The 109,499-nt window shown below is 32.9% G+C and overlaps 9 protein-coding genes and 1 long non-coding RNA gene across 12 annotated transcripts; 4 read left to right on the plus strand and 6 right to left on the minus strand.

The window, feature by feature from the left end:
- The first annotated feature begins 4,744 nt into the window (after window positions 1-4,744).
- On the plus strand, window positions 4,745-7,056 carry LOC123707161 (endocuticle structural protein SgAbd-6-like). The gene is made up of 3 exons (XM_045656992.1): window positions 4,745-4,840; window positions 5,196-5,338; window positions 6,801-7,056. Exons 1-3 carry the CDS (start codon window positions 4,832-4,834, stop codon window positions 7,021-7,023), a joined length of 375 nt encoding a protein of 124 aa, XP_045512948.1. The 5' UTR covers window positions 4,745-4,831; the 3' UTR covers window positions 7,024-7,056.
- A 1,096-nt stretch (window positions 7,057-8,152) lies between these two features.
- Window positions 8,153-9,940, plus strand: LOC123707283. Its single transcript, XR_006753469.1, has 3 exons — window positions 8,153-8,289; window positions 9,058-9,185; window positions 9,566-9,940. It is a non-coding gene; the product is annotated as an uncharacterized LOC123707283 (long non-coding RNA).
- A 6,622-nt stretch (window positions 9,941-16,562) lies between these two features.
- Window positions 16,563-54,163, minus strand: LOC123707295. The gene is made up of 5 exons (XM_045657212.1): window positions 53,865-54,163; window positions 45,246-45,295; window positions 19,322-19,487; window positions 18,469-18,587; window positions 16,563-17,862 (listed from the first exon to the last, which is right to left on the minus strand). Exons 2-5 carry the CDS (start codon window positions 45,270-45,272, stop codon window positions 17,137-17,139), a joined length of 1,038 nt encoding a protein of 345 aa, XP_045513168.1. The 5' UTR covers window positions 45,273-45,295; window positions 53,865-54,163; the 3' UTR covers window positions 16,563-17,136.
- LOC123707296 lies at window positions 42,149-44,586 on the minus strand. The gene is made up of 3 exons (XM_045657213.1): window positions 44,474-44,586; window positions 43,905-43,940; window positions 42,149-43,229 (listed from the first exon to the last, which is right to left on the minus strand). The coding sequence occupies exons 1-3, from the start codon at window positions 44,522-44,524 to the stop codon at window positions 42,501-42,503; spliced, it is 816 nt and encodes a 271-aa protein (XP_045513169.1). The 5' UTR covers window positions 44,525-44,586; the 3' UTR covers window positions 42,149-42,500.
- A 513-nt stretch (window positions 54,164-54,676) lies between the features above and the next one.
- Window positions 54,677-62,281, minus strand: LOC123707549 (protein lethal(3)malignant blood neoplasm 1-like). Of its 2 annotated transcripts, none has more exons than XM_045657673.1 (4): window positions 62,195-62,281; window positions 59,312-59,460; window positions 57,333-57,464; window positions 54,677-56,477 (listed from the first exon to the last, which is right to left on the minus strand). In XM_045657673.1, exons 2-4 carry the CDS (start codon window positions 59,457-59,459, stop codon window positions 55,150-55,152), a joined length of 1,608 nt encoding a protein of 535 aa, XP_045513629.1. In that variant the 5' UTR covers window position 59,460; window positions 62,195-62,281; the 3' UTR covers window positions 54,677-55,149. The 2 variants fall into 2 exon arrangements, with proteins under 2 accessions (XP_045513629.1, XP_045513630.1); XM_045657674.1 differs by lacking the exon at window positions 62,195-62,281 and adding an exon at window positions 60,310-60,356.
- A 3,645-nt stretch (window positions 62,282-65,926) lies between these two features.
- On the plus strand, window positions 65,927-66,528 carry LOC123707769 (cuticle protein CP14.6-like). The gene is made up of 2 exons (XM_045658108.1): window positions 65,927-65,935; window positions 66,163-66,528. Exons 1-2 carry the CDS (start codon window positions 65,927-65,929, stop codon window positions 66,526-66,528), a joined length of 375 nt encoding a protein of 124 aa, XP_045514064.1.
- Window positions 66,529-71,018: 4,490 nt separating this feature from the next.
- Window positions 71,019-71,537, minus strand: LOC123707773 (larval cuticle protein 65Ag1-like). The gene is made up of 2 exons (XM_045658111.1): window positions 71,529-71,537; window positions 71,019-71,384 (listed from the first exon to the last, which is right to left on the minus strand). Exons 1-2 carry the CDS (start codon window positions 71,535-71,537, stop codon window positions 71,019-71,021), a joined length of 375 nt encoding a protein of 124 aa, XP_045514067.1.
- A 4,145-nt stretch (window positions 71,538-75,682) lies between these two features.
- Window positions 75,683-78,631, minus strand: LOC123707025 (endocuticle structural glycoprotein ABD-5-like). The gene is made up of 3 exons (XM_045656775.1): window positions 78,565-78,631; window positions 78,018-78,130; window positions 75,683-75,977 (listed from the first exon to the last, which is right to left on the minus strand). Exons 1-3 carry the CDS (start codon window positions 78,574-78,576, stop codon window positions 75,794-75,796), a joined length of 309 nt encoding a protein of 102 aa, XP_045512731.1. The 5' UTR covers window positions 78,577-78,631; the 3' UTR covers window positions 75,683-75,793.
- Window positions 78,632-87,574: 8,943 nt separating this feature from the next.
- LOC123707220 (endocuticle structural glycoprotein ABD-5-like) lies at window positions 87,575-90,876 on the plus strand. Its single transcript, XM_045657089.1, has 3 exons — window positions 87,575-87,648; window positions 89,077-89,201; window positions 90,278-90,876. Exons 1-3 carry the CDS (start codon window positions 87,637-87,639, stop codon window positions 90,474-90,476), a joined length of 336 nt encoding a protein of 111 aa, XP_045513045.1. The 5' UTR covers window positions 87,575-87,636; the 3' UTR covers window positions 90,477-90,876.
- A 4,171-nt stretch (window positions 90,877-95,047) lies between these two features.
- Window positions 95,048-96,697, minus strand: LOC123707426 (endocuticle structural glycoprotein SgAbd-5-like). Of its 2 annotated transcripts, none has more exons than XM_045657458.1 (3): window positions 96,652-96,697; window positions 96,058-96,170; window positions 95,048-95,265 (listed from the first exon to the last, which is right to left on the minus strand). In XM_045657458.1, the coding sequence occupies exons 1-3, from the start codon at window positions 96,691-96,693 to the stop codon at window positions 95,073-95,075; spliced, it is 348 nt and encodes a 115-aa protein (XP_045513414.1). In that variant the 5' UTR covers window positions 96,694-96,697; the 3' UTR covers window positions 95,048-95,072. The 2 variants fall into 2 exon arrangements, with proteins under 2 accessions (XP_045513414.1, XP_045513416.1); XM_045657460.1 differs by lacking the exon at window positions 96,652-96,697 and adding an exon at window positions 96,557-96,610.
- Window positions 96,698-109,499: the final 12,802 nt, after the last annotated feature.

Raw genomic sequence — 109,499 nt, forward strand, 5'->3', positions numbered from 1 at the left:
CAGTATAGTAAATCAGTCTAAAACTAAAATTATAGAAAACCCTGTGAAAGAATCTGACTCAAGCGTAGCTGACACAAGACCCATCATAAAGTTGAATATTCCTGCACCCCCTTCAATTGACGGTACTATAACATTACCTTCAGGTTATTCGACATTGTCAGCTCTTCAAAACGAGGAAAGAATTCTTATGGAGAAAATAAAACATCTGAAATTACACATTCAAGATCAACCTGAAAAAATTCCTGACATTCAAGAAACTTTAACTGTACCATCTATCGACGTATCAGCTATCCATAACATAGCACAAAGGGGCAAAGTGGAGGAGAAACCAAAAGAAAAGCCAAAAGTAGTTGAAAATAAAATTAACTTGGGATATTATCCTGAAACCGAAAGCGTTAACAAAGAATCAGAAGAAACAATAACACTCGGAAAGGAAAAAAAACCTTTCGTAAAGTTGAATATCCCCGCACCGCCGTCTCTTGATAATACTTTTACATTATCTTCTGGGTACTCATCATTGTCGGGTGTCCAAAATGATGAAGGTTTACTTCCACAAAAGGTAAAACTCGTTAGAGTAAACGAGCACAAAGCACCCGTACAAGTTGACAAATTAAATTACCAAAGCCATCCTGAGATATATACATTGGTTAAAAGTAATATAAATCCCGTTAATGCTGATAATGTCAATATTGAAGCTAGTGTACAGGATGTCAAACCTGTCATAAGCATAGATGTTACTTCCTCGCCATCTGTGGATTCATCGGTGGTTCACGATACGATTCAACGGGTTGATGAAACAGTCTTAGGAGAGGAACCCTCTGAAGTAAACAATGAAGATATCATAAATACGAAAGATAATAAACCTGTGGTGAAATTAAATATTCCACCTCCACCGTCTATTGACAATAGTATCACGTTACCTTCAGGATATTCATCAATAGAAGCTCTCCAAAATGAAGAAAGAAATATCCTACGTAGAATAAAAAATATTAGAGTTATCCAACAAAAGCAACCTGGTCAAGTAATTGAGTCGTCAAACTTCGGATATCATCCTGAACATTGTAAGGTTGAAGTTGGGAAGAAAACTCCTGATGTCGACATGGAAGACGTTAAACCTGTCGTGACGGTAGACATTTCAGCACCTCCGGCAATTGGCTCATCAACTCTTTATGATAAAAACCAAGTTGTGGAAAAAAATAATGGGAAAACACAGGAACAGCCTATTTACGTTTTACATCATAATAATGAAGAGAACTATTCCAAAACTAATAGGGAAGAAGTTGACACTGACGAGCCAGTACCCAACCAGGAACCTATAAAGCCTGTGATCCCGTTACATATTCCGCCTCCACCATCTATCGATGACGCCATCGTGTTACCTTCAGGATATCCATCATTACCAGCAATCCGGAACGAAGAGATTATTTTGCTGCAAAAAATGAACGGAAATATTCAGCATGTGCAGAAGCAACCAGTAAAAATTGTGAAAGACTCAGATAATTATCCTGCGCAAGTCAACAGAGTGGAAGTTGTTGAAAACCAACCTGAGAACGTTGTAGAAACGAGTCAAACACTTAAGTACAATGTTCGTGTACCACCTTCACTCGGTCGTTCGATCGTTCTACCATCAGGTTATTTAACACAATCGAATATTAAAGATTTGGAAAAATGGATTATACAGAAAATTAAAGAACAAAGACAACAAACAGTTAAGGTTTCAGGACAGAAGGTTGTAGTACCTGTCAGAAACGTCGTTGAGTTTAAACCTGCTGTCAAAACAAATATCCCTCTTCCGCCATCAATTGAGCGTGTTTCGCTGTCGTCAGAATACCCAGAGTATACCAAACAGCACAAGGTGAAAGTTGTCAGGAAGCTGCCCTCCATTCACATTCAAGGACCAGTAATAAGATGGAACACCCCAGCTCCACCGACTGTAACTAAAAGGGTAGTAAATGTTTCATCTGGATATCCATCATTGTCAGTTCGTAGTAATGAAAATAAATAATAAATATATATAATTTGAACTTGTGTTTTTTAAATTAATTAAGGAGCTATTTAGGTAGGTATTATAAGGTAGGATTACCTAGATAGGTATCGTATTTTCATGTTGTTCACATAATATACATACTATCTAAGATAACCAAGTTTTATTTTTTCAAGAACGTAAACAGAATTCCTTCTATTATAAAATTGTTTATTATTAATAACTATAATAATCTTCTTGCAATATAAGACCAAAATTTCGCTGCCTGAAACAGAGCCCGGTGTAAAAATGTTCATATTGTCCTTGACCATTGTCATTACGATAAAATAGCTACTGGTATTTTCATTCGCAATATCACGATTGTACCGAGCTGTTAAGCAATATATATATATATTGATAGCATATAAGAAAACTTTAAGACACGTGAACCTACATTTCCTAAATTAATTACAAATTATAGAGGGAGGAACTTTATGGTTAGCGCAGCGAACAGATTTAATGAGTTAACTAGTGACATTGATATGTTCGCCACGAGCCGTAACAGCAAGGAGAGCTTTGACACATACTTTCGATAATGATGAATGATCCATTGTCAACTAAATTAATTTTCTTTTTCTTTTTTCTTCTACAACCAAAATAATTGCCATGTTTTCCTGCTTAAAGATTTTTAATTGGTGCTGTAAATCTTTTTCACAGTTTAATCAAGACCCTGTCTCTCGTTGACACAAGAACTCTTTTAAACAAACTTCCACATTAAAATTAAATATTAGTGCATGTTAACTTAAATTAATGATTAATATTCTTTATTTAAGATTTTTTTTAATAACAAAATTGTATCAAACACAAACATTACGACGTTTTTCTAAAAAAGGCCGGCAACGCACTCGAACCGCCACTGTAGGTATCAAGGGCAACGTGACTAAATACCAGTTGGGCCTTCGGACTTAAAGATGCAACATAACACTGTGTTCCATATAAAGTCGGTCGTTTTGAAGTAACACTTTAATTGGCTATTTAATTTAAATTCGAAAGCCAGTCCAATATTTAGTCAAGATTTATGGGACCTTGAACATGAACATAGGTTAAATTTTGACCTTGATCTATGGCCTACGCAGACACAGCTATACTTGAACTCCCCCGCGACTTGGTGTTTGTGGACATGTATATTCCTCTCCTTAAGGCCCTATCCCAGCACGAATTTCTGTGTCAGTGTCTCGGGGTGGACTGCGGTACGGAAAGGAGAGCTGGAGCGCTGAGGCGCGCCGGCCCGTAATAACAATTGGTTATGTAAAACATTAAATTAATATAATTTTATATATTTTTTTCTAAAATGCATACATGCAAAAAACATCGTGTAAATTTCAAGATCATGTTCTAAATTCATTTTCGTCATAAAATGAATTGAAAGTGTCAAAAATTGGCTATGTTTGGATTTTTTTTCTATCTAGCGAAGTTATTTAAATCGTGCATCGATCATTCAAAATGGATAGAGAAACTACTCAACTCCACCATATATTTTTCCATTTGCTTCATTTGAAACGATGACAAAAAATGTGCTTTTTTGTAGTTTGACGATTGTATAGGCCCTTAAATGGGAAATCCCAAAAATCAAAAATAAATTCAATCCCCAAGACTGAACTTTACGAGGTATAAATTACGATAAGCATAAGGCAATAAGCAGTTTGTTTCTATTAATTATATAAATACTTAAAAACAGGGGATTGGTTTGATTTAGCTTATGAATTATTTTAGCATTCCGTCAGACAAGACACTATGAAAATGTCAGAGTTAATTTAATTAATAAGCATAAAATAAGAGTAAATTTATATCAAATTATATGTAAGGTAGAAAAGATATTATTAATTTAATATAAAGGTCAGCCAACACATTTGCAGCTTAACATATTTAAACAGATTTTGCACTTTAATTAAAAGGTTGAGACAGCTCAATTATTTAGCCTTTCCCCGACCCGACACGAACAGAATCAAACTGTGTAAAAACAAATGATATTGTTTTTATCTTTAATTAGTGGAGAAACAAAATGGAAATATTTAGCCTTTCCCCGACCCGACACGAACAGAATCAAACTGTGTAAAAACAAATGATATTCTTTTTATCTTTAATTAGTGGAGAAACAAAATGTAAATGTTTGGTTCTTTATCATGAGGTTAACGCATGATATCCGTCTTTTCAAAATCAAAATTAATTACATTCATATTTGAATGCATACAGGATAAGTACAGCTATAGTCACTCCACGCTGGCAGGATTGTATCACATCAAGACTTTGTCCTGTTTTCCTTTCGTTCATGTGAAGTAGTAGGACAGTCGCTAATCGTCTTTTATTAACGCGCTAAGATATCATGGAAGGCCTATTGATTTTGATGTCAAATGTATTTATTATTGATTCTGGTTTAAGAAATAATCTACGCTGGAGTGTTTTATTTTAAAGTTTGCCATTTCTGTTACCTTGGTTAAGGCTTTTACTTAGAAATATATCGATACTATGTTAACGATGTATTACTTACTGTAATGTATAGTCGAAATATAATAATAAGATAAAAAAGATGATAGCAATTTTAATTTAATTTTAAAATGTCTCCGTAAATTGGATGAATGCCTTTTTTTAAAGAAACACAATTCATATGTAAAAATATATACAGTTGACTAATGTTAAGCACTATGACATCGTAGAAGCTGACCTTGACCAGTTAGCAATGTGTTATCTATAAAAAAACATAAGGTGACGGGATTTGGACGTTATAAATATCAAGTTTTGATACAAAAGGCGGTGAATCAATAAAGTAGTTTTATATTCTTTGAAAGCATCAACGCGTGATCACCGAAGATGAGACAAGTTCGTAAATATTTTAAAATTATTTTTAAATAAGTTTTGTGATGACGAAGTTCATTAATTTATAATAATATTTGTTCGGATTTCGTTCAAAAGCTGTAACATTCACCTGGATATCGTGTTGTAATTAATTTTAGTTTAAAAAGAACTCGGGACTCATAAATGATTCTATTGTAACATTAAATTTTTGAAGTTAGTGTTATTAATATAAATATGTTTTATTAAAAAATAAATTTAAAGGTAAACTTTTTTGTTATCGTGTTACGTGTCACATTAGTTCTACTTACAGAAATAATATTATTTTTTAAGTAGAATTATGTTAGATATTTCCATAGATTTACACTACATTTTATTACAGATCATTGTTCTGGCCGTCGTCATCGTTGCAGTAGCAGGAGCAGCCGTCCCATCAGTGGAAACCAGACGGGACAACTATCCTGCCCAAGCGCAGATTTTACGCTATGATGTAGATAACATTGGACTCGGAGACTACAAATATGCGTGAGTTATTAACAAATTTTAATGGTTATTTGGTATAAAATTACGTTCACAAGATCCAATTGAGGTTTCCTTTGAAAGAACTCTTATATACTTTATATTCTACGTTACCTTTCTCGTTTTTTTAAAAAATACGTACCTGAAATTAAATTTTTGTAACCACTACTCTTATTGGGATAGTTTTTATAAATTTGGAATGTGATATTGTTAGTAAATGTTTTAATCACCAAAGAGATCGATCACGAATATTGATTGTAAATGTCTGTCAAATACAAATCACCGCGAAGAAAAAAAGTTTATGAAAAACTAAACTCGCGAAATATTCTCTTGTATTTAAAAAACGTAATTTCCTAGTTATTATTCTAAAATTTCTGATTCTAAATATATAAAAAATAATGAAACTATTTCTAGTTCTAAGCTTATTATTTTCGTGAGATACTCTTAATTCCTTACTCTATAAGGATAAAAAGTAGAGACCCACCTCAACAGGGATACTCAAATGGATTAGACTGAATCTTGTTTTGGATCCCTCACTTCATCCTGCATTCAAAACACACTCTCGCATTTATTTGACAATATGCCAGTTGCATACTTGAAGTTATGATAGTACATTTCTCAATTATCTATTATTTGTGTTTTTACATGTTACGTTGCGTTCATTATCACTGATGTTGCCTAGAAGGGCAATAAGGCAATCCTTATAATAAACATCCTGTTCTCTATATCTATGCAAATAAATATAAAAGTTATGTATAAGAAATGTCTTTATATAAAAATGATGTCATTTACGACGTTTTTATTGTAGAATCTTTAATTTGAAATTGTGTGTCTTAAATAATATTATAATGTCATAGTCAAACGTTTTCTTTATATCCTTGAATAGGAACTTGATTAAAACAAGATAAGTTCTAAACTTGAAAATTATTTCCATATTCGACGGTTTTAATGAGAGAAAAATATTATATTTTTTACGTTTACGTATTGAATTACATAGAGCAGTGTTGGCCTAGTGGCTTCAGTGTACGACTCTCATCCCTAAAGTCGTAGGTTGTATGCCCGGCTGTGTACCAATAGATTTTATTTCTATCTACTGAGGATGAAATCGTGAGGAAACCAACTTGCCTTAGACCCAAAAGCCGCCGGCTTGTGACAGACATAGGAGGCTGATCACCTACTTGTCTATTAGAAGCGATAATTTTTACGAAACAGGTACAGACATCTAAGGCCCAAACTTTTTATTTATTTATTTACAGCCCATGCATTACCAAATTCTAAACTAAAAGTAATATAAACCTAAAATTCAATACAATTAAGTTATTTTACAAAATGGGCAGTAAACCTCCTGCTATCCTCTAATCTTTTCCAAGAATATTTTTTACCTTCACAAATAGGTCGCTCTCGACTTAAAAAGGTTGTAGAGCTAACGTTTCATTTAGCGCCACTAATTCATGTTTTTCTTTAACAGTTACGAACAAACAGACGGCACAAGACAGGAGCAACAAGGAACAATCACAAACGAAGGGCGCGAGGATGAGGCTATTGCGGTCAAAGGTTCTTTTTCGTGGGTGGCACCAAATGGCGTCAGGTACACTGTGACATACACCTCTGATGTCGAAGGTTACAAGCCAACGTTGGAGGAAGGTCCCGGTGGACTTCCAGACGTCGCTTTGATTTCAGCTCTCGGTTAATTATGCGTATTTAATAAATATTTGTTACTTTTATTATATAGTTTTTCTGTACACCTTCTGGCCAAAATATATCTAAAATCTTATCTGGCATATTTTATTAATCGTTTCTTGCAATCGGCAAAGTGCGTGTCTCTTAATACTGAGGTCAAGGATTTGAGCCCCTGGCGACTAGAATTTTGTATGGAAGCAATATCGAAGACACAAATATTCGGCGTGTGTCGAATATAGAAATCGAAGGCCAGCATCAACTGTAACACCATTCGATATTTGAAGTTCTGTTAGAAAACACGTCTGTTCAATTATTCTAGCTTTTTCGATGACTGACAAGAATTTAATAGATCCAGGTTCGTACCCTCAATTCTGAGATTTGAAAATTGCATATGACAAATGTTAACGCATAAACAGAATTTGTTTAATTCGTTAACGAAAGTTTTTTTTTAATCGAAGGACTTTAATTTCTATGGTTGTTAAGTGAAAGTTGTTGAGTTAAAAGTCTTATAACTACTTTCCGACTTCCGTACGATCAAAATAGTAGTGCATTATACCAGTCCATATTATCTTGCTGCATCTCGCCCTCCATCTCATAGATCGAGTAGCATCTTCTTTATAAGTAGCAAGTAGCATTGAAAGGAAAAAAATCCTTAGTTTTTTTTAACTTCAAAATTATAAGATGAAACTTAATGGATACACGTTTTTTGAAACAAACACTGACGACACCCCATCGTACACAACGCAAAGCTACATTAAAAACGTCTAAGAAAGACTTTGGCCAATGTTTTTCATCATTAACATTTCAAAAACAAAATTTTCAGTCTAGATTCTAAACCTACATTTACTAACAATCTTAAGCAACGTTTTCTAAAGATGTCTCATGCTTAAACCGACACTTTACTTCTTGTGCAACATTACTAAAATTATACTCCTATGTAGAATGTATTACTTTAAGTACCTATATATATATATATACCTAGTGATAAGTATATCTAATGAAAGAGCTTAGCTGCCTGAGATTAGACACAGGGAATCCCCTTTTTAATATGTAATCAAGTTTATCCTTTTTTTTTAATTAAACGTAAACAAACTAAAATATAAAGACACGACAAAACAATAAAAATTACTTAAAAATGCGGATGACCCTCAAAAGTTAACAACGTGATACAAAAACGGGGATTTGAAAATGTTAAACAACAAGTTCTGATACAAAAGGCTTAAAGTCTTTAGTTTTATTATAACGACACTAACTCACGATCGTCTAAGATGAGATTGGTGCGTATATATTTTTGTTATTATAATATTTTTGAGGTGCACAAACTGTGTGTGTTAGTGTTATATTTATTTAAAATACTTTGTGAAAACCTTAACGCCATACCAGCTAAACCTTCCTTTTACTTTACTTGCAGACTAAGTCTCACTCATGTAGGTTAAAATTGTATTGGAATTTGACATACAGTCTCGTTTCTGAATTTAAGAATCAGGCCGAGGTCTATCAGTCAGTGAAAAAAGGCTTGCTACAATACATACAGGGTTTATCTTATTTAATTGTGTCCAACCTCTGAATTATTTCCTTTTTCATTGGTTTATGGTAGTAGCGTCCAACTGATTTGTAAATGTTGAAATTTTGACATATGTATATTAGTTAAGATAGTGTGGGGTTTTAGGTTATATAAGTTATAGGACTTAGGTCAATGTATGAAATTTTATTTATAGATTTGGAAAATACAAATTAAAAGTACTCACGTCAGTCTCGCTTTAGCAGCTCGGAAACGAGGGCATGGTTTTTAATCGTCAACGTCATTTTACACTATGTAAATATATATACATATTTACCTTCTGAATACCACATTAACACCGTATTAATATCCGTCGTGTAAAAACTAAGGTTAAGGGTAATGGTTAACATCAATTAGTTTTCTGAAAAATCTTATAAACAGATATATTTTTTTTAATTTAATATATTGACTGTTTTATTGTAATTTAGTTCAACAAAACATTCTCAATGTTTTAATAAACATAACGGTCTGTGTTTTGTTATAGATTATTGTATCTGTACTTGTCGCTGCGGTATCAGGGGCAGCTATCACACCTGTTGAAGAGAGATTAGAAAACAATTCCACTTCAGGATTTTTGGATTCTGAAGTAGATATAGAATTTTGTAAAGACTTGTGAGTTGGCTATCATATTCGATCATTCTTTCGACATCTCTAACAATTACCGAAACAGAAAAATCTGAAGGAACATGAATCTCAAAGAACATGAATAACGAAAACAGAAAGATCTGAGGGACATGAAGCCCAAAGAATGTGATCTTACCATAAAATTATATCGTCACCACGTAGATGTGAATACCCATAGTTTACCCAAATAATGTTTTATTTTTTTAGTAAAAAGGTCCCGTCCAAAGCATGGATTTTATATAGATACGAATATAGCGATGGTCCAAATCAATCAGTTATTCAGTCCCGTGTCAGTAGTAACTTTAGATCTAAGCTCTAGCTTTTTCTCTTTAGTCGGGTAAATCAGTGACCCTTGATTTTTTTTATAGATACGACAAACAAAACAATAACAGAAATAAAGAGCAGACAGCAAACACAAATGAAGGAAACGAAGAACAGACTACTGCGGTAACAGAATCCGATTCGTGGGTGACGGGAACTGACGTAAACCTCACGACATTTGATATAAATGACGAGACCACAACGCAAGACATGACAGAACTGTTTGCTATAGAACGGGTAGGAGCTGGGATTCCCTTTGAAATTCTAAGCTCAGCTTTGGGCTAATATGACTAATAACAGACATATTTTACTTTTGTTCAACTTAGTAGTTGGTAGTGTATTCATAATTCAATAAATAGTTCATGTTGTACTTTTCAGATGTCAAAATTGTACTTTTTCAAGGAAGGTTAATAAAACATGAAATTTAATTGTTTTTTTATTTCAATTCAATTATCAGAATTATCCTATTAGTTCTATCAAATTCCAATAACTGTAAGATTCTTATCTATTTCAGTACAAAAAATACACAGTATTTCAACATCATTAACAACATCCTTTCGCGAACAATGACGTAATTCTTCATAGAAAAAAATTGTGTTTATATATACAATAAACAAATTCGTAAAATTGCCCATAGCTGTCACCATTATGAAGTACCTATTTGTAAAAAATATGCATCAAAGTAACTTGTTGTTGCAATTAAAATAAATCAGTCACGCATAATCTTTTGAGGTTTGGGCTTCAGATTCAATCATTCTGTACCTCATCATCATGTCAATCTAAAAGGCAAGCGGTTCATCAGCCTCCTGTGCCTGATACACGCCGTCGCCTCTTTAATAAATAAATAATTAATCATTTATTTGCAAGAAATTGGTACATTTAGATTGATCAATTATAAAATTTGAGTCTAAGACACGCCGGTTTCCTCACGATGTTTTTCTTTATCGTTCGAGGGGATGTTAAATGCGCATATATAAAGAAAAGTCCATCAAGCCGGGGATTGAACCTACGATCTCAGGGATGATACAGTCGCTAAAGCCACTAGGCCAACTCTTGCGTTGCAATTACCTATGCGCTGGAATTTGTACCGAAAGTGAAAATAAGCTTATTTTGTTTCGACGAATATAATTAAATTAAACAAATTTTATACCTGTTTATCTATAATGTAACTTTTCGTTACATTATAAACTTGGTACTTCTAATTAGTCGGACCTAATATAGATAATATCTATTTCTTTAAATTTTTCATTACTAATTAATGAATTGTAATATCAATTAACTAATAATAATTACGTTGAACTAAAGGATTAAGCTATTATAATTACTTAATTAGGTGCCTCTAATATATTTTTGATTATTATATCGTGGTGACTTTATATAAAGGTGTAATTTTGTGAGACTTTCATTTATAATTTCGTAGTATAAGCTTTACTATGGCTTAAAATAAAAAAAAAAACTTCTAGCGCTGTTTTATTACACCTATATAAAGGCAAACAAGGTAAAGTATATTTTTCATACTTAGAAAAAAAGAATATTAATTTTGATGATAATTTATATTTGATATACATAATTATATTTTTTTTTCAGATGTGTGTAATTGCAATATTGTGTTTCGCTGCGATAGCTACCGCACTACCTCTTGATAATACAGCTTTAAATAAAAATGTCCTGAGTACTGAAAAACTACCCATAGAATCAACAAATTTTCTTCCATCACATGACAATTTGAATCAAGGTAACGCAAGTAGTATTGAAAAGTCTGGTGAAACAGAAAATAACTCAAAAGACTATCATGAAGGGAGGGGAGACACACCTCTGCTTGAATTGGGTTCATATGAGGAGCAGAATAACAAAGAAAAAGAAATCACGTTAAATACCAACGGCGAACCTACTTTAGAAAATGAAAAAATCGAAAACAATATTACTAGTGAGTTTGCAGAACATAAGTCAGCGGATAAAGTTCCTGTCACAGAGACAAACACATTATTGGTAGAAAGTACTACTTTACCTGTCTCTACTGAAAAGAAAGAAGAAACAACATTAGTATCTACATCTAACTCTCTTCAGGAAATACAAGGATTGGAAAACCAAAAGACTATCTCTGCGCCTTCACATCTGTTTGATATTCAACGCAAACAGTTAAAAGAAAATATAACTTCACCAGCACCCAATCCTGGTCCACAAAATGAACAAGTGTCAGAACAAGAGATTACATCTTTACCTGTTCCTAAATCTGATAGTGAACAAAAAGAACAAGAATTTAAGAATGAAGCGAGGAAAGTAAGTGAATCAACGAATATGCCTTCATCAACTCCTGTGTCTGTAAGTCAACCAAAAGAACAATTTCAAAAAAAACAAGATATAACGTTGAAAAGTTTTCCAAAACCTCAGACTAAATTAAAGAAAGAGATCTCAGTAAGTGAACCGAAAACCACCTCAAATTTAGCCGGTACTGAAACAAAACAAAGTGGGCAATCATTGAAAAAACAAATACTGCCTTCTTCAAATTTACTTGCTTTTGGTAATTCAAAAAGACAAAAAGGTGAACCTAAAGTACATTCCCTATTACCTGTAATTAAAAGTCAACCAAAAGGACAAGTATTAAAAAAAAAAGACAAAACGTCTCCACTGTTATCAGCATTCAATATACATAAAGAACTTGTAATACCATCATCTGATTCTCGTGTTCTACAAAAAGAGCGAGAACCAAATGCAGAAAAGAGTAACCCTGCAGTTAAGCTAAAAGGACTCAAAATGAAACAAAAACCCCAAGCAGTAGCGCCTGTACACATACTTGAAAGTCAACAAAAACAAAAAGTACCAGAAAGGGAAGAGATAACTTCTTTCCCATCTGATATTGAGAAAGAAAACGAATTAGGAGAAGTATATAATTGTGATGAAGAAAGATTAAACCCTTGGTTGAACGTAGGCTTCCCTACTCTGCTTTATGGTAATGGAATTCAGGCGCCTATTCCGGTAGACCGTTCACCACTGCCAATTTTCTTACCATATCCAAATCCCTTCTTTTTTAAACGCCCGCTTATAAGATATTCTAATTTTGTGATTGTTTAATTTTGAATTATTTAAGGAGTGTATCAAGTATAAAATAAAATTATAAAAAAAAAGACCTTTTATAATTTTAACACCCATGTAACGAGACCGATTATAATTACGTATAGTAAACGTATATCGTATAATACTTTGTTTATATCAATGGATTGCAAACAGGTCTACGATTCGTCATAAAAATAAGCTATTATTGAAATTATTTTATATTAAGATTTTTCCTATAAAAGGTGAAAGATGTTGAAAAATATATATCAATCCAAATATTCTAGAGCAAGTGATGTTTTTTTCCAAACTTTAGTCATTGAATATTTGATAAGCTATGTTATCAAATTTGAAATTAATGGTTGTAGTAATTATAAGAGTATAAAATGCACTATAGGACAAAATCAATTGACTATTGATTTTAATTTATCAATAAAGGAATAGCGATTTTTAGGTAAGGCAATTCAAGTATTACTTAATTATTAAAAAAGTGTTAAGTTGTTGAATCATGTCGAATTTATTCTTTTATCAGTAACAGATTTGATAAACGTTATTTCCCATACAAAAACTAAAATCTTTAAACGCTCGCAAACACTAAGGTTTTACAAGCAATATGGGTGGGGATTAGCACTTAAGTCTATGTGACCCTTTTTGTAAACTATAACTATAACTATATAACTTTAACTTTTCAGCACCATTTTGAAGATACTAAATAATCTCGACTCTCTTTTTATGTTTTAGATGAAGTACGTCGTAATTTTTTGGTTAGTTGCTACCGTTGCAGCTATACCATCTACAGAGAAGGATGTCTTTTTACAACTAGGCGATGATAGAGATGGTGCCGATGTTGCAGCTGGCCCAGCTATAAATCCTACAACGATCGGATCCTTTAATCAGCAATCGAATATTCATAACCTTGAGAACCAAGAAAAGGATACAGAGAATCTTCACGAAAAAGGAAACGAAGAAGAAAGATTTGAAGAATTAGTTCAGCCAAATCTGCTAAATGGAGAAAATCTATATGATAATGCTATTGGAATAGAGCCTGAACCAATTGTTGCCATACCTGGCCCGGCATATGAAGATGCATATGTACCTGTGCCATTGAGACGGCCATCCATTTTCTCAGGATTATTTTCTTTTCTTCCTTCATGGATTACATCGTTTTCCTCTAAGTGGCCTTTCAAAAAACCGATTTTTCACCGAGCATCTATATTATATCCAGACTATTACTATCCCGAGGATGAGATTGAGCAAATAATTTATTAGCGTATCACTATTTTCAATGCTTCACCTCATAATTTAAAATCTGAGTAATTGTCTTTGATAATATCTTAGTAAAATAAATATGTCATTTTAATTTTAGGAGGTAATTATTTATTTGTAGAACATATATCCGAAATATGTGGTGGCCAATATATATAAATATTTTAAACATATAATATTTGTTTGGCTAGTGTTATAATTCTCTACAAACAACCTAATAAATCTGGTTTAAACTTGAGGTAAGTAAGTATAATTTAACTGCTTCAATGTTCTAGTAGATTAGCATGTTTGACTGTTGATAAAGAGTCAAATTCTTTTTTATGGAAGTCCTAAGTTGGCGGTATTAGCACGGATTATCTCATAGCTTTTAAATATAGTTGATATAAATCACATAACTTTGTATACAGCCTAATATAAAAGTTTTTGAATATAAATAAATAGAAAATGATATTTACTACAATTTATTGATTTATTAACTAACACTATTTCCCAAAACCGTCATACCAGGGAGAAAGTGTTGGGGGAGGTGGCGGAGGACGCTTATCCTTTCTTGTTGACTGATTCCCAGATGTAACGTTTTCGTTGTTTCCTAAAATAGTAGTAGTAGTTGATATTACGTCAACAGTAGCACCTGGCGTGCTCGTTAATGTTAATGGTTGTGTACTCGTTCTCATATGTCTTAGCTTGTTTCGATAACGCAAACGACGTGGACTGCTTGACGTACGATTAGGCAATCCTACATTTAAATTACTTATTATTGACTGATCACTCGTAGTAACACTTTTAGGACTATCATTATTTATAGTTATACTATTGCTGGCCTTTACATGATTTTCTTCTAAAATTTTTGGTACCGATGACACATTTTCTACGTATCTCATAATATTGGTAGGTATTTCAGAAACCACTGGTGATATTGGAACCTCTACCTGAGGATTTATTACTGTAGGAGTGATATTTCTGTTTCTGTTCCATTTTCTGAATTTTGTTTTTGCGCGATTTTGTTTAAATGGTGATGTTGTTGTAGTAGTACGATAAAGAACATTGGCAGAGCTTGGTACTGAGATTCCTTTTTGTGTTTCTTCAATTGGATTTGAAATCCTGTGAATTCCGTGACGACTTCTGAATTTTTGTTTCGTGTCTTGAAAAGAGGTAAAATGACTTCGGGGACTGCTGGTTTCAACGTTTGTGTTATAATGGTCTCCAAGTCGCTGAAATAATGTTGTTCTGGGTGTGGTAGTAAGATCTGTAATTGGAATGTGAGTATTAATTGTAGAAGCATCTACTATTTGTATAGCTACAGTTTCATTAATGTTCAAATCTTCGAATTTTCTTGGGTTTACGGTTAAAGTTTTATTCTTCTTTAATTTTCTTCTTCGAAGGCGCTTTCGTGGTGACTTTACGTTTTTATTCCCATCGGTGCTCATTTTGGACCTTTCGGATTGCTTTGATAAATTTGAGAGTAGATGACCTTTAATACCTCCAAGCCTAATTTCAGTATTAGGGTTTGAAGTTTCAGTAACGAAAGGCGATAAAATAATGTCATTTGGTTCAATACTTATATTTGATTCTTTTATTGGATTGACCGTAGATGGATCATACAGTAGAATTTTTTCTTCACCCTCTTTTAGAAACATCTCACTTTTTGGTGGTTCACTTGTTTCTGTAATTAGATCATCGATTATTGGTGATGGTAAAGGATCCGGAACTATGATTAATTCTTCAACAAGCAGTTTTGGAACGTCGTCAACTGTATCATTCAATTCCCATTTAAGGTTTCCATCAGATACCATAGTTACCATCATAGTAGGACCCTCTTCATCGGGTTCCTCGATATGTAGTAACTCTATGTTTTCAGCATTTTTTTCTAATTGCAACCAGGGATTATTATCAGTTTCTTCTTCATTTTCAGAATCTGGAGACATTTCGTTATTTTGAGTATTTGGTCTCACATCGGTACTTAAAAGTGATTCTTGAGGTGATACCATATCATTTAAAACAGTCATTGTAGCTTCCGTCACTTTTCCCGCAGCAATTTTCACATTATTTGTATCATTTGTCTCTTGCATTAAAGGTAGTATAATGGTTTCTTGCGTGACTTCAAATAGCTCAGGTAATTTGTCCAAAACGTAATTATCATGTTTATCCTGGGCCATATCGTTTTTTATAAGATACACCTGTGGTGTAGAATTAGTTTTAATCACTGATCCATTCATAACTTGATCGGATTCAGCTAACGGTATGTTAGCTACACTTTCCTTTCGTATGTGAAATATTTTCCTTCTTGCAATTGGCTTACGCACCCGAAAATAGTGTCGAACGTTTTCTTTTTCTGCTGGAACTTTAGGAACATGGTCAGTCTTCTGTTGCTTGTATCTAAAAAATATTTTTGAACTAGGATCTTGTGCAAAACCTGGTTGGTACATAGTGTTTGAATAATAACCAGGTTTTAAGGTTGGTGCCTCTCGACCATCAAAGCCATTTTCGTAATTCAAATTCGACTCTTCACCCGCGACAATTAAAACTATCCATGACAGGCCCAATATGAAGATCTTCATTTTCTTGTAAATACAGCCTACAAGAGTTAAAAAATAATATAATCAATATTGAAGGCTCCACTTACATTGCAAGCGATTTGTAATGTGAAAGACTTAAGGTAAATCAGGATCTTTTATTCAAAAGACATTGGTAATTAAATAATTTAATTACTCTACATAGTTAATTACTGAGTTTTGTGCAAATTAGTAGCTATTCCTGTTATTTACAATTTATTAATGTATAACTAATCAATACATGATTTCTTATGACAATGACTTATAAGCAATTAAGTTTAAATAATCACATTATAAATGGTATATTTACGTTAAAAGAAAATACTATGCAACAAATACTTAAAATAACCATTTCTGTGTTATTGGAACAAGTCGTCATTATTTTCGTATAACAATTATATTGATTTATATTATATTAACAATATACAATGACAAATTATTCTCAATAACTCTTAATAAGAAAATCAGTTAAGGTACAATTTTATCTTAACGATTTCTTTGGTTGACACATACCATTCAGCTTGCATCGTATTCAACATATTAATTTGTTAAGTTAAAATGCTTTATAAAGTAAACAATTTCTGCTCTTAATAAATACGTAATAGCTATTAATAAATTAAAATATTATCTTATGACTAACTTAGCTATATGTAGTGGCTAAGAATTCGTTCGAAGATCGTGTTTGTCTCTACCATTTTTATTAAATACTGATATGAGGTGGTAACTATTACCATGATCAAAATAAAATTTTAGTTAATTGGCCTAGGATCGTATGGTGTTGCATCATGGCCAACATATCTATTATTTTTACGAATTTGAAAACCTTGCCCCGGTGCGGTATTGTAATATATTACTCGACGAATACCAAATGGGTCCACATAACCAAAACTACCAGTTCTCTCATCTGAGTCACGTGTTTGCTCTTCGTGGTACTGTTTTGGTAGGTAATAGCGGAAACCATTCCGCCCAAAGGCTACACCGTCGTATCCCGGAAATTGGGGCGTGTAGCCATCACCAATTTCTTGACCCTGCCTTTGTCTTTGTCGCCCTGCGTCAGCGTGCCTATACGAATTTGGATTAAAGACGTCATAGCGTTTGTATGGAGTGCTGTCACTGGCGTAGTATCCGTCAATTGAGTTAGTGTTGGTGCCGTCATAATCATAAGGACTCTGGGATGAAGTCGCTTCTTCCGATGATATGGGGGGAACCGTTGGTCTGAAGTCATATGTTGATGAATCAATGGAGTTAGGTGATACTTCGACTCGAGGCGTTGAAGAAGGAATGTATGGTGATAGTGTAGAGGAAACCGTCACGTCTGGATATTCTGGGGTTTCTAAGGTCGTCGATGGGGACAGAGGAGATTTAGTGGTGGTACTAAATCTTGGTGTTCCCCGATTAGGGTGTGGTGCAGCCGGCGCCGGTGTAATGTTAAATCCAGAGTCAGTTGGCGCTGTTTTGGCTATTTTCAGTGACTCCTGAAAAATTATTTATAAAGTTGATTTTAATGTTTTTTTTTAGGTTGGCATCATAATTTTAACTGAATGATAAAGTCTCAGATGTTGATGTTTTATATAATAAAAATTGTTTATATATGGCGAGGCATCCAACAGGTGGTTTACACCATGACACCCAGGCCATTGTCTACAATTTCGAGGGTAGCAATAATTATTTCGGTCTGGGCCTCAGATTTATGTATCTGTTTCATTATCATTTGTTAATCTAATAGACAAGTAGGTGATCAGCCTTCTGTGCCTGACACACACCGTCGACTTTTTGGGTCTAAGGCAAGCCGGTTTCCTCACGATGTTTTCTTTCGCTGTTCGAGCGAATGTTAAATGTGCACATAGAAAGAAAGTCCATTGGTGCACAGCCGGGGTTCGAACCAACAATCTCAGGTATGAGAGTCGCACGCTGAAGCCACTAGGCCAACACTGCTAAATTATTATTAGGCGTAGAAATTTATTGCGGGGTTACAATTTTCAAACAAGATGCGTTTGCTATACTATTTAAATATAGAAACTCGTTGAATCTGGTGCGTGTGTAGTCGATATACAACAGCATTGGCAAAGCCATTTACTCACTCCTATAGAACGATCGCCCACATATACAGTCTTTGATTTGTATATTCTGTAACCTTGGTCGTCAGCTATGTAGTCTTGTAACCGAAGGTAGCCATCGGCGCCAACCCAGCCAGTTGTTCCTGAAATCACATTTATCAATTCATTGAACTAGTTGATAATAATTGCTCAAAAAAATGGCAGGCGCTACCACATCTATTTTAAATTTTAATTGTCCATATCTTATATATTTTCTGAATGTATATATTATACGACATACTGTATGTGACTGTAATCTGATTAGCAACGTAAAAGCGTGCTAATATTAAATGAAACATCTTCAATATTATATAGCAATTAAGCTTACACTGAAGGTGTCTATTTGAACTTGAAAGTGTCTTACTATTAGCACAGTTAACAATTACTCATAGGGTGAAGACAAGTACTGCTTCGCAACCGGCATATAACCCAAGATACACGTTCAATTTGGTTCAGTCTTTTTTGGTAAAAAAAAATATAAAACATATGAGGCAAGAATTGCGTGGAATGTAACGTATGTCTACAATTACTAGACGAATCTATAGTCTTGTGCAGTGTTTCCGAAAGTGGGGTCCTCGCCCCTCAGCAATTTGATTATTAAGAGGGGCCATTCGAAAATTTATTAAAATTATTTGGAATAGCAATTTAAGTTTTTCATTATGTTTTACTTAATACTTACCGTGTATTTTCTAACGTCCTTGTGATTTCTTCTTAAAAGCAGAATATAATAGGTATCATTTATTTTTTTAATTAACAGTTATGTATGTTGAATAGGGATATAAGAATTTCAGTAAGGCTAAAGTGGGACATGTTACAAAAAGGTTGGGAAATCACTTACCTACAACAGAGCCATCTTTTAACCTCCTCTCTTTCCTATATTGGCCATTGTGCGTCTGATACAGGAAATATCTCTCGTCATCTTCGTCTGTCTGTATATGGAACTGATCCGGATATTGTTGCGCGCTGTATCCGTCCAATGCAGCTAGTGCACTGTAAGCTAACATCTGAAATAATATTAGTTTAGAATTATTTAGACGTCTCTAAATAAAAAAACCTAGGTAAAACCTATTCCGAATGCTAGATACAAAAGTTTTCCTAATATTTACTTTCATTTAATAATATGAAACAACTGAACGTGTCTTATGCTGAAACGGAGAGTATTGTGCAACAGTAATTTTAATTATAAAATTGTAAGAGTTATGTAGAAATTATTATGTCAAGTTTAATGTCAAATGGAAGAGACTAGACTGCCCACGACACAGGGATTCCTAAAGTGAAGACTAGTGCACATCCTTATTTAACTAAACTAAACATGTCTTTCATTATTTCTATCACAATAAAATAAGATTGTTATATGAAAACCTTAAGAGATATTCCTGAGCGTATTACAACTAAACTGAAGCACTATCATGCATAGTTGAAATATAATTCTCAAACTGTCAACCACTGACATTATCGTATGGTTCGTGTACTCAGTTTCCGCACTTAGACGCTCATTAGGCCCATTGTTCGTATTACATTATCGTATTAACATATACCAATACTTCAGGTGACTATTGTAAAGTATGTGCTTTATACATACAAATTCAGTTAATAGAGTTGCGTAATTTAATGTAAATTAATTTATTTATACAGTAATCTTACAGCTACACAAATGCATATTATAAAAGAAATCACTTAAACAATTTTCAAAGCCAAAACAAAATACATTGTTAATATACGAAACAGAAAACATAAGTCAATTAAGTACAATGGATAAATAAACAACTGGAATTAAACATCAATTAGTCATATTTAGACGCATCTTAAAATTCTTAGCGTTAGCTCTAAGTTGGCACGATGCTGGTGTTTTGATAGAAAGTCAATCTTACGTCGATCTTAAAGCAAAAGGGAATACTAAGAAGCGCATAAAGACAAGCTTCATTGTAACTGAAATGGGTGGGTGTTCGATTGTGGTTCGATAAATCGACACCATGAAGGAACAAGTCAGAATTGTTTCGCCTTTCGACTTTATGTTGACACCCGCGCAACCCGCTATAAAACCAAAAAATTCGTTTAAACAAAATTATTTCCACAGGTATATAAGTAGAATAACATGAGCAGTTTTACAGTATATTGAACTTTTCTCTCGGAAAGGTTGTCGTTTACTCGATTTATAAATATTAATGTTCAAAACGTAAAATCTAATAAAATATATTTTTTTCAAAACCGTAACTAGTCTTTCTTCCGATCATGTTGTAAATTACATCTAGGAACTGTTCTTATATATGTAAAGATTATTAGATGGAATAGTTTTGATGTTAGTGATATGGATAATAATAATAATTAAGCCTCATTTATTCCTTAAAACATTTACAAAATTAAGACACACTTAAAAAAAATTTATATTCATATTTTTCTCCAACTCTGTCTTGAGCATTTTTCTCCCAATCTTCTCCACCATCTTCCTTAAGCTCGTCTGCCCTCTGTGCAAGAGGGTGACCTCTCTTTCTCTTTCCTTGTGACCCTTTGTTACTCTTTTTAAATATACCCGATGTTAGTAATAGAGAGATTATATTATGAAACAACATTACCATATTATACCATATATTTGTCATAGCGCTCCTATGAAATTAATATATTTTATAATAGTGAGGCTCTCTCGATACAATATATATGATTATTCGGCTCCGAAGGCAGTTTCAATGCCTTATTTAATTTGCAATGTTTCTAATTAATCACCGACGCAAGTGTGGGTTGCTGTAAGTAGGTATTTAAGCTAAATTGTGTCAAGGGACCAAACTGTAGTACGAATTGTAGGTTTAGGTATACTGCAGTATATATCTTAAGGTGTTCGTCATCAGGCTGATTCTCTTTACTAAACCGGACGTAGCATATCTTCGTAATGTCCGGACATCATTGTGTTTCTTCGGGTTTTGAATTAAGAATCTATGTTGCTAATTGATGTATTTTCATTGGAGATTCTATTGTATATATTAAACGTGACTACATATGATCGTTTTTTTTCTTTAAAGTACACAATTTCAACAGTATAAATTACAGTCTATATATTCAAAAACACAAGAATTAATAAAAATATTATATATATAATATATAACTATAAATGTTAGTTTTCACTAGTAATTTCCGATTAATAATTATTAACTACCTTCGATTAACAATGCGGATTAGGCGCTAGTTTGGCGTTTAACAAAGCTTCTTTTAAAATTGATCAGCCGTATTATCACGTTTATTATGTTGTATCATGTAAAAATAATATTAATACAACATACAAGCATTCTTAACTTTAAAGAAAACACTTTTTTACCGGATTAAAGCTATGTATTAGTATAAACTTATAATTATAAGTAAAAAATAAAAATTAAACAAGTGTTTTCTTTAAATGTGTAAAAGCTATGTTAACAAAAGACAATAATACTATTGTTGTAACTTAGTATTATGATGCCGAATGTGTTTAATATTAAATGCACAAAGTAAAATAGTCAAAGAAATAATTTGATAAGCTGCCGTGTGGTGCTTTCCTCGCTTTAATAAGTATCGCAATACAGCGAGCTGCAAGCGATACAGGTACACTTTCACAGGGACCAAATTTTTTAAATATGTTTTAATTTTCAATGTATTAAATATTAATTATTATTACTATGTAGTTCAAGGATATTGTAAATACTGTATATTTTGTTACTGAAGATGTACTAAATTAAGTAATAAACTTTTAAAATGATATAGCAACACCAATAAACGACCAAGACGTAATTGTTTTATTATGATGGGTCTAAACATCGCATATTTAAACTTACTTGTTAAAAATGGATTTTACGTGTTTTTGTCAATGTAAGCGTTTTTGTGGTAATATTCGTGATGTGCAGAATCCGTGAAATCGGGTAATCGTCGTTAAACAATGGATTTACTTAAAGCTGGAATGTAATTGAACAATAGTTAGTAAAAAGATGTTCAAGGCTGCATTAGCTAATTAATTTTGAAGACACGGAAACACAATTAAGTATTATAATTATGGACTCATTACAATATCAAAATCATTTGTGCCTTTTCCTCAAAGAATAACACCGAAACACTTCAATCAGAATCAAGGTTCCCATGAACATACGAGAAAACTAATTACATACAACTAAATTTTAATTAAAAATTAAAAATACTATTGACATGAGGTCAGGGTGTTTGTGATTTTAGTTTTTGCGTTATCGTAGATTCGCTCAATCTTGCTGTAATGCAAGCAAAACGGAATTTAAATATATTAGTTATATCAATATATTTAAAGGCGTTAAATTGATCTTAAACAGTCGTTTTAACAGAAGCCGCTATCGAATTAGCCATAAGTTATTTTTATTATTCTTTACATATATATATATATATTTATATTGTCATGAGAAAAACTCATTTTCAGACAGTGCTGAGTTGTCAAGGCCCTTCAGGCCAACAGCGATATTCCAATCAATATTTTTATTATTGATTCATATTACAAGAAAAAATTGTTTAGTTATTAGTAAAGTCAGTTTTTATACCTACATTATGGATTGATTTATTTACAGCCCATGCATGGCCAAATTCCAAACTAAAATAAAATACAATTAAGCTATTTACAAAATTGGCAGTAGTTTCTCTTGCTATCCTCTAATATTTTCCAAGTATATTTTTAAGTCACAGTATATTACGCCCATACGCTTCACAAATAGGTAGCTCTCCGGTGAAGAGTCGAGAAACTCATTAAGCAGCGAGAGTAACCGAGGAATGGGAGCTTGTTGACGCTGGACCGTGCGAGCCGAACGCACAGCAAAAAGGTTATGTTTCCGGCAGCGGTAATAATTGTCCGGAACGTACAGTCTCATGATCTCTCCCAGCAATGCGCTTTCCGTCTCGTATTTAATTACGCTTAAACCTTGTACCTTCTTTTATACAATTTCTACGGAACTTTTTCTGTAACCTTTCAATCATATCCGTACAATACCTTTCATACGGGGGATGTATCTAATACATAGTTGTAAACATTAATCATTCGAATAATCAAAAGAAACTTTTTCGTCGGCACTGAAGGCTGATACTCAATGTTTACCATTGAAAACGACAAAGAAATGTGTATGTTGTATTCCTTATTTCATTATTGAGAGTCAGTGTGTTAAGCGATGGATCAAGCGTTTATCTAACGTGTCGTGTTGTCTTTTGCATTTTAACGTGATTATTATTAGCTTCATATACGAGGAACTAGGATTGAAGGTAAAAGGAGAAACTGTATGAATAACAAAGAGAACTATAAGGACCTTGGTACGAGAACTGGAAACTGAATAAGAAAATTGATTTATCTATAAAACGGATGATGGACTTTGTCAATGTTCTATAGATCTATATAGTTATTCGGCGATTTCACGCACAAAAAAAACCAATGGCGTTACTAGGTCAGATTTCAGAGGGCGTTTCGTGATTATTTATTTTTGCCAGTTGATCACCCTAATGCGCTTGACACACGCCGGCGATATCTTGGGTCTAAAGCATGAATGCGCACATGTACCGATTCCCAGCCAGGAAACGAACTTACGACCTCACGGATGAAAGAAAACCACGAGGCCAAGCAACAAAACAACACGCAATTAGAATAGTAAGTAAATCGCGATTTACGGTTTATAATATAGTCAGGTTAAACACGAAAAAGCTCTTTTCATACAAAAACATTAAATAATATTGCATGTCGTCATTTTCAAATATGTTTCAACATCATTTCCTCCAAACAAATATTACTTTTGTAATAACCTCTCTAACTAAAAGTCTGTGGCAGTGTACGATACACCAGGGACCAACCAGGGTTACGCAGCAATACCTACCTCGCTGTATTGCCATACCTCTTGTTTTTTTAACTAAAAATTAGTAAACAGATATGTAAAATTAAATTTTAATGCTTATATTAAAACACTTTAAGTGTCAAAATGCCTAATTATAGACAATGCAAATTCGATCAGTTGAACGTAAGTGAAAAAGTCCTATAAAACATGATGTATCTGTAGGCGTTTGCTTCAGGGATTCACTTCAACCCAAAAAGGGAGCATGACAACATCATTGATGTCACTACAATGTTAAAGAAACCGATGGAATTCTAATTAACTTCCTAGAAGTTGTACTGAATACGAAAGATAAATAGTGATTCACGAGATGACGCCTGCTCTAATAACTAAAAAACATACATTAGACCGTGCAAATATTTTAATCAAGTACTTCAAATTTTTGATGATGACCTTCACTGCTCACGGAACTCGGATTTTTGAAGTTTTATTGTCTTGAATACTTTATTGATTAACATAATTAAAATATATAATTTGAAATTAATTGTATCTGCCGATCGCAGTTAACAAAATTGTTTCAAGAAATAATTACGTTTACAGCTTTATAATTGGTATTTAATATTCCATTGATTGGTTATTGGTGTATTGATTGGTTGCTTAAAAATGCGTGTAAACAAGTGACACTTATGAGCAGTGATAGTAGCGATGAGAACTGGAGAAACTGATCGTGGTTGGTAACACAGAAGGCAAAAGATCACGAGGCCGATCACCAACCAGATTGACCGATCAAGTGAAAGACTCATCGTCGTCAAAACTGTACTCTGTCATAAGAGAGACGCTGGACAGAGCCAGGTCGCAACAGATGCTTCCTTGCAACGACGCTCAAACTTTAGCTGCAGATTAAAGAGATAGTTAGGCACAGAACACCAACTTACCTGTACTAAATATCACTATATTGGCTGTTATTAAGATCAATTAGGTTATCAGGAAGTGATGTAAGGATTATAACAATTACGAAACATATATCCCATTAAGGTATGAGATAATTAATTTATGGGTACACATGCTTCAATTAAATGAATCATCGGTAATGTATGCGTCCATTTTGTTTACAGGTTCCATAATCAAGCTTACGTAATTTAGCCAATTAAAGTTAAGTTATGAATATTTCGAAGTGAAAACGTGAATTGCCCTATGATCTAAGTTGCTATGGCGATGGTTGTCTCGTCTTCGAAGCGTTGTCAAGTCGACGGCAATTTGGTAAAAATGATATGTCCGGAAGAAGAAAACCTCACTGATTTAAAGATGATTAAACTCATTGAAATTAACGGAAAAATTTAGACGCGTTTTTTATTAATATGTTTATTATTAAACGTTAACAGGTTTATTGCGCAACGGCCAAATTTATAATGTATGTCCATTGTTATTTCATACTCAGTTCTCCATATTAGGTGAGGTTTTAAGGTGTACCTTACAGATAACTGGAAACACATACTGAATCACAAACACGATGGTTGCGGATAGCCATAAATGGTTATGAATTAGGTTCAGTCAATCTGTCTTTGTATGCGTCAAGCGGCTTGGTCATGGGAGGCTAATCAAGATTAAAGTGAATACAAATATAGTCTTCCGCGCGGCGGCTTCCACTTTTTTTAATTCTATGAATTCGTATTCATGTTCGTAGTAATTGTAACAAGTGTTTAAGGTTGCAGTTTCATTGGACCGTGTCCATGTGGGCGACGCCTACGCACTGTGTGGGCTTAGGGAGCGCAAATCCGCATTGCACACTATAACCTTGAATTATTCTGTTTATCTATGGTTTCTTATAAAACTTTTCATACCAAATCCAGCGTTGCCTTACCTTAGAGTATATATATCGTGTTTGCAGGCTTAAGCAAAAACAAAACACGATCGAAGCTAAAAGAAAACACGATTTCTCGTTCAATGCTTAGCAATTAGTGCGTTCTACACAAATTGCATAGAATATTTGTGCTAGCATATAGTAACTGATATTATTAGACTTGACGGAACTCTTGTAAAGTTTATAGGCCTAAGAAAATATCTAAACCAATACTATTTCGATATTTATTTTGTAAATTTTTGTGAAAAACTGCCAAGTACATCAGTACATCTTGAACCAACTCAGCATACGGAGTCGCCCATGCGGCCTATTTCGGCCAATGCGTGGAGGCGATTAGAACTTGGAGAAACTAGTTGGAAGGCAAAAGATCACGTGGCTGGATCGACCGATCAAGTGAAAGACTCAACGTCTTCAAAACTGTACACAGTAAAAATAAAGGGGCTGGACAGAAACCGAAAAAGATAACCGCTCTTAAGAGAGAGAATTACGTGTAATAATTTCAAAATGTGTTATTTGATTGACAAGGCCCAAATGTGGAAAATATGAAGAAATAAAACGAGTTCTATAATCGATGTTTACCGAAACAAACTAGCTCTCATACAGAAATTTGAAAATACTACTTGAATTATTATCATTGAGCATGAGCATTTGAACTGTTTAAGCCTATTTTACAAGTACACAATTTAAATACATGAACGATTATATAATTTCGTCTAAATCTTTATTTTGAAACATTTATGAAACAGATACAGAAATGGAATGCCCACACCTAAAAAGGGTTGTATCGCCACTGGTTTTAATAGTTTATGTAATACATCTAATGAAGCAACTTACATACGGAATGTAATCCCCGATTACTAAGTGATTTAAAAGTGACCAAACACTTTTTTGAGTATCTATTTCTATCTGATTTATTCAGATTCTGATACATTCCACGAATTAAGAAAAACTCTTAATTCGTCGTTGAGCATGTCTGGAATACGATTAAGATAGTTCTCAAATTCAGAATAAAGAAGATCCCTGTTATCCTCCTAATTATTTATTTTAGTCGCCTAATCTGGAGTTTAAAATCAAAGAAGGTTTACTAGAAATTCCAGTAAACGTACCTTAAATACCTGCTACGTTCCAGTTTCAATAGTGAATGTTTCCATATAAGGAAATCTATTCAACTGTTCTTAAGAAATATCTAACGACATTTCCCTACGTACTATTCTATTCAAAGCGGACAGTGGTATTCCACATTCACAAGCTAAATCTAACTGTAAATGACCGTAGTGTACAAAATCTATGGTATTTTCCTCAATGATATAATTGTATACAATTATTTCTACAATATAGCGTTCAAGCATAACACATATTGATGTTGCGGTTTGTCTTAGATTGGACTGTACTGATTACAACGTTATATATTCTATGACTTTAAGCTATAGGTATACCTAACAAATCCACGTTTCTTTAATGTCTCAGCTATCTTACTTAACTTTACTTTGGTTATCCAAACTTATTTTGTGGACTCGATGTTGTCGTCGGTAACAGCCTTTTTGAGCGTCCACTGTGTGCATCGTTGTCCGTGCTCATTTCGCCTCGTTTAAACTTAGTAAACCACTTCTAAACGGTTGATTTTTCTGATGCAGAGTCCGAATCATGTTTATCAAGCCAAGCCTTAGGTTGAGTTGTATTTTTTTCGCCAAAAGATATGCTTTATTAACACAGGAAATTCTTAGGTTTTTTTTAATAAATTTTATAAACAAACAAAAGTTCCTTCATTCAAAATACCATATCTCACAAACTAATAATACGATACTTGTCAAACTCATACAAGTGTCTTTTGAAGGTTAGAGCTATCTAAAAATAGTTTATATATTACTAATAGCCAGAATATAATATAAATATAATGAGGATATTTCCTAGGTGTAGTTGTCGTCCGGGCCCGGTGAGAAACGCCAAGCCTTTTAAGTAAATAATGTACCTTTATAGGAAAAGGGAGACTTTGCTTCTTGGGCACAGATCTGGCTGATCACATGCCTGATAGGCCACTTAAGGGGACATATCAATTTAAAAAATATATACTAGTAGCGACATCTATCTACGAACTTTTCTGACCAAATATATTTTAACTACATAAATTTAAATAAATACATTAAAATTAGTTACTTAAACTAATTTTAAAGTTATTATGCATGTTCGTTGAATGCCTAATCACGTATTAAGATGTACGATAAGAACAAGTAATGGTTTCATTCCGCACTTCCCCGGAAACAAGGAAAGTGATGCGCAAGCGCAATACAATGTGCGGTTCTCACGCGAAAGCAGTTGACGTAATTACACGTCAACGCATTGTAACCTTGTGGCGTTGTCACGCGATTACCATTTGAGAAACATAAAGATTCTCGTTTAATCTGCCTCAAAAATTCTTCAAACCTTTAAAACCTATATATTGAGTTAGTGGGAAGTGGAGTCTTCTCCAAATTTTATCATAAACTGGTTCAGAAGTAAATTTACGCCCCAAGTACTGAGGTCCGTGTAGTTGTTGAATAAAAATCTTAATATATATTGTATATGAAAAAATTCAAACTATATATAGAATTAGATGTAGGAGGAATAGAAGTTAATAGTGCAATTCGATTTTAGCTTATCAATAAATCATACTATTGGCAAGATTCAGGAATAAAATTTAAATGCTAAATCTGTCTCTAATACGGCAAAAATGTATTTTTACATACAAATAAAACAAAAAAAAATATGTAAATTATGGAACATATGATACAAGTATCACTTATTCCACGTCATTAAATTTAAATAAGTAGACATTCCTACTCATCGGCAAAGAAGACAGAGGTTGTAGGCCGAGAGAAAAATCCGGCGTAAAAAACTCTCGGTACTCTTTTAAAACAGCAAATCATCAAACAACACTTATTTTAAAACAAATATCGCAAATTAATTAGAAGTAGCCTGTCTAGTACTAGTCCCAGGCCCTTTTATCAACTAGATACAGGAGTCATAGTTAAGATTAAGTCTCGTCACTAAATCTCATCTTAAACAAGTAACAAATGTACATAATATTATAGTGTTTTACTATACATTATTGTGTTAAAATAGCAATATTTTTTTATATAATAGAAGGCTTTTAAGAATTGGTACGCTCTTTTTTTGAAAGACCCTAAGTCGAATTGGTTCGGAAATACTTCATTTATAGGCGAATACTTTGAAATATAGATACCGATATTTATATAAGATTTTGTTAATTAATTAAAAACATGAAACGAACCACTACTCACATATGGAGTGCAAGTCCAGTTAAATAATAAATTATTATACTTAAAAAACAGTATATAAAACCAGACTTGGTTCATTTAGACATACTAAATCGTATGATCTAATCGTTCCAGTTTGCTAATTTGTCTTTAAATCAAAGTTACCAAATTGTAATTTCAAAACTGGTTGGCATATAAAATACTTGTAGTAATGTTAAATCATTTGACGAATTGTAAATTGAAATCGAGTTAAATAAAGGTTTCCAATCGACAAGATATATCCACAATACCGATACTGTACTTTACATTTCAAAATATTGAATATTCCGATATGTATGTTGTGTAAACTAAGGATAATTTATCAAGCTGATAGTAGTGACGAAAATAAAAAAAAATGCGGAAAATAAAAAGAGTCTTTCCAACTTAGCTTTTGTTTCCTTTGAAACTTGGGCCGTGTTGTTCAAGTGCACACGCGCTGAATAAAGATTTAAGTTGGCGCCTGGTAGATGGTACCTGTGCCTCCAGAGCTGTTGCCAAAAAACTGTCAGCATTGATAATACAGGGACCAGGTTATTCTTCTAAATAAAATAAAAATAACATAATACTGCTAACATAAATTAATATAAAAAAATAACTAACCTGAAAATAGTTCTTAAAAAACCTTTTAATAACTATAATATTAAATATATAATAAAAGGAGTCCTTTAGGCAAGGTTCCGAAGATACTTGTAGTGTTGCCAGTTTGAATAGCTAGACTAATTCTTTGCCCGAGGCAGCTGCCGGCTCTTCGGTCTTCTGTGATGTCGACTAACCTTTTTGCTTTTACCTTAAAAAGCCTTATAGCGCTTCGACCCTACGGACCAAAGGAATCGACACCGAATGGGACAAATCATAAATTAAGTTTAGCTAATCTGTGACATTAATTAACTATTAGACGGTACGAAGTTTATATTTACATTTCAAAAGCATTCTAATAACTTCCTTTGTCTTATATTTTATTTTAAAGATACGCGACTCAACATACAAATAAAATCAATTTTCCTTTTTATGACGTAATAAGGTCCTGTCAGAGAGTTATTCAACATGTCCGATCGGAAATCAAATAAACACATGTATTGTTACACAATGCTATTGCAACACATACACTTTGGCATGTGCCGAATGCACTTTCTAATACAATATTCACTTACATTATTAAATAAGTATACAATAAATACGTGCACTTAATGCCTTATCCTAGCATGCTAGGTATGTCTTAGTCCTAGTCCTTTGAAGTCCTATTTATGACTGATTTAAAACTTTTTATTTGACCAGAATTCAAATGGATTCCTAGCACGTGTGCTAATATCGTTTATAATGCGTTACTTTATAGAGTGAAATAATGAGTCTTTGAATCCTTCGTTACTAACAACTCATGATAAATAATATCCCCAGAAAACAATCTGGCGTTTTAAGATGTTTACGGATATAATATTTTATTTCTTCAAAGTTCACACAACAATTTCGTACGTTCGTATAAATTTGTACGAATATTTGGGACATTAAAGACCAGTGTTACATTAAACACTGAACCGAATGAAAAAAACAAATGACTGTCGATGTAGTAAATTATTTCCGATTAAACAAAACACAGTTTCAAAACACCTTTGAGTATACGTAGAAAAAAGTTGTCTATGGAAGTTTCTAATAGATTCGTCTACGGTTTCTACTAATGTTACGATCATCTTGTCGTCCTACAACTTTCCATATTTACGAGAACAGGATCCGTAAACGCTGGGTTCATAAACCGATGATTAATTATTTGTAATATGTGAAATCACATCCTATGTACTAACTGGACCCTTAAAAGGATATAACTTGCGATGACTTTCACCCACGCTATACCAATGAGGTCAACGTTTCAACGCTTTACGTAAATCAATTCGTGACCTGCTTAGTATTTGCCTTAAGGACATGGCGGAAGAAATTTTCACTTTTAACACGCATTAACCTATCTTATAATATATCATCACTTCTATTTCCATGTACACATGCTATTATTATATGTTTTGATGTACCCATATATATTAGTTCCTCCCGTCTAACTAAGCTCTATGTTTAATTGTGAGTCTGAGAGCCGTGGTCAGCAAGTAAATATCTGGAGCGGACAATGTGTTTCCAGCAGTTTCTGTCCAGCGCTTCTCTTATAACGTAGTATCTTATAACATGGTATAGTTTTAAGAAGGATAAGCCTTTCCGTCCATCTGGTTGGTGAACGGCCACGTGATCCTTCTGTGTTTACAACCACGATCAGTTTTTCCAAGTTCTCATCGCCTCTGCGTATTGTATGCCCGATTTATCATATATATATATATATATATATATATATGCGGTATGTGGAGTTGAGTCAGGTTCGATGTATTGCTGTGCTCCGCAGGGCATTATATTGATAGCTGTATTTTACTATAAAAAATTCAGTAAAAATGATTTTAAATATTTAAGAACATAAAGATACTACGGAAATCATTGTTTTATCAGTTAATAGACCCTAAATCGTGCGTAAAATACTCAACCAAGTCAGTAACTTCCCACAGTTTTTCCTGAAGCACGGCCCGTTGTAATACCGATATGCTATGAATATTATGAAATGTAATTAATATATAAGACTCATTAAACTACTTATACCTGTCTTGGTTTTTAATCACATGAAAGAAACCCGTAAAAAAATTGTGAGTAATATATATGTAAGATAAATGTGTATTGGGTACACGCAATGTATTACTGCCTCGTTGTAATTTGTCACGCTAACGAAAAACTAATGAAATCAGCTGGTGACGCCAACAAGTTTATTTTACAGAAACTTGAAAAACGAACGTCCTTATTGTAAAATTCACAAAAAGTCAAGTGTGTTGAAAAGATTTTTTTAAAATTTATAACACTCTTCTCCCCTGTCTCCAGGGACTATTTAACTCACATTTTTTCCAAAATAAAAACAAGATACATTTCATTAATTTCGCTAGTTCGCGAATGGCGGGCTACGTGTCGCGAAATACGCCCGCCCCGGCTGCAACGGTAATATTTTTATTTACAATATTCATGGGCGCGCCGGGCCGGGCCGTATCTCCTCGCGAGACCCGCTCTTTCGGTTTTGTTTGCCGCCTTTAAATATTCAATTTTTTTTTCGCAGAACCGTTCCAGGCGCGGTCTGTTGAAATGGTTTACGTACTTAACGTACGTTAATTTTCGTATTACCTTTCGCAGACTTGGTTTTACCTAGTAGTTTTACATCAGCGGGTAGGTTAATGTTAATTCGTACCTTGGTACATACGAAAACAAATGCCCTCTTCACTCTATATACCCAGAGCATGTCTAAGACCCAAAAATCGACGGCTTACTTTAGACAAAAACTTATAACTTAAAAAAAAAATTTGCAGATTTTGGAGTGAAAGTGGAGGACTTTAAAGCAAAGTCCACAATAACTCCATTTAATAGGTTATTGATAATTGCATACAGTGAGACGTTTGGTCGAATGATAAGTAATTAGAAGTAAAGTTCTTAAAAAAAATGACATGACAATGAATTCATAAATATTTTGAACTTTAAGTATTTGTTACTTCACTTCAATACGGCTAGCCATAGAGTCAAAGTTATTAATTTGTTTCACATGTAAACAATAAAAATGAGCCAGATATACTGTTGATATTCTTTAATTAACATAGATTTGTTTCGGTACTGCGTGTAATTCTGTTAAGTTCGGACTGATTTCTTTAATTTTGTAAGATTGGTTTAATTTAAGTTTATATATCAATTTAATAAAGTTTATATCTCAAGTTAATAAAGTTTATATCTCAATTTAATAAAATTAATATCACAATTTAATAAAGTTTATATCTCAATCTAATAAAGTTTATGTCTCAATATAATGAGCTTTATTTCTCAGGTTAATAAAGTTTATATTTCAATTTATGGTAAGCACAGATTCAAAAGTTCAATCCACAGAAAAGTTTGTCCACGGAAGGGGACCAATCAAAACGAGCGTAATAACATGTGACATTTATATGTCAGCTAATAACGAACCTTGTTTATGTAAATGGACGCCAATAACAATCGAATAAATATATTTACGTATATCAATATAATATTAACCGTACTATCGATGTCACAGAGAAATCGCAACCATCTTTGTCATAAAAACAATTACTAATAAGCGAGATTTATATTTTTATTGACGGAGCTTTTGCATACACCGCATGGCCTAAGCTATACTTGAACTGACAGGTTGAAATAAAGCCAATTAAATAAAAAAATTCTAAGGTTGCATTCCAATTATCGACTGTTCAGCATCAAATTTATTTGGAGCACGGAATGAGTGGCGGTATTGACAACAACTTGTTTATGTATCATAATTCGAAGTAATTTGATTTAAATATTATGTAACAATGGAAAACAATATTTTGATTATATGAATGACAAATACAATAGGCGATGTATTTCAAATTTTAAATTATTATAATTTAATTTTGTTCATGAAATTCGAAACCTAGGCTGGAAACGGTCCACGGAAAGGCACCAAAAGGAATGTTTTTATTTTAATATTTTTAAAAGTATACGAATGTAAGTATGAATGTTAGTCATATGTACTAATAGTAAATAATTGAAGTTTATTATTATTATAATAATATGGCTGGTTTTCATTGTTTTAGTTGATTTTGAGAAAACGCACACATTTTTTATATGTTCTGTTTATGACTCTCATATGCCATTTCTATTTCAATTTAATCTGAATTTGATTAATTAAAAGTATCGTTATAATATTCTAAATCATAATTACACAATTATTTATTCAAATGTTTCTAGTATAAATAGTATGTTATCCCTATGGAAATATTTTAATACACTTTGTCTTCGGAATTTAAAATGTTAGTGTTGATATGTAAATGAAGTATTGATAAAGGTACTGAAACGCCTTGAAAAACACTTCTAAAGAAGGCTTCATGTATTGTGATCGACGACAAAAGAACCTCGAATACGGTCAGTCAATTGATAACAAGGATAACATTCCATTGTTTGACCGGTGCCGTGTTTTAGTGTGAATTCTTACATAGCACAAATACATTGTATATTATTTATCGTGAATTTAAGTCGGGGGAGGATTTAGCTACTTTGGGCAGATAAAACAATCAGTGGCGCTACAACCTTCATAACGCTTCAGATTTCTCTATCTGTTCCATGATCATTTGTCAATCTAATAGGCGAGATCACCTAGATCAGCCTGTGCCTGACACGTCATCGACTTTTAGGGTCTAAGGCAAGCCGGTTTCCTCACGATGTTTTCCTTCACTGATGGAGCGAACGTTAAATGCGCACATAGAATATCCATTGGTGCACAGCCGGGGATCGAACGTATGGCTTCTGGGATGAATGCCGCACGCTGAATTTGATACATTTCTTCTTTCTATTTATCATTTTTTTTATTATTACTACTATTTTAGGTACGTTAAGAGTGTTGTAAATACTAGATAACGTCTTATGTTTCTTTTGATCTTCAGTACAAGAAAAAACCTTAATTGTCTTGATATGTTTCAATGTTATACACAGCGAAGTAATTAATACAAGATATCAGTCTAAGTTAATTAAAATTTATACTGTTTTTATTGCAAATCAATTTCGCTCCAGGGATTGCTTTTATCTCAACTCTATAGAGAGAGATCATTATATAATCATATATATTGTAGAGCATTATATGTTCGCAATATAATAAGTTTTGATTAAAACCTAACTGACATGCCGCTAAGTTATAAGCAAACAACGGGTGACTAATTTAATTCTCTTATATGAATAAGATCGTGGGTGCTGTTCAAGTAGTTGATTGAACGTGGGTAATTTTGGCAAAGACCTCGGATTACCGTCTACAACTGGCAAGGTAACGCTTTATACGATTAATCTCTGTGACAAAGCTCGTAATTGTTTCTGCGGTATATGAAAAGTTTTACAATTCACTGTCTCCCTAATCACCCCTCGCGATATGATACAGAACGTAGATTCGATTTATGACAACTGTCACAGGTATATGCTTTAAGAAATATTATACAACGTTTTTATAGTGAGATCAGTGGATAGTTAAGACAAATTTATTTACTTATCGCGTTTTAAAATAAGGACAATTAGATACGAATGAAAATATGTTATAGAAAGGTGCATCCTTTCTCTTTCTCCAGGTATGAAATAGACATAAGAATATAAGAAGGCGCAGCGTTAACCAGAGCAACATCCTCACAATCGAGAATAGATACCGGCAAACTTCTTGAACATTAAACAAGGTAGTGGGGGAAAGTTATATTGTTCGAACTGATTTTTTACTGGTCATCTGGTCTCGTCGCGGATTGAACCAAGAAACTCCGAGTTGCAAATAGATTTTTCGTGTGTATGCCTAATTTACTTGACGCACGCATATAAGTTCTCGACACAAACACAAAAATGCTACCAGCCTTATTTTTTATAAATAAAGGCCACTGTATGTATCCTGGGTCATCAGGATTATTTAGAGGATTTCATTTTTACTCTATATTAACCACTCGCGTACAACAATAACATATAAGCGAAATAATGAAATGTTAATTGCTATGAAACGAATGAATGCAACGTAACTGTTGGCGAGAGTACCTACGCCTGGTTATACTCTCGGGGCGTAACTCCGACGATTACGGATCATCACGCTGATAAAACTAAGTACTCGTAAGCGTAAGTGAGCAAAATCAACAGCCTTGTCCCGTACAGTCACGCAGGATAACAACATGTAAATAATAGTTGTTTTCATAAAATCGTAATGCGATTTCAAATTGATTCAATATCGCTTTCAAATCCCGACCACGTAGAGAATAATAAATATACTATTTGCGTCTCGGTATTCTGAATATAAACAATATGCTCTACATAAATGATATTCAATTGATATTTAAATTGGTACACGTCATGATTTAATAATCTTGTCTTGGAGTTAAATACTTGTATGAAAATGAACAGTAGCGATTCAAACTTTATTAGAATGTTAATTATTTTTATAGCGATTTCATATTTGGGTTAATATACTTTAATTTGTACGACATATAAATCCTGACCGATAATAAAATTGATATTTAAAATATGTGTTTGATTTGTAAATTTCCCAATAAAATTGACATAACCAAACCCATGATTAAAAGTGCTCTTAATTTATTTGCAATTTATCCGTTGTTTATTATCCAAATGATGAAATGAAATCCAAATGCGATTAAATATATGCACAAATAATGACAAATATTTTTTTCCCGCATATATTATTTTAAAGACCAATTTTATTATGCCTTGAATTTAGTTTTTTTTTGTCTCAAACCTCACTAACTAATATGTTAAAATAAGCATAAACAAGCACATGAAAATATGATAGATAAGCGCAGCGCTAAACCAGGATCCATGCAACTTACTTACAATCGAGTTGCTTGCAATATCGCAGCACAAAACACACTCTTTGTTATGTAGAATATGGGTTTGATAATAATGTATTATAAAATGTAGGATTAATTTTTTTAAATTGAAGCATTCGTCATTTTGGAATGAGACTTCTTTGCTGAGTTCACTGATATTTAAATTATATCTCAGGCCAACACCTATATTTTTTCTAAGTGCTTCTTGGATATATTGAACCTGTTATGCTGCATATGTATATGCACATATATTTCGGTTAAGGTATAAAGTTTTTGAAGGGCGTGTAAGAAGTAAGAGCTTGGGTCTTCATAAGATTTGATAAATTTTTGGCCATATGGTCTTGTCTTAGCATCATTCAATACGACAATTATTATCAATGACTTATATTATTGCGACCTTGACCAAAATAAAGTAATCTCCATCATTAATTTTAATCACTTTATATGACAGCTTGTATGTGTTTAACAAATGCATGTTAATTGGTTTATAAATTTTAAAGTCAATTCCGAAAATCCTTTTCTTAACTGCTGGCCATCGAACTTAGGGCCTCCGATTAGTCAGCCATAAAAGTATATTAAATTTAGTCAACAAATTTGTTTCACTGACTCATAAATGAGCCGATAAAGTGAATTTGATTTCGTTATAACTTCATCGTTAATCTAAGGGTACGATTCAAATTCGACACTTAGTTTGAACTGAAACTCCTCAATATGTTTTTGACATTCAGTAGCATTTCTTCAAGTCTTCCTTGTAAATTTTACCATTTTACCGCGACCATGTCTTAGAGGCGAACACAATTTCGTTAATATTATAATTCTCCTGTCCTTGGGCCTTTCATAACAACACCCACGCATGTTAAATTCGCATTCGAAATTAGTCTTTCATAAATCTGCGATTTTGTAAGTAGGTCACTAACGAATACCATAGACTCAGGTTTATAAAATTAGTGGGTGTATCCTAATGGTCAGCGTGAGACTGACAGAAACTTGCGAGTCACAGCGTAAGCGCAGGGTTGCTATTTAATAGTTTTTATAATCTATTTTATTGTGTCAGTCTGGCATAGATTATGGTGGCTACGTATTCATGCTTGGGTGATTAAAAAATATATGCAACGTACAAAATCAACAGTTTTTTATTCAATCGAAATGTACACTAAAGCGTTGTTTATGCGGTCAAAACACGGCTTTATTTGGACAACACTGTAGGTAAACATAGACAAATTTATTATGAGATACAGAACTTCGAGATTTTGACCCAGAAGAACAACTCTTTTTGATTGGTTTTATTCTTGAATGAGTATTGAAGATTTAAAATGTCAATTATAACAATTGTTTAATAAAAACAATGACGAGGTCTATGTATTTTTGTTTATAATGTGTGATGAACAAAATAAAGAGAAAGTACTAAAAAACAAAAAGACAAATTCTATATTAAAAAAACACTTAATCAAGTTTACTAATTGAACTGTGCGAGAAAAATAAATGATTATGACAGAGTATTACTGAGAAAAGAATAAATTACTAAGAAACGTTCAGCCCTAGAAAACACTGCGGTCATGCATTACGCAAGCCGCAGGTTACCGGCCCAATAAGTTGCTCCACATTAGCTTTGTTCTACGCTACTTGCAGTTTACAACTTTTGGTCCCATTAACAGCATTTTTGTGTCCAACTAAAATGTATAGTATGACTTGGTAATAAAGATATGCATCAAAAAATTTAGGTTGAATTTTCCATTATGTTAGAAAAAGTTCTTGTACATACATTTCTTGATAGTATTAATTATTAGTAAATGTTTGTTTTAGATTATAAAAATATTTTACTAATCAAAAATCTGTACTGTTTGCATGTAGAAATTAGAAGTTTACTACGTTGAAAAAGGGAGAGAGGAAGAGGTGAGCCTCTAAATGTTTAGTCATTCTGCCCATGAACACTCTCAATGCCAGAGGGTTCGCGAGAGCGTTGCCGGCCTTTTAAGAATTGGTATGGTATTTTCTTGAAGGACCTTTATTTAATTTGGTATGTGATATAACAATAATATATATCCTTTTTGTTTGTATCTATACTTCTATAATCATGATTCTAAACTAGCTTCAAACAGCAGTAGTTTACTACGAGCAGTGTTGGCTTAGTGACGTGCGATTATCATCCCTGAGGTCGTAGGTTTGATGCCTCGCTGTGCACCAATGGACTTTCTATGTGCGCATTTAACATTCACTTAATCAGTGAAAGAAAACATCGTGAGGAAACCGACTTGCCATAGACCCAAAAAGCCATCGGCGTGTGTCAGGCACAGGAGGCTGATCACCTATTTGCCTTTTAGGTAGACAAATGATTATGAAACAGATTCAGAAATCATTGCTTTTTTAAAACTAGCTTAAAAGATTGAGGCTTATGCTTTCATGAAATATCCACGAAAAAAAAGTTTCTGTGAACCTAAGCTTTTATCACAATATTATAGTCACACAGACAAACATTTTGGAACCTTCTACAGCCTTGGATTTGAAACATGAACTGACCCAGATAATAGTATTTTGATTCTTATCACGCTTACCATATGTTTTTGTTATCAATGCCACAACCCACTATAAATTCATATTGTATTTCAGTACAAATACGCCCATCGATGTTTTAAATAGTTTCTAATACATTTTGTTTTTGCAAATGCGTCCGGGATTCCATTTAAAGACGAAATGGCGATAGAAACGCACTTACACGCTTACTTACGATGTTTCACTGTAAATGGACTTTACGAAATGCAGTTCTTAATTTTGTAATGTGTTATGGAAGAGTTTAAGTATGCACGTGTTGCCTTTTTCTACACTTACTTGTTGATGCGATTTCAAAAATTCTTTCACTTTTATACGGTTTTTATTCATTTTTAAAACTAATAAAACCTACAAAGTATAGTCTATGTGTATAATCCTTGTTTCTGTCATTAACGGAATTGTACGACTTAGAGTGGCAATTTAAAAAGTCTATTACAATATGAAACTTTCTTTATTATATTAATTATTCTTGCTAAATATTTTGTTTCGTTACTATTGCTATATACGTTTATAATGCAATGTGTTTGTAATATCTAGCGAGTATAACTCAGTTGAATAATAAAATATGATCTTATTTTTTATTATGGAGGGAGGAAATGCTGCAAGCATTCCTCCATAGAGTATACAATTTTAAATATCGAACGTCAGAGGTTTGAACCAAGGCGGTTCTATTTGTTGGTCGACCACGCTTTCTATAGTCTATGGCAAATTATTACGTATTACGGCTTGCGTTGTGTTTTACGTGTTAGTATCATTTAAATCACCTTTTATTCATAATAACCCTTATGGTTAAGTATATAAGTTTTACTTTGTTACCTGTTATAGGTTTTTGTACTGATATGAGAAATTAAAATTTTACGGCCATTAATTTTAATTGAAAAGGCATAAGTCCGGTAGACACAAGAAAAACAATTGAATTTTATTGTCGTCATACGTAATTGATATAACAATTACATAATCATGTCCGGTGCCATATGTAGGTGAGTTGGAACTTCGTCCACTTTCACTGGCTACCGAAAGTAAAGGTGATCTCAATAGCCGATATAATATTGATTTGTACGTAATACACACAACCATAATTATATAACGTTATGAAACGAAGATTATGAAACATATTTTTAATATTATTATTTATTTGTGTGTATGAAGTCTTATAGATCAAAAGTCAATCAAATTATAATTCCAATACATTTATTTATTTATTAACGTTTACCACGTCATAAATAGTACTAAATCTACGGTATATGCTACAAACTCGTTTATCTAAAATGTATGATAATTTAGGTAAACATAAATGTAAAAAAAAACAATTAAAATTACAAGTTAAAATAAAAATACCAGAAATATTGGTTAAGCAAAAATAAATAACGAGATAAACAGCGGATTAGATCAGAGATAGATAACTTAACAAACTATCTTTAAAATCAGCCCACTACCGAAAACTTCCAGTTCCGGACAAGTACCTACTATTAAATCGCGAAGAATTCGAAAAATCAGGGGCTTTTTTTTAAATTTTAACACTGATAAATAATTCAGGTTTATTATAATTATGTAAATAAAAGACACGTAATAATAATAATCTAGTGGCGCTACAAACCTAAGGCCCGTAATAAAGAACAAACATATATCTAGGCTCAAGAGCTGTCAAACCATTTTTTTCTGATGGGTTGTTTGGTCTAAACGTTGAGATGCATTTCTTTAATAATTTTCAATTTTGTTGACGGTAGGTGAACAGCGTCCTGCCTAGCACATACCGTCATTTTTTTGTTTAAGACATGCCGCTATCCTCACGATGTTTTCCTTAATCAAGAGCGTGTGACGTAGACAGAAAGTCCATAGGTGCACCGCCGTACGAACCTACCTCAGGGATGAGAGTCGCATGCTGAAGCCACTAGGCTAACACTGATTTAATACATACTAATTGACACTTGATATTTAATTTTAATATTAAGGTTTTTAATTTCCTTGTGGGTTTGATTAACTCATCAAAAATATTATGAATAATATAAAATACTTGTTAAGTTGAACATGTTATAATTAATATATTGTTGTGTTGATTAAAGTTTTTTCAGAAATTAAAAAAAATTAATCTTTATGTAACCTTCACATAGCTTACATCATGGTCCTTTATGTCTGTGGCGTTTCAATTGAGGATATTCTTAAAAATAACATCTATTCGGCTTTATCCTGTATATGTTTCTAGTATAAGAGTTGGACAACCAAGTCTAGAGTAACATGATAAGAGACGTTATTGACACTTAAAACATTGGAATGAGATTGTTTCATCATCATCAGGTACCTTCTCTACCTATCTCGTTTCTTCCTTCAACTTAAAAAGATAAAAATAATCGTTTTAAGTCTCTAAGGCAAATGTAAATTGTGTTAACATTTGGCAGTAGTAGAAGGGACTTTTGTTGTGAAGGAAGCTTATCTGAACCAGCCTAGTATTCGGAGACCAGTAGGACGACCTACGTATCGTAAGTAGGCAGGATCGACAGAGTAAAGGAGGACCAGATGCAGCGGAGTAAGTGAGAATGATAAGGGAGTTCATTAGCCTATACTCTCTCCCCTTCTGCTCGGATAACAAATATTGAATGGAAAATTTAGACCTAAATAATGACAAAAGAAGACAAAGTAATGGAATAACCTCAATATATACTAAGCGTTATTGTTTCAAAACCAGAGTAAATCTTTACTGACCTGCCATTAGAACAATACTAATTTAGTCATTGTTTTGTAGGGTAGCCTTGAAACAAAAGAAGTAAAACAAAAGAAGAATGAAAGCAACATATATTTTGTTAATGTATTGATGAATAGTTCTAAACCGGCTTCCGAAAAGATATTCGGCGGATTCCTTATATTAGTTTAAGATTTCCTCGATTCTATTTAAAACTTCTTGACTGACAGGTCTTAATTAAGTATTGTAAGGTGTGGTTGTATTGTAGGGAATTATATAAAGATATTTATTATTGTAATTATTAAAAAAACAACGTCTAGGCGATACAAACGGTACCTGCATTATATTACGATACTACGATTATATAATAATTTAAATCCGCTGTTAACAGAATTCGACTCATATCTTTAGTATAAATGTCATATATACTTGACCAATATAACTGTGTACTTAAGAGCTCAACCAATCTCGTTCGTTATAAACTGGCCTCATTTTGCTATAAAGTCCCTTGCAAACTTGTTGTCTGTTTGCGTAATAGCAACGATACACTTTACCTCCAGGCGGTTCGTAGTGGTCCATTCTTCGGGTTGGTGTACTAATAAAACCGCACCAGTTATCAATACAATTATATTCAAGATTAACCAGCATTGTTCCCGTTTTTAGAACGATGCTATCGATTTTAATTTGATCCTTCTGTTTCAGTACATCACCGTACGGTACGAAGCGGTTGAAGTCACATACAACTCTTTCGCCTTCCTCGCATATAAATTCGTCTTGTGACAGAATATTGGCTTCTTTTGGCCGCACAATATTGCCTGTGTCAATTAGTTTAGCGTGTGACTCGTCCTTCTTATGACACACGCGCGCACCTTCAGAATACACTAAACAATCAATTAGATAGAATTTTTTACCTGCTATATTATTTGATAGGAATAAAACTTTGTCTACGTTCTTGTAGTTGTTGTATTTGAGTTTTTGACATTTGTATTCATTGCTTTCTTGATAGCAAAACTTTAAGGGGTTTGATGCTTGGGTGAGAGAGTGGAAATTGACAGGTTCACATATGCCCGAGGAGCAGTTGTAAAATTTTCCATTTTTGATGTTTGGTAGAAGTGGTTCGTGTGATGGCAGGTTGGGATTTTCGTTTTTCGATTTAGTTGTTTCGCATATGGGGACTCCCTGAAAATTTAATATTATTTTGCCGCTAAGTGGAAATTAAATTGTTAAGTTATCAACTTAGGGAAGAACTATTTATTGGATGAACGATTGGTATTTTATTAATTCTAGTAAAAAAAATAGTTTACTTTCAAAATTTATTTATAAGCAAGCATATCTAAACAAAAATAAAGTAGGGTGGAAAAAGTTGGAGGAGGCCTTCTCCCGGACAGGGGCCGCATCTTAGTAAAACTATATTTTTATTTTAATCAAATGTATGTCAAAGATGTGGAATAAAGGCTTATTATTATTATTATTATTATATCTAATCCTGTACGTGACTTGCTAATTGCTGAACTAAAGACTTTCCTTTTGCCAATTTTTTATTCTTTCGATGTTTTGAGAACAAAAAGCTTAAGTAAGGAGAGTACCGATCTTTGACCGCGATCCATTATAAACGAATGAATAAAAATATATTGCAAAATAGTTACACATTGCGTAGAAGTTTGATATATTCATGAGATACTTTTCTATAAAATTATTTATGCTCATAATTTGCATAGGAATTTGTGGTTACGTTTCATTTATGAATAAACCACATATATACAACCAGACATAGATGTAACTCATTATAAAAAGGTCTTTATATAGATTAAACAAAATTTCAAGTTGCCAAAAACATTATGAATAACTTTTTACCTTTTCAATAATACATATAACATCTTTGTTGTATAGCTGAAAAATAAGGTAAATATTATTTTTGAAATCCTTGTTAAAATAAACCTCCTATTGGTACAGTTCTTTAAGAGAATCAGCTTGTGTGTCTACAATTATCATGAGAAACAATTATTACTGCGTTGGATAACTCAGGGTAGGTTAAATGAACTATATAAAAATATGTTCAGTTTAATAAATAATGTCTGAATAGATGTTATCAAGCTTTTGAATATTGTTGTTCCTGCTTCATACAACTGAGTTTTAAAACATTTTGAATTCTTAACAATTCTTATTTTGCAACGATTTCGCTGTTTTTGAATTAATTAGTTCCATCTTCATTATTTTTACTTATGTGTTTAATACGACAGGAGACAATGAACCTACTACACTTTCATAGCTAGATACAACATATCTCGCTATCCGGAAAGAAATATTTAGTTTTCGTAGTTAGATATTAAAAGAATTGATATCAAAAGTAATTTGTTACAATTTCGCATACGCAGTTTAGTTATATGACGTCATTCGTTAAATAACGAATATTAAACGCTTACCGCATTAACACTTAATAATAAATATGTTAGAATACAAAAAGTGAAACTCATGTCTGCCTTAAAGAAATATACACGCTTCGTTGGTTATTAATAGTTCATGCATTTTATGGGTATTGATTTTTAATTGGTATATGATAATAAACATAAAACTTACCAAAGATATACGAGTTAGGGAATATATATGTGAAAGCGCTCTCAAGTATTTATTAATTTTGAACGTCGCAACTATTAAAGCCCAATTCAGACGAAAGCGCGTCTAAGGAGCCAAAAAAGGAGCTAAATATATGAGTCTACATAGTTTTATTTTAAGTTATCTGTCTCATTCATCACAGTCTAAACACAAGAAAGAGACGAGAGAGTACTTTAATTACAGGAGTGTACTTAGGTTGATTTAGTTTTTTATGTCAGAGGTAAATCTTTTTCAGAGCATACTAATAAAATTTCGCTAGATCTGGCGGCGGAACCGCTAAGTTGGCAATCTTTTAGTAATTAGTTATTGAGAGTGGATTTTTTTAAAGCATTCCCTGACCTTGGAGCCGTAGCCAAACGTTACATTGAGGAAGAATTATTATATATTTTGTTCCATAAATTATTAAATATTTATTGAAAGATTTACTCAATTATGTGTTTATTTATACATTTTCTCATAAACATGTGTAGATTTATAATTTTCACTTCACGTAAATAGTTCATATCTAAATTATTTTATAATATTATTCTGACATTAAAAGTAAGTTAGTAAAAACGAATAGTGAACTAAAAAAATACATACCAAGAGTAGCAGCTTTTGTTTATACATTTTTCATCACAGCTGTGTAGTATCTGAAAGCAAAAACAACTTTTAAAATACCAGTTCAAAACGGGAAGATGTTTTATATAATGATGCACTGCCCTAAAGATTGAAGTTCTGAATCTAAATTATAAATGTTTATTTAATTCAAGAAATCTACACAGCATCTTTACAGTTAATGAATGAGAATATTTCTAAAAGTTTTATTAACGCATCTTGCCCTTTACTGGTTCTATTAGGTCCTTACATATGAAATTGGCGTTTTGTCGTACTGGCCACTTTGACCTCAAATACCTCCTCTTTGGTTAGGAATTTCAAATTCAAATTTGTACAGCTATTTACTCATGTATTTGTGCTTCGATGACCGTGATTCATTTGTTTTTTTTCTGTTTGCGTCACTCATTTTACAAAATGGAAAACTTAAAGTATCGCATTATTTACGAGTACGAGTTCCGCCGTGGCACTAGTGCTGCGGAAACGACTCGAAGGATAAATGATGTGTATGGCGGTCATGTTGCAAAAGAAAACACAGTTCGTTTTTGGTTCCAACGTTTTCGTTCTGGAAACTTCGACCTGTAGAACAAGCCCCGTGGACGGCCTGAGACCCAAGTTGATAATGAAGTATTGAAGGCTATTGTGGAAGCGGATCCATCGCAAACCACGTCCGAGTTAGCTGCAGACTGCGGTGTTAGTGATAAATTGTTTTAATTCACTTAAAGCAAATTGGGAAGATTAAAAAGCTTGAAAGGTGGGTACCTCACGAATTGACTGAAGCAAACCGGCAAACACGCGTCGACTGCTGCGTTACATTACTGAACCGACACAATGATGAAGGTATTTTAAACCGAATCAATACCTGTGATGAAAAATGGATTCTTTACGATAATCGGAAGCGCTCAGCGCAATGGTTGGATCCTGGCCAGCCAGCCAAATCCTGCCCCAAGCGAAAATTAACCCCCAAAAAGTTACTTGTAAGCGTTTGGTGGACTAGTGCCGGTATTGTTCATTGCAGTTTTCTCAAATCTGGCCAGACTATTACGGCTGATGTCTATCATCTGCAATTGCAAACTATGATGGAAAAGCTAGCGGCTAAACAACCTAGGCTGGTCAATTGCTCCACGCCACTGCTACTTCACGACAACGCTAGACTACACACTGCACTACAGACGGCTACCAAATTAGAAGAGCTTCAATTGGAATGTCTAAGACATCCTCCGTACTCCCCGGACCTTGCTCCAACAGATAACCATTTTTTTCGAAATTTGGATAACTTCTTGCAAGGGAAAAAAATTAACTCTGATGGGGCAGTCCAAATCGCCTTCACAGATTTTATTGATTCCCGTCCGACTGGTTTTTTTAGTAAAGAGATCAATGAACTACCTATGAGATGGCAAAAGTGCATAGAAAACAATGATTCATACTTTGATTAATTAAATATATTATATTTAAAAATATTCGACTTTTTGTTCCTCCCATACAAAACGCCAATTTCATATGTAAGGACTTAATATTATATTTTTACCCTACATAATATCAAGCCTCAAAGAAATAACTTATTATTTACTACCGCATTCGTTTCGCGTTAATTTTGTTACAAGCTTTTAATTCTTCTTAACAATTTTCTCAATAAAAACCTTCATCAGTGTTCAAACAAGAAAAGAGTTCGTAGTCGTGCTTTGTTTCATGTTCCTCACATCAACACTAACTATGCAAAAATCTCAGTTTTGTATTGCGCGGCCCGAACGTACAACGACCAATATTGAAGCCTTGACTTGACTTCGCAAAATCACCTGCATCATGAGCATACCCTACATACACACCTTCACGTACATACCCTCACTTTTACACCATCACACATCAATTGTGTATTGATGTGTGTTAAATGTTTCGAATAATTTCTATTATATATTCGCTTTTGTAAATTTTGAACATTTTTGTATATATTATGTGTAATTGTAAATTGTGTGGGCCTGGGTATCCGGAAACTATATCCAGGATGCTCCCTTCCCTCGGTGAAATAATATGCGATGGTTCAGCTGTCGCGTGTCAGTATAATAAAAACGGAATCCAATAATCGATAAGACTAAAACTAGCACTTACTATGAACGGTGGCGTATCTCACTAAAACACTGGAGCCTTCAATGATGAATCAAAAAAAAGGTAAATGCTATACGGTATGCGGTATATATTTAGGGCGCACGCGAGAGCGGTTAAAATTTAACTCCTTTGCGCCATTACGCCGGGACACCCCACCATTTCTGGTTCGTGTGTCAAAGTCAAATCGACAATTGTCATCCTTCTTTGATTGACACCGATTTAGCGCGAACAAAAGTAATTTAAATATTTTTGTTACCTGTAGCTTTTTGTACTAAAAATTTATTAAGTTTCTTGCGCCACTAGACGAGATTTCAATACCTAAATACGATTAATTAGACACATCACTGCGCTCTACATTACAAGGTTGGGCGTGGGTGTTGTTGCGAACGAATTCTATGTCGTGACCATGTGAAATTATCGTGATATTGAAAATGTAGGCTGTGACAACTAAAAACAAAAAACAACATACTCCTTTAAAAACGTACGTATAGGGAATAAGGTCAGAACTTATTTATAAAATGCGAGATAAGACAAGTTAATTGTAAAAGTTACATCGATCCTGCATTTGTTGGACACGATTTGCTCCATCATCTATATGACTTGTTGCAGCTTATAATGGGCAATATTCAAGAGACAGACTGGTAGAAGCAAGACGTTGTGCTTACAGAACGTACGGGAGTGGACCGGCATCACATCAGCCGAGGAACTGTTCGGACTAGCGTAAGATATTTTCAAGTTGTTTACCAACCTTTTGCAATAAAGTGGCATCTGAAGAAGTTAAGGATGTGAATATACATTTTAAATTCTCCATCTCTGTCTATTAAAAAAATAATTTGATAGGTGAGCGTTCATTTTTATTTTCACACACATTTTTATCATGTGTTGCTTTGTTTGACCTTGTAACTCACGACACATTTTAAATTAATAACACCTTTAAATTTAACTATGATTATGAATAGCCATGTCCATGGGCTTATCACTTAAAATCAGGCGTGCCGCCTGTCCATTTGCCCTGATCTATAAACAGAATCTCTATTCGACTTAAATGTAATAAATCTTATATCTTTTGCTAGAAAGGATTTCTTTGGTTACGGTAATGAATAATTCATAGTCTTAAATACCTACTTTATTATTTAGTCGTGTGTATTTTTAGTAAACCTGTGTTTTATATAAGTTTTTTTAAATTTATTATCCATTTGTTCATAACAATGGTGAACTATTATCGTTTAAATCTATGTGTAATAACTAGCCATTTCATTTTGGGTTGTTATGTATTGCGTAAAGTATCACATTATGTTTTTGGTAAATAGTTTTTGCAGTTTTTATGCAGCTACTGTTAAGACTGCAGGTTTGACAGTTCATATTTAACTTGAGTCATTATCTGTGACACGGAAAAAGAATTAGAAATTAGCTATAATGAAATTATAATGTTACCTCTGTGACCGGATCAGATAACAACAAGTTATTTTTCTGTACCTTGTCTATGAAGAAAATATTCATTACAAAACATACATCGTGTGTTTTTTGTTTTTAATATAGTTTCTCATTTCACAGCTGATAATTATTTTTTATATCATGTTATGGGAACCTTTGTTACGTGTATATTGTTGATAATATCTACATTACATAATGAAGGGATCTAAATCGTGGAAAAAAATTCTGTAGGTTTATCAAATTAATTAACATAACGAACGTACGTATGTAACATTGATAGTGTTATACAATTCTTTATGTAATATATATAATATAATATCTATCCGTTCAACGCCCACAATTTAAAAAAAATGATGGAAGGCAGCGTAGCTTTTTTGGGCAAATTTTACACACACAAACAGGCAAGTAGTAAACGGCTAATAGAAACTTAAACCTCAATTACGGTAAGTAAAATGTGAAATATGGCAATACTATCGAAAAAATGTTGCTGTGTTTAGAATGAAATAATGAAGTGATGACCAAATTAAACATTAATTTACAGTTGCCAACATTTTCGCAATATATTGCGTAAAGGAAGTCATATAAATAAATAATTACTACAAAATCAATTTGAGTTTAAACCAGATATTTCGTAAGGTCTTTCTTGAGTAATTCTCTGAGTAAGTGGTACAATTTGAAACGCGGATGGGTAACTCAATAGTGGGCAATAGTTGTGGTTTACTTGAAGCACGTAACTAATTATACACATACAAATATTATGTATTATGTTATGTTGGAATCGTAAGAATTTGATACTAGCTAAGCGGCAATCGTTGTTTTGACATCAAAATTATAAATATTACATATATTCAAAGATTCGAAATTTCTTTATTAAATAACAAGTCACATTGTTTGAGCAAATATTGGAGCCCCTGAACTAAGTTGTAGGGAGACCTGTACATCAGGATACGCTCTTCGAACGGTTTAATGAAATTGTAATTTAACCATCGTTACCAGAATAATATATAAAGAAAAATAGAACTCTGAGTCTTACTAATACGTAATATACGTATATCCTTCAAGAAACGGGCGTACAAATTTTTAAAAAGGCCAGAACCCAACTCGCGAGCGCGCGATCTGTTTTTAAGACTGTTCATGCGGTAACACTTAACATGAGGTGAGCCTTCTGCACATTTGTTCTAGTAGGCATTATAAATCTACAAAGAGTACTAGAGTACATATATATATATATATTATTAAGGCAGTGTTTCTATAGTTCGACCGTTAATTTCTCGGCTTAACAAATTCAACTACAACAAAAAATGTATTTTACTATTCGGGTTAATGTTGAAAAAAAAGAAGATAAATAGGTGCTCTGGAAATATCTGTTGGAAGCGGATTCCATGGACAGCTGCAGATAAAAGTCTTTTGACACTATGTTACCAACGCATCCTGAGTTTTTTGGCCACGTATCACGCAGAGATCCAGAAAGTCTAGAAAAACTCTTCTTGGCTGGCAGAGTGGAATATTTACACTCCAGACCTCGAAGCCGATGCCCTACTTGCTGGACCAAGACCAAGTAAAGCCCCTTACAGGTCTTGCCATCACCCTAGCGAAGAGGCTTGCCGAAGACGGGTGATGGCGGAAGATGTGCGGCGCTACTAACACTACCTTCAGAAATGAGGTGTGCTACTGAAGAAGTATACACTTATAACGTGGCTTTCTGCTGTCAAAGTCGGTTTCATTGATCCAGAGATTACCCCCTACAACCATGCACTTTATTTTTCGTAATATTTAGTATAGATGAACATGAAATAAAAGATGTCTAGTCAGAAAGTAGCTGTTTGCAACTGGAAATAATGAAGAGAAAATATTGTATTTTTGAAACAAATTAAAAGCTCCTTTCTTAATTTCCTATTTAATAGTTTATGGACAAAGTGACTAATAAGGCAATGAGTAGGTGGAAAACCGTTAAAATCTAATAATAACTACCATTTGTAGATATAATGTGTTCATTGACATATGTTTACGTAGGCCTAGCTAGTTAATTTGCATTGGATTATGGATATTGGTCCTTTTTTGACTCCTCTCTCTGATAAAGATTCCGTTAGTGTTTGTAATTCCATCTACTATGTATACGTTATATTGTAGTATCGAACTTTTTAATACCCGACCCAGCAGTTTATTAGACGCGGTAGCAAATACTTTAACGTTTTCTCACTATAGACGTTGTTTGCGCTCGCAGTTAGAACCTGATTTACGTTTCAACTAATTTTTATGTTAACTTAAAAAAAATGCTCGACTAGAAGACATCTATTTTCTTTTTCGGTTTTCCCCATTCCTAAAAAGGGACTATTTACTTACTAGGCGTCTTCTACCGACCTGGTGACGACCACACTGGAAATATTCTTAGTAATATATCGTGTTTAGTACTATTTCAAACGTAGTTATAGCTGATCATCCATTGACTTATGTTTCATAGATATTATAGACGTAAGTTCTACATAATGAGTGATTTAGAATATCTTAGTATTTCCGTATATTATGCATTGTGTTGTTTAATAGTTAATCATACGTGTAATCAATTATCATCACTCACTTACTTAACTTCCGAATTGGTAAAGGGTTTTATAACCAGTGGACGAAACGATTATATAATACCATCGCCTTAACACATTACGAATTCTGACATGTTTGATACATTTGTAATGGCTTAATCTGCAATTAAAACTAATATTAATTAACGAGAGCCATATACATATTTAAGTTTAAGGTTTATAAAAAATAAGTCGCGCTACAATCTTTTTAGATCTGGGCCTCAGATCTGTATCTGTTTCATGATCAAGTATGGGATGCCTCCTGTACCAGACACAAATCGTGTTTTTTTTTGGGTTTAGCAAGCAGGTTTCTTCACGATGATTTCACCGTTCGGGCACATGTTAAAAGCGCACATAGAACATCCATTGGTGCACAGCCAGGGATCGAAAGTACGTTGTGATGAGAGTCGCACGCTGAAGCCACTAGGCCAACAATGCTCTGTTTGATTAAGTTATATAAGCTTATTTAATTGCATTGTTCTAATTAAAGTGCTTCATGTTCTAACATCTGTTAATAAGATGATGAAAAAGTTGAGACAATTTTTATTTGCAAAGGGGTAATAAAATTTGTAACCAAACAAATTTGTAAATAGGATATAATTTGTCAAGAAATTAACGATAAAAACTGTATTTTTTGTTCGACACAAGGAATAAGCAATTATTATTTATCAGCAAACAAAAAAAAACAAAAGGATGAGAGAAAATTTTCAGCCACTGTGAGGTATTGGTTATAATAAAATCTCTGCTCTGGTTTTATTGGATGGTGCACGATACCTGACTATAATGCAAGGGAACAGCAACTGTGCTGGCAAGGGTTAGAGCACTCTGCACCTATTGACGCGCAAAAAGTGAGGGCGGGTAGTTTTATGAATAAATACTTATAATTAATCTTATCTACCCACATACTATTACAACGACTAAACAAAGGTTATACAAGAGAAAAACTGGATCCTGTAACGGCATGTCTGTAAGGTTTCGTATTAACCCTAGTCTATTTTAGAGAAAAATTCTAAGTGTTGTCATGATCATAATAAATGAAGGTTTAAGGGGCTCTGAGTGTTGCCATGATCATTATAAGGACTATATTTTTAAAGATATAATATATTTTTTATTAAGAGACAAAGATTCTGTAAAATTGGGTTATGGCTTTTCAAGATAATTAATTCTATTTGTGTGGTCGGTCAAGCAGAACTGTTAAACGTGTCTGCGCCATTGTCACGCTTAGGCAATTATTCGTTTAAAATTAATTGGTCAACGGAAGGAAGTACTTTGTATGTTATTACACTTAATTAATTAATACTACACTTTATGGTTATATTTTGGTGTTATAATTTTCAAAATGCATTTTTCGTAGTCTTAATTGATAGGAAATGAATTAAGCAACAATGATATGTCCTACTGTTATTTTAACTACATTTTTTAACTGGGGCTGAATATATTTTTATCGTTAGTTTACTCAAACAAAAATATATATTTTTTTGAATTTCCTATGTCTAATTTATAGTAGAGCCAAAAAGTTTAAAATCAAATTTGTAAGACTGTGTACAACATTTGTTCGGCGACATTTATTTTCTTTAGCGCGAAGCCGGTGTTTAAATCCTAATATATTTAGCAAAATCTTATAAAAAAGAAAATTACATAAAAATTTACTAAATTTTATCATCGAATTCGTTCAAAGATTTTTTTAGAATCCTTGTATAATCATCAAATATTTTCATTGTTTAAGGAATTCCAATAACAAGACGTTTTTTGTGAAAGTAGTTTTTATATTAAAACAAAACTATTAAAAACATTACACATTAATATTTATTGTCTTTGGTTAACGCGTGTACTACACAATGTCACAGACTATTTGTTATTTTATTTTGTCTATTGTTATTGAGTTAAATTATTACGTACCTACAACGTTTAATATAATAGGAACTGAGGCCACTTCGTAGGCCTGCAAATTGAGACCTTCGCATTTCAGCGCAGTGATATAACATACGCTAATAATGACAGATTCATGTTTTGACATTGTCAGGCAGGGTCTTTGTGATAACGAGTGGGTTTGATGAATTAATGTTAAATATATATGCTTTATGTTGTCCCACTTCTCAATATATTTGATAGACCCAGTTCTGCAACTGTTTTGTTGTTTAAGGCGTGTTATCTCTGGGAATAGACAGATTAAGATGCACCATGTTCAGTTATCCGTAGAGGTTATAGACAATATGTTCCTATAGAATCTATATTAGATACAAAATCGACAAAATCTTATGATCATGAACCACATCCAAGCAATTTTGTAAAATGAAGAAACTATGATAAAAATGAACAAATTAATATTCCTTAGTAGCTAAATGATAAAATAAATTATATTTTATAATTTTGCTTAGTTATTAGCAAAAGTTTTATGGCGTCCTTTTTTATTTTGGCAATTGACGTAGCTTTGTTAGTCTTATAAGCGGAATTTGTCTCATTTATGGTTATATCTATTTAATAATATACAAACCTTTTAAATCCCAGCCTCCGTCGGTGACAAGTTCACAAATAGAACGACGTTTAAATTCACAGGGGCTGCTTGCATTTAAAATTTCCGAAAGTAGAACTAACAGCTATTGTAAGCTAACAAAGCATATTCACAGCATGTAAAAGAGAATCGCAACAATAGGAAATGAGGTGCGTCCTCAATACTTCCATTTAAAGAAATTGTTAGAACAAAAAGATTAAGAGACAAAACGTCGCGTTCGCGATCGCATCGGGCTTGGATTTGAATTTCGAACGCGTGTAGCGCACGCGCCGGCTCTGCTGTTACTGTTACAGATTTCCCGCCAAAAGTATGCGCTATCAACCATACTATCTCATTCATCGGTCTTATGCAATGATTTATTGTCCATACTGTTGCAGATCAGGTCAAATGAACTGTTGACCCACAATTTCAAGGTCAATTTTTTAGATAGAGAAGCGGTCTTTAAGTCTTTATAATATTGTATACGTATTAGCGCTAGTTTAGTATCGAATACAAATTATTGTCTATGGAACGTATACAGATGTTATTAAGGACAGTTTTGGTTACTTTTCTGTGAATTTTCTCCTGTTCCCGGTTATTATTATAAATATTTTTCGAATTAACATTTTTCTGTACATTTAAATATATATTTTATTACAGTTTTGGCTATAAATAAGCAGATCCTACTTATTAATGAATATTTAAGCGTAAAATTATTAGGCGTACAATTTTACAAAAAACCTGTACTGTATAGGACAATGAAGCATCGCTGATAACTATCACGCAGTCACAGGTAAAGGTAAAATTAAGTCAAAATCGTATAAAAATGGTTTTATTTGATAATTGTTTTTATCAACTCATAATATACTGTATTATATCTTCCATTCGTTAATTTAATTAAATTTAAGCCTATCATTTATAAACAGCTGGAAGCAGTTAGTACTAATTGCGTTGTATAAAAAATAGGCGTACAATTTTGAACTCTCATATAATGAGGAGAACGATTCTTTACAAGAAAATAAAATTAAAACGGTCCGCTAAAATTAAAAAAAAAACCTATTTACGGCCAGCTTTTGATTGAAATAGATTATTGTTGTATTATCCATTCATATCCAGTATAGTCAAGCCGTGTCAAATTTAAAAAAAACTCTTATATTATTGACATTAATATCTTATTCATATGGGAGTATATTAGTTATTTTAATTTAATTTGGCAGTGATTTCATTTATTTTTACAAACTAAAGAACATAGTTTAACAAGGTCAGTCCTCGGACGATTTTATCAGTGTTATGAGCCGACTGGGAAATAAAGCCATTTGAATTCATAGCTTTTAAGCCCGTACCGTGGTTCTTTCTCCGTCTCAGGTTTTGGCACTTCATCAGAAATCAAATCAAGCACCTCTTCAGTAATCTTAGGACGGAAACCTTTTTCATCAGCTTCATAATCTACGCGTGTTCTGACTCCGTTTCTACCCGTCACGTAGTAGTATCCTTCCTTTGAACCATCAGCAAATCCCTTTTCATAGTGCCCATGGAAACCAATCGTGTAGTTAAAAACGTATAACACACCCATCATATAATCTTTTGTAACACCTTCTGGGAGTCCATCTTTCTCACCAGGATTTTTGTGATAAATATCCGTGTTTTTATCAACTATTTGCATTTGAGCTGATAGTAGTTTTGGTGATTTTGGAGGTTCCAAGTTTGTTGTGTCGTATTCATTAAGGTTTACACCTCCTACATTGCTTTGGGGAACTCCTATATTTGGTTCGTAACTCTTCGGGTTACGCTCACTTGTAATTGATTGACTTGGTGAGTTTGAGACACTTTGACTTTGTGCGTAGTTCTGGGGTATTCCTTGATATGAATTACCAAGAGGAAGTTCAATTTCACTATTTGGGACACTTATTTCCGGATTTTGAGTATTAAATCCAGATCGAAGGAGATTAATGGATGGATTATTTGGTACTTGGTCTGTATTATCATAATTGTTATTTGGTCCAATATTTTGCGACCTGTTATCACCTTGTGCATTTTCGTAGGATGTTCCTTGATTGTAGTTTTGTTGACCTGGGTTGTTTGGGGTAGTTAATGCTCGCTGTGGTAATTCTGCTCTTCTATTTAGACCTTGATTGGAAACTTCAGGTGTTGCTTGAGAGCTTCCTTGGTAACTATTTAGGACGTTTGTCTGCGGTTCATGAGCTGATTGCGGTTCGTAGTTTTGCGTGGCTTTATTCGTAAACTGATTATATTTCTTTTCAACTAAACTATTGTCTATTTTACCTTCTTGATTAGCTTGAGAGTTATATGGATTTTGTTGATTAATAGTTGGTGGATCAATTCTTAGTGCAACTGTAGTAGTTGTGGGTAAACTACAATGAGAGCAGGCCTGTACAGGTGCAGCTGGTTGTTTTACTATTTGCAATGACGGCTTTGGACTGTTTTCGATGTTTGGATGGTTATTGCTTTCAATTGATGAAGTAAGCGACGTCCGTAATAGCGGCGTATTTTTGTAAGGCGCTGCATTTGTTTCAATTGGGCTTGATGGAGTTTTTGAAGTGCTTGTTAGAGCCAACGAATGACCAGTCCGTGAATTTTGAGAAGTAGTTCCAGGATCTGAATTTTTTATATAAAACATTTATTAGCACAGAGTAAGTAAAAAAGCTTTGCTCGTAGACATTATAATACCATTAAACATTGATGCACTGAGATATAATTATCTTAATATTTTGAGCTGTAGTACACAAAAAGTGCAGGATTATCGAGACATGCCGCACTTTTCGATATCATCGAGTCCGATTCCATGCGTGCTGGTATGGGATGCAACCAGTTTAGACACACTGGCCCCGTGCTATCTATATGGAACCAAGAACAGAGCTCGTGCGGCTTGTGGTGCGGCTGAGAAACTTAAAGCATGCAAATATAGAGTTCTAGGCTCCGAATATGATTTGGACCCATTCGGTGTTGAGACCCTTGGTCCGTGGGGTTCTAGTGCTATAGGGCATTTTATGGAAATAGCGAAAAAGGTTAGTCGACATCACAGGAGACCGAAGAGCTAGCAGCTACCTCGGACAAAGAAATAGTTTAGCTATACAAAAGGGGAACGCTGCTAGTATCTTCGGAACTATGCCTAAAGGAACTCCTTCTAATAATTTATTTTAGTTAATATATTTTAAGGTTAGTTATTGTTTTTTGTTATATTAATTTATGTTTGTAGTATGATGTAATTTTAATGTCAGATCTAATTAGTAACAGAATATGAACGACATATGAGGACAAAAGTCAATATTTTAATGCAGTGATTTTAAAAACATTAAGTTGTAATACAGGCGAAATATTAATAATTTGAATATTAAAATAAATTTATTTTATTTGAATTTGATTAAGATAACTGTTGGACATATCTCGTATTCATATATAATAGAGATGGTTGCTCAACAGCAGTTTTATTAAACAGCGTTAGGAACTTACATGGCTTAACGCGTATATTTTTCATAGACAATATTTTGAAAGCGCCATTTTCGTCGGTTGCATAGACTGTCACGTGGTATACTCCATCGGCCGTGATGAATCCAAATTCACCCATTATTATCCCGTTTTCATCTGAAAACACATTGTTTCTTTATTGCACACGCTAGAAGAAAGACAAAATATTAATATACAGTCAATTATCTAAAAAATTGACCAGATAACAGCCATATAAAAAATTATAAAAAAAATCAATGGGCTGGGCCTTAGATTTCTATGTCTGTTTCATGATCATTCGTTAATCGAATAGGCCAGTAGGTAATCACTGATCAGCCTTCTGTGCCTGACGCAGGCCGTCAAACTTTCGGGCCTAAGGCAGGCCGGTTTCCTCACGATGTTTTCCTTCACTGATCGAGCTAATGCTAAATGCGCACATAGAACGAAAATCCATTGGTGCATAGCCGGGGATAGAACCTAAGACCTCAGGGATGAGAGTCGTACGCTGAAGCCATTAGGCCCACTGCTTACGAGAATATACTCGATTTTAAACTCGTGAATGTTTCGCTCTGCAGAATACATTATATCAAACTGAAAACCTCCCCTTAAATAGAGAATTGATAAAAATAACATTTTTAATATGCCATGATCCTGAAAATATTAACACAACTTTACGAATTACCTTCGAGACATGGAATTAACGGACGGGATTTACGAGATTATAATCTAAACTTTTGACAGTAGATTCATTTAATGAAAACACTTTTAGAACATTTTTTTAAATAAAATCTCTACACTGTTCCGTTAAACTCCCACCCACCCCTTTAACTTTTTTACGTTAAAAACACGTGATACGTGATCAATGTCCCTAATCAGCATAAAATACATAGACAGGAAAATTTTAAAAATATCTACGCGGATTGAAGTAATCTGCTATAATTTATTGATCAACTTTAATAATTAACAAATTTGATTGGATTTAAAAAACAGATGTGATTAATTATTGTTAATTAGTTACATTTACAAACAGTTTAGCTTTAAACTTATAATTTAATATACAATTATTATTTTCATTATTAGACTAGAATTTCAAATATATAGAACTTTAAATAATTAGGTTATTGTTAATGCGAAATGAGACTTAAGTATAGTAGTACTAATAAATAAATCAATGGCGCTACAATCTTTTTAGGTCTGGGCCTCAGATTTCTTTATCTGTTTTATGATCATTTGTTAATCTAATAGATAAGTAGGTGATCAGCCTTCTGTGCCTGACGCACGCCGTCGAACTTTCGGGTCTACGGCAAACCGGTTTCCTCACGATGTTTACCTTCGCCGTTCGAGCTAATGCTTAATGCGCTCATAGAAAGAAAGTCCTTTGGTGCACAGCCGGGGATCGAACCTACGATCTCAGGGGGTGAAAGTCGCACGATAAAGCCACTAGGCTAACAGTGATCAATATAGTATTAATAATATTAATAGTATCAATATACTTATATTGTAAACACGAATTAAAAATACCTAAGGCCTGTAATTAATGTAAATGGCAGGTTTTAGAAAGAAATCATTGGAAAATTGTTAACAAAACACAGTTACTTACAATACGTAATGAAAACCGTCGATCTTCTACTCGAAAAGCCCCTCTTATTAATCAAATTGTCCCGTGGGGCGTGGCCGCGTGGAAATCAGTGTTCTAGAGTATCTAACCACGAACCACACACGCGCTGTCGCTCACTGCGGTGAAATCCGCGCCGACAGTTTATTTTCAAAATTCAATTCCCATTACGGAGGCGACGCTTGACGGTTAGGGTGTGATATGTATTATCTCACCATATGAGTTCATTTTCTAAATTATCCGACACGATAGCGTAAGCTAGCCGCCAAATAAGCGCCCTACCTGGTATCCATAGGCTTTTAAAAATATAGTATGGATAAGTTATAACTTTTTTTTGAGCTTAAATGGATTCATAAAAATATAGAGCTACCTTTCTTCTCATGCCGATGCTGTTCACCATCTATGGTGAAGCCAAACTCGTAGGGTCGGTTCTCATCAGTATATTTATCGACTCCATTTACATTTCTTGACAATACTGTTATTATGGATAAAGTAATTAGTACTTTAGCGAACACCATTCTGAAATTGAAAACATATAGTTATTAATTTATTAAAGCACACATTATACATAATACTATAACTACGGTACAAGTTATAAACTCTTTTATCTAAAATTTATGACAATTTAGGTGATACACAAATGTTACAAGAAATATATTCAAGATAAAATGAAAGTAACAGAAATGTTTGTTAAGCAGTAAAAAAATTAGCAGCAAAACAGCGGATTAGGTACGAGATAGACAGTTAACAATGCTATCTTTTAAATACTGTTTAATCCGTTATAATCGCGAAGAATTCGAAAGAGAGGTGCCTGAACACCTAGGTTTGTTTTTGTACTCAGAATTTGAAAATTTTGGGAATGAGTAAGGGAGATTGAGATATTTGTTTATTTAGCAATTTGTATAAGCTAACACCGGCTAAAGATCTCCGATCGCACGGTGATCGTATTGAGTCGATCTCGTGTCTGTAGGAAAAAAGTTAGTAGTAGTTATTGTAAATAAAAATAAAATATATTTTTATGTATAATTTGATTCATTTTTAAATTTTTACATATAATGCGTCACAAAGTATAAAGCAGATATAGCTTCTTAAAATATTATCCTGTGTGTAACATATAATAAGCTTAAAAACCGCATGGCTCATTCTTTAAGTGAAGTAGTTGACTTCCTTCCGTAGCCATCTGCACACTAATTGTTTTTACCATCATTATTTCGTTTAAATTCTTCTTATGTAATATTTTTATGATCATCTTTGTCTTTTAGAGGATAAAAGAACTGTATTCGAATTCCAAACTGATATTAAAAAGCTGAAGACTTAACAGTGAATATAATAACTTAGAAAATAGGACACAGCTATAAATATTATTACCCAATTATTTATGGCCATAACTTCTTCAGTAGACGGATGTTTATACGCAGTAATAGTACATAATACGACGTCAGTACATACTTAACACGTCTCTGAATTTGACGATGACATAACGAACAACAACGAACACAATACCTCAAAGCCGCATATATTAATACAAGTTATTTTGGGCCTACCTTTAAGCAAAATTTTGTAATTATATATAATATTTTGATCGTAAATATCTTTATCGATGTGAATATTCGTTAATTTCAATGAATTTTATTGTGCTTGTCTAATTCTATTGGTAATATTCAATTTTTTATTACTCATGAATTGCAAATTAGAGGATTACCTTGGCCATCAGAAGAAATTGATTGTATAACGATTTACAATTTTAACTTCCGCCTAAGATTATTATTGGAAATGAATTATATACATATACTAGTATTAAGAATATTTAAAGAGCACGAAAAATATGTTTTCTTATACGTGAGACAATGATAAATTTCATTTAAATGTCGATTTAAGATTTACCAATCTTGAACCTTTAGCGGTTTTTACAAGTCAATTTTCAACCGCCCATTGCATATGATATTTAAAAAGATTAAAGCGTAAAAAAATTATATTTAATTGCCTCTCGGTTAAATAATATAATTTGTACAAAAATTCACTAACACTATCCTCACGGGCGAAGCCAATACTAAAAAATATATGCACAGAATTCTGATCTCAGACTTCCACAGATCTACGATAGATATAAAGAAATGCACCTAGCATATGACAATTTTATTTTTATATTGATTAAAATATGAAATAAGGAACATCTGCAAACAGCACATAACTTAATATTTAAATTATATATAATAAACATGGGTAAGCGTACAACACTTATTTATATAATCGTAGATTTATTAAGTAAGTATTGGTACTTTAAGAATACTCTACGATGAACTGTTTATGTGAATAATTAATATTTATAATTAATTCAATTATTTTAACACTTCTGTGTACTTTGTTGCTTGAAAAGAATGCAATTATAATCGGTTATTTACATCTCGATTATTTGTGCTAATTAAAAAGTTCCTAACTAACACTACTCATGTTGTAAGACCGTAAGCTTTAGAGAAATATTTAAAAATAAAACTGCCTAAAATGCCGACGATGTATATAACCATTTAGTATAGCAATGGGTTAACTGTACTGGAATGTCTGTCATATGGATGCCAAACGTGGATTTTCAATTAGGTGCTGATAAAGAAGACTGGAGTATGCCAAAGAGCTATAGAGCGTACGATTCTTCGATAGAAGTTTGTGTGATATGAAGCCATACAAACATAAAACACGTCGTAATACATACAAAATAATTAAAGTGTAAATGGGCCGGTCCCACTTACTTGGAATGAACCAGAGGGAAGAAGAAAGAGAGAACGCCCACAAAATCAGTGGGGCAGAATTGGAAAATTGTCGCGACGAATAGATACAAGTGGAAGAATTCGGACGAGGCCTTCACTCCGTCGGAGGTGGAGTACTAGTGTAAAACATAATGATTTGGACTACGTGTAGTTTAGTGAAGTGTAGTACTCGAATGAAGGCTATTTTTATTTTATTTTATTTAGTTTAGTATTGTAGTATTGAAAATATTCCCTGTAGGACAACGAAACTGATTAACGAGTCAAATGTATATATAGTAATAGTTAATTACATTTTAAATGAATCACAATCAAAACAAAATCAAGATCACAATACATCTATAAGGTCCAATACAACAACAAAAAGGAAATAATATTTTTATATAAACTCACAAAAACAAATGTTCTTTGACGCAAATAAATCAACTTAAATAATCGAATTAAGTATTTTCAAATTTAAATATTATAAATAAATATTACTTTTAAAAAATTACCTTATAGTTAGTCATAGAACGCGCGGAGTTGCGGCCTATTGCGCAAATGCCGGCACGAAACTGTGCCGATACATAGATCGACCGAACTTATTTACTTGCCAGAAGATGTACGTTACGAATCTAAAATGTTCTTCAATCCACGTAGATTAAGGTAAACATTTATCGATGGGTATATTTCATACTTGGCTTTTGTCTGCCCAACAAACGAATGTTTTTTTATTACATGGTAATACTATTCTGTACCATGTAATATAACGATTAGAATTACAAATTATTATCATATTGTTCTAATGAATTTTTAGGACACAACGTCAATTATAACGACGACGACGACGTAAATTATATTTGTAAATCCAATGCGTACAACAAAGACTTCACTTCACCATTAATTAAAGGGACTAACTAGTTTTCACAATGGTCATTATGTTTATCTATGCTCAATAAAGCAGAGAAAATAAAAAAAATATATTGATATTCTGTTTTTAAAATATTAGTTCTTTTTTAAATTCAAGTTTGATTTTATTGTGCAAAAGTTATTGTGTTGGTACAAATTAAATGTAAGAAATTTTCTGCACAGAGTACCGTAATTAAAAGTCATTATTTTCAAACTCGTATTTCAAACAACTTGAATAATCTGTGCGTCCAAAGTTATGTAATTAAGGAAAGACATTAAATATTTGCTTATTATAAGAGCTTGAATTTTAAATAACTCCTTACATTATTGATTATAGATTAACTTGTCAACTTTATGAATAGAAACTATTTGTATAAAATAGTTTTAAATTTTGAATTCAATAAAAGATAAGGTCACTATTGAGTGGCTTATGTTTATTCTACAATTACCGTGGCAATCAAGGTCGATTTTAGACAAAATATTTTTTCATATTGAGCCGCAGGGAAGGCTATCCGTAAAATTTGTAAACAATATTCAATTATATAAATGATCACATAAATACCGAGGATGACGTTATATCCTGTATTGTGAAGATTTGGAGTTCATTTATTCCAAATAATAGGTTATAGCGTCGTCACTCGTTAATTAAAACTTCTTTAAAAAAAATTATATTTTATCTTAGTATAGTACTTGCATTGTTTTTCATTTAAAAGTATCTTAGGAATATATTGTATCTTTTTTATAGTATGGAATATCACTTCGCATAATAGCGCCATCTAGTCATCAGATCAGGTACTACTTATCTGTTTCCTGTCGCAATCTAAACCTTAGGAACGTGTCTGCCCACAATTGTATTAATTTATAAAAAAGTTTTTTTTTATGTTAAACATTCATAAATAGCTATACAACTATTGCTACCTTCTTTGATAAAATATTTTCTGTAAATTACGTCTATCCATTGAATTAACATTTTTCTAAATATTATTGTGCTGTAAGATTTATCTAGAGAAAAATCATACGGCGGTCTTGTCTTGTCTAAAAACTTAAGCTTGGCTGAAAAGCATATAATAAAATAAATATAAATATTATACAAAACGAATACATACTCTATCTAGGATCTCAGAAGACTTATATGACCTATGCTAATATAATAATAGGATGAGTAACTAGCGTTAATAAATAAATTGTTTACTTGACTGATAATGATTAATGGCTCCAGGAAACTTAAACAAGGATACGTGTAAAGTATCAATAAAATACAATTTATTTGTAACAATAAAGTATACTTTTATAAGAATATATTGTTTGTTTCATTAATACAGGTAGACAATGGGTACATATAATTTTGATAAGGTTATATTGTCACAAAGAGTTTTTGTATATCTATATAAAAAAAATTATAGAACAGAGGACAAACGGACAGGAGGCTCAGAGGATGTTAAGTGATGCTGCCTATGAACATTCACAACCCCGGGTCCCTTGGGTAGAATGCCTGGCGAACCCCGAGGGCCCATCTTAAGAGCGTGTGAAGGGCTGAGGTGTTTTTAGTGGGTCGGGTCTCGCTACCCCTCTGAATAGCAGAGGGATTTGAGTGTAGACCCAGCCCCACAGTCCCCGCGTCACGCTCGATATCCTTGGCGCGGGCCTGCGCAAGCGCATTTTCACCTCATACAAAAAAAAATTGAACATTCACAACGCCCCAAATGCTTTGCGGCCTTTTGATAATTGATACATATTCTGTTAGCCACTGTTGGTATTTATTCGAACAACTCCTCTAAACTCTCACCGTGGTAAGTGAGAATATGACAATCTCTATTCAACGCCAAGGCATCAAGCAGTTCAGAAAGTGACTCGTGATCAACGATTCGAATCCCTCTTCGTTGAATACGATCAAGAGCGATATGAGTGACCCTTTCTTGATAAATTTGATTTTACTACATATTATAATAAAAAGACCTCGGCCACTTAGACGTGAGATAGATTGTGTACTTCGTCAGGAATTGTGTCAATAATATAATTCTTAAAAAGAGCCTAGCTGCCTAAAACCCGAATCTAATGTGTTCCCTCTCACCTGTGATGAACCTTATTTTGCCTTTTGCTCATTTATAAGTCACAGATCAAGAGATCTATTGATAGGAAATCACGAGTATTCATGTCATCACGATTTTGTAAATATATTAATTGTACCAGATGTATGCTTCCTATATGTAATAAGTATTAGATACAAAACGAACTTTAACTCTGGGGGCGATTATACAATCTTTATTTCTGCCACAACATTAAATTTGTATACACTACTTCTTTACCGTGCGTCACTCATCCCTGAGGTCATACGCTCGATCCTCGGCTTAACAATATAAGTATTTTGATACTATTAATATTATTAATAGTATCAAAATGCTTGCTTTATTTAGAAAAACTTCAATTAGTCTGGCTTATATACTCTGGTGTACTCAGCATGAACGCAATAATTTTAAATACAAAAATCATAAAATTTTGTATGAAATATTTTTAAAGTTCTTTCAACCTAACTGCAGTCTTTACTCGGGGAATGCTGATCTGTACAAACATTAAAATTGCACTTTTTCTTGTGTCCTTTTTAAGATTGGTTTTTGGTTCCTGTTGTAGTTTTGTCTAAATAACTAAACGTATTACGAATTTTTGCACTTGCTTGCCTTATCTAATTTTTTCCTCTTCTCACATTGGTTGCCTGGAATATGCTCGAAAGTGATAAGCTCGCAGGAAAAGGAGGGATCCTTTTAATTTAATTATTTCAATTTTGTTATATTACTGAAATAAATATATATATAATAAATAAATAAATACAATATGGCGTGGGGTTCAAGATAATATTTTATTGACTGATAAAACTACAACCAAGAAAATGCTTCCAGCATTAAAGGTACACAGCCACAGGGACCAAACTTTTTAAATTTGTTTTAATTTTCTATTTGTACATTTTTATTATTATTATAGGTTAAGAATATTGTAAATAATGTATATTTGTGTGTTGGAAATAAATTAAAAGCACAAGATCATGCGCTTGATTTTTTTCAATCTTTCTCTCGTTTTTTAACTTAGGACTATTTTAGATTAGATTTAAAGATACAAGTGATATCTTTTATTTCTGTGAAGCAAAAGACTAATTGAGCGACAAAAGCAGTTCGTGTAACATTTTTCAAATTCCTAAATATTATTGCACAAATCGCATATTATATACACATTAGTCCCTGTAATTGTATAATTAGCAATACTATAAAATGAGAGTAAAATTTGGCACAGTATCAGTCGTTTCTCGAGAAAAAATATATTCACGTCAAGAAATTTTTTATTCCAAAATGAAGTCGGTAAGTAAAATTTACGTAAATATTGTAAGTGTGAAATGCAGTTTGCGTGTTCCTATTTCAAATTTCCATTTATGGCACTTTAGATTCTGGAATTAAAACTTATAACTTATGTTTTTTTTACGTGAATATGAGTAGTTCCTTAATATTGAAGAGGTCACTACTATTTTTGCCGTATGTAAAATATAATATGTTGTAAAGGACAGATTTTATCAACTATTTCTTTTCAGTTCATCATTCTCTCAGCGTTAGTAGCTGTCGCAATATGTGCTCCAGTTGATCTTGAAACAGATGTGGAACTAGCTCAGCTTATTGCTAGGCGAAGACTGCCCGCACTGGAACACGAAGAGATTCACGATGAATTCGGTCAGTACGCCTTACGCTACGTCACAGCTGAAGGCACTGTAGTCTCTGAACGGGGAAGACTGGTCCCCACCGCGGATGGAAAGGATTACGTCCTGGTTATTGAAGGAGAAGTTTCGTTTATTGGAGACGATGGCAAGCTCTACGTCACTAAGTTTTCAGCTGGCATCGATGGAGTCAAGATGGAAGGCGATCATCTTCCAAAAGCCCCTGAACCAGAACCAATAGCATAATTTATAGTAACGAAATAAAACAGTGATACCAAATAAGATTTTTATTTGCTGACTCTACTAACTTTTATGTTCGCGTTTTGTTTTTTTTTACAATAGAATGTTTAGCTCTGGTTGACGTGTGATTTATGCCCTAGAATTAAAAAAAATGTCTTTGTAGCGATTTTTAATTCAATGACGATAAAATGCAGGGAATCGAAATTAGAATCACGATAAGCATCTCTCATGTTTTGACAATTAAAAGTAACAAGTTTGCCTTCCGTAACGTTAGACTCATCGTCAGGCAAGCTCTACGTCACCAAGTTTTCAGCTGGCATCGATGGAATCAAGATGGAAGGCAATCATCTTCCTAAAGCCCCTGATCCAGAACCAATAGCATAATTTATAGTAACGAAATAAAACAGTGATACCAAATAAGATTTTTATTTGCTGACTTTGCTGCTAAACTTGCATTACTAAGTTTCGTTTTTTTCAATAGAATATTTATGGTTGGCGTGTGATTTAAGTCTTGGGATTTTGACGAATCCGAATATTCGTCTATGTAGCGATTTTTAGTTCTATGGCGAGGAAATATAGGCAGTCCAATTTAGAAACACGTTAAGCGCCTGCCTGTTTTAACCATTATAAGTAACAGTTTACAGTAACCTAATGGTCATGGAATTCTAAATTCAAAACTCCAAATAAATACGCAGTACTTACTATACTTGACATAGAATACTTTAAAGTAACAGATTTCCGTTCCATAACCATAGACTAATCGTCAGGAATTTTAAAATTAAAACGCCAAACAAACACTTAACATACATAATAATACAATATATTTCTTATAAAGTTAATATTCTAGTTGGGTCATGAACAAATAACTAAAGTGATATTTTTCTTGTTCATTAAATATATTTTAAATGTTAAGATGGTTTGACCTGGCTCAAATTGTTTTTAAAAAAAATGCGCCTGCAAGTTTTACCGTATTAACTGAACGCGTTTATATAAATAGCCGTTTGTTAATTCCTCATAACGAATAGATTGTACGTTCTGTATTAAAATTTGTTGTTTGTTTGTAAAATTGTTGAATATTTTATAAACAATTGACAACATCGTACCAATAAACCGTTGATATGTTTATATCAGGTAGTTTAGTGTAGTTTTAAGTTCGGTATTGTATTTTTTTATGACTAAAATTATAATTTACGTTTGGGTTGGAAGATACTGCTATTAGAAGACCGCCCATTTACATCCTTTGTGTTCATTTATTTAATCTTATTTTTCTCCTGTTGTAAATAAAGTGATATTACTTTTTATCAATTTTACTCAATACATACATTTTTATAATTATATTTTATTAAATCGATAAACCATTATATTTATGAATAATTTCACTGAGAAAGAGAATCTAAATTAAAAAAAAAGATTTAATCGAATTATGATTTTGATATATATTCCATAACTCTGTTATTAACAGAGGAGCTGGACAGAAACCGGTGGAGACAGATAGCCCGCTCTAGATCCTTCTTTGGGTGACTCTCAGAGAAGAGATCTTTCTCTTCGGTCGTTAGCCCATGCTCTAACATGACTTGCTCTCTTGAGCAAGACATATTAAGCATAAATTGAAAGGCTTTAGCCGTTGCAGGCTTCCATGTGCATATAGTCTTAAAAAATAATTTAAACAAATCGTACTACTACAAATTAGTAGATATTTATTATATGGGACCTATTTGTTATTATATATGTTATAAATAGGTGTGCCTGAAAGAGATAGATTATTTTTGTTATGCAATAAAATGTGAATAAAATTAATAAAAAAATCCTTAGTGAAATATTCGTGTAAGACTATAGAAACTAACTTTGTAATGTTATTTGTTTAAAATGTGTTTGAGAATGTTTCTTCATTAAAGATGTTATCGAAATACTACGATTTGCTACTAACGACTTCTACAAGTTTTGTAATTAGTTTCTGGTATGATTACTCGTCATTGCATGAATTTTAAGCTTTTGAATGTAATTGTATCATTCTTTGTCAATGATGCATATAATTATTACTTATTTGATGTACTTAATTCCATTTATTAATTTTAAATTATTATTATTACTATGTAGGTTAAGAAATAGAAAATATTATGTATTTGATGTTTAAGTTTTAATAAACGAAATGCTTCTGTTTATTGTTGTTTCTTCGTAACGATTCCCTTTAAATGTTGTGTACACTTGTCATTGATTAACAAGCATTTATTGTGTTTTTTATATCGTGTGTTTTTTGTAAGTGTCTGTATTTATTTCGCTGGTGTGCCTTCTTAAAATAAAACTAGATGTTCTTCCACTTATGCGCATTGAATCGTTTTAGCTAAATGTTAAAAGTGCATTTCGATAGACTTAGTTTTTATGAATATGGCACTTGTGATATATGAAACAGCTTGTTACAATAAACTTTGTGATTCAGCAGCCGGTCTAAGGTGCGTTCTATAATTGGTGGCCATACTTTAGCACTTCTTTTTAGGAGTTTGCTTGTTTCCCCTGTCCCGTTAAGCGCTCCATCCTCATTTTAACGTAATTAACACGCAATATAAGACACTCCCGATGAATAGTTCGTCATGCTAGCTTAAATGTGCTTGTGGCGGCGTCCATGCATCGGGTTGTCTCTCTCCCTAAAATATGGCGAGGTGGCCGATAGCTGGCCATGCGTCGTACCCGTGAACGGGTGCTACTTGTGGTGAATGGTTGTACTTGAATTGTTGTACGTGTATGCGGTGATATTACTTATTTCCACTACGTATATCCGTGTTCTTCCCACTAGAATGTAAGAGCGTGCTCCTATTTAGCCATGCCTCCTGCTGATAGAGGACAAATCTTTGTTTTTAATTTATTTTAATTTTTATTAATTACTCAATATGTCATAAATATGGTGTAATGGTTGCAGCTCCTTACAAACGTTCTGACAAACGAAAAACTTGGCAATTAAAAAGAGTAGCGGAGTTTAATGCTAGTTCCTCTCTTCCGTGCTACGCCCTTGATTTGAGAACTGGCAGTCAGAAGCATTTTATATACATTTCTGTTTTTGACGTTCATATGTGTACATTGTGTTACTTATATAAATAAATGATTTTAAATTTGAATAGCCAACAATTGTACAAGTTAATTTAGTAACGGTATTACTAATGACCTTCGTTTAAAATAGTTTGAATGTAGGGTTTTTAACAGTTCAAAGAGTTATAGCGGATGGCGCGTTAAACGATCCGATGGCCTGCTGCACGCACTATCAGTAATGATGTTAGTTCATTTTAAGCGGTCATTAAATTCCTGACAATGGAGTCGTGGAAAGAGAATTGAAACTCCTTGAGTTGGTTCAATTAGGACCCATATCTGGATAATTATTAGAATCGCCACTTTATTTTAAATATGATTGTTATTGAAACGGATAAAGTTCCAGATCTATTTTTGACAATATCAACAATTCAGGTTAAAGTCCTTGCATCATAAACCTTTTATCGACATTAAGGTTTTGATATCTCCAAAGCACTATAGTATCCACTAGTTGAGGATTATTTTAACATCATTGTTAGATCAATACAATTATTACCGCTTAAAGTTGAAACAAAATTAACGATATCAGTTTAGCCAACCGTGCTCTAATTTTATAAAGAACATTAATTTAGTAAATTATAAATAAAAACGTCAGTATCACTGTAGTATATCAAGCACTTCAGGGGCCTTACGAAGACCACCTTCAATCTTGGAGCCATTGATGCCAGCTGAATACGGACGTACAGCCAAAGAAACAAATCATCAGAATAGACAACCTTAATTAAAATAGAATATAATGAAAACAATAATATCATCTTAGATAATTTCCATTGTTTATTTATTCATGACTAAAAATATTGAATTATTATTTGTGTTTATTAACAGTATTTGTTCTCCGTTTTGAATTTAGAATTCCTGACGATGAGTTACGGAATACGGATTTTACGGAAGGCAAACTTGTTACTTTTAATTGTCAAAACATGAAAGATGCTTAACGTGATTCTATTGAAAAAAACGAAACTTAGTAATGCAACTTTAGCAGCAAAGTCAGCAAATAAAAATCTTATTTGGTATCACTGTTTTATTTCGTTACTATAAATTATGCTATTGGTTCTGGTTCAGGGGATTTAGGAAGATGATTGCCTTCCATCTTGATTCCATCGATGCCAGCTGAAAACTTGGTGACGTAGAGCTTGCCTGACGATGAGTCTAACGTTACGGAAGGCAAACTTGTTACTTTTAATTGTCATAACATGAGAGATGCTTATCGTGATTCTAATTTCGATTCCCTGCATTTAATCGTCATTGAATTAAAAATCGCTACAAAGACATTTTTTTTAATTCTAGGGCATAAATCACACGTCAACCAGAGCTAAACATTCTATTGTAAAAAAAAAACAAAACGCGAACATAAAAGTTAGTAGAGTCAGCAAATAAAAATCTTATTTGGTATCACTGTTTTATTTCGTTACTATAAATTATGCTATTGGTTCTGGTTCCGGGGCTTTTGGAAGATGATCGCCTTCCATCTTGACTCCATCGATGCCAGCTGAAAACTTAGTGTCGTAGAGCTTGCCATCGTCTCCAATAAACGAAACTTCTCCTTCAATAACCAGGACGTAATCCTTTCCATCCGCGGTAGGGACCAGTCTTCCCCGTTCAGAGACTACAGTGCCTTCAGCCGTAACGTAGCGTAAGGCGTACTGACCGAATTCATCGTGGATCTCTTCGTGTTCCAGCGCGGGCAGTCTTCGTCTAGCAATAAGCTGAGCTAGTTCCACATCTGTTTCCGGAGCAACTGGAGCACATAGTGTGACAGCTGCTAACGCTGATAGAATGATGAACTGAAAAAAATGTATAAATGTTATTACTGTGTATTTCAGCTGAAACTGGCGTAAAATATAAAAAAAGGTTCTACTAAGTATAATCAGTCAAATATTTTATTAATTAAGATTCGTATTCAAACGCGTTGCACATAAAAAACTTACCAACTTCATAATTATAACTGTTTAAAGCTTATAGATAATGTAATCAATGAGTGCTTGTGACTGATGGTTCGGAACTTTTTATTCACAATTTATAGTCATAAAATGTTATAAAACTTGTTTTTAATGAGTACTTGTTCTGTAATTAGTTGTTCAGTGATTATTCCACGAATTTTGAGGTTTAAAGGTATTTGCAATTATTTTTTTGATGATGTATTTAAAAATAGCAATTAATATTTACGAGAAGTGTTGGCCTAGTGGCTTCAGCGTGCGACTTTCATCACTGAGGTCGAAGGTCCGATCCCCGGCTGTGCATTCAACATGTGCTCGAACGGTGAAGAAAAACATCGTGAGGAAACCAGCTTGCCTTAGACCAAAACGGCGGCAGTCGGCGGTCGGCGGCATGCGTCAGGCACAGAGGGCTGATCACCTGCTGTTAATCTAATAGGCAAGTGCCTATTAATTTAACAAATGATCATGAACCAGATACAGAAATCGGAGGCTCAGACCTAAAAAGGTAGCGTCATTGATTTATTTTTATTTTTATTAATATTTCCATTAAAATATGAAATTTATGTAGCCAAAATTATATGACTGCTCTGGAAACTAGATTTAAGTTCCATACGACTGTTATAATCTTTTCATTCATTAGATATGATATGATAGGACTCATTTCCGTAAAGATTTAAACCTTAAATTCTAGCAGGAAAACGTCTTTTCTTTTAGAAATCATAAATTTAATCGCTTATTAGTTCGCTGCTTTATTATGTTACTAGAAATGTCTCAAATCCGACATGCATATGAAACTATTACAATTATTGAAGAGCAGTTTATCATATGATAGCTATTTTTAAACAAACACCCGTATCAACCCGATGTTCGGGGTTCCACAAGTATTTTCGAACCAATTCGATTTAGACAGAACGTAGCGATTCTTAACAATGAAATCTATAAATGTAAGTGTCCATGGGCGGTCCTATCACGTAGCATAAAGTGAGCATTCAGCCCGTTTGCTCCCTGTTCTATATAAAAACACATTACATCGTGAATTAATAACTTTCGACTTTTTGCAAGGCAGTTAAAACCTATCTTTTTATTTGAAAATACAGTCAAAACCATTTACGACGACATTGTTAAGAACAACATACCGGTTATATTGATCTATCGGCTGAATTCTATTGTAATAGGTACTTAATAACAACAACAACGGCTGTTACAACTATCGGTTTTAGCGACCAAATATGAGTAGTCCGATGTCGTTATAACCGATTTTGATTGTATATATGATGTTCCATAAACATTAAAAAAACAAGCAATGTCGACGCTATGCAACCTTGCTAAATATAAAGGGCAAAAAATCATTTTAAAAACTGTTCGTCATTGTTTGCATAGATACTTTTTGCAGGCGTATAAATATGAAAAAGCCTGAAGAAATGTAGATAGCCGAAATGTAGCTACATAAGGATTACAGTAGTGACTGCTTAGAATGGCTTCATTTAAACAATTTGGAGTTTATATTTATTTATTTAGTTTACATTTATTTTAAATTCCTTAAATTTCTGTTTCCGTGTTAATTTGTTTTTCAAATAGACCAGATGGTCTATCTGTTCTGGATCTAAGTTTTCCTCACGACCCGGAAATTCCACCTAACACCACTGCCCGTTTACCTCGAAACTAATGTTTCAAAACTGAAAAGCAACAAATTATATGATATAGTAGTATAGTCAATAGTATATTTTTCCGCATATTGAATCTAAAACTTGCATAATGCGCTAGTAATGTCGTCTAAAAGTTACGACATTCCTGTCATTAAAGGTTAAAAATTTGTCCCATAATTAATGTTGTGTTCAATACGAATCATTATTGTTTGAAAGGCAGAGGCCAGAGGTTGATTATAAAAAGCCTTTGTGGCAAGGGACCTTCATAGACATCTTGGCATTTAAAATTACGAAATCAACTAACACTGTAAAGTTAACTGTGTAATATTTGAGTATAAAATTAAACACATCGTCAATTGTTAAAACGAAAGTGCTATTTTGAAAGTTATCTTCTACACTTATATTGCTTTACTTCGATAGTGATTTTTTTAATGGAGTCTCGATGTTGGCTGGTAGGGATAGTTAGGGTAGTTCTAGCCCAGTCATTTTTGGCGGCCGGACTGGGTGATTTTCCACGATTAGCGCAATTGTGTACTGAGAGTCTCAAACTTCGGTTTGTGCCGTTGCGGGGTGGTCAATCGTGTGAACGGCAGGACGGAAGCTCACTGGAATGAGTGAAGTAGAGAAGCTATAGTACGCTTTCCCAGGTGAAGGTGATTTTTTATCCTTATCTGATTTAATATCGATGCCGATCCAACGTTTTTGTGTACCCCACCATGTCTACCAGAACTCTCTCTCAAACTCCAACTAGTTTTTGTATCGCGCAATTCCAAGAGTTCGACATCGCTACGGATATTTATAAATTATCTTCAAAATTGTCATACGGTCGGATTTACGCGAACCACTGAGTAAGCATTATTTTGGAACATGGGAAAATGTTTATTTGTTACCATGGTAACAAATTTTATACGAAAAAATAACGACACACATACAAAATCTTGGTCCGCTTAGACGTCCGACGAGTGACTGTTTCTTTACAAATCGGACTTAGATATCTAAGGAGAAATACAATATCTTTTAATTTAATTTTTATTGTATGAAATAACTACAACAAGTTGTAAAGAGCAAAGAGCGTCAAGACTTAAGTTTCAATTATACTTATAAACCAACATTTCTCAATTAAATAATTTTATCTAATGTAGTACAGAATAATTAAAAAAAACCTAGACCTTCCTTACCAATACATTATTCATACATATTTGTTAATTAATTAATCAAAACATTACTTTGACTCTTAGTGACTAAATTAATCGTTTACGGAGTAAATGCATTGAATTTTATGTTTAAGGTTTTTCTTAGTTTATTACAAGTTTAAGTATGAATTACACATATGATCATTACGTAATACTATTTTGTAACTCTTGAAATAGAAAAATTGTCAGCACCTGTCAAATGTTCAGACCGTGTGACCTGTAATTGAGCATCTCCTCAAGGGTTATGAGACAAAATAAACCATCTGAAATAAGTATTGTAATAGCTTCTTGGATTATTAAAATACACAAATTTACAATCCTGGCAGTTACGTAGTGAGGCACGTGAAGTTTTGACTTCATTAATGGTACGGTTTAGTTCAATAATTTAGCGGCTCAAATACATATTGGTCCCTGACGCTCATAGTTTTGTCATAGTTCCAATGAGGTCTATAAAAGTTTTACATATCTTATTATAATTCGACGACTTTGTTTAATAATTTGAACGCAAAAGTAATTTATTGTCTAACTGTACCACAAAGAACGGTTCGGTGGGCGTCGATACACAATCTTATACTAGAATAATAGGTCCTGAGTATATACCTCGTCACAATAACTTTTTACCAGGAAGAAAGGCACACAATATTATCAACCGTAAGGATTTGGAGAAATTCTATTAGTTTGGGAACAAGAAGGTTAGACTGATGCTAATATTACAATACCTTGCCTCACGATAGTTCTCAAAAACGCACTAAACACTCACGATAAAATTCTATAATATAATTAACAAATAGTATATATAAAAATAAAAATGTGTCTAACGTAACCCGAGTAAATCTCAACAATGACTAAACTAATAAATGTGACGATCGTCCGAGAAAAAATATTTGGGATCACTCTCATCAAAAATTATTTAATTTTTATAATAATATTTAAATTAAAAAATTATGTATTTCGAATACTAGCCGTAGGTACATATTACACAGAAGCAATATTGTTTAGTTTGAAATAAGAAAAAAATCGTTCATCATGAATTTAATTAAACAAATACAACAGCCGTTTGTTTTGATTTTAATATGATATATTATCGTCTCTACGTGTGTTTGTAATTAAAGTCCTCTTAAACACCAAATTATCAAAATAGGCCAATTTGATGATTTTTATGTATACTTTAAGTGGATTCAATATGATTTATATATACAATTAGATGTTTTTTTTAAATGCTTAATTTTTGTATTAATGACTAGGTATCTGTCAGGTTCTTTAGTCTATTTATAAGATGGCGCTTACGTAGATATCAAAACAGCAATATGTATAAAAAGTTTATTCGTGTAAAACTGAGTATAAAATTACAAAGACGCTATGGCACTAGAATTTAGAAGTTCAAGTGTTCTGTGCAACTGAGATCGGAGTTTTATGACTATTGTCCTATAGACGTTTTGGGTTGGAAGCCGTTGGGGCCAGCTGTGAAGGTCACTGTGTAGTGTTTCCCATCTGGGCCTACGTACGAGTACTGGCCTGTTACTGTGAGTGCTGCGTTTTCAGATTGCGGGTTGTCTAATTTGCCTTCCTCTTGTCTTGATGTTCCGTCACTTGTTTCGTATCTGTAGGCATAAATGTGATTTAAAAATGTTTCTTCATAATATGAAAGCGGGATGAAGAAATTAGGACATTGCCTGTGTGTATGGACGAATTTTTGGAGAATCCCTATAAATAAAAGGCATGAATATCTGTAAAAAATCTTAAATAATATTTTTTCAGGATACATATAATTATTTACTAAGAATATTTTTTTACCGGTCTTTATAATAATTTCTATGACATATGTCATTATAGTTATAAATATAGTTTATTCGATAAGTTAAATACTTGTCTGTATTACGCGCAAAAATAGTTGACAAGAGTGTCGTTTAAATATATTTTTGTTAACAGAACACGATCGATGTATCCACAGTCATTTATTTTTACGGCAAACACAACAAAAACGTTTCAATGATAATCTAATAAGGATGTCCTTTGAATTTCAATTTGATGTATCTTCGGGTTAAAATCGTGACTAAGTTGAAGTTCAATAAGGCCATCTTCGATTACGCAATTCTGTATAATGTCAAATGGGTTTAAGGGATACGTAGGCATTTTGTTGTATTTGTAAGGCGCATCCGTCTTTCTGATCATACAATACTTCTGTTTTTAACAGTTGTTAACAAAAATATTTTTACCACATTAGGCTTGGATAATATCCAAGCTCATGTGCTAAATTCTTTTTTGTTGTGTTTGTCTTATAAATTATATTGCAGAAACTCAAAGTCATATGTAAGATAATTAGGACAATATTCATAAAGCTCGCCTTCCTAGTGGTGGAAGTAATACATAGGTAGATATTTAAAATACTTTCGTCTTCATTCGGTTCAGTAATCTGAGATCACCAACAATTAGTTAATAAATGCGGAGATATAAACGTATTTAATTTCACGACACAATATTGAAGCTTTTAATAGAAGAGGTTTAGAAGCCATTTATGGTTGAGGAATTGTATTACTGGTGAGGCTACATTTAGTATTACAGGTATTACGAAAACGAATAAAAAATCATATGAATTTGTTTCTTCTATCAGAAGGACAAGACAATCTCTAATTGAATTCGATGCGCAAAATTAATTTAATCGATTTGTAAGCTATGTTTTTGTGTTATACGTGTGTTTTGTATATTTAATGTGACCTTTTGTTGTATGCTCATATTTGATATTATCTTTGTATAAAGCATCTAAAATAGTTTAATTATTATGTAATAATAATCAATGGTGCTACAACCTCTTTAGGTTTGTATATCTGGGCCACAGATTTGTATATCTGTTTCATGATCATTTGTTAATTTAATAGGCAAGTAGGTGATAAGCATTCTGTGAGACTAACATTTTTACATATATATATGTAATATTTATTGTTTATTAGCTTGACATTTTATTAAAAAAATAAAACAGATTTTTTTAACTCGTGCTAATTACAGTTTAAAAAATATTTGTTGCATTTATGAATTTGTAAGTACATAAATTATTTAGTCAAATGTATACGAACTTTGCAAATAATTTCTTAGTAATTTAGGTTAAGGTAGAGTTTAAAACGATCTTTAATTTAATGAGTTGTTCTTTGCATTCACATTATCTATGCAGTATTTATTTTAGTTAAAACCATATGTCAAAGGAACTTCTTACAAATGTGTATGTGTGTTATTAGTTTCTATTAGTGTTACAAGGTACTATGTTCGAGATTGGGACGCAAACAATTATTGTTTTGCTGAGTTTGGAACTACCGGATATTTGGGCTACATTATAGTTATACGACAAATTTGGAAAGGCTAGATTAATGCCTGAAATAGCAAGCAGATTTATTTATGTGATTTTCTGGATTATATATCGACAATAATTATGTTCGTGGTATTTTCGTGGTCCTTAAAATAAATGAAGTGATGTTACATAAATGTTACAGAAGAAGCACTACTTAGAATTTGCTTTTAATGGTAACAAATTGACCATTATATTTGCCTTATGAACGCACTGTAAGTTTTAAATACTTGGTCGTTATTACTCTCGCGATAAAACCTTATTTCATAAGGTTTAAGATTTTAGTGTGCTTTTTAAAACTTACGCGAAACTGTATCCGTCGGGTTGTACGTCACTATCAAACCGTAGAATCTGGACATCTTGTGGGTTTTGGGGAGCGGCTGCGCATAGCGCGGCAAGCAAACAAGCGATAGTTACCTGTAATTTAGTGTAATTTAATAAAAACAATACTGAAAAATATGACCTACATTATATTCAAATAATTTTATTCATTTCTGAATTTATCAGCTAACAACATAAATATAATGTTTTAACTTCATACCAGTTTATAATGTTTTAACTCCATACCATTTCTGTCTTTGCAAATTTATTAAAAGTCCCATTGTCTAGTGCCTATCTATAGGCCCCTGGTAATTTATTTTCTACTTAACGAAAAATTCTGGCATTTTATTTAGGTTGTACATATTTTATTGTATTTTTTTTTTTGTAACATTTATGCTTGTTACACATTTTAGGCAAAAGAGAGAATATACACAATAGATATAGTATTATCTATGATGTGGTAAACTTGAATAAATAAATAAATACACAGTTATTCTTCTATATATAAACAGAATAGAATAAAAACTTACGTATTTAAGCATGGTGTTCAGTTATCGTCTCGAATACAGGTTAACGAATGACTAACTTCGGTAAGACTTCATTATATATATGTACTGAGATGCAGCCTGCAATCTGACATCATATGAAGAAACGGTTACAAACGCTCATCAAAAAGACTTTTTTGTTAAGTACATGGCCATAAGAATGCCTAGTTGACATTGTAATCAATATAACATATTGTGTAATTAGGAAGTCTTGTCTTCTATTGCAAATGTTTAGTATCTTGAGTAAGAGTACGGAGATTATGCAATTTGCACTTTTTACTTATGCAAATGCAGATTGTGTTGTTAGGATTAATAAAATAAAAATGTCTTTGCATTTGCAAATATCTTTTTTATAAGCTGTTTATCTTTTTTTAATACATGGACTTTACTAACACATTGGTGGAAAATTACGACCTAACTTTAAAAAAATCAATGGCGCTATAACCTTTTTAGGTCTTGGCCCCAGATTTCTGTATCTGTTTCATGATCATTTATGAATCTAATAGGCAAGTAGGCGATCAGCCTTTTGTGCCTGACACACGCCGTCGATTCTTTGAGTCTGAGGCAAGTCGGTTTTCTCACGAAGATTTCCTTCACCGTTCGAGCGAATGTTAAATGCGCACATAGAAAGAAAGTCCATTGGTGCATAGCCGGGGATTGAACCTACTACCTCAGGGATGAGAAGCGCACGCTTCAGCCATTAGGCCAACTTAACTTAAGTCTTACCTTATTTACTAATAAGGATATTTAACATTAAAAAGTGTCCAACAACACTACTTACAGTCGAATGGAAGACACTCTGTTCTTCTGTTCCATTTTTCACTTACTACTAACTGTTTATTATTTAACACTAACGTGCACTTACACTAATTCAGTAGTGTTTAGCTTAAATAAATAAGCAAGTTTGAAGACGAGAATGAAGATAAGTGATACTTAGCATGCGATTTTATTAGTAATCATAAATTTGGTTCAATACTGACTTTTAAACAAACACTAATGTTCTTTAGTATTGACATTATTGTTATATTATGTTAAATATCAAAGCCGACCTTCTAGTACCCATAGGGTTCTAATATTTTCAGTTAAGTTTATATACGTTTTTATTATAAGTATTGTGTTAGAAACTGGTTTCGCATAAGGTTGATTCAAGATTTCTCGTGTAAGTGATACTTTTTACTATTATGAGAAATAAATAATAACATGTAATTCATGTAACTATACAAAATCTTCTCAAAATGCGGAAGTTTATTATATATGTCAATTACTAACTTTAGTGCATATGGGAAAGGACTATGTTATTCCTTCCAAATGTTGTTTCAGCCTTTTCGATAACTAAACGAAATCCAACAAGATTCATTACACACATGATGACAGGCCACGGTGGATTCTTGGCGAATTTTAACAGGTTGTGGGTTGTAAAAAGTACTGCCTTTCCTTGTAGCAATACAGCTGTGGAGACGGTGTTACATGTCATCACCGACTATCCAATGTATGGATACGACGAGTGTACTCGTAGCACAGAACAAGCTATGGGAATAAAGGTAACGTATATGAACTTAAAAGAAATAATGTTAGGTTACAATAGCTTAAGTGGTCTTTCTGAAATTTGCTGTAAATGTTATACATAAAGTTGTTAAAATAAATAGGTAGTTGTGTTTAATCACCCGAGTTACCAATACCCATTTACTTAAGTTGTTTAAGTTTATATACGTAGGTCATTTAATATATCTGACGACAACATAGTCGGGGAATTAGCTAGAAAATATGCATTAAAAATACTACATTTGTCAATGCATATATTATATTCGTTTTGCATAACGCTTAGGCCATCGTGCTACATCCACTTTCAGCGTTTGTGTCCTGGAGTCCCAAAGAAAGTGAGAGGTTTTGGCTTTGCTTAGCTAATTAATAAGGGAATATAAATTTTAGAAATAAGTATTTTGTTTTTTATCTTGTTATGACGGAACAAATTTTCTTTCTTTTTAAAATCATACGCTAATTACATTCACTATTAGACTCAATATGGTATTAACCAATAAAAGTGATGAGGCCACGGTTATGTTATGGCCAGGGTTGCCTGGAAGAAATCGCTTGTTAGCGATAAGGCCGCCTACCTGCTTAATAACTTATGTAATCTACTTATATTCCTATTTGTATGGTATGGTAACGAAGTTTAAATAAATAAATATATTGAAGGCGTCCTTAATAATATTGCCCCAAGGCTGACAAATAGGGCGTCCCACATTATATATATCTTAATAAAATGTAAATTAGAGCTTGAATCAAAAACTATGCATGTCAATGTACCAGTATGGCGGTGACACATGATTTTTTAAATATAATATTGTTGCAAAAAGAATTTTTTACATTTCACCAAACGTTCGTAATTGAAATCCCGTTACTTTAACATTATCTTATTTTTATAAAATTATAATTTGACTGTTGTCTAGACAACAGGATTTAATAAGCATCGAACACATACATAACACATATACACACCTAACAGAAATAATAGACGCGATCTTGTGGTTGTTATTATACTTGAAGCCAATGATTGCTTGAATCTGGTCGTAGTTTACAAGTACAATGTTTATTGTTAAAAATGGTAGAAAAAATACTTTTACGGGTCATTACATTCTGACTGAACTCTACGCTAAAGTATTTCATTAGTAATAAAACGATTATACACGATAACAAAAACAATAGTTACACGGAATTAGTGAATGTTAGGTAACGTGAGTGAAATCACAATGGCCGCATGTGTCATATTGCTCTTACAAGACTCGGGTTAGTCCACTCACAATACATTAAACTATACGAGATCCACTGTCAAAGTTATTTAATCCTATCCTGTATTTATTTATAACTATATTTACGGGGCAAACGGGCAGGAGGCCTGACGGTAATTGATACCGCCGCCCATGGACCAGACCATGCCAGAGGGCTTTCTTGAAGGACCCTCGACCCCGAGTTGGTTCGGAAATACATCGGTGGGCAGCTGATTCCACGTAGTGATGGTGGGCGTCGAAAACAGCCTTAAAAAAAGAGCAGTTGTGGAATATTTCGTCGAGGTGAAACGGGTTTCCACCCGTATGTTAATATTCCATTTCGTATTCTACCTCGACGCCCGATCATGAAACTCAGCTGCCGGTATTAATCCGAACAACTAGTCTGATCACACTACGTGGTAATGGGGTAGAAGTTACAGAGACCCCATATCTCTATGCAGCGCCAAAAGATCAAGCCATTCGGAAAGTGACTAGTACGTAGTATGTCGTTATTCAAATATTTTTATTTGGGTTGATGAAGGTTAAGGCTTAATGATAGGGCTCAAGCACGTTCCATAGATCAGAGGCTCACGCAAGTTTTTAAGTTATTATTAATTGAACCAAATCTTCCAACGCCACGTATTGTAAATAATTATAAGTGGATTTATCGCGCATTTTAGGCACGAAAAAAAAATTAATATTTTTATCCCAAATGATTGCCATGTAGGGATAGAGAATAGAGGAAATAAAAACAAACATTTTTTAGGTCGATTCATGATTGTATCTGAATGTCAGGTAAGTGCATTTTAGGTACGAAAAATGTCATGTATATATCCCAAATAATGACTACATAGATAGTAATAAGACCACACATGAGGTTATGGAAATTCATAATTAATATTAAAGTTGAGTCATGGCTGTAGTTTAAATGTCAGGTTCATCAATATTTTCAAATCTAACAATATATTTTTACTGAGTCGTGGCATACTGCAAATAGAGAATCACTATATCCGTATCAAAACAAAAAAGCAAACAAAAAATTTGTTTATATCAACAGTTGGATAATTATAGCATCCCAAAGTTATTATCTGTTGCGTACTTAACGGAATACTAGGAACCTTGACCTTTAGTAGTTGATATTTATGTTATACTAGTGATTATCACGACTATCGTTATAGATTGGTATGGTATTTATTTAAATATATATATATATTAATTCGCGTTAAGGAAATAATCCTACTATATAATAATAAAACAGGCGCTGAAATGTCTATTAAAAGCCTCATTATGTGCTTACTTTAAATAGCTTTCGTCTAACAATGATTTGAAATAATACTGCCCAAGAACAATAAACGTGGCAGTGCAGTATGTCTGACAAATTTCAAAATTGGAACGCCAGTGTTCCATTTTTGAATGTTGATTTTGGCGTTCCAAATTTTTGCCTTCCCAAATTTATGATCAAGGAAGGAATTTCAGTTATTCTCTTAAAAACATGCTTGGTAGTACATATATTTACAAGTAATACGATTATTTCATACTCATTACTAACAAACCAAAAAAAAAAATAGAAATGTATTAAAAAAGTTTTGATCTTATTATTTGTATTATAGTAGGTATATCAAATAGAAGTGATTTAGGGAATTTAAAACTAATAATAAATGTCACTGTACGATCGGAGATGTTTAGCCGGTGTTACGTTCTTATAAAAATTGTTAAATAGTAAATACAGAACAGTAACCTAAATATATAAGCATTGTGATTATTCATTCCAAAGGTTCAAAATCAGCAGAATTTTCCTAATTTCGCCTGTAAAATCCACCTAGGCACCTCTCATTCGAATTCTTCGCGAATATAACAGAAACACTAACTTATCCATAACGTGATATATTCGGTAGTACGGTGATTTAAAAAAAACATGGTTAAACGCCTATCTGAATCCTATTCGGAAGTATTAAATTAAATTACTAATTATATTAAAATAGGAAGTGTAAAGTTTTGTCAAGTTTTATCTTGTATTTTTTTGTAAAATTAATGTTTACCATAATTGTCATTTATTAAAGAATAGATAGCTAGTAACATTCTGTATAAAATGCAATATATATGTGTTCATTCATTTCAGCCTGATGATGTAAATTGTTGGATATAGGCCTCTCCCCTGAAATTTCCAGTACAACCAGTTCCCCGCGTTAGCTCAAACGAATTACCTCCACCTCCATTCATTTCAGGTGTTTGTTGCCCCATCGGCCCTCCGTTCTACGGGCCCTATATGATGTGGTGAACTTTAGTAAATAGATTAATAAAAATATACCATCCTATACAAAATACATTGAAAGGTCGGCAACGCACTTGTGAGCCCCCTGGCATTGAGAGTGTCCATAGGCAGATAACATCAGATGAGCCACCTGCCCGTTTGCCTACTATTCATAAAAAAAAACATATTGTGAATCCTTCGGGGTTTGGAAATCGTGCAAAGTTAGCATTTATGACGTGTAGTGTGTTGTAATGTATGTATGATTGCTAATAAGTTGTAACATATAATTTGTCTTACAACTACGGCTGCAAATAACCATAAGTTTAAAAATAGATCTTTTTGTAATTAAACTTTTACCACCGTAATTATTTCATAAAATCATATAAACATTTACATATATTATATCAATTAGAAGTGATTATTTATTCTTAGACCATCAATTCTAATTGAATACTTATGATGCTCATAAACATAGTGGGACAATAATGACTCCTATACAATAATGATTAAATATATATGTATTTGTTATATCAGCTACATTGTTAGTATAAATATTTAAAAAAAACAGCAGTCGGAAAACTAATCTTCGAGTCAAGAATAAAATTAACATTATTTATAATTTATCGTAAATATCGTCATATATTTGAGAAAATTTGAGAAGATATTTTACTTACCACAAAATACTGCTAGTTTTTAGCTAAAACAATGTATTAATTCCCCTTAATTATTCAAACAAATATTATATATTTTATTTCGATACCTTAATATAAAAATTTGGTTGTATAAATAAGTAGGCAACGAGCTTTATAGCTATAAAGCGATTTCTTCTAGGCAATCCTAGAATGAAAAAATATGAAATACGTAAATAAAGTACTAGAAGTGCGGAAATAATCACAAAAAAACATAAAATTACATGTAACACCTAGTCATCCCCAACACCCAATCAACTAGTCATGATTAAGTAGCTAATTAGAAGGCAGAAAAGAAATGCTCTAAAATTCTTTAATAAATTAAAAGTCTGATACATCTGGACTGTAAAGAAAGAGTGATCGAATTTAATTGTATACAGAGAATATTGTTATATTTGCTCGAAATAATTTATAAGGCGAATAAAAATATGCGTGACTTTCCCTTGTTACATCGTGGTTGTGTTGATATTCGTGTCAATTTGTGATAAGTATTTACAGATCTTTTAGGTTGGAATTTGTTCTTGCAAGCCAGAAATTGCTAGTATTGAAGTTACAGATCATTAAAGTTATTTGCATGTAGATTTGCTATGAATCAAATGTTTTGGAAAAAAATCAAATCAAAACATAAAACTTTTGTTTTACATTATTTTTTATTAATAAGAAATTTGAAGAATAAATGAAGTTGGTTTATTGTAGTCGAGTAACCTACACTAAGATATAATGAAGGAAAATCTCAATTCGTGTAATTTATTGAATCTAGCAAAAATTTTTAATAAAATAGGATTCTTGCGAGCAACCCATACAATGTGAGCTATGGTCATTCAGTAATTTATTTACGTTTGTCGAAGCGTGTTTATTCACGTCAATTATGTGTATATACGTAAGCTACGAACACGTGATTCAAGGCAAGAAATTTAAATTAGTATGTTCAAATGCAGTAAATCATTATTGACGATAAACTTATATATTAAAAACCATTGGTGCACATTGAAAGAAAATCCATTAGTGCACAGCAGGGGATCGAACCTACGACCTCATAGATGAGAGTCGCACGCTGAAGCCACTAGGCCAACACTAAGAATGATTACACACTGAATTAAATTATCAACCCAATACAACAGCTCGTATAACTATCTTGTGGAAGTATTTGAAATTGTTATTGGTTATTTATTATATATTTATATGTCATTTTATTATCTTAATATTGTTCAACATTATTTGTCTTGGGTTTGGTACAACAAATTAGAAACAAAACGGTTTTTTTTTATATAGCACAGGGGGAAACGGGCAGGAGGCTCACCTGTGAAGTCATCCGCCGCCCATGGACATTCTCGCAGAGAGCTCACGAGTGAGTTGCTGGTTACAGTTGGCCTACTATATACTTAAAGTCTTGCGGGGGGTGGTGAGGAACCCAAGTGTCCTACAAGAACTCGGGTTCTCTGCGCTTGGGCATATATGCGATGGCGATAGGCGAAGGCCAATGGTTTTCGTTACCAGGGCCAGTCTGTCGAACAGATCCCCGACGATGTTGCTCTTACTGTATACTGTCTCCGACATCTTTATATATTAGCAGAGTTTGCAGTAGAGATAGTTTATCTTATGTTATAAATATATATTTAATATTATGTAGTTTATTATATTTAATTTTTGTCTTCATTATCGTATTCTTTTTATAAGTCTGTAAGGCGGATAAAAAAAATCATAGCTTAAACCCATTGGAAATCAATTATACCTCGATTCCATGTTTTTATGAATAGATTTAGAGTATTTTCAAATTCAACATACTTTAACTTGTTAATTAAAATTTTAATCCGAATTTTCAATTTCAATAAAATATATTGTAGAAGTTTATTTTATGATGGTAACAGTCTTTCACACATTTGTTTAACCTTATCTTAAACATGAGGTCATCCGTTTGTATTTGTTTACTGATGAACATTTAGCACTGCACTTAAATTTAACAATGAGGCTCATAAAATACTTGCTGATACTGAATAAGTTTAAATTTAGAACATGATTGAAGTACCTTATATTATACATATGACTGTGTAGTCTGTGTTAAAATAAATTATAAGATTGTCGTTTCTAAAATTTTATTACATAATTTGTTTTATTACGTGATCTACTTAACAGTTGCGACTCTACAACGTATACTTTAGAATTATGTGTCTAGAGTACTTACTATACAATATATAGTACTAATATAACAGTCTTCATGTTGTGTTGGATGCTAGGCCAGTGCCTGAAGGTTTTATATGAAAAATATGAGATTTTTTAATGTAATCGAGCAAAAGGTTCATTTCTTGACTAAGTTTCGATTCGTAAATACATCTACACAAGAAGGTTGCTGATAGCCAACGGCATATGCCCAGCCCATTTATTTGTATCATTATTCACTCGTTGAAACTCAACTCTTGCGTCTATCGCCATTCAGTTGCCTACTTTTCAGTCTTCTATAGATTGCATTCAGGAGAAAGCTCCACGGAACTACAGAATCTGATGCCGTCATTCCTCCGTCCCTTTCAAACGATGCTAATCTAGGCACGCTGGTTTCACCACTTCGTTGTTGACCCCAGGTGCTGCACTGCACGATTAGGTTCGTCATTTCTTATAAAAACAGCAAAGGAGTGGAACTCCTTTCCCCATCTTTTCTAGTTAGTAATATTGTTTAATTTATGAGGAAGTTAAGATCTTCAAGAGGCAGCATCTCACTAAACATCAGGTGAGATTGTGGTCATTTCTGCGTAAGATGAAAATATATTGTGGCGATTGGAAATTTATGGTGTGTTCTTCAAAAGCTGAAGCTGTAAAATTGATGAGTTTAACTTGTAGTCTACAGGGAAATAAATACTATCCATTATTTATATGGAGAGTGTTTATAGGAATTGTTCAGATGCAGCTGAAATTCATCGGATAACGAGGCAGAATACGAAATTCCACCCGTATCCGAGTTTTTAGTTTTTAAGGATGTTTTTGTGGCACAACATTACTTTGCGGAACCACAGATGTGTTTCTGTACCGTGATTCTTCTAAGGCTTCTAAGGCTACGCACGTGCGAGCTCTCTGGCAATGTTTACGCCCTGTAATATATACATGAACGAGTAAAAATTATTACTCGTTCTTAAAATGTAGGTCACAAGGCTTACGTCCCAGACAGTGTAAACAATTTACACAATTTAAATATCCCTGTAACGTGATTCTTCAAATATTGTGCACGATTGTGATTAACACCTCGCGTTGTCGTCGAAATATCAATGATGTATTGTCAACAAATTGGGATATTTATAGGCAGACATTGTATTTCGATTTGTAGACGTTCAGGATTCCTCTTACCATCAATACCTCCAAAATGATGAAAATCGTAAGTTTTTTTTTATGAATGATTTATTTTTTATTAAAATTCGTAACTTTATGCTATGGCAGGTTATCTTCCCAATTTTATTTATAAAATTAATTGAAACATCATCACATTAGCATGAATACAACTAATGTATCAATTTCTTAGTATGATATTTATTTACACACAAATATACTGTATTTAAAATATTCTTAACCTACATAGTAATAATAATGAAAAATTAAAGCAAATTTAAAAAGTTTGGGGGCCGTGTACCTTTAACGCTGGCAGCATTTCCTCGCTGTATTGCAATACTTATTCGTTGAGCGAGGAAAGCACCAGCTCTGGAGTCACCGGTACTATCTACTAGGCACCAACTGAAATCTTTAATTAGCTCCTGTGCTCTTAAACCCCACAGCCCAAGAGTCTCTGGTTTCTCTCGTGATTGATTTAAATTTATTTGCATAGATATCATTACAAGCGATATTTTACTACTACTAATTTAAGTATTCTTCTATTGTGATATTATTAAATGTCAATAAAGCATTATACAAAGACATATACAATTTGTTAAAACTTAGGTCATGTGTCAATTAGTTTAATCTTATATTAAGATTTTTTTCTTACGATAAAGTTCACAAAAGAGCGGATTTATATGATTTAAATTCTAAACAATAATTAGGGCTATTAAGTAATATTATGTTAACTTAATTTTGTACAATACTAGTGAATAGATTAAACTAAGTACAATATTTTGATACTATGTTTGTTACTCAAACTTTTAAATTTATCTGCTGTGTTTTGATGATTTTTAAACCTTTAACACCAATAAGTTGTATAATGTGTTGAACATATATATTGTTCTTATAGTATTTCTATTCCTATCACAAACGATAATAAAATTATTCATTTTCAAATATTACTCAATACTGACATTTTGAACTTTAATATTTTATTAATCATAAATCATGCGTCATTTGAAGTCATGTAATGTATCTTTAGTAAAATCGTAAACACTATTAAATCTCTGGTTAGCTACTCAGCATTGCTAAACTAATATTGAGTAGTGATATTATGAATATTCGAATGGATCTTGGATTTGATTAAGGACAGGGTGATAGATGGAAATAAAAAAAAAAGAAACTTGTTTAAAAAAATACCTTTTAGACCATAATTTTGTAACGGGTCTCCGGGACTCTGGGACTAGATGGAGGCATAGATATGACTCTATTTATCGCTTAATTTGCGGTAATTCATAATTGCGATTCCAGGCAACCCTAGTAAGGAAAAAGATCGTAATTCATTTTTTTTTCAAATGCAAAAACTAAATTAATATAATAAAATTACAGATACCAGTGCTGACTTATCTCATTTAAAAACCAAGATAAATAAAGCTAATCTTCAAAGTCTATATTATTAGTAGTGATTTATTTACAATTGTGTTTTTATTAGACAGTCTTCGCCTTAGCTGCGCTGGCCTGCTCGCTAGCTTTACCTCAAGACGGTCAGAACCAGCAAGCGCCTGTCGAAATTGTGAAGCAAGACTCCGAAGTCGACGTTAATGGATATAATTTCGAGTAAGTAGCCAATATATTGTTAATTTCCATTTAATATGTAAGGTCAGTATTTCGCATCTTTAAAAAAGCTTGCACTCAACATGTGACAAACACTTATAGGCCAATAACAAACACAAAAAAAACATAAATTATAAGAACTAAAGGAAAATTGATTTCAAAGTATGAAAGGAACTGCTCAATCTTGATATCGGTGAGTTTTGACCAAAACGCGTTCTTTTGAAAGGAAGGACCAATGGGATGATAGGATGTCTAAAGTAATAAATGAAAAAAAATGAAGATCTAGAAAAGAAGTATATGCGTAACTTCAAAAAAGTTATACTTCTTTTGGTGCGTTAGGGAAAAATGATGAGAGTAAATTTTTACGATGCGCGAGCACACCGTCACAAAAAACCAACACTCGCATACCGTCACAAGAAACTGACCCAAATTAGTATAATCGAACATTTAAAATAAAAATCCATTTCTCTAATTATGTAGCAATAATTTTATCTTGTTACGCCAAAGTATAACTTCTAATGCGTGTACATAAGTACACACACATGTTTTTTTTTAATAAGGTTATATAAAACTGATTGCTACACGGTAAGTTTGTTAAATATATCACAGTATACAGAAAATTGGTGAAGGAACCCATGGTGGGTTATGAAAGATGGTAAAAAATCGGTGAGGGCTTTTGCGATACGATGCATAACAAGACTTTTAATTATAATTAATATCCTTTGGTCTTCAAGCAAGATAACAAATTTTCTAATAACTTTCATTTGTAATAATGTATGTATAGTGTAAATATTATTTTCATTGTTTATTCATTAGTAATTAAACAATTCTATTATATTCAGGTTTCAGAATTTTTAAATCCGTTTACAAAACTAAGAAGAAAGTTGAAGGGAAAAGCTTTTGACTTATCTTTAAAATATGGTATCATTGAGAAAACCTACCACAATGTTATAGTTTATTTTCGCACGCATTTGTACATATTAGTCACCAAAGCCTCATGAATATTATTTAAATATACTCTATTAATGTCAACAACAAACTACTCAAGTTTATTGAACCCATTCTAAATCTGGTTTCAGCTTCGAGACGAGTGATGGCACATCGAGACAAGAGCAAGGCGAATACAAGAACGACACTGAGCAGCAAGGTCTTTTGGTTAAGGGAAGTTACAAATATACAGCACCAGATGGCCAGCATATTTCTGTATCTTTCGTAGCTGACAAAAATGGCTACCAACCCACGGAGCACACTGGAGATGAGCATCCCGCACAATCATAAAATACCGACGTCAATGCAATTCTGACTAGTACAGATCCAGTACAAAAGTCATCAGTTTCAATTAAAATACTCGTTCTACATTATTAATTCGAAAAACAAGTATGACAAGCTGCTAAAAATAATATAAAAAATATTTTTTGTTTCGTACAAACAAAAGAACTCGTCGCGCTCGTGATTACTTGCGAAATATATGACATAGGACTATACTAAACGGGTGGTAATTGAAGAGCGTTATTCCAGCTAAATTTGTCTATGATCATTTAATCATGTCTCAGAACAGAATTGCACTCAATACCAAATCTTATATGTAAAACGGCTATGAGAATGTAAAGTACCTTTATAGCATTAAGTATTATACCATTCTATCGTGTTCATGTTAATAATAAATATACTCTAAGAACGTTTGCTGTTTTATTATTTACCCGTGACTAATACAAGGATAATGAAGTAATGTGTTGTTAGGGTGATAGTAGATTGATCGATAGTATTACATCGACTTAGGGTCCTTCAAGAGCGTACCTATTATTAAAAGGCCTGCAACATACTTGCAAGCCTTCTGGCAATGTGAGTCTCCATGGAGAGCGCTTAACATCGGGTGAGTCGTTCATCGGTGAGCCATCATTTTTTATAAACTAAACTATCGGAACTCCTGGAGCAGTTTTTCCAAAGGAGATAGTAATTTTCAAGTATTCAAAAAATTTGTATTCCTTACCCAAAGGCCAGCAACCCATCCGAAATGGCAGTCCATGTATTAATTTTTAGAAAATAAGTAAGTAAAAATAATGTTTTAGTATTATATAGGAAAATACATATGATAGCTACATGTATCACTTTTGTAGCATTTTTAAATTTCACCCAGCATGGTTTATTATCAAAGTTGAAATTGTTTGATCGAGTGCTTGCATAAGTAGTATTAGTAGAGGGCGAATGGAAAAAAAATCTAAACGACGTGATTTAATATGTTTACATAAAATACGATAAAAAAGAAACTAATAGTTCCACCAGTGCGTACGGCCGAACTTTGACAACAAACTATCACTTTGTAAATATTTTATAACTTTATATATGTATATTCTGCCGGAGATGCCTAGACGTGGCACCCAAAAGACAGACGGAAACGTAAATAAATTTTTGAAGCATTGTAGATGTGTAGATGGAAGATTCTGGGCCTGACAAGCAGTGAAGATGGAAACTGCAGAGTCAGAAAAATTGACGAGATCGAGGACTTCATAGGTGAACCTAACATAATTGGTGAATCTACAGCCCAAAAGCTCCATTGAGGGAATGGGAGAAAATTGGAGTGATAAAAAAAAGGTTATCGGTAAGGCGACCAGCCGCCTATCCCTTACCAGGCCTAAATATCGCTGGAAGGACGTAGAGAAGGACCTACACGAGCTCCAAGTGCCCGATGTGCAAGCTTCTTGTTATTCTTAAAAGGCCAGCAGCGGTCTCGTGAGCCCCTTGGCATTGAGAGGGTCCATTGGCATTGATATTACTTACCATCAAGTGAGCCTTTTGCTCGTATGTTCTATAAAAATCTGTGTGTACACGTTTTAGAAGTGGCTTCTTTGGCGTAACAAGATAAAAATCTTTTCAAAAATGTTATTCTACGTTTGTAGAACGACACTCACAATAAAAAAAGATATGTAATACATTCAAGTTTTGATATAACGTTTTATCTAGTTAAATAACGTTGATTTTAATATAACAAATACAAATAATGTTGACTATAGTTAACTCCAGGGTGTCGGTTATTTGTGACGGTGTGCGCGCGCATTCTATATATTTACTCTCATAATTTTTCATTTAATTAAACATTTTTAGTCAATTATACGAATTCGATTCAATTCGAAATCAATATTCATAGTTACGACAGGATGACGTCTGTCGGGTCCGCTAGTCGTTATATAATATTACGCTGTTTGACTGTTATAATATTATATGTTGCATAAAGTCTGAAGCCTTCAAGCCGATTAAAATGCACTAAATACTGAATTAAATTTCAAGTTTCATTTCTTAATTCGTACCTGACTCCTTAATGAGATACAAAACTCAACAACTTTATATTAGTTACGCAAGTTGCATTTTATTTTAATTTAATCAAAAATGTTGTGACTTTTGTGTTTCAAAGAATTTGCTTTTATTAACAATCATATGTATCTAACCAACAATAAATAATAATAAATACGCCCCAACCTGTATTATGAAAAATATATTTTAAATATGTAAGATTAAAAGGCTTGATTCTTATCTAAATGATTTTATTTTGGTAATTATGTGTTTGTTTGAAATGTTTTAGACAAAATTCTTTTAACAGGTATAATTTATAACAACACTTATTTTTTTATGTAATAGGAGGCAAAAGGGCAGGAGGCTCACCTTATGTCAAGTGATACCGTCGCCCATGGACACTCATTTTGCCAGAAGGCTCGCAAGTGTGTTGCCGGCTTTTATTTTAGGTTTTATCAGGAATTATAGACAAACTGAATTGTATTAACTGTAGTCAGACTGCGATCATACAGACTGTACTCACGAAACTTGAGACAATGCCAAATCAAAATTGTGGTAAAAATTACCTTCATAACTAACCGGCAACGGACACGTGAGCCCGTTGGCATTGATTGGCGGATATTTTAATAAACATCAAGTACTCAATCTCAGTCATCAAGCCTCCTGTTCGTCCCTATTATAAAAAAAAGATTTTGTAAAATTTATGTTTTATAAAAGTGTCATATATTTTAGATAAAAGAGCTTGTAACATATACAGTAAATATAGTGTTATGTATGATCTGATATGATGTATGATCCCTTCATAATGAGTAGTGTTTCAACCAGGCGTAAGAGTGATTGCTTTGGAAATAAAATATAGAAGGCATTTAAATTATTTAGCTGGTTCCACTTAGTGGTGGTGCGTGGCGATAACTGCCTTAAGAAACGACGCCGGACGTCGAGGTGATACGGATGGTATTTTGTATTCTGCCTTGACCTTCGATGATGAAACTCAGCTGCAGGTATTAATCCGAACAACTCTTCTGAATACGGACAGTATGTTTTTAGTAGCATTTTGTGAAACATACATTTGAAAACAGACCTATACTTTTGAGAGAGTTTTTCTCACATGCGTCACGTTTCAACATGTTTTTTTATTCTACAGTCAAATATTTGTGTTACCTTTTATAACCGATGAAACACAAAAATAATTATTTATTACCAAAGATGACCACATCATCGCCTAGAGCGATGTAAAATATGATTGACAACTGACATGAATAATGTATGTAGTGTATGTATTTAAACAAGATATGGGTTGCATTGTTATATGGTTTTGAATTTTTATTTTTTTGCGTAATGACAGCAAGCACATAAGGCTGCTTACTGTCTAGGCACAGGTCGCGTTTGAACCCAGGTTGTGTAATTAATTTTTCCTTGTTAGCTTCGTTAGGAAACCAGACCGTCTAAAACCTTCAAAGGATACTGCATCAATGGTGTGAGAATTGTCACGAGAACTTAAAGTTATGTAATTTTTAATATTTTTTAAACTCCTTAAATTATTTTCCTATCTCAAGTTAGATTTTCTGACCCAAAAAAGAGAACAAGACATATCACTCTTTTCTCAGTTAATACTTATAAAAATAACGTTTCTCATAACGCCCCCATGATTTTTAATAAAACAAGGCTTCAAAAATGATATACAAAATAATTTATTAAGTAAATAGTCACACATGCCCTCAACACATACATACTCACACACACATAAACATATAGCTACCACTTTGATAACGTTCGATAAAGGCGTTTAATATTGATAAAGATATACTAGTAATAGAAGAATTTGGTAAGAATTAAAACTAGTAAAGGTAGCAATAATTTCTGAATAATATTTATCAATCTGAATATTTTTTAAATGCCATGTTAGTGAATTATTAACCGTTAACAAATATTCATTATATATTGGTATCTTTTATCTTTTTGATTAATTAAAATCAATTTCGGATTTCATCTACTTCGTAGTGTTTGATACTCGAATATGTAATTTGTCAAGCATGACAAATTACAGACACATAATTTCGACAAAACATGCCAGTTACAAGACGGAAGACCTTCACCATAAGAACAAGTGTTAATTGGGTACAGAGAAAGACAATCTATTGGTTTAGCCCGTATTTGACGGCGTGACCTTAGGGTTCAGAACCGCACACTCAGATCAGATTTACACTGCTCGATATTACACATAATTTACGTAGTTACAAAAACTTACAAATTCCAGATTGTATGTACTTTCCACTTTCTACAGTTTGGAGAAGTTCGAAGTTCTTTTTAGATTTCTGTATCTGTTTCATGATCAATTGTCAATCTGATCAAATAGGCTAGAAGGATCAGCCTCTTATGCCTCACACACGCCGACGACTTCTTGGGTCTAACTCAAGTTGGTTTCCTCAGGATGTTCCTCAGTGAAGGAATCACTGTTCGAACGATTGCGCATTTAGAAAGAAAGTCCATTGGGCCATTGGTGATCAGTAGGATAAGGGAATTCATACTAAGTGGTGTTAAAAATATCTGGCACATATAATTTATTTCGTAAAAAAATTACATTATTTATTGGGAATCAGTAGGAAGAACACGTATTTGCGGTTTGTAGCCTTTATCGTCAGCTGTAAAGGTTACTTCGTATGTAAGACCATCTGGAGCCGGGTAGGAGTAGGAGCCCTGGATTCCAATGCCTTGGTGGTCACCAACTGTAATAAGCTGGGCTTGTTCCTTACGCGACACACCGTCACTTGTTTTAAATCTGTAATGTTAAATGTACTTTATAGGAATCCAAGTAATCCGCCTCAATTACTTTTTCTTTGATTTCTACCAAAATGATTATTATATCAAGTTATTATTTATTTATTCATACGTCGTTGCAATACAAATAAAATAAACACAAATAACACAATACATAAAAATTACAAGAGATGCAACGGGCGGCCTTATCGCTAATAAGCGATCTCTTCCAGGCAACCCTAGTAAGAGAAAAACTTAAAAAAAGAAAAACGACGAGTGCAAGAAGTGCTGAACCAAATGTTATATAAAAAAATAGAACCTTAATCTGAAGTAATACAAAAAATATTAATAACAAACTAAAAGGCTAATCTTACAGATTCATGAATAGTGAATAGCGATGCAATACAAAAGAAAAGGAAACAAAAGAATTTCACAAGTCACGATTGACCAAGATAGGATAAGATTAAGAAATGTTTATGCAGAAGAGTTTTAAAAGATGATAGAGAGGTAGCCAATCGTATGGAGTTGGGCAGCCTATTCCACAACTTAATGGCGGCGATCCGGGATGGAATTTTAATAAACATCTAATGGAAGAGCGTAACATACCTATAGTTAGAAGGACTTTAGAATTTGAAGTGATTTTTGAAATAAGAAGGGGTTTTGTGATTGAAAAGAATTGAGTATTGAAGTTGAAGATATTATTAGTTTTGGTCCGTAATATTTTTTTATGTTTTCTGAATAATATATACAATTATGAAAAGAAAATGGCAGTATTCAATTATCTCTCGCAAAAGGAAACCTTAAATTTACTTACTCGAAATCATATCCGTTTTCCCTTACAAAAGATCTGTCAGTAAGAATTTCCACTTTATCTTGTGCGTTTTGGGCGACCGCAGCAACTACGACGAAACTAATTACGAATAATTTCTGTAAAAAACATATTTTATTGATAATTTGCATGAAATCGTAAGACTTATGTACCTACTATTTATTACCTACATGTATTTCCTATTATAAATATATAGCGATCTACAATGTTCAGTTACAAATTACTATGATAACGTCATTCCCTGAATCGCATTTAATTACTATATGAAACCTCTTAACGTGTGCCACTTAGGGCCACAACGAGGCCTTACAACGAGCTTAGGGCCACTCAGTGGTCTGACTGGCAAAACACAAACGGATATAGGAACAAAAAAAAAAATAGATAGTAGTAAAAAAATCTATAATAATGTTGTTTCTCGTAAATCGTAAATATTTATAGATGTCATATGTATAGCCTTCAATCGTGATATTATATTAAAACTTACCAGAGACATTGTGCTTTTATTTGATAGTCAATTGTTTTCTCTGAACACTTTAGGACTGATGTCTATTCCAAAAAATATTCTTCTTAAATACTTACCACATTTGCTGAAGTGGCAATATGTGAAATATTTGCTGACATGTAATGTAAGTGATAAAAAGAGTTATGAAACACAATTTCAGATTTTCAATTGACGTAATCAGAATTGTTCACGATTTCAGCATTATATGATTTTGATGATATAAAAAATAATTTATTTAACAAATATAAACCCGACTTTATTAGACATAGACATAACATTGATTACAAACTAAAAACACACACAGAAACACACAAAATAATAATAATCGAAAAACAATATTTGTTTTCTTTTAAAGAAGAACGCTTGTAATGCGTGTGTGTTGTGGTTAAAATATTATTATTATTTAAAACACTCGAGGTATGGCTATTTAATTTTATTACCAATAGCGCTATAACCATTTAGGTCTAGTCCTAAGATTTGTGTATATGATTCGAGATCATTTATTATACAAAATTGAGAAGTCTAGTCGGTGGGCTTTTGTGCCTGACTCAAGCCATCGACTTTTTGGGTCTAAGCTATGCCGGTTTCCTCACGATGTTTTTCTTTTACCGTAAGATTCAGTGTTACATGCGCACATAGACATAGAGTCCATTGGTGCACTTAGGGATCGAACCTACGACCTACGTGGATGAGAGTCGCGTGTTGAAGCCTATATTATATCTATTTATCCGCGTATATATTCGTTAAATAAGTTTTATTTAAATGTAATGTAGTCGCGCAATCCAAAGGCATAATTATAAGCACGCAAAAGAAATTAATTAATTCTTTACTTTAACTGCAGTCTTCAGTAGCCACTGATAGCTAAAGTGCGTCCGTGAATGAAAATTCGTCTGCAAGGGTCTATTTCTTATATATTATCGCTGGAAACCATTTATTAATCGTTTTGCAAATTTTGACGTATGCGGCTTTAAGTTAGTGGAGGAAATTAAGTTGTTACTAGATCTAAGTAGAAATGAACATAATAATAATAATCAGTGTCACAACAACCTTTATAGGTCCGGGCATCAGATATATGTATCTGTTCCATGATTTGTCACTGTAATAAACAAGTTGGTGATCGGCTTTCGTACTTACTTACGTACTTGCCGTCTAATTAGGTCTAAGGCAAGCCTGTTTCGCTTTACCTTCGCCGTTTGAGTGAATGTTAAATATAGAAAGAAAGTCCATTGGTGCACAGCGTGCGTGGCTGTCATCCCTGGGGTACCACCTCGAGTCGCACGCTGAAGCCTCTTGGCCAACACATATTAAAATAAAAATATGTAGTAGTGTATAAAACTAAGTAAAGTATCTGTTTTTGGCATTTACTGCAACTTTAATCATTTACATACACATAAGTGACAACATATTTCGTACATAAAGAAAATAATATTATCAAACAATCAGTTTCAAATTTAAGTAATTCAAAAATATAATATAAAAATAAAAGGGTGTAAATATCTTAATTAAATTTATTACAAATCGAACAACAATAATTTAATAAATATTAGGAAACAAATAAAGAGAATCCAGTCTTTTGATTTTTGAGAAGCCTATGAGAGCTTCTTTATAATCGTTCTGTAGCCTCTCTTCCCCGCTTTATAGGTCATTTCGTAGAGGTGACCTTTGTCGTCGTACCAGCGGACCGCACCGGCCACGTCTAAAGCCGAGTCTTTTGTACCTGGGTTTAGTATGGCACCATGCTCAGTCCGGGATGACCCGTCGCTTGCGTCATAGCTAAAACAAAATCATACCCTTATTTCAAATCAATTAACACGGCGATATTTCCCGCATACATGAGACTTGTGTTATATTCTTGTGTTATTTATAATTTTTGGATAGCATTACGTGGGTGGATCTGACATCATAAAAAGTGAACAAATGCTTTGTATGGAAGCGTAATAATTCACATATTTAAAAAGACATACTAAAATTATCGTTACAATCGCACGTTCGTCGACATTATCGTTATAGCAGGAAGTACGCCTCATTTACTGTTAACATTTATGGCGTACAAGAGTTTTAGGTTCAGTTTTCAGTGAAATAATAATACGACTGAGACTCTTTTTATAAGTAATAGTAGTTCAAAGTACCTAATATGGAATCTTTATCCATACAACACAGTTATAAGTAAGGTAGGTTAGTGTCACTAGTTAAACGCTTTAATTAATTATTATGTTCTGTTTCATAATTTTGTGACATCAATTCAGATTTAATAAGGTACTAATAAAGAATATTGAAGTATTAACAAAGGCTATGGAGCGTTCTATTATTCGGTTGAAAATTTAAAACAAAGTAACCATCACTGTAATATGAAGCTTAAGAGATGTCGTGATACATTCAAAAAAGTGAAAATCTGGTCACTTTGCCTGCGTTTGTGATGACAGATGGGCCACAAAGACCCTTACTTGGAATGGCCCTGTCGGAAGAGAATAATCACCGGACGAACAAAAAACAGGGTAGATAGGAAAATTGTTGTGAAAATGACTAACAAATGTATGAATTTGGAGGAGGCTTCACTCCGTCGGAGGTCCTATACTAATATTAAATACAATAACATACACTTTATGTTATCTTTATAGTACTTGAATTCAGGCATTTGGACCACAAATCAACGGATCTTAGCTCAAGTATGACTCCCGAATGTCAGAGATAATAAAATGACAACTTTTTACACAATAGTTTGGAATACGCAATAGCTAATATTTGGCGCCAATTCAAAACCGTTGCGTCAAGGTGACGTTGTTTATTGTATGTTGAATTGGTTACTTATTCAAATCTCCAGCAGTTTGCTAATTCGTGTTTTGATGTCATGGTTGCTAATCGTTAGGTTTTACAACTTAAACTTAGGACTTTCGTATCTTATAAATATATTGAAAATACGAGAGCCATAGTTATATAAGTCCCGGCTATGTTTGCAGTTAAAACATTGGCGACGTGCGTACAAGACAGAATTCAACGGCGTCATATCCTTACGAAGGTTCATCATGGCTGCTGTACTTTTGGAAGCCGTGCTTCTGAACAAGGACTTAGGTACGTGACCAAACCATTGTCTTCGACCAGGTCTTCCTCTATCTATGACTCGTATTTTATGTTGTCATTACTTGAAATAGTGGCAGAAGCCGGCTTTGTTTATGGAACAATATCTTTTTAGTGTCATCAAAATACTTACCTTCATTTAAAATTCTTTTGAATATAGCGGTCGTTGACAAAAAGAATAATTACAGCTAATTAACACAAAAATAATGGGACTGAAACAATAAATTTAACTGTATATGTCTGAGCACTACTAAATACGTATTGGGTATGAGAATTAAAAATCATTACTTGAAAATTTCTATTATTTATGATAACTTTATTATCAAGTAGGTATTATTATCCTTATATATCCACTATTGTAGTTTAACCGCAACTTTCAATCAGGTCATGGTTGTGTTCGAACCCGTGGATCAATAGATTTTTCTTTCTATAAGCGTAATGATCACTACGGAAAAGGTAAACATCGTGGGAAACTGACATAATTTGTTTTGTCATATATGGCAGATCCGTGAACTATATGTCTATATATGCAATATTACCTCACATAATAGATAGAAGATTGAAGTGATGCATTGGCTGGCTCAATTACATCTTATTTGTGGAAAATACTTTATAAGAATAATATATTTTTATACGTTGCGTTTTTTTTAATTACAGTGGAATTCGCGTATAACTACGATAACCACTCTAATGTCGTCGTTATATCTGAAAGTCGTAACAGGCAAAGGTAAAGATAATAATATACATGTGTACATTATCGTAATTTATACACACCTTTCCGCCTTTTCTTTAACAGTGAACGTGCGTCTAGCAGCCAAACTTATTCCAAAGTTTACTTTACCTTGTTGCTATACATCACTTCGAAACCCATAAATTTAACTCCGAAACTCAAACCCTTACTTTTACTAAGGTGATTTCAATAAACAAAAGGTACAGGTCTCCACAGTTGCTGACCACCAGTGTGAATGTAAACAAAAGATAAGAAATGATTGTGACATCAATAAATATTTGTGTGTTTCGCGGCTGACTACGGTCCCAATATCTGCGTGGGATTTTAAGAAATTTGTTACAAATAATTAATTAAAAACAGTCACTACACCCGACCTCGGCGTTACAATCAAGGTCGTGATGAATGAAATCCACGAATCCAATGTATGTAATTTTTATTAATTCTATAGCAAGTATACGGTACTTGCGGCACACATGTTATCTTTGCCTTTCAAGGACAAACGGAAAGAAGCCTCACGTGATGTTGTGTTGGCGGCTTATTAATAATTGATTGAAATTCTTGAAGGACCGTAAGTCGAATTGTTTCAGAAATACTTCAGTTAGTAGCTGGTTTCACATAACCTTACACGATGTTGTCGAAGACACAAAAGCAAGTCACTTTTGTAGTAAATTATTTCACGTATAAAAGGTATATTATTACTTGTAACGTACGACAAAAATTATTATAATAGTTAGTAAGTTTTAAGTGGAAGCATACGACAAATGAAATCTCTTCTAATTGTAATATAATACAAACAAATAATACTAGTATATTGTCTTAAATTATGACCGCTTCACACAATGCTGCGAAAGTTTATCTTTATTATAAACTGACTTTCCAAATTCAAATTCTAAACATGCTTAACCTGTGACTTGTAATGAATTTTATAATCTGTGGTATGAAGTACACGGCTTAATGAATACAAATGGTGACACAGAATATAAAGGCCTAAAACTCGTTTTTATCACAGATCTTATATATTTTTGTGATGTCTAAACAAAGAATATAATGTTAAGGGTCTTTGGTACTTATATTTTTACTAAACTACACCTGAAACTATTATAACTTTTATACGAAAGCATTATCTTCAGCCAATTAAATAAACAATGTACTTATTATATTATATAAATATTGAATGTTCTTTCCTTTTCTATAGTAATTTCTTTTAATTTCATTTTAAGGTAATGTATGTGTAGAGTGTAACACAGATTGTGAGTTTGGGGAGCACTGAAGGAGAAATTTTAATATTCTTAATAAGTTTGACTAATAAATTAATAAGAAACTTAAATACATCGAATGTCGATAAAAGATCTCAGTGAAGATAGTTTATCATTAACTGAAATTAGGGTGTATTAAGAAACGTCATCGCAAAAGGGCATTCCACAAACGGACAACTTATCGTATCACATTATTCAGGCATCAGCTTTTTGTCCTACACGAGTCGTATGTGAGGAAATATTCTTACGCGTGCGATATATTTTATATTTTTATATGATTTTAGTGATAAATAAAGAGATGTATTTGTCATCTGATAAATAAAATAAATCAGTGTCGCTACAACCTGTTTAGGTCTGGATCTCAGATTTCTGAATGGGTTTCATGATCATTCCATCTAATATGCAAGAAGGTGATCAGTCGCATGTGCCTGACATATACCGTCGTCTTCATGGGCCTAAGGCAACCCGGTTTCCTCACGATGTTTTCCTTCACCATTCGAGAGAAAGTTAAAAGCGCACACAGGCATATGCCTTGGTGCACAGCCGGAGTTCGATCCTACGACCTCAGGGATCCACTGCTATTGCATATCATACATATGCAATGAAATATCAGTGATAATATGATTTAAAATCCTGTGTTATAGGTATATTGCCACAACCAAAATTTATTACTATGTAGGTAAGAAAATTGGAAATAATAGTAACAATAATTATTTCTTTATGTCCTCTCATTTACATTTGTAACAAACAATAAAATTACAATTAAGAAGGTATTGGGAGACTAGTAATGTAATAATGTATGTAATGTGATAAAATGTATTTATGATTGTTAAGTTTTAATAAACGATTTAAAATTATATATTCAGTATATCTGTAGTTAGATGTTAGTACAATACAATTGTGGATACTAAGCGCTAATATACTAAAAGTATTTGCGCAAGACCTATCAAAATGCCAATTATACTTACAAAATACCAGTTAAGGACAGTTAAAAATAGGGCAAAACAAACATAATTCACGTGTCACTGCAATTGTTTTCATACAATTTCTGACAAATCTTGCGTGAACGATACAAAGTTAATTAAGAGTCAGGAATATATTTCGTGAATGAGAATAGCGCCCTTGTTCTACTTTTTATAGAATGATTGTCGCACAACGTCGATTCATTAAGCCATTTAAGGGAATGACTTGAGTTTGTCATTACGTAAAATAGTGGCAGAAGCCAGCTTTGTTTTTTGGAACACTTTCTTTTTAGTGTCAGTACTTACGTTCATTTAAAATTCTTTTCATGCTGTCGTTGACAAAAAGGAAAATTACGGCTAATTAACACAGAAATATTGAGACTGAAACGATGAATATAACTGTATAATACTAAATACATTCAGGCTTCAAAAGGTAGTTTTAAGCATGTCTCGTAAATCCGGGAAGTTATATGTCTGTTTGATTGATATTTTTTATTATTAGCCATTAGGTATTATGCTCATAAGGCTATCCTCAGGAACTATTGTGTAGTCGGGAATTGAATAACTTCTCCAGATTATTTCTTTCTAAAGGAAATAGCTCTAGAAACCCATATTTTACTTACTAATTAAGAATATTGAAATCTTGTGTGTACTATTTATTGGCCACATTTGGAAATTATAAATGTGAAATCCATCGGAACACATCTGTTATTTAAACTAAATTACAAAATTACTTTCCGAATTGTACGAGGAAATATATAAATGAATAATTGATTTGAATTTTTTACTTGTAAAAATAGGTTTGTATCATAAATTATTAATTGAACTATTGTTAGATTATGTCGTTTTACAAAAATGTAGTCAATATGTGGTCATGTTTAATCTGAAGATTAATTTAGGCCAAATGATGCGATTAACAAAACACTTTCGTCGTTAAGACCGCCTTTCGCCAAAAGCCCAGATCACGTAGAGGCTATAATCCAAGTGACAACAAACGCTAACTTAACATATTAAAGCATTACAGTGTCAATATGGTGAATCATTGCACTTTCTTTTATAAGTACTTTAAGTACAGATTCCATATATACCTCTGCCGTACGTATATGTATATATAAATATTGTTTGCCTGTTACGTTTTATGATAGAAACATACACAGCTTGTAGTAGAGAGAAAGAGTAAGATGGAATATTTTTTTAACAATTTCGAAACTATCTATTAACTGCAAATTCTTCATTTTAAAGTAATTGAAATAATAGATAACTTCTTGAATCCTACAATATTATACCGATAGATGTATAATGTTACTACCTTATACGTATAATGTTTACAGTTAATAAAATATTTTGAAAAATATTTTCATCTCACCGTAAAGCTACTAAATTTGAGCGGTTTACTTGTATTAATTTTAGCATCTATTAGGTAAATTTGTTCGAATCGCAAATGAGTATTATTTATCGATACTTTTAAAAACCCTAACAGTAGTCTTGGAAACTGTTGGGAACTATTTTTAATTATGTATTATTTTCGTAGCTAAACAACGATAAAATCAGATATGTTTGGCCCGTTCTCCGAAGCGAAATAAATTATATTACATTTCTTTATAAACAACAAAATATTATTAACACAGGTCAAAGAACGAATTAAGACGGGACCCCGGATCTACACGTATGTAAAAAAACGAAACATTGCGTGCGAACATTTTAATGGTCTATAGAAACAGTGCCGATAAAGGACAAGTAATTATGCTGCAATTATAAATATATTAAACCGGATTTTATTAAATATTTGATGCAGTCATAATACCTCGTTAGTCAAGGGAGAGTGCATTTTAATGATGTGCGGCAAAAAGAGGTTTGTTGTATGTCACGTGTCACAAAATAGATAAACTTTAATTGAAATGTATAAATTCGAATTTCAAAATAAAAATCTTTTTAAAATTTTACTCTGTTGAAATTATTTGAATTGAAAAAGATTTGATTAGATTTTATACATCGACTTGAATATTATCATATTCTATACTCTAAGTCAACGGCAGATCCTCGTTTCTTCATATAAAAGAAGCTAATTTTGAATAAATTATAGACTTTTAAAGAACAAACATATTCCCGCCATTTAGATAGTGTGTTATAGATAATGCAATGAATTAGTCAGGTTTGTCTATGGAGGCCAAGTTCAAGGTGTAGGTCGACTTTGTTTGATTTCAGTAAGCAGGTAAAATTCACGTGATGTAGAAGGCAACACGTCATAATATTTACGAAAATAATGTTAGTATAATTTATACAAATATATTTACAGTTGCATATTAAATTTAATGAATGATATTAAGGTATGTTATTTACAAATTTACTTAAAATAAAGAATATTTTAGATTGTGAAAGATAATAAGGTTTTAGTTTAGGATAATTTTTTTTATTACTATTTACTAAATAACTAATATATAAACGTTGTAATAATATGCACACGAATAAAATTTTATTAGCTAATATTAATTTTAGCTGTTTAAGAATATTATTCGTTCTCCAAAAAGTTAAGTATCCTACATATAACTACAGGGTGAAATGGCTGAGTGCCTTAACTAATGTATTCTTATTTATTTTAACAATCTAGTATAATATTTATAAGAAGTAAATTTTTAAATAATATTCAAAAGGGTATAGCTTTTTAAACTAATTAATAAACTATGAAACAATACGCAATCGAAAAAAAATGTTAAACAGTAAATACAATTTGACGATATTTCTGGAAGGAATATGTTCATTAGTTTTAAAGCGATTTAATTTAAAAAAACTTACTGAAATTTGTAGGAATTAGGCATATTCGCTGTCTCCATTTCATATTGCAATACTTGGGGTCGCGATTCGTTGGCAATATACGCTGTGCATTCCGCCAATACGAGGAACAAACAGATGCAAAAAATCTGAAATTATGAATTCTAGCATTAATGCGTAATATCATCCTGTTGTTATAAAGAATCTCAAAATAATACAATACGCTATAAAGGTGCGGCTTTATTATCAAACCAGTTAAAATAAAAACAAAATGGTGTCATTTTTAAATAAAATTTGCTTGTTAAAATGTTGCAAACACACATAAAATTCAAAATTATTGTACAATAAGAAAACTTTAGTATGGAATCGCTTTATTACAAGCAATTTCTTCCAGGAAACCAATCACTATTCTCCATAGAATATTATAAAACGCAAGAAGTGCGAAACTTCAAATAACTATGTTGAAAAAGGTAGGAATACAAATGAAACCCTAAAAAAACAAGTGAAAATAATGCAATCAAAATATCGACAGTGTAAATTGTACATAGGCCACGATGATTTATAAGTTATCTACTTTTGCAGGGTAACGCATACAAGAAACATAGGCTTCGGCACATTTGATTTCTAGTGTAAAAGGTCAAAGCGTTGCCGACTAATGACACAATGATTAAACACTTCACTAGTTTTGCAATTCGCAACGCAATATGACTTAAAGTTCACTTCACCACATATAATTACCGATCTTGGTAGCGTCATGATGCGACAAAGTCAAAAACAGGTGATTTCCTGAACGGACAATACTCTGAATGGGCAAACGGTAAGATCTTCCTTATATATAAAGGCTTCGATGTGTGCGGACGGACACATACGCGCGCCTTGCTTTGTAAACTGAGCCAAATCTAGCTGATCATTAAATAAGATCGACACATGAATAGCAGGACGCCCATTACGTCATACCATAGAAACGTCGCTAATGACGAATGCAAGTAACAAATGTACTCAATAAATACTGGCTTTGGAAAATTAGGTTTTCCATTAGAAATTCTATAGATTCTCTATTTTTGAGCCACAGATTAAATTTGATTTATCTTAATCAAACAAAGCAAAATATGTCCTGTATATAGGATTTTGTAGGAAATCATCCCACTTGTGACAAACACATCGGTCTCTATTTAGATGTTCATTTGTCATCATAGGCATAGGTTTAGTAGTCTGTGCTATAACCTGACACAAATCTGCTAAACTGGGAATTAAACACAACACATATAAATTACCAATTAAACTATGGATTTGGCTGTGTATAAGAAAGAAATACTAAGAGAGACAGATAAATACTATGCTATGGGCATCTTCTTTCTTCAGAGCATCTGTACATTACAATGATATATGGGATCTCAAAATTCTCCAAATCCTAGAACAATTTATAATACTTTAAAAGTCTAGGCTAATTTAATTATTGCTTTTTTACATTTTTAAAATATAATATTGTTCATGATGTTCATGTAATATCACATACCTTTTACGTCTATACAAATAATCATTGAATCCGGATCTTGGCGTCAATTAGAAAAATATTTCACGTAATTCTTAGGAAAAACCAGAGTGAACGCCTTTTTAGTGCAATGTTAATTTAGAATGACACATGCATAATCTATTTTATCATCAATTACGTCAATATTTAATTCGCCAAACGTGTGAGGAGCTCCATTTTGGCAGGCCAAAAGCCAAAAGAAAATGTACCCCAAAAATAATGTTGCAATTATTATAATAGCAAAGGTAACATTACTGAAATTAAGTCAAGACCGAACGTACAAATTTGATGATTGATGCCCTTTTCTCCACCAAGGAAATAGGACCAAAGTCAACCAAGTAGCCCTTCGAGTTTTGATGAATTAACTACCTACATTTGTCTCATTGGTAATTTCTCTTCATTAACAAGGAAGAAATACTAATTTCTTCATTAACAAGGAAGAAATACTATACTTAATTTGCCTTATACTACGTCGGTATAGTCATATTTATTTTATATTTTATAGAGACATTCGCGCTATGTTCCAAATTTGAATCTTACCATCAGGGTTATTATTGGATCCAGACTGCTGTATGTCAAAATGTATTAATATACTTTAGTCACGTGACGTTATGTTCCAACTTTGAATCTTATTTTAATACTGGCGGATTTAACGATATATACTTAGCAAAAAGCAGTTTGTAGAAAGTTTGGAGTTTGAACGCATGGTGTTAAAAGTGCGCTTAGCTAATACATTAAGACTGCTTTATTTGTTATATATTATCATTATATAGTGATACTGTATTATAAGTGAGCTACTAAAATGATTACTCAGTAAATACAAAATATAATCCATATCAGCTTGACGTCCGTCGTTCCACAACTAAGTGTTTTCTAAGGCAGTTTTTGCCACGCACCACCACTATGTGGAACCAGCTGCTCACTGAAGTATTTTTGAACCAATTCGACTAAGGGTCCTTCAAGAAAAGAGCGTACCAATTCTTGAAAGGCCGGCACCGCACTTGCGAGCCTTCTGGCGTGCAAGTGTCCATCAGCTGCGGTATCACTTAACATCAGGTAAGCCTCCTGCCCGTTTACTTTCTAATACATTAAAAAAAAACAAAATACAAATTTTAACGGACTTCAAACAACCGGAGGAGACTATTAAAATTCTTGTTTTTATTTTTATAACAGTTTATTGATCCACATTTACAATTATTAAATTAAAAATATAGGCCAAACGCATTATACCATACATACGAAGAACATTATGTACCTACTCACCAAGAAAATTTACAAATAAGTTATTGGTTGAGGTGTGGGAATGTATAATGTGTGATGTGTAAGTGTGTGCTTTCTATGTGATCTTAAGTATTAAAAAAATCTTAACCAATAGAATACTTAAATAAGAATTGTCACAGTCGCCACAACTTGGATCTTGGATTTCTGTATCTGTTTCGTGATATTTTCATATCGAATAGACAGGTGATCAGCTGTGTAAAGCATGCTGGTTTGTGTTTAATGCGCATATAGAAGCCAACACTTCTAAAAAAATGGCATAGTAAAAAAACATGAATTTTTCGTATTTAAATCATCTTTGTAGACTCGTCCTCATTATAAAACGTGTACTCTATAAGCCGGGGTAGATTTCATTACCATTTTTTACTAAAACAAACACAAGTACGGACAAGGTCATTTAAAATTTAATTCTATATTTAAATAAATACGAAATAAATTTCACCAATGTATTGATCATCTGCATTGTTGGAATATTTTACATCTCATTCGCCTGAGACACGTTTTGGGTTTTTACCGCATGATTAGAAATATATATATATATGACAATGAATCATCGCATAGAAAAAAGTAAGGTACAATACAGTTTACGTCGTATTCATTAATAAAAAACATTAAACAATTAATATTTAAATACATAAGCATACCTAAGTTTAGTAGCTAATCAACGGGGCATATGTATATGGTTAATAATGTTTTCCTTTTTCATAGTTTATTAAATGCGTTTCGCTTAATAAACGTTAAAAAAAAAGATAAAAACTTGAGAGATAAAACGGAATCACGATCTCCTTTGAGAGTGCATGACTAAGAACTATATTCAAACATAAGTTAAATAAAAATAAACTCCGTTCGGTGAGTTTTGATTATCTACTTACAGTTAGGCAAAAGAAGCATACTTCAGAAAAATATGGGTAATAAGTATTTAGAAAAGGTAATATTAAAAAGGTACAGCTCTGAATATTAGAAGTACGAAGCACTCATTGAAATATCGATGAAATTAAATTTCGAATGTGAAAAACTTGTTCATAGCAAGTTATAAATAAAAATTGCCTTTAAAGGACTTTTGAATAGCGCAGTTAGTAAAACAGTAAAAATCTGAAAAAATTATAACGGTAGTTGAACTGGCCAAGATTCATAATTCAAGAAGCCAAAACTTTGTTATCAACGATGTAAATCTTTATAAACAGTTTTAGGCGGAACGCAGTGCATTATTTTGTTATTTAATGCGCCTCTTGATGCCGAAGAGTTATGTGCACGTACTAAGATAAGGGTTAAGTGGTGGCACGGAAAATAAAAATGCAACAATCATGAGCTGCTTCACATGATG

Source organism: Pieris brassicae, chromosome 3 (assembly GCF_905147105.1).
Source record: "Pieris brassicae chromosome 3, ilPieBrab1.1, whole genome shotgun sequence".
Taxonomy (NCBI): Eukaryota; Metazoa; Arthropoda; class Insecta; order Lepidoptera; family Pieridae; genus Pieris; species Pieris brassicae.

Bases quoted from the DNA above. Each gene is read 5' to 3' on its own strand.
- LOC123707161 (XM_045656992.1), top strand. The intron at 5,339-6,800 runs GTGAGTTATTAA...TTTCTTTAACAG, and splicing joins CTCGGAGACTACAAATATGC to TTACGAACAAACAGACGGCA.
- LOC123707426 (XM_045657458.1), bottom strand. From the start codon at position 96,693: ATGTCAGCAAATATTTCACATATTGCCACTTCAGCAAATGTG. The intron at 96,171-96,651 runs GTAAGTATTTAA...TGTTTTTTACAG, and splicing joins TTGCCACTTCAGCAAATGTG to AAATTATTCGTAATTAGTTT. The intron at 95,266-96,057 runs GTAAGTAAATTT...TTAACATTACAG, and splicing joins GAAAACGGATATGATTTCGA to ATTTAAAACAAGTGACGGTG.
- LOC123707220 (XM_045657089.1), top strand. The intron at 89,202-90,277 runs GTAAGTAGCCAA...ATCTGGTTTCAG, and splicing joins GTTAATGGATATAATTTCGA to CTTCGAGACGAGTGATGGCA.
- LOC123707549 (XM_045657673.1), bottom strand. From the start codon at position 59,459: ATGGTGTTCGCTAAAGTACTAATTACTTTATCCATAATAACAGTATTG. The intron at 57,465-59,311 runs GTAGCTCTATAT...ATGTGTTTTCAG, and splicing joins GCATCGGCATGAGAAGAAAG to ATGAAAACGGGATAATAATG. The intron at 56,478-57,332 runs GTAAGTTCCTAA...TAAAAAATTCAG, and splicing joins AAATATACGCGTTAAGCCAT to ATCCTGGAACTACTTCTCAA.
- LOC123707025 (XM_045656775.1), bottom strand. The intron at 75,978-78,017 runs GTAAGTTTTAAA...TTATGCCTACAG, and splicing joins CCCGACGGATACAGTTTCGC to ATACGAAACAAGTGACGGAA.
- LOC123707296 (XM_045657213.1), bottom strand. From the start codon at position 44,524: ATGAGTTTCACTTTTTGTATTCTAACATATTTATTATTAAGTGTTAAT. The intron at 43,941-44,473 runs GTAAGCGTTTAA...CTTATTTTTCAG, and splicing joins TATTATTAAGTGTTAATGCG to CTATACAACAAAGATGTTAT. The intron at 43,230-43,904 runs GTAAAAAGTTAT...TTAAATTTTCAG, and splicing joins TTATATGTATTATTGAAAAG to GGAGTCCCCATATGCGAAAC.
- LOC123707295 (XM_045657212.1), bottom strand. From the start codon at position 45,272: ATGTATAAACAAAAGCTGCTACTCTTG. The intron at 18,588-19,321 runs GTAAGTGATTTC...ATGTGATTTCAG, and splicing joins AAAAGATGGCTCTGTTGTAG to GAACAACTGGCTGGGTTGGC. The intron at 17,863-18,468 runs GTGAGTAAATGG...ATAATTTTTCAG, and splicing joins TGGGCGATCGTTCTATAGGA to GAGTCACTGAAAATAGCCAA.